The 126,328-nt window shown below is 45.9% G+C and overlaps 6 protein-coding genes and 2 long non-coding RNA genes across 21 annotated transcripts; 3 read left to right on the top strand and 5 right to left on the bottom strand.

Moving 5' to 3' along the window:
• Positions 1 to 1,900: 1,900 nt before the first annotated feature.
• On the bottom strand, positions 1,901 to 5,762 carry LOC125685206 (uncharacterized). Its single transcript, XR_007373399.1, has 2 exons — positions 5,706 to 5,762; positions 1,901 to 2,513 (listed from the first exon to the last, which is right to left on the bottom strand). It is a non-coding gene; the product is annotated as an uncharacterized LOC125685206 (long non-coding RNA).
• A 1,115-nt stretch (positions 5,763 to 6,877) lies between these two features.
• Positions 6,878 to 11,624, top strand: LOC125685299 (prion protein). Of its 2 annotated transcripts, none has more exons than XM_048928258.1 (3): positions 6,878 to 7,084; positions 7,867 to 7,941; positions 9,406 to 11,624. In XM_048928258.1, exon 3 carries the CDS (start codon positions 9,408 to 9,410, stop codon positions 10,224 to 10,226), a length of 819 nt encoding a protein of 272 aa, XP_048784215.1. In that variant the 5' UTR covers positions 6,878 to 7,084; positions 7,867 to 7,941; positions 9,406 to 9,407; the 3' UTR covers positions 10,227 to 11,624. The 2 variants fall into 2 exon arrangements, with proteins under 2 accessions (XP_048784215.1, XP_048784214.1); XM_048928257.1 differs by having other exon boundaries at positions 7,799 to 7,941.
• A 6,023-nt stretch (positions 11,625 to 17,647) lies between these two features.
• RASSF2 (Ras association domain family member 2) lies at positions 17,648 to 30,965 on the bottom strand. Of its 2 annotated transcripts, none has more exons than XM_048928226.1 (12): positions 30,849 to 30,965; positions 28,641 to 28,789; positions 25,881 to 25,963; positions 24,734 to 24,809; positions 23,762 to 23,913; positions 22,835 to 22,923; positions 20,947 to 21,101; positions 20,761 to 20,862; positions 20,553 to 20,604; positions 20,356 to 20,477; positions 19,748 to 19,845; positions 17,648 to 19,037 (listed from the first exon to the last, which is right to left on the bottom strand). In XM_048928226.1, the coding sequence occupies exons 3-12, from the start codon at positions 25,937 to 25,939 to the stop codon at positions 18,968 to 18,970; spliced, it is 975 nt and encodes a 324-aa protein (XP_048784183.1). In that variant the 5' UTR covers positions 25,940 to 25,963; positions 28,641 to 28,789; positions 30,849 to 30,965; the 3' UTR covers positions 17,648 to 18,967. The 2 variants fall into 2 exon arrangements, with proteins under 2 accessions (XP_048784183.1, XP_048784184.1); XM_048928227.1 differs by lacking the exon at positions 30,849 to 30,965 and adding an exon at positions 29,217 to 29,292.
• Positions 30,966 to 31,889: 924 nt separating this feature from the next.
• Positions 31,890 to 82,708, bottom strand: SLC23A2 (solute carrier family 23 member 2). 4 transcript variants are annotated; one of them, XM_048928005.1, is made up of 17 exons: positions 82,584 to 82,708; positions 67,190 to 67,393; positions 62,236 to 62,513; positions 61,547 to 61,645; positions 56,441 to 56,557; positions 55,104 to 55,261; positions 50,293 to 50,381; positions 49,226 to 49,296; positions 47,883 to 48,064; positions 44,898 to 45,018; positions 44,074 to 44,230; positions 42,593 to 42,740; positions 41,606 to 41,711; positions 38,766 to 38,895; positions 38,490 to 38,627; positions 37,680 to 37,775; positions 31,890 to 37,071 (listed from the first exon to the last, which is right to left on the bottom strand). In XM_048928005.1, the coding sequence occupies exons 3-17, from the start codon at positions 62,365 to 62,367 to the stop codon at positions 36,839 to 36,841; spliced, it is 1,977 nt and encodes a 658-aa protein (XP_048783962.1). In that variant the 5' UTR covers positions 62,368 to 62,513; positions 67,190 to 67,393; positions 82,584 to 82,708; the 3' UTR covers positions 31,890 to 36,838. The 4 variants fall into 4 exon arrangements, with proteins under 4 accessions (XP_048783962.1, XP_048783963.1, XP_048783964.1 ...); XM_048928006.1 differs by lacking the exon at positions 82,584 to 82,708 and adding an exon at positions 70,358 to 70,464; XM_048928007.1 differs by lacking the exon at positions 82,584 to 82,708 and adding an exon at positions 70,370 to 70,458.
• Positions 82,709 to 82,749: 41 nt separating this feature from the next.
• Positions 82,750 to 94,034, top strand: LOC125685161 (uncharacterized). Of its 5 annotated transcripts, none has more exons than XR_007373390.1 (3): positions 82,750 to 82,858; positions 83,908 to 85,396; positions 86,199 to 94,034. It is a non-coding gene; the product is annotated as an uncharacterized LOC125685161 (long non-coding RNA). The 5 variants fall into 5 exon arrangements; XR_007373393.1 differs by lacking the exon at positions 82,750 to 82,858 and having other exon boundaries at positions 82,865 to 84,133; positions 85,186 to 85,396; XR_007373391.1 differs by lacking the exon at positions 82,750 to 82,858 and having other exon boundaries at positions 82,865 to 85,396; positions 86,199 to 86,441; positions 87,007 to 94,034.
• A 1,058-nt stretch (positions 94,035 to 95,092) lies between these two features.
• TMEM230 (transmembrane protein 230) lies at positions 95,093 to 99,664 on the bottom strand. 5 transcript variants are annotated; one of them, XM_048928012.1, is made up of 5 exons: positions 99,368 to 99,664; positions 98,414 to 98,532; positions 97,182 to 97,309; positions 96,629 to 96,751; positions 95,093 to 95,607 (listed from the first exon to the last, which is right to left on the bottom strand). In XM_048928012.1, the coding sequence occupies exons 3-5, from the start codon at positions 97,278 to 97,280 to the stop codon at positions 95,467 to 95,469; spliced, it is 363 nt and encodes a 120-aa protein (XP_048783969.1). In that variant the 5' UTR covers positions 97,281 to 97,309; positions 98,414 to 98,532; positions 99,368 to 99,664; the 3' UTR covers positions 95,093 to 95,466. The 5 variants fall into 5 exon arrangements, with proteins under 5 accessions (XP_048783969.1, XP_048783968.1, XP_048783967.1 ...); XM_048928011.1 differs by having other exon boundaries at positions 99,372 to 99,664; XM_048928010.1 differs by lacking the exon at positions 98,414 to 98,532 and having other exon boundaries at positions 99,372 to 99,663.
• Positions 99,665 to 101,661: 1,997 nt separating this feature from the next.
• On the bottom strand, positions 101,662 to 104,770 carry PCNA (proliferating cell nuclear antigen). The gene is made up of 6 exons (XM_048928113.1): positions 104,420 to 104,770; positions 103,763 to 103,860; positions 103,322 to 103,389; positions 103,009 to 103,203; positions 102,592 to 102,715; positions 101,662 to 102,205 (listed from the first exon to the last, which is right to left on the bottom strand). Exons 1-6 carry the CDS (start codon positions 104,638 to 104,640, stop codon positions 102,123 to 102,125), a joined length of 789 nt encoding a protein of 262 aa, XP_048784070.1. The 5' UTR covers positions 104,641 to 104,770; the 3' UTR covers positions 101,662 to 102,122.
• Positions 104,771 to 105,180: 410 nt separating this feature from the next.
• Positions 105,181 to 124,724, top strand: CDS2 (CDP-diacylglycerol synthase 2). Its single transcript, XM_048928112.1, has 13 exons — positions 105,181 to 105,349; positions 113,104 to 113,246; positions 114,160 to 114,256; positions 114,375 to 114,472; positions 115,149 to 115,288; positions 115,620 to 115,678; positions 116,404 to 116,486; positions 117,699 to 117,786; positions 117,987 to 118,055; positions 118,786 to 118,938; positions 119,237 to 119,356; positions 120,015 to 120,118; positions 120,736 to 124,724. The coding sequence occupies exons 1-13, from the start codon at positions 105,293 to 105,295 to the stop codon at positions 120,863 to 120,865; spliced, it is 1,341 nt and encodes a 446-aa protein (XP_048784069.1). The 5' UTR covers positions 105,181 to 105,292; the 3' UTR covers positions 120,866 to 124,724.
• Positions 124,725 to 126,328: the final 1,604 nt, after the last annotated feature.

Below are 126,328 nucleotides of genomic sequence, written 5' to 3'. Positions count from 1 at the left end.
GCTTTCATGGCAAGAGTTTCCCATGCTTGGGGGAAAGCGGCTTCCCCCACTTCTTCAGCCTTTCCTGGTGATGCCATGCGGTATGGAATGTCCCTTTGATTGGCTTAGGCCAGCCATGATCCCAGCCATGATCCTGAGCTCTGCCAGCTCCCAGTCCATGGCACCAAAGCGCCGGTGCCGTGTCAAGGCTGGCGCGCCTTTCTCTCCGCTCAGTTATTTTTATTGATAACATAAAGACTGCAAATGGTGCATTTCCAGCTTCTGAATGCAGTGCTTTTTAATTAAAGTGAATACCTCCTTCATCAGAGTTGTTTTTTTTTCCATCTGGGTTTGTCTTGGCTCAGTGCTCTGCGCATTTCTGGGACTTGAGCAAACCAGCGCTGATTGAGCCGCTCGCCTTCTCACATCTTCTCTCTGGAAATTCAACTCCTGCAGCTCCTCGCCTGCATACACACCTCCCCACGCTCTAACAGTGACCCCGAGAAGTGTCTATAATTACTATAATCAATAATTCAATGGCCGGAGGGCAGCGGGAGCCGGGAGCTCTGGCGCCGGCCCAGGTGTGGTCCCCACCAGCAGCTATTTCCAGACATAATTCTCTTCCCCGCTCCCAGAACTAAGTAAAAAAATACAGGAAAAGTGTTTGCAGCCCCTTCTAACACAATCAGCCTATTTCTGGAATTAAAATACCGTGGGGGTATTTACTATTGTTGTTTCATTTCCCTTTCTTTCTCTCTGTTTTTCACAAGACCAACCTGTTTTTCTCCAGAAAATGGCCCCATGACCTTTCCCATCTGCTGCTCTCATCATCCCTGAAAATAGCTCCACAAGCTGAGACACAAAACTGCAGGACCCCCAGCTGCCACAAAGATCTCCAGTCTCTGTTTTCATCCCAGACCCCAAAATGTTCATTTTAGAAATATATGTTCAGAAAAGTTACTGTGGTTAAAGAGGGAGCAATAAGACCCCAGTGTGCAGCCCTGTTTCCTTTAATCCCAGCTGAGGGGTTGATGTAACTGCACTGAACTGAACATCTTTGATTTGTTTTGTGCAGCAGGTGACCCAAGGACTGCTCAGCAGAGTAACCCCAGCTCCCAAACATGCTGAGAACTCACGTCCCAGAGGCTTTGCTGCAGCATAATTCCTTTTTTACGTGACAAGTTCCTTGCACCATCGATACCACAAAGATATTTTGAACAGTGCAGATGTTTCTGGGCAGAATGCAGCCACAAAAATGCCCTGGGAATTAGAAATTGTGTTGTATTATTAGCACTGACTATTGTCTGCTATTTCACAGCTGTGTGTGAGGCTTTTCTTGCAAGAAGCCTCATTGTGCTGAGTCTGGCACGGACAATTGACCCGGTCCTTGGGCCAGGTTTATGTTCCTCCATCCTTCCTAGACAGCAGCCCCATGACAAGGCTGCATGGTTCTTGTAATCCAGTCCATAATGGCTCCGTGCAGATTCAACATCAATTTTATTACCCCATTGCCCTTAGCACTATGTCCAGGATCACATAATGCATAACACAGGCGTTTTATGTGCTGTTGCTGGCTTTGGGTAGCAATCATCCTTTAATAATGCATAAAATGAGGCATTTCTCTGTTACCAAACTGAGTATTTCAGCTGGGGAAACACAGGGAAACCCTCACTCGTTTCGAAAGCACAGATGTGTCAACTGCCCGATAGATCTTGTAAAAAATAACTTGCTGATAGGGACAAAGTGCTTTGAGGATGGTGAAAGATTCCGCAGCGATGCAGGCGCTTCCTGCCACAAAGCCACCAATGCCATAAATTGGACATCAAAGTTCCGGCTGCATTTCTTTACAGGTAAGCATCTTCTGAACCCAAACCTGAAGCATGTGATGGTTCCTATCATAAAAGAGTCCCTTACCACGAAAAAAAAGAAGGCTTAGTCTGCATATTTTGCTCCTCCCTGCTCTAAGAGCTATGGAGATGTGGCTTTGAGGAACGTGGTCAATGAGCATGGTGGGGTGGGGTTGGATTTGGTGGCTTACGGGTCTTTCCAGCCTTCATGATCCTGTGGTTCTATGGCTCTTTGATGACACTGGGTAAGGATGGTAAAAAAAGCTCTGAGTCTCATCTTCTGCTCTGTGCGCCCACCATAGAAACTCCACAAATCTGAGAATTTCACTTAGGAAAATAATAATAATTGCAGATCTCAGCTGCATTTGAGCTCTGGCTGAAAAACAGCCAACATCCCCAAGGATAAACCTTTTGGATGATCCCAATTGCTCGTGGATGGGAGGGAGCACGCAGCCTTTGAGCTTTCTGTGCTTTCTGCACCACTTGCATCCCCACTGCTCAGTGCTGAGGTAGCCATGGAGATGCCCATGGGGAGCACCGTGCTCATGACAACGACTCCGTGTGAGCATCTGGAGCATCCTTGGAGCAGCATTCCTCTTCCTGATCCCTTCCCTGCACCAAAGCATGGTTATTGGCTCTGACTCCCACACAGGGATGGTAAAGCTTTCTCCAGCAGTAATTCTCCTGCTAAAATAAGAGGGCAGAGTATGAAACATATGGAGCAGATTTGGTATTTGACATCTCTGAGTATTTGGTGTTTAATATCCCTTTGGTATAGAGTGTCTCTTTGGTACATAACGTCAGCAAGAGCCTCACAAAGAGCCTTTCATTTGTTGCTTGGGGAAAAAGGAAAGCTTTGTAATAAATCTCAGGTCAACCTCCCAGCTGGAAGATGTGCCAAGATGAGCACATCATGTATTAAAAACCCTAAGGCTGAAAACCTACATCATTTCTCACCCAAAGGCATGCATTGCCCAAGCTCTGTCTTTTCTTTATCTTATTGAGACATCAAGAGGGAAAGGGGGTGAACACTGCACATGGGAAAGGCAGAAAGCAAAATGATGGCCCTGGGAAGGTTTATTGGCAGGGAGAGGGGGAAAAGGGGTTAAGGGGATTTGCACATCCACTTGGTGAGCAAAGTGGGTTTAATCGTCTCATCCTCCCTGAGCTCTTGAATTAGAAACCACAACACGGGAAGCGAGAGCTGGATTCTGTCCCTGGTGAATAAACAGAGCAAAGAGCTGGACAAAAACTGTGCATGGAAAAGGAAAAAAATACTGCACATGAAATATGGATAATGGAAGTTTACAGTTCTTTTTAAAATTTCTTCATCTCCCATCTCAGAGGCAGCCCCGAGGGATGAGTTGGAGGGTTGAGGGGTTGGAACTAAGGGATCTTTGAGATCCCCTCCAACCTGAGCTATGCTGTGCTTCTAAGGAGCCTCCCATCAGAAGAGTGACGGGATGCGACGCTGCCATACGTCAGCTGTAGGCCAGCCCCTGCAAGCCCTCAGCTGACGCACATCTGGATTGGAGCTGGAATGGTATTCGGATGATTGATGTGAAGACGATGGCAATGAGAGCACCTTCCCCCTCTCGGGGTGTGCCCTGGATTATTTTTAAGGAGGTGACCTCAGTGCTGTGCTACGTCAGCTGCTCGTGCTCCCATTGCTGAATGCCTTCCAAGGGGATTGCAAGTTAAAAATAAATGGGAGAGGTGAAGGAAAGCCTCCTGGTGAGTCAGAAGCAACCACTCCTGAATGAGAAGGAGAGAGATTCAGTTTTTCCTGCAGGGGAGCCAGCAGGGCAGCCCTGCATTGCTTGGGGAATAAGGTTATGGAAGTTGGATGAAAGCACCGCTGACCAAGTGTTTGTTCCTGCAGCTTTACAGAGCTTTGAAAGAGCCCGAATGCTGGCTGCCCTCGTGTTTTCCAACAAACAAGTGTGTTATTGAGGAAAAAAAAGGACATAATGTGCTCTTTCTGCTAAGAATTAAGGCTCTTCCACTCACTCATGTTCCGGGCACAGCAGTGAATTGTTCTCCCCAAAGACACTGATCCCAAGTGTCCATGGCTGATATCCAGAGCATGTGTTATTTTTAAATACCAGAATCCAACAGCAAAATCCTGGAAGTATCATGACTTACTCATCCCTCAGTTTCTCCATGAATTCACACATCCATTGCTGGCAGCAGTGCACTGCTGGGAGGTCACCAGCCTGCAGCCAGCGATGGTCCCATCTGTAAGGAGCTTACACGTGTCCTGCTAGGAATAGCAGCGATACACAGAGCTTGTTACACCTAATCAGATCACATCAGGTCAGTGAGCATTTACAGCTCTTTCAAGATGTCTAATAGTAAATAGAGGGTGTGCTCTCCATGTCCACTTATTCAACAAACCCACTTTCTGAAGGATGGAGCTGTGGCTTGGAAGCACAATAAGAACAATATCTGACACATTTGCTGCAAAAAGCAGGAATTTTTTTCAATGCTGTGCCCCCAGAAGAGCCTCCTGCCCACAGCATCACTCTGGAACCTGAGCCCCATGCAGAGATTTGCAATGAGGCATTGCAGGGACCTGCAAAGCAAAGGATACATAAACACGGGCACTGTGGCTGCTGGCATTCTGCTCTCCTTGGGCAGGCATTGATATATTTCCTTTTTTCAGCCTTTGGCTTTATCTGTTTAAATAAAGAAGTCCTGGAAAATCACAAGAAGGTGCTTGAGAAGTTCGCTTTGCTTGCTTTTCCCCTGTGTTTCATCTCCTGACGTGTTGCTGGGCTGTTTGCATCATTACATGATGCCAGGTTTAGGCTCCAAGGATGCAAACCCAGCATAGCTTTACCCTATGTGAGCAACCAAGGCCTGTGCAACATCCCCTAACTGGTCTTAAGTTACTTCTAATATCAGAATGACATTGAAAATGAAGGCTAACTGAGTGGCATCTGTTGCGCTGTGGTTCAGATGCCCTGGTGCTTTCCTTCCCCGTATTAATGCTGCCCTACTTACTCACAAATTGCTTTTTCTCTGCTCCCATCAAGGCAGGAGCCAGCAATCACTGATACATCTGTTTCACCAGAAAATCCCAGGAGAGAGCATTTTTAAAGAAAGAAACTTCCAGAAGCACTACCAGAAAATAAGCCAATCTGCAAATGCAAAAACACACTTCATTACTACTCCGTGCACACTAAGGGATGGACGTTGTGGACGTTGTGCACACTATTGCCATTGGAGAGTTCAGAGAGCATCCCAGTGATTGCTGCCCCAAGCCTGCTTCCCTTCCCTTCTCATGTATTCCCAGATCCAGCGTGTGACTGTGGGATGGTGATGGGCTGTGGAACTCAGTGCTCTTATCCAACCCACAAAATCTGCCACATGACCCCAAACAAAAGCCTAGTAAACCTCAACCAAACCATCTTAATGCCTTCCCTTGCATTTGTGGCTTTCCCCAAAAGCAAGCAAGAATTGCCCAAGAGCATTATGTGAACGGAAGGGTTGTGCATGAATTACAGGGAAAAGAGAAAAATCAATGCAAAGCAATGAATCAGGGTTAGGTGGACCCTGGGTCCACTCCCAGCTGCTCTCATTATTAAAACACAGTCAGTGTTTTGCAATTGTTACGAGAAAAACAACCCATTAATGCTTTCTAACCTGGCACCAATTCCCCCCTCACTTAACATCATTGCATCTACCCAAGCTGTGGCTGAAATGGAGGGCGGACCTCCAGCAGGGATCAATACAGCTCTCAGCCTGCTGACAGGAGAAATTTCACCCTGAGACACTGTATAATCAGTGGATATCAAGATGTTACAATCACAAAATAAACAAGAGAGTTAGGCAAAGTGGACAATGATAACAAGAGAGAATAAATGGAAGGCTTACCCTTATGCTGGGCTCACCACAAAACACCAGAAGGAGGGATCCCCAGACGAGATCCTTCCCCCCGGTAGCCAGCTCTTAAATAGGTCTAGGAGCACAGCTGAATTGCCTTCACCTGTGCTCCTCTGGCTGGCTCATGGCTCGCCTCAGGTGATCAATCAGAGGTTCAGGCCCTGACTCAGTGGTTCCCATACAGACACTTGAAGCAAAGAGCACTGCAGAAATAATCAGAGTGGCTCTATTTGAGGGATGCTGCAGGCGCCTTTGTTTGGGTCTTTTTAGCATCGTGAACTTCCACAGTACCTTAAAACAAACTTGTAGGCTGCTCCATTTGAGGCTGGGATCTCCTATAGGAACGGCAATGTATGTCAAGCCCACAGAGCCAAACACCCAGTGCAACCCATTTTGCTGCCAAACAGAAGTGATTTTAATGTTTTTTTTTTTTTAACATAATCCATCCAGATGGACAGAGAAGAACACAGAGCACAGAGCTGGGAATCCTCTTTACAGCCAGATGTGCTGCAAAACCCACTGGTGGGAGCACTGGACTGTGCCAAGTCCAGTCTGGGTGCAATGAGTTCCAAGCTGCAGTCACATCTCCTGGCCATCATGGCAGAATGCCCTGGGTGTGCTGGGCTCAAACCTTTTATTGGAGCCTACCTAAAGGATGAGCATGATGGCTACAGCAGGGTTCTCACCTGGCCTTTAGTGCACTGCAGTCATGTATCCTCACAAAGCAGGGGCTGTAAAACCTTGCCATCAGCATCGCACTCATTTTTAATTTGTTTAATCTGCCTCTTCCCATTAACCACAGAATGCACAATCACTGTGCCCGAGAGTTTCGCTCATCCAGAGCACAGCAGACTCTGAAGATGGACCCACTGAGCGTGGTGGGGATGGGCCGGCGGTCGGATTTGATGACCTTAGAGGTGTTTTCCAACCTCCATGGTTCTATGATCTCTGACCAAATGGGCTTGGTGGGGAAGGGTCAGCGATTGGAACCGACGACCTTAGAATCCCCTCCAGTGTTGAAGGTCATTTTCACTGTCAGCCTGAGCTTATTTTATCCCCTACCATCAACTGATGCTGCGTTTCTCACAAGACAGTGGACTCACACGGCAACCACTTCCTTTCCTCCTCAAATATCTCACGAATACCGATGAACGCAGACTCCTCTTGAACAAACGAGCCAGGCGCCGAGGTTTCCTATCTTGCATCGTTTGGGGGAAGATGGGAAGGACCCGAACGCCGCGCTCAGAGCGAAGATCGCTGGCCGCGCTGCGTGGGGTTGGGCTGCCCGGCAGCCAGCTCCTCCCTCTCGCTATTTATTCCTTCCTCCCCCCCTTCGCTGGATCCGGATCATCTCGAGCCGAGCGGTGGCGGTGAGTGCTGGGGAAGGGGCTCTGGTCTGGGGGGCACGAAGCCACCGGGGGCTGTGGGAGGCGATGGGGCAGAGCGGAGCCGTTTCTGACAGCGGGCGCTGCGTGGTGTTTGCGGTTGAATCGCTTCCAGGGATGGGGGCTGCCCTCCTTTCCGTGCCTAAAAATAGAGGTTTCGGCTGCCTGCCTTAAGGCAGCTCCGCTCCTCGCCTCTGCTCGTCCGCTCCTGGCTGATTCCGCTCTGATAGCAGTGGGAAATTTTCCCCTACCCCCACCCCTATATCGGCCCCGGGTTTTATTAGCTCAGTGTGTGGGTCCCAGTGGCTGGAAATGGTGCGGCCCTCGTGTTGGGGTGCAGAAAAAGGGGGGGATTTCTGAAAGCTGGGGGTTATCAGGAGTGTCTGTGTGCTTTGTGCATCCCCCAGCCCTCATTTTGCAACCCAGAGCTGGAATTTCCCAGCACTGCAGGGCGAGCTCATCAGCAAATTGTAAACAGAGCATCTTCCCCATACCCAGCACTCTTCCACCTCCTCCTTCCCCTTCCCCTTCTCCTCTCCTTCCCAGATCTGCTCTCCAGGCCCCACCACACTGTGATTTTGGCAGCAGTGTTGGATTTCCCCCGCAGAGCCAAAGCCCATGCATGTAATTGCTGCTCACGATTGCTCATACATCCTCCATTTTCCTCTTCCCCTCTGCCATGCTGTCACTGTGGCACAGATGTAAAACCCTCCTTATGGTGCCCGACGCCACGAATCACCCGAATTAATCTGTCGTCTCCATTCAAGGCTTCTTGGATTGCTCATACATAAATATCTTTGAGTCAGAGGAAGCAAACACCGACCCCAAGACCTCACCCTGAGGTAAGAACATCCCCATTGCTTGTAGGGCTTTAATTGCATTTATTAGGGCACAGCAATTAGCAGTGCCAACACAACCCAACCCCAGCTGTGTTTATCAGAGCTCCAACGCCATTGCAAACAGGTCGGTGCTGCTGGGCAGGAACACCCCCAGGGCTTTGCCAAAACTTGTTTCCATCCGTGCTGCATCTCGGAGTTATTTTTCCATCCCTTGCTACGGGAAATCATACATCTTGAGGCAAGCTGCCAACTTGCTGCTTTATTTCTTCCCCCTATTTCCCAAGTCCTTCTCTGAGACCACGCAGCAACGTTTGCCCATCTGAATTTTAATCATGTCTGCTATCTAATTTTTCAAGTCATTGATCTCATCCTTGGGTGGGCACTGAGGGGTGGGGAAAGCAATAAAGCAGCAGCCAAGGCCTTGTCCCCCCATCACGGGGCCAGGTCAGTGCATCCCCATCCTCTGATTCTTCTGGGAGGGAAAAAGGAGGCTGTTATCTGAACAAGGAGAGGGGTTTGTTTGCTTGTGGAGTGCAAAGCTGTAGTTAATAGGCAACTGGAAAAGGTTTTAGCTTAAGGAAGGAATTGCTCTGTTATGTCTCATGAGGGATGATCAGCGCGTCTCATGAGAGTCATCTGTTATCTGTATTTAACTCGTCTTTGGGATTAGTGGTGACCATTAATCCTGGGGAGTGGGAGGAAGGAAAAAAAAGGAAAAAAAAGAAAAAAAAAAAAAAAGGAAAAAAAAAGAAAAAGTGGGGGGAAAAAGGAAAAAAGGGAGGAAAAGAGGGAGGAAAAAAAGAAAAGCATACTTGAGGCTCAAGCCATGGGCAATAAGATGAGCCAGGTAGCACACCCAGCCCACCGCCCTGCTGGACTTGAGAAATGTGGTGACCTATGCACCTTCGCGGGGAGAGTTTTCAGCTGGAGAGATGTTTTCCAGAGTTGGTGTTCATTGCAGCTGCTCCATTTCCTGGGCAGATAACAGCTCATTACAGTGGCATTTTGCCCTCCCACCAATCTCAGTGTCGGGGGCTCCTGGCAGCCCTGCGTGCCCCTGCAATGCCAGCAGCAGAGTGCTGAATAAGCAAAGAGCTGCAAACTGTTAACCAGAGCAATGCCAGCACCTCGTGCTCTGCTAAGGGCTGTTGCACATAAACAGAGACTTGGGGAGCATGCTGAGTTCTGTTCTCTGGCAGAAAACCCAATGCTGAAGATTGCAGTTAGCAGCAGAGGTGGCATTTGAGCTCATGGGAAGGTGTACAGGAGGTTGCAAGCACAGGGAGGAGGGAGATGCACGGGCTTTTTGGAAGGGTAAACATTTATGCCCAGCTCTGTTCTGAAGGGGATGATGTTTGGGATGATGCTCAATTTAGGTGGAAGACCTTGTGATGCTTATGAAGTGGGTGGGGATGGGAGGGGGGTCTCTGCTCACTGCCCTAACGGTGCGTGTCCTTATGCCCGCAGCCATGGCCAGGCTCCTCACCACCTGCTGCCTGCTGGCCCTGCTGCTCGCTGCCTGCACCGACGTTGCCCTCTCCAAGAAGGGCAAAGGCAAACCCAGCGGTGGGAGTTGGGGTGCTGGGAGCCATCGCCAGCCCAGCTACCCCCGCCAGCCCAGCTACCCCCACAACCCGGGCTACCCCCACAACCCTAGCTATCCCCATAACCCTGGCTATCCCCACAACCCCGGCTACCCCCACAACCCTGGCTATCCCCAGAATCCTGGCTACCCCCATAACCCAGGTTACCCAGGCTGGGGACAAGGCTACAACCCATCCAGCGGGGGAAGCTACCATAACCAGAAGCCATGGAAAACCCCCAAAACCAACTTCAAGCACGTGGCAGGGGCAGCGGCGGCGGGCGCTGTGGTGGGGGGCTTGGGGGGCTACGCCATGGGGCGCGTTATGTCGGGGATGAACTACCGCTTCGACAGCCCTGACGAGTACCGCTGGTGGAACGAGAACTCGGCGCGTTACCCCAACCGGGTTTACTACCGGGATTACAGCAGCCCCGTGTCGCAGGACGTCTTCGTGGCCGACTGCTTCAACATCACAGTGACTGAGTACAGCATCGGCCCCGCTGCCAAGAAGAACACCTCCGAGGCCGTGCCGGCTGCCAACCAGACAGAGGTGGAGATGGAGAACAAAGTGGTGACCAAGGTGATCCGCGAGATGTGCGTGCAGCAGTACCGCGAGTACCGCCTGGCCTCGGGCATCCAGCTGCACCCTGCTGACACCTGGCTCGCCGTCCTCCTCCTCCTCGCCACCCTTTTTGCCATGCACTGATGGGACGCCGTGCCCTGTGGCAGTGAGATGACATCGTGTCCCCGTGCCCACCCATGGGGTGTCCCCTGTCCTCGCTTTTGTCCATCTTTGGTGAAGATGTCCCCCCGCTGCCTCCCTGCAGACTCCGATTTGGGCAACTGGGAGGGAATTTTGTCCTGTCCTGGTCGTGGCAGGACGGCTGCTGGTGGTGGAGTGGGATGCCCAAAAGATGGCCTTCACCACTTCCTCCTCTTCCTTTCTGGGGCAGAGATATGGGCTCGCCCAGCCCTCATTGTCCCTGCAGGAGCATATGCGAAAATCCTCTTTGCTAACAAGCAGGGTTTTACCTAATCTGCTTAGCCCCAGTGACAGCAGAGCGCCTTTCCCCAGGGCACACCAACCCCAGCCCCTGGGGCTTGGCACCCACACGTCCCACGGAGGTTGATGGGTTTTGGGGAGTCAGTCCCAAGCAACATCTTGGGCTGCCGAGGTGTAATTGTAGCTCTTTAATCCGCCAATCCCAACCCTTCCACGTGGATAGGAACTGTCTGCTCTGCATTTTGCATGCTGTAAACACCTCCTGCAGCAGCACTCCAAAAATAGAGTGATTTGGGAATGGTGAGGCTGAAGCCACAGCAGCTTGGGGTTGGGCTCATCAATCCACGCTGCTTTGCTTCCAGCGGAGCCATGCTGCCCTTTGTAGCCTGCCCAGAGGAGGGGAGCGCTGCTGAATGCCCAAAAAGTAACACTGAGCAAAAGCTTCTTTCAGTGTATGATAGAAAATGAATGCATCTCATATGGATCAGCCATGGGAACATCGTTTGCCATCAGCCCCAAAACCCAAAGGATGCTAAAATGCAGCCAAAGGGGAATCAAGAACGCAGGGAAGGACTTGAGTCAGCTCAACTGGATTGAAATGGCAAAAAGGACGAGTAGAACGAACGCCAAGGGGATGCTGGAGACCCACCTTTCGTGAGCAAATTGTTCAATGCAGCCAATGGAACTATTGCTTCTTGTGCTTCGGTTGCTACTGATGTGTACATAGGCTGTAGCATATGTAAAGTCCACGTGTCGAGCTGCTGGCACCGCGTAGAGCTGATATTTATCATGTATGTGGGCACTGAATGCCACTGCTGGCCATACTCAACCATCCTAAACGATTTTCACGTCACTGTAACTAAAGTGGAGATATACTTCCAGTATATTCAACAACAAAAAAAAAAAGGTAAAAATATCAGGACTTGGAGGTAATGTGTGCTTTGTGAGACACGGCTGTTTTGTACGTTTGTAACAGTGCATGCACTGCGTTTTACTTTCCAACATTTTTCTAAATGTTTGACGTCTGGTGCAAATTAAAGCAGGTGAAGCGAAGGTGCGGGAGCCTCCTTCGTGCAGTTCTGGCTTTGGCCCTCTCGTGACCACGTGTCCCATCCCCTGGTCTTGTCTGTTTTCCCAAATTTCTCCCTTTTCTCCCTCTTCTTGCCCTACTTGCACTCACAGGGATACGCTGCAGACTGAAGCTGCATTTTTTGCCCTTTAGAATCATGGAGTCATTAAGGTTGGAAAAGACATCCAAGATCCCCAACCCCCCCCACCATGCCCACATCCCTCAGTGCCACATCTCCACAGTTGTTGACCGCCTCCAGTGACGGTGACCCATCACCCTCCTGGGCTGCCTGTGCCAAGTTTCTCCACTCTTTCTGAGAGCAAATTGTTTCTAATATCCAACCTGAAACCTCTCTGACCCTTCGCCCCATCCCCTGGGCACATCAATCCCCTTTAACGTTGAATCAAGATCTGATAAACCTCCCCCCTCCTCTTCCACAAATGGTTTCAGTGCCATCCATCAAACACTTTCTACTAAAGCCAATATAACAGTTGAGGATGTCCTTCTCCCCATTTAAACCTTGAGTTCTTCTCCTATACAAAACCCAGCACCACTGTTGAGCTACTTGGAATATAGCAAAGCTTAAAAATTACAACGAAAGAGTGAAGACTGTGGGACTTTGGCCAAATGGTGCTTTTCTTTGAAGTGATTTGCTTGAGCAAGCCGGGAGTTGGACTCAGTGATCCCTCCAGGTCCCACTCCAACATGGGCAGTTCTATGAGTCTGTGATTCTATGCTATTGAGCTGCAATACCCTCTTTCCTCAAGAGCACTTTAAGTGTTGGTCTTCAAGTGGCGTGCCAGAAAACCCCCAAAGTGACTCTTTTTCATATTTTTGCCAGGAAAAATAAAAAAAAAAGAACCATTTGGCACTAAACAGAGGATTATTCCTGAGTGCAAGCAGCTGGGAAACCACAAGAAGACAAGATCATGGGGATCTGGAGCTCCCATGGGTGTTTGGGAATCGGAAAATAAAAGCTTTTCTCTTGAAGGCAGCTACTTAGAAATGGGCATCATCACATTATCTGATTGTCAGTAAGAGGAGCAGTGAGTGGGATGAATGATCAGATGGCGGTCAGGAAATGAGCAGGGTTTGATCTTTGCACTTCGTTTCCAAAATGAGGGGGGGGGGGGGGAGTGGGGGGAGGAAGATAAATTCAGGATCCCAGATGTTGCATCCCTCCTGTGTCAGAGCAGTGCAAAAAGCGGTGGTGAAGAGGAGGATTTGGGGTATAAAAACCCCTATGGATGTGTTGGCTCTGCTGTTGGGGCTGGCAACACGTGCAAGGCAGTAGGGTGCACTCCCATGTTCCAGTAAGGAAGGGCTGAGCTCACAAAGTGCTCCTTTCCACCCCGAAACTTTTTCCTATGCTTTGATCAAAGAGCACAGAGCCGTTCCTGCCCCACTGGGATAGATGGAAACAATGAGAAATGCTTGGAGGAAGCTCATACAAAAGCATTTCCACCCTCCGTGCCCACACAGCACTGAGTTAATTGGTGAAACACTGCAGATTCTGCAGTGTGCGTGGAGCTGTGCTGCCAAGCAAGCAGGAAATGTTCAGATCAGGAGAAATATGCCCTAAAGTTCATAGACGTTACGGGCTGGGGTCATCTTCTGCTCTGCACAACGTCTCCTTGTTAAGCTGAATCCCTCTTTTGACAAAAAAAAAAAAATTCTGCAGAAAAAAACACAACACGTTTTTCTGCCTAAAAAAGGCTGCAAAATGATTATTTTGGGCGCGTTTGCACTGAGCTGGGCACGGCTGTGTCGGGAACGCGCGCTGCTGAGTGGCCAACAGCTCCATCTCCTGTCTGAGCTCCAGGCAGCAGCTCTGGGGATGGCTGGCAATGCATGTGCTCCCAAACTGTCACCAAACTCTGCTCCCCAGACAGCTTTCAGGTGTCAAGAGTAGCGATTTGAGAGCAAATTGCATGCAAATGCCCTGACCTTTCCTGCAGTGTTTTGCATTGGGTTGCAGGAGGTTTGAAGCACGTCTCCATCTATTGCATGCTTCTGAAAGAGAGAAACCAAGAAAAAGGTGGGGCTGCATTGGAGCTGCAGCATCTCTGAGTTCAGGATGCAAATCAGAGAGGTGAGTGAAGGATGCTTGCAGAGTGGTCTGTCCATTCAGCCATAGCATGGATGCAAAACATGGGCAGGAAGTTGCAAATCTGGGGCTCATCACTCATTTTAAATAGGAACAATGGGGAAATAAAACAAAAACACCTGCAGGAGGGTGAGAGCGAGGCAGCCCATGTTTTTAAGGGGAAGCCCCAATATTTTGTTCAGTTCTTCTTTGCTATCAGCTGCTGTGGCTCAACTGCATTTTTGGAGTTGTTCAACCACCCAAGAGAAGGAGCAGATAAAATGTAGAGCCCAGAGCTGAAATAATCCCTCTTAGGTGAGGATTTTCCCTTCTGGGAAGAACTGGATGAAAAGCAAATATGAAACATCTGCAGAAGGCAAACCCTGGAACTCCAGAGCCCAGGGACAGGGCACCACACAGCTGTCTGTGTTCTGGGCAGCTGAAGGCTGTAGCAGATTCGGTCATACTGGGGCTGGACGGATGGAGCAGGAGGGGTTTCTCCCTGTGCAGTATTGTCATCGCTGGTGCCATCCTCACTGCAACATCCCTTAGCAGTGCAGGGCTACACCCAATGCTAAATACAACAGAGCTGGTGTGAAGCTCCCCATAACAAGAGCAAATTTGCAGCCCAATACAGGATGCCCTGATATTGCAAACCAGAGCAAGAGGCTGTCTCCAAACCAAACTTTAATGCAAGTTGGAGGGGTCCATTTTGGAGCCCCATGTCCCCAGCTGAGTCCCAGTGCTCTTTGGGGAAAGGAACATCTTTTCATAACATCTTTCCTGATTTTGCCACACCATGCAAAACCAGGACAAGCACCGAGGCTGATGGGGTCAATCCACCTGTGTCTGTACAACGTGCGGGTAGAAATATTGACTTTTCCTTGCTGGGCTTGATTTCTTCATGTGCTCGATGGGTTTGCAGGATCCCAAGGTTGACAAGAGCACGGTGAGGGCTGCTGGCAGAGGGTCCGAAGGACTCGAGATGGCAGCAGAGCATCTCCCCCCTCCCTGATCCCCATCCCACCTCCCAGCACTGCTGTGCACCTCCAAGCACCCATGGTTTCATCTTGGAGGGTGCTGTGCCCCCTCCCCCCCTTCAACTCTCAGCGTTACATCCCATGGTTGACCCAGCAGATGGCATTTGCCAGCAGTAGAGTGGGGACAATGCTACCGCACGGTCCCCTGGGAGCTCGGCTGGGGGGTCCCCGCTTGGCCCCCAGCTCCGGCCAAGCTGCAGCATGGAACCCCCCAGCTGGTGGGGGCTGCCGTTGGGCCGGGGGGCCGTGACCAAGGCGGGAGGGCCGCGGGCGCCCCAGGAGCCCCATCCCATACCCTGCGGCGGCACCGGCTGCGATGGCGCTCGCCATCTTGGAGCCTCGGCCTGCGGTGTTGGCTCCACGGGAGATGGACCGAAAGCCCCCACGGAGCCCTCCTCCTCCTCCGCCGCCTCCTCCTCCTCGTCCCCCAGCTCTTCCTCCAGCTCCACGTCGGCCTCCAGCAGTGTTGCTGAACAGGGCGAGCAGCAGCATGGCCACCCAACACCAGGCGTCACGGGGCCGCATCCCGAGAAACCTGCAAGGAATGGTTGTGGTGGCCTGAGATTGGGTTGGAAGAGTTGTTAAAGATCACAGAGCCATGGAACCGCAGAACGGTTGAGTTGGAAAGGACCTCACAGCGCCACCATCTCCCCCCCTGCCGTGGCCTGGCTGCCTCCCACCGGCTCAGGTTGCCAAGGGCCCATCCATGGCCTTGGGCATCTCCAGGGATGGGGCATCCGCAGCTCTCTGGGCAGCAGTGCCAGAGCGCCATCCCCATGGCGAAGAATTTCTTCCTAACATCCAACTAAATTATCCCCTCTTTCAGTTTAAAAATATTCCCCTTTGTCCTGTCACTATCAGAGCGCGTTTAAGTTGGTTTCCATATTGTTTATAAGCTTCCTTTATGTACTGGAAGATTGCAGTGAGGTCCTTCCCAGAGCTTTCTCTTACCCTGAATCACCCAAGATCCCTATCTTCATAGAAGAGGTTCTCTCTATATATTATATATACAGTATATTTAATGTTATATATTTAACATTAATTTGTTCAGTTGATGAGATGCTGGAAAAGGTTGCCCAGAAAGGCAGTGATGTCCATTCCCCAGAGGTGTAGATGGCCAGGCAGGATGGGACCCTGGGCAGCCTGATCTGGTGCTAGGTCTAGTGGTTAGCAACACTGCCACAGCAAGGGGATTGGAACCAGATGATCCTGGGGGCCCCTTCCAACCCAAGCCATTCTGTGATTCTATGATTTCATGTATTTGATCCATTCGATACATTCAAAAAATCATCAACTGGTTTAGGTTGGAACGGATCCTTCAAGATCATCTAGTCAACTACCCCACCATGGACAGGAACACACAGTATATCTCATGGAATCATAGAATGGCTTAAGTTGGAAGGAACCTAAAAGATCACCGAGTTCCAACCCCCCTGCCATGGGCAGGATTGCCAGCCACTACATCAGGCAGATCAGGGCCCCATCCAACCTGGCCTTGGACACCTCCACATATGTGATATATTGAATCTATTCTTTAACTCACTACTCAATCCGTTTACCACATTCAGTATACACACGGGATCAGCACTGCCATTGAGTTGCAAACTTCCATAGTTCCAACTTGTGATGTCAATGCTCCCGAGTATCCCAGCAAAGTTGCAGTTTGGCTTTTGCACCCCAGTGAAAAGCAGCAGTGAGGACCCACCCCTGTGCCCCCCCCGTTAGCCCTTGTGGCTGAGCAAATAGATTGATTGTGCCGAAGCTGCTGAGCCATCGCTGAGCTGTGTTGACAAAAGCCTTTTGAAAAGGCAGAGCCTGTGGCCCCGATTGAGTGAAAGCCAGTGGAGCATCCCTGCATCAGCATTTCCCCCAATAGAAGGTGCCAGGCGTGATTCCCCCCTCCAAGTCTGACACACGAGAGGCAGTGCAAATGCAGAGCTTCCTAAAAAAAGGACTTACTTAAATTAGCCACCTTCAGACCTGTATCTCCAAGTAGTGTAGCATCAACATTATTTTTTTTTTTTTGCTTAAAGTTAGGCACAAGTCTCTGTTCCAGATGTTTTCAGATGTGGAAACGCACTTGAAAAGAAAACAAACGAAGGCTTCCTTTTCCCTTCCTTTTTCCATCCCATTATCCCTGCAGCATCTGCACTTACAGATCACAATGCAGGTAATACAGCATTGCACACCTCTCTGGGTTGCTCTTCCCACCCCGACCCCCAGATTTGCAAACCTGCAGATCCTCCAGCTCCACCCCTGCCATTTCTCACCCCTGTCTGCTGTGCCATCCAGCAGTGCACTGCTCTTACCTTGCAGCCGCAGCCGCGCTGCCTGTGCCTCCTCCTGCCTGCACACACGGAGCTCAGCTCACACTGGGATTTTCCCAGCTGATAAAGCATCTCTGGTCAGAGCCAACGTCACACATTCCCCTCCTCTACAGGGAGGGGTAAATTGTTTTCAATGGGATGGGCAACACGGGATGGTGGCTTCCAGAGAGCTCGGCCTCTGGGAGGCGAAAAAACAAAACGCATCAGGTTGAAAATTTCAGTGGGTTTAAACAAGACTGAGCAAGACACAAGCCTCCCTTCAGAGGTGAAATTTACACTCTGGAAGAGAATCAGAGAATCATTAAGGTTGGAAAAGACCTCCAAGATCACTAAGTCTAACAACCAACCCATCTTCACCATGCCCATAGAATCATAGGATCATTAAGGTTGGAAACGGCCTCTAAGATCACCAAGTCCAACCAGTGACCCTTTCCTTCCATCCTCATAGAATTACTGAGGCTGGAAAAGACCTCCAAGGTCACCAGTTCCATCTGTTGACCCATCCCACCATGCCCACAGAATCAGAGAATCATTAAGGTTGTAAAAGACCTCCCAGGTCACCAAGTCCAACCACTGACCCACCCCCACTATGCCCAAAGAACTACGTCCACAAAGTGCTTTATTCTGAACAAAACCAGCTCTAACTCATATGCTTCCATACTGTATTAATTTGCTACATATTTTGGTTTTCTTGTTAATAAACAAAGCAATGCCACAATCGTCCTCCAAACACATAAAACACTTTTGACACCGGACAATACTTCCCGTAACACGTGTTAAAAGTGTAAAAGGTACCATTAACCAAAAGGAATGTTAACAAAGATACATTGCAAAATACTCAAGAGTGGGAGAAGTCAGAGTTTTAGTTCACATCGAGGTATTAAATAGATATTGCTGGTTTCGCGTGGAGGGAGGGAGGCTTTTGCCTGGCAAAATAAACCTTGTTCTGTCTCAATCCCCTCACACAGAAGGAGAAACATTACCCAGACTCAGTTTCAACTCACAAACATGCAGAAATCCCCCCAGAAAATGAGATGAGGAGAGTTCAGAGTCCCTGTGCCACTCCATTTTCCTTACAGCGATCTCTCAGGGCAGCTCAGCACCATCGTTGCTCCGGTGAGCAGTATTTGGCATTTGGCTACCAGAGAGCTTTGACATCGTGTGTGTGGTGGTTCTTTTTAAATCCCACAGCATAATTAGTGCAAATTAAGAACAGGGAGAGGAGGGTTAAACAACCAGATGTGGGTTTAAGGGAGAAATGCGCTGGAACTCTTCTACTGTAAGTCCAACATTCAATCTTGTTTTGCTTTCCATGGCGAAAGTGGAAGAAAGCAACTCTCAGAAGTCCTTTGGGGTTGTACAAAAGTTTCCCATCACCTGTGAATTATTGCAAGACAAATGTGCTTTTTTTCCCAACATATATCTTTCTTTTCTAAGAGGAATCATTTGTGCTGTTTGGCTTCCTCCAGGCACTGTATGGGAGAACTGCACCAAACTGAGCCTGGGTTATTGCTGCTGAGCACTTGCAGCCCTTCTCATGCCCATCTGCAGCAGCTTTGCCCTGCTCCTTAATCTCCTCCTTTTATCTTTTTTTGCAAGGATTTGAGTTTTGTGCCACTGGGAGAGTCCTGCACGTGGCTCTCTGCATCCAGCAAGGAGCAGAACAAGCATTTGCAGAAGAAGAGCCCTCCGAGGATGCTGCAAAGAAGCTGCCGAGTCCTGTGCATGGGACGGGGCTACCTGAGTGTGCCAGCATCACAGGGGCTTGCATTTTGGGGGGTGACATCAGGGCATGGCAATAGCTACATTCTGCCCTGTGCAGAAGGACGGGTTGGCTCCTGGTTGATGCTCCCCAAGAGATGGGAATGTAGGGTTTGGAGCAGGATGGCCTTCGTGCAAGCTTCTTGCAATGAGAGCTGCATTCACAGCCTTGCTGGACCTTCGGAAATCTCCTCCAGCCTCTGTTCAATCATCAGCCGGAGGATGGAATACCTGGAAAGGCAAAGGGAAAACCTGAGCTGAGAAAGAGTGGCTTCAGGAGACCAGCATGTGCTGCTCTGTGGATGGAGTCATGGCATTATGCAGGGCTGGCTTCCCGAAACCATCCTTTTTTTTCAGTATAATGTCAAAAGTTCAGTTTCCCACCAGTAATATAGAACACTGATTTGTTTTCAAGCTTTATCCTTTTTAAATTGGAAGAATAAAATTGCTTTTTAATCATTTTTATATATAGAAAAACCCATGAATGTCAGAGTTTTGGAGGGACTGGAGCACCTCACTTCCTTTTTGAGAGCTCTTCAAAGCAAATGGAGCTGAGAGTTCCAATGCTTCCAAGTTCCTTGCTGCATCTGCTTAAGCAGAGGTCAGAGATGCTGAGGCTGGGAGCCCAGACCTCCTGATGGGACGTGCACAGACTGCAGCCAAACTCTGCCCCAGGGGAGCACACTGCTGGGAGCTGACGCTGCACCACGAGCCTGGCGTTACTGCAGGCATTGGCTCCAGTGCAGCGTTTCTGCAGCAGCAGCAAGCTGCTCTTTTCATCCACACTGCTAAGAAGGCTCTGGATAATGCAAAAAGCAACAGCTTGTGCATGCATTAGGGATGCTGCCTGCCTTGCAAATCAGTCCCTGGCCCCCAGCTGAGCCCCCCAGCAGTGCCCTTTAAGCTCAGCACCTCCCCTGTGCAGGGCACACTGTGCATACTTGCGCATCAGCTTCTTCACTTCGCGGTCCTCCTCCTCCTCCAGCTTCTGGATGAAGCTCCTGAGGACGGGCATTTCGAATTTGATGTACTGTGCCACCTGCAGGGCAGAGACATGTAGGGAAATCTCCACTCTGTCATCCCAAACCTGGATCCTTCGCATCAAGGGAGAGACACACACACGCACACTTCCCAACTGTGCACACAAATGCACACAAAAGTGCCTCGCCTGCTCCGACTCGGGAACAAAGCCACACCAGGGGTGCAAAGGAGCCAGCAGATGGCACAGCAGAGCTGATTCCCACGAGCGGCTCTTTCCCAACTGGGACAAAAAGGAAATCGTTTGTGCCAAAGGATGCGGAGCTGAGAGATCCGGGAGACCGGAGGCAGATGGAGCACGGCAGATGCAAAAAGCAGGGAGCTCTGCATCCTCTGCAGACGGGAACCCACAGCTCCATCAGGTGCTCTCAGCCTGGCCCAGCCTGGATGCACACCCAGGGACTGCAATTTCTGCAAAACCCCTTTTTGGAGGCGCTCACCCACATTTTCCAGCCCGTGCAACCACTGGGGACACTGAGAGGCAAAAAGCTTCCCCCAGGGCAAAACTCACATCATAGGTGACCTCCTCCACCTGGTCCTTCTCCATCAGGAAGACCTTGGAGACCTGCTCACAGGGACCCTGCAGGACGCGGGCGATCAGCGGGTAATCGGTGGCCCTCAGCTTCTGCTTCTCTGCAACACCAAAAGCGCTGTTTTCACAGCAGCAAGGCCACCAACGGGCCCAGCTGCCCCCTCCTGCAGCCTCACCTCCGCTGGTGTGCACGATGTAGAGCGCGAACTCCTCCGCCGAGTTCTCAATCTGAGCACAGACACCAAGAAGCGTCGTGGTTGGATTCGGGATTTTTCAAACAAACAAGCAGAAAATCCCATTGTTTTGCTCTCCCATTATATCTCATATCCATGGAACTCGAGCTCCCCATGATACCTACCCAGTGCAAGGATCTCCCCCACTTGCCTTGAACTTGTTGAGCAGCAGCTTGAGCACCTGCGGGGTCGTCATTGTGCTGTTTATCCGCACGTTGGTGATGGAGCCGTATGCCGGCGTGAACACGGATGTCTGTAGGGCACAGGATGTGTGTCACCCTATGAGTGAAAACCAAAACCCCATCCACAGTGCCAGCAACAGATCACTGGGTCTCACCTTGTGGTTGTAGAAGTGCCCGTTGATGGAGAAGCGGTGGCGGCGGATGCGGCGCTGCTCGCTGGGGGTTCGGGAGCTGCCCCGGCGCCGCACGCCCACATCGCTCCGTGTGCGCAGCAGCTGGGGGGGATCTTCTGGCTGCAGCCTCGTGGTGCCTGGAAAAGCCAGGATGGGGCTGAGGAGAGACAGGCAGGCAAACAGACAGAGGGACAACTCCCTGCACAAGTTGGGCAGAAATCACTTCTTTGCTCTGCTTTGGGTCAACAGTAAGCAACAGGGTCAGCAAATAACCAACGAGGTCAACCAACAATCAGTGGGGTCAACCAAGAACCAACAAGGTCCACCAACAATAACCAATGGGGCCAACAATAACCAACAGGGTCAACCAACAACCAGCGGGGTCAACCAGCAACCACCAATGGAGTCAATCAGTAATAACCAATAGATTCAACCAGTAACCAATAGGATCAACCAATAACTGATGGTTCAACTGATAATCAGCTGATAAGCAGAGGGGTCCTAGATGGAATTGTCACGACACACATTGCAAGGTAAAACAGCCATAAAAGGTGGACAAATCTCCCACGGGATTTACTCTCACCCATCTCCCAAATGAAGCTGTTAATTCACAGTCATTGCATCCATCCATGCCACCACCTGGATAACACTCTGCCTCCTGGGGACTCGAGCACCTTCCTCGCTCCTCCATAATTTAACTTTTCTTTCCTCTCCCTTAATGAGAGCAAGAAAATGAGGCCAGAGCTTCAGATCTCGGCATGAAGACTGGCCCACGTCCAGATTATTATAAACTCACCCTTCATCCATTTTTAATGAACCCCTCCAGCTCAAGCTGGTGTTTTAATTCAAAGCATGTCTGTGCCGAGACAGTCTCCTGTGTGTGCTGTTCCAGATGCACACCAGTGACTAAGCACTCATGAAGAGCTGTGCATGCACATTATGCTCTGATTTTGCAGGATTCTGGAGAAAAGCACAACAAGGATTTCTTTCTGTGAGTCACATCATATGCCTAAAGCAGTGGCAGGCAATGCATAGCGGATATCGCCCCGCAATCTGTAACAGGTCTCCAGGGCAATAAAAACAAAAGAGTTGTGCACAGGCAGAGCAAAATGAGGAAGGGGAAGCAGGAGGAGGACTTTTGCAGATCTGGAAGCATTGCAAGGGCTCTGCTCCTCGCTGGTCGGGAAGCAGATGAGCAGTAAAGCTCAGAGCTGAAAGCATTATCTGGCTCTTATCTGTCTCCAGGATGCCTGGAGCACTACAAAAAAAAAACAAAACTAGCAAGGAACATGTGCAAAATGCCCTGACGAGTGGCAAAATGCATAACGTGGTTTTATGGTGTCCCATTTGTTGCAAAAACGGAGAGCAAAGTTGGTGAGCAGGTGGTGGGACTCAGCCCCGGGGGGGTTAAGGAAGCCGCAGGGCAGGCAGCGCTCTGCAGGGAGGAACAGCCCTCAAGTCTGACCTCAGGGCACACAGCAACGTGGAGAGGGTAAAAACTTTGCAGAAATGTTGACTTCCCCATGGTAACAGCACTGCACAGCGGCGCTCATTATTCCTCCGTCAAAGCGGAGCTGCTGGGAAGGGGAAGCAGCAACATCCTTTTCCCGGCGCTCCCACGAGGCCTTTGGCTCCATCCCCCTGTTGCTTTCCATCCTCCTCTCCCACACCTCCACCAAGGGCATTCCCCAGAGCAAACTCTTCAGGAGGGTTTTGGGTCAGTGCGATTCAATAGCAGCACTTTGGCAATGGTTTAAGAGAGGGGGGACACCGATTTATACCAAAAGCAAAACGCCAGCTTTTGAGTTTTGCAAATAAAACCGGAGTGTCAGTAAGGAAGGCAGCACAGACAAACCCAACTCATTCTCACCTGCGTTGCTGCTGGCACCCTCTGCCTTCACCGTGGCATCCACATCTGTCACCTGGATGTCTGGCAAGGTGCTGGGCTTCAGCACAGACCTTGTAAAATAAAAAAATGGGGAAAAAACAACATGCTTTTTTTGCCTCAGGGCCTCACATTGTGATTTTGGACCCACAAGCCCATCCCCCACTGGAGAGCAGGATTTTCCTCCTGGTTTGTGGTTTAACCCTGTCCATCTCACACCTCTGCACCCCTACGTGCCCACGGCTGAGTGCACCCAATTGCACGAGGCTGATGCTCTGAGCAGGATGGACCCTGCAGTGCAGCCACCCCCTTCTTACAGATCTACACGTTGCAAACCTCCTGCACAGTCTCTAAAACGCCCAGATCATGCATTTATTTTTCCATTTGCAGATATCTAAGAGACGAGCAAAAAGCACTGCAGCGCAACCCATGGGGACACCGCTCTTGCTCACTTCATAGGGTCCCACGGGTGCTCATAAAACCAAAGAAAACTCTAAAACTGTCCTGGAGAAACTGCTTGCACACAGATTAAAATTCAGTGTAAAACTTGGTGTGCATTCAAGTGAAAAATGAGACTTTTTGGAGGAGCTTCTTGGGGTCTTCACAAAAGGAGTCTTTGCAGAGTGAAAACAAGAGATCTCACTTTGCCCCTCTGCACGTTGCACACTGGGGAAAAAAGGAGATTTTCTGCACAAAGCAGTGAGTGAATGCACCATGGACTCACTGGTGAGTGCAGTTATCTGGCTGTGGAGGCAAAGAGCAAATATTTACAGCCCTGGGGCCTCACCTTCATTAGGAGAAACGATTTATTACAATTGTTACCGCATGACCAAACCCTGACGCCAATGACTTAATTGGGATTGCTCTCGCTGGGGGGCTGCATACCATGGCTTGGGGCATTGCTGCACTCACCCATGTGCCCCCAGGTTGCACCCAGAGTGCCAGGAGGAGGAGGAGGGCGGCGGGCGGATGCGCTGGTTGTCATCCTGCATCTGCAGGCGGATGGGTCGCCGAAGGCCCCATGAGATGTTCAGCAGCCCCTCAACGATCAGCTCACCTTCCTCCTGCAAAGAGCAGAGCGATGGGCACGGCCCCCCTGAGTCCCACGAAAACACCAGATGTGGAGGAGCAGCAGGAAAAGGGGTGGGAGGAGGGTTGGGAAGTGGAGGAGCTGGTGGTGGTGTGAAGGACAGCGGTAGGCTGGATGCTAGCAGGGGTCAAGCATAGAATAACATCATTAAGGTTGGAAAAGACCTCCAAGATCACATCAAGTTCAACCACCAACCCACCCCCACTATTGCACATGTGGAATCAGTGAGGCTGGAGAAGACCACCAAGATCCCCAAGCCCAACCCATCCCACCATGCCCACTGACCACGTCCCCAAATGCCACATCTCCACAGTTCTCAAACACCTCCGGGGATGGTGACTCCACCACCTCCCTGGGCAGAGAGGACGGAGCTCCTTTCATTGCTTCCCAGAGCCAGGATCAGAGGCGCTGACCGCAGACTGGAGCACAGGAGATTCCCCTGACCAGGAGCATTGCTGTTCTGCACAGTGCCAGACGTTGTGGTGGCTCCTCTTTGGAGATCCCTGAACCCACTTAGACATATGTGGTCCTGGGCACCAGCTCTGATGGTCCTGTTGGATCAGGATGGGACTAGAGGGACTCAGAGGTCCCTGCCAACCTCAGCCATGCTTCTGTGGGAGAGTTACGGGGTCGGGGATTCAGCTGCCCCCATATTTGATCAGCGAATATCAATGAACTTTGCTAACAGGCATTTTTAGGACCTTGCAAATCTGAATCAAATCTGAATCATCATTTCTCCATTGAGTGTCTTTTGACGGAGAGAAGCCTGCCTGGTGACCACCCTGGTTCCTCACCTCCCGGTGCCGCAGCTGCAAATTCTGCCCTTCATAGTAGATGTTGTATGTCTTCAAGTGCAACAGCAGCTCATTTCTGTAAGAAAATGGGAGAGGTGCTGAGAAGAAGAGGGGAAAAGCGAGTATAAAGGCTTCATTTGGGAAAATGTGGGTCTTTTGCTGCCTCTAGATCTCCATTACTGGGGACATTTGCTGTGGGTTCAACCAGGTGTCCCTTCAGCCATTGGCAACTGTGGGGGACAACCGTGCCATTCTCCAGCCTTGTAAAAAGAAGTAAAGAAGCCCACGGGCCCTTGGTGGAATCAGTCACAAGGCTGAAAAAGCAAAATTTAGGAGTGTTGAAGCCCTTGGGTCATGCTGGAGTCACAAGTTATCACAAGTTCATCAGTTTGGCTCATGGCACCAAACCCTGACCTCGTGTTCAAATTAAAAGTCTGAGCCCGACTCTGGCTGCAAATGTATAATAATGATAGTGATGATGGTAACAATAAAGACAAGGCGTCCCAGCACAGCTCTGAATCACTGGGAAGCAACGAATGACAGCATAAAGCAGTCATTAATTCAGCTGAACTCAGTGGTGCTCAGCATTACTGGATCAGTGACAAGATAATTACAGGATCTGAGGTTGTCACAGAACTGTAGGGCTTGGAAGGGACCTCTAGAGATCATCAAGTCCAGGAGAGAAATATTGCACATAAGCTTGATCACCTCCAAAGCAGTACCTGAAGCTCAGCAATTGGCTTGCTTCCGTACCACAGTGCAGTTACTGGGCTAGAGTAGGTTGTATTTTTTTTTTCCCAGCAAAAAGTATTTCAGCAGAAATTCTGAATGCTGTTCAAACCGCTGTTCACGTTCCTAAGAAAGCAATTCAAAATCCCCTCAAAAACCCCTTTGAATGCTGCCGGCTCGTTAAGAGGAAGTGGCCATTCTTTGTCCCAGAAGGGCAAAGAAATGGAGTCTCCAAAAGAAATACCAAATAAATGGAGAGGTTCCGAATCCAGTGGTGCTGAGAAGGCGAAGCCAACCCAGTGCAAACAGCCACTCGGGTGGGTGGCTCTCCCTCAAAGTCCAACACCCCACACATTTGGGGACGCCAGCCAGCAGCTGTGTGCATCTTTGGGCGTCACAGCTCCGCAGTGCCTCTTACTTGGAGATGAATTTGTCCTTCCCACAGGGGACCAGGTACTCGCAGCTGCCGTACTCCATCCTCAGGCTCCTCTTTCATCAGAACTGAATAGCAGAGAGACAAAAGGCGTTACTGCCTCTGCGCTATCGCATCCCAATGGCAACGGGAAACAAAACCAGGTTGGGTTTGGGAGAAGCCCCTGGGGAAAATTAAGGCTGCTCCTCCAGCCAAAGCCACGGGCAGGGAAGCAGGAGGAGAAATCAGATAAGGGAGAACCGTTGTAAACCCGCTGAAAATTTAATACTGGCGGAGATACACTTACTGCAACATTTGCATTTAGAGCAGCCTCCATCCATGGGCTGCAGGGCCAGCCAAGACAAGGTGGAAATAAGTGGGATTTGCTCTTTTTTTTTTTTTCCCATTTATTTTACAGTTCTTTTAGGAAGCTGTGGATGGATCCAGCTCAATGCCTGTTCATGCTGTCCCAAAATGAGGCAGTGTTCATGACAGCTGGGCTCACACTACAACCGCTGCATTGGTTTCTTGCTTTTTTTCCCTTTTTTTTTTTTTTTTTTTTTTTTTAAATGCAACACCCACTGAATTTTTGCATTCCCTCCAGTGCCAAAATATTCCATCACACTCATGCAAACCCTCAGGAACTGCGCCTGCAGCCCAACCTTTGAAGTGGTTTGGCCTTAAAGCACGAGGATGTTTTCTGGAACCTGCAGACCGGAATCAAATGAGAACTGGGGTGAAACCTTTGGGGTCACCCATTTGCTTGGAGCACTTTTCAAAACCAGAACTGGAGAGAAGCTGAACTGCAGCTTCAGGGCGGTTTTAGGCTATGAGGGGTGGCTTTTTGGGTCTTGCTTTTTTCCCACGTATTTGCACAGATCCTTTTTCTGAGGTCCCCTCACACAGAAAGAGAAAATAAGGCAAAAAAAAACCACTTGATGCACAAATTGCAGTTTTCTCCACTTCCCACGCTGCCCAGAGCTTCGCAGTTCCTTCACACTCCAAAGCTCCAAGAAACAAAACTTGAACTGCAAAAGCAAAACTCCAAACCCACAGCGATGCGCAGAGGGATGGGTGATTCAAGCAAGGCCACGGGACAAAACCTGTGTCAGAGGAAACCAAAGACCCGAGGGCAGCAGCAATCCTTATCCCAAGCTCACAGCAAACAAACCACGCAACGGAAAACACTCATGGTCCAATGGAGGGAAGCATTTGCAAAAGCAAAGCAGAAAGCAGAAGAGAAAGCCGCCCTGCAAAGATCGCATCTTGCAGCGGAAAAGCTGACGAAGCCGCGTGCTTCCTGAAGAGCAGCACTGCAGCCCCACATCAGCACAAGGCCTTTACCCCATCCACATGGTTCATCACAGCAAGAAAACGGGGAAAAAAAATAATGACCCTCCATGTGCATGAAGAATTACATAGGAAAAGGGAATGCTGATGGTGCTGGGAGAAATCCTGGCACAGCATTGCATGGCACCAGAATTTGGGTTAAGCCAAAGCATTGGCAGCTGCAGCACGTGGAGCAGAGTCAGTGCTTTGCTCATCCAATCCAGATGATGGAAGTAACCATTAAGGGAGGATAACATTGCTTAGGTCATGCAGAAACACCACCAACAATATCAAAGCAGCCAAAACAAACCCCAAACCCTTCACAATGAGCGCAGAGTGACACAAAGGGCTGAAGCCCAACCCCTCGCTTCCTCACATGGGGCAAAATCACGGCAAAATGAATAAATCAAAAAGCACCCATTTTGAGGCAGAAGGGGACCCCCCAAAAGCGTTTTTTTCTCCCCCTGAATGCTTGCAGGGTGGAGCTGGGTTTCCTGTTTACCGCCCCACAGCGCTGCCACCTTCGCCTCCGTCATCACATCCCCTTCCGAGCAGCCAGGAACGGGGCAGTTCTTCCTTTTTTGGGTCTCGAGAGCATCAGGCTGAGCAAAGAGTGGGCAGCTGACAGAGATCCCCAAACTGCAACCCTACAGATTTTTTGCTGTAGCTTCGGTAAACCTGAAGTGCTGGAAAGGACCCCAGTAGAACAGCAGGGAATCTGCATGTTGTCCATTCGGTTGCCCAACCTCTGCAGTTGGCATGGCCGGATTTTCCAGGCACCCCCACGCTTCAGCTTCCCAGTTTTGATGCATTTCCTTCACATCTGCCACAGACTGAGGACTCAGCAGCCTGGGGGCTGCATCGATGCTTTAAATTAACCAAAGCAATGCTCCTGCCCCAGCGCTCTCTGCCTACAAATAGGACCCATCAGCCGCTGCCACCATTGCATCCGATCCCAAACGTAATCCCTCCTAGAAACACCATTCCTAAGGTCCTTTCCCTGACCCACAGAGTAGATCCCCATCTACTAATCCACAGAGGGCAACCAAGCAGCTGCTGCTGCAGAGCTCCTGAGGAGCTACCCAGCAAAAAAAAAAAAAAAAAAAAAAAGAGGGAAAAAAAGAGAAAAATATCCAAATATGACATTTTCAGTGGGAGAAAAGGGATGCGGCCGTTTCTGCAATCAGAAGTGCATTTTGGGGGACACTTTCTTGCTGCTTTCAGGGCGGAGAGCTTTCCCATCACACAGTGAGGGGTTGTGGGAATATCCCAACCCTGCGCTGCTCCTCCTGCCCTGATTCTGCCCAGGGCAGCACAGCATCAGAGCATCCATCGATCCCAATGCAGAAGCAAAGCAACATCTGCAGGCGACAATTATCCCCTTTAGGCACTGGGAGAGGCATTGCTCGGCGATGGGCTCCGGCTGCACATCCTCACCCACTGCAAGCAGATCCCAGCAGCACTCCGATGATGGTTCCCACCAGCTCCGGTCCAAATGTTGGTTTCAAGCAGGGATTTCTCCCGAGCTAAGCGTGAAGGTGCGGCGGTCCCATTGTTTTCCAGCTCTGCTATTGTTCAGCTCCGTCCTGTCAAAGGGGAGAGGAGGGAGCGGTGAGCGGTGCAGAGCTGGCGGTGGTTGGGCGGATGGCACAGGGCTGAGCGAGCGGACCCTTCGCTTGAGCTCACTCCCCCCGTGCAGAGCCATCGGCCGTCAGCTCCATGGGGGCTGCAGGGAATGGGGCTGGGGGCCTCAGCTCGGGTACGGGAGAACCGGGGGGAAGGGTTAGGGGTCGCGTGCAGGGCTGGGACCCCGCAGATGGGTGCTCGCAGCTCCCTGCTAACGCAGCCAACTCCACGAGTGAGGGCGAAGGCAGCGATGAGGAGGTGACACCGACGGGAGGGCGGGGGGCTGTAAAGCCACCCTCCGCCTCGGGGACGGGGATGAGAACACAGATGGGGAAAGGCAGAGGGATGGGGATAAGAACGCGGCCGCGCCGTCCGTCCCGCACTCACCGCCCCGCACCGCGCTGCTCCGCGCCGCGCCCGCTGTCCGCGTGGGGCCGCCCCCGATGGGGCGGAGCGGGGCGGGGAGCGCGGCCAGGGCTGAGGGGAGGGAGGAGAGGGAGGGAGCCTGAGCTTCCTCGAGTCTCGCACCGCATCCCTGCGAGCCCAGCGGTTCCCTCGGCTGGGTGATGCCCGGCTCCGGCAGATGGGGGTGCGCAGGAGGGGGGACCCAGGGGACGTCCCAGCTGTGGGAGTATGATCACAGATGAAGTCTGGCTTGTGCACCTGGGTGTCCCAAAGGTGCCCCATCCCAGGTACCAGGACTGCATTCCAAAAGGTGCTCCATCACAAGCACGAGGGCTGCAATCCCAAAGGTTATTTCATCCCAAGTATCAGGACTGGGTTTCCAGTACCAGATAATGGCATGGCAATGGCAGAGGATGCCCCGTCCCAGGGACTAAGGCTGCATTCCCAAAACATGCCCTACCCCAGATGTTAGGACTGCAATTCCAAAGGATGTCCCAACCCAAGTACTAGGACTGGGTTTCCCATCGCAAGCACCGTGGCTGAATTCCCAAAACATGCCCTATCCCAAGCAGCAGGCCTGCAACCCCAGCCACCCAGGTTGGAAATACTCTCACCATCAGCTCCAATTTTGTACAGAACACCCTGGGGATGCTTTGTGGCCTTCACCACATAGGCTAAACTCATGCATTGAAATACCCCAAACCCTATGATATTCAGAACCAGATCCATGCACGCTCCACACTGCTGTTCTGCCTTTGGGATGGTGTTATAGGGCCAGCAAACAGCCATGGGGGAGGGCTGGGGGGGCACGGAGGCACTCAGTATTCTGTCGGAGCAGCAGAGCCTTTGTCTGCTCCTGACCTTTCCCACTGCTTTGTGGCTTCCCTGGCTTTTTTTTTTTTTTTTTTTTTTTTTAAATGGAATTTAAACAGAAACAGCCCACACTGGGGGAAAAAAAAATAAATAAAAAGGCAGGAACAAAGGAATCATCTAAACAGCTGCTTTAGCAAAACAAGCAGCTCTTCACAACTGCAGATTGTAATCAGTGTGTGTGTGTAAAATATGAGGAGTTCAGGAGGAGCCATTTGGCCTGGGGAAACACTGACATGGCAAAAGGAGGAGGGAAGGGGGGGCAGCAAAGGGGGATTATTGGTATTCCAGCAGCATCTTTGGGGCTGGCGGAGCTGAGAGGCCCTTTGTGGCCGCATGGCAGAGCGGAGCAGAGCTGCCATGCTGCAAAGCCCTGAAGTAGGGGCTTATCCCTAAAGCAAGCAGAGCAAAAAACAAGAGAAAATTAAAAGGAGAGACGCACCCACAGCAGTGAAACACAATGGGAACCAAACCCATATGGGAAAAACAGTAAGACCCCAAATTCTGCCCCACTGCAGTCCTACAGGGAAAGGATGCTCTGAAGCTGAAGCTTCCCCTGAGCTGCTTTTCTGTGCAGCGAGTGTGAGATGAGCCTTCTACATCTTTGCACTGGGGGGATTTGCTTCTGCTCCCATATGGAGACTGGGTGCGAGTTATTCAGACCCCAGTGGAAGGCACCCAAACTCTCCCAGGTTCCCCTATTTCCCCCCAGACTCAGCACATCCAAACAACATCCAAACTCACTTTCGCACCCTGGCTGCTCTCCAGCATTTCAGCTTGAAGGCCTCCGAGCGAGTCGTCCAGAAACACCCATCGATGCGGTGCACGGGGCTCTCATTGGCCCAGCAGCGCCTGCTGGCTGCTCGGCAGCCTCCAGGAACCAGACAGGAAGGGACGCTCTCGTTTAAGGTTCAGCTGACGGCTAACGGGGATTTCTTTGCTGTGTGGTCACCGCCCTCATTGCAGAATGGGCCCAACGTCTCATTCTGAAAATCCCTCTAAGAACCTGCCCAGCACAAAGCCACTCGTTCTGGGATGCTGAATCTGTATTCAGGCAGTGCACAAGTAGGAAACTCGGTGATTTCCAGAGCTCTGACCTCGTCGGACAAAGGCTTAATTAGGATTAAATCAGAGTGGTTCTCATTGCTGCTCATAGACACAAACCCACCCAGCTCTCACTGCTGACTGGGGTGGCTCTTTGCCATTCCTCTTCCCATCTGTTGCCCGGTGGCCGTGCAGCTTTCAGGCTGTGGGCTAAGCCTAAATGAAGGGAGGTATTTGGGTGCCTTAATTAAAATTAACTCAAAATCAACAGCAGCTCAGACACCCCGAGAGCTGGCAGAACACTGAAGGTGCTGTGTGCCCACACGTATCATTTCAGCCAACAGCAGCACTCAGTTGGGGCCCGAGAGGCTACAGAGCGCCCAGTTGAGGCAAGCACCCAACCCTAAGGCTTAATTTCAATCAGGAGACCAGCAATTAGCTTTGCTGCATGGATGCTGCCTAGAGAGGCATCGGTGTCAACTCTGAGGGTTCCACTGCTCCTTGGCTGCCTGAACGGTTCTGTCACGACACACAAACTGCAAATGCTGTCACTTCCAGCACACCAAGATCTGGGCTGATCAAAGTCTTCACGATAAGAGCTCTGCATCAGGGAGCACCTGCAGCTGTGCTGCTGGAAAAGCACTTGCTGTGATGAGACAGAGGGCTTGGCATCATCTGGATTCCCCACCGATTCTCCTTTTGGGAGGTGTCAGAAGCAAGGAGAACAGCACTGCGCCCAGTTGCGTCTATGCCCGTGTTTATTTATACTGAACAGCTTTAAAAATACAGAATAAAATAGCTTTATCTACTATTATTCACAACATCTGGTCCAAATATTACATTTTTAAATATTTGTTTAATGAAGCCATGTTAGAAAAAAATACGAAATTAAAAAAAAAAACTCCATAAAAGAATTACACATCTCAGAACAACAAAAAAAGGGGGAAAGGAGGGAAAAAGGAAGAAAAACCCTCTTGCTTAACAAAGAAGTTTTACAGCCAAAGTCAGTCACAAAAAATCGTGAGAAAGAAAGAAAGATTTATCCCCACTGCCTAAGAACAGTCAATAGTTTGTTACGCCCAAGGTTGTCATAAAGAGACAAAGTACAAGAATTTGGACTGGCAGCAGGATGGCTGACCTGGAAAGATGTAAAAAATGCCAGATAACACACAAGGCAATTCTAAATCTCTCTGATATCAATACGTACGGATGACAATGCACAGTCACAGTCGAATCAGAACTAGACAGGAATAGCTGGGATGTTTCTAAGCACAGATCCCCAGTGCAGCCCAGCACTCAGCCGGATGGACTCGTGGGCAGAAGCCGAACACTGGCAAACTTGTGGCCTCCTCCAATACTGTAATGACCTGTTGTAGCTGCAGAAACGTGAGAGCATTGCGTGTCTGCCATCCCCTGCCCCAAGGCGGCCATCGGCCTCGGCAAGGAACGGTACAAAGCCCCAAGTGGGACAGGCGGGGGAAAAGGGAGACGTGAGCCGTGTACTCAGGCAGGTTTCGGTTGAAGAAGGCCACATCAGAGGAACACTGTGGGTTGTGCTGGTCTGTCACATGCACCGATACGCCGATACACAAGTCGCGTTAAGCACAGGTTGTATCAGATGGTGCGAACATCCAACGGCTAACTGAAGCCACTGGAAGCTGGCTGCTATAAACCACGTGTGCCTGCAGGGCTGCCTGTCCACACATGAACACCTTCTGCCACGGACACACGACTGGTATCAACAGCACCGAGGATTTCAGTTTGCAAGAGCCAATTCTGCACCGGAGTACTGAGATCTCAGTAGGGAGATGAACAAAGAAACCCTTCAGTTTTTGTAGGAACATAAGGATGGGTAAATAAAGTATACACAACTACTATAGATTCGTCAATGAAGAAATTCTACCATCACATGACATTGTCATGACAATCATACCACTCCCTCCCAGGAAAACTGCAGTCATTATCCTGAGTGGAAATGTTATTCTTAATATATGGAAATAAAATACTGCAATATTCATGTACAAACCAAGTTGTCATATTTCAAGTCAGTATTAAAAGGCATAAAGCAAATTCTGGGTTTAAAGGTTGAACTTTCTGAGCGAGGCAACTGCTCACGTCCCGCCAGCACATTCCAATATGACAACATCAGCCAGCCACAGCCGAGCTCGCCATGACACCAACATTTCTGTAATCTGCACACACTTGCTTTAGGAAAACGTGTTTCGCCATGTTAGCAACAATCCTTAATTTAACCTTAAAAAAAATACAAGAGCGATTACAAAAGCCCAAAGTTGTGTCCTTTTGCACACGTTTTAAGCCATCTCTGATATGACAAAGTGATACTTCTACCATGAATATTTGCCCTTCCACCTCAACGCTTGGTCAAAACGTCTCACTGCCTCTTTGCTCGTCCACCAGCTGTTGTCTGCTGCAGGCAGCTTTGCTCAGCACTGCGCTTTGAAGGCAGGCAGCCACAGACTCGGACCAGCACAGCGCGTGCAGCCTCACGTGTCAGCCATTCCCAGCCGCCCTCGCACTCCGAGCCCAGATGGAAACAGTGAACAGAGGATTCAAGTGCTGTTCAAACCAGCAGCAACTGCTGCACTGCAGCTCAACCCGCGCTCCTCCAGGTGAGGGCATTTCACACCAGCCACACTGAGACTCAAATGTAGAAAAGTGGACGAGGGAGGAATATTTAGGGTCCACGACTGCCTGCCACTTGCACAAAAACGGGGGCAATTTCAGTGCTTCCCTCACAAAGGAAAGTAAGCATTGCATCGCACTGCATCTTCGAGTGGCACCCTGGGACTGCTCCAGGGGCATCAGGAGAAAGGGGAGCTCCTCTTCCCAAGGCAAGTTGCCTGTCAGTGCTGTTCTTTGCTTGCCTCAAGCTCTACAGAGATGCATGCTGCAATACAAAGATTCAAAGTGCAGCAGCTGCATCAGAACCTTCCCTGCACATCCAGGGAAACATCACCAACACCATCATCACCTTTTGCTACACGTTACATTACACATGCTTCAGCAGATCTCCACTGCAGAACTGAGGCTCACCTCTCATCGCTCGTGTCTGTAGTAAGATTGACAGTGTCATTATGCACAATACAGATCTGGTTACAAAAATGACTGCTAACTACAACTATTTATCTTAGTGTTAACTGAGTTAAGTGGCTAGAAAAGCAAAGCATGCCAGCTAAATGCTACTGCACTTCTCAGCCAGTCCACAGAATCAGCATGGGAGAAACAAAAGCTGAGAAAGAATTAAATCCAAGTTGGATAGAGTCATCTGGATTCACCTCTTTGGATAGGCCTGGCCCGTGCCACTGTAGAGGGGTGGATCTGCCCCAGGAAGAAGGAAAAAATCCTTGGATTCATTGCCTTAATTTAACTCACATGTCACAAATCACCTTGGTAGTTCTTGCTGACATGCTCAAGTGAAGACAGTGCAGCACACAAAAAGCTTCACTCCATCCAAAGGTGAGAGAAGATCGCTATTGCTCACCGCCTTCTCTTCAATGTTAAGCATTCACATCCGGGGGGAAGTTGAGCAAAGCCTCAGGACACAGCAATCACTGCTGTGCTCAGCTCCCAGGAGCTTCAGCATTTAAGAGGTGGCAGTGCACTGAATACCAAACCTTTGCCTCTTTCAACATTTTTATGACAATCAACTTTGGCATTTTATGTGACAATGACCACCACACACGGCTGGATTTTCCCTTCTTTCCTTGCCCATTCATTTCAACTCCTCCACCTCTCTCACATCTTTGGTTGCATGTGAAGTTGGGAAATTTGGAAGCTCAGAGCCACTAATTAGAAGTCCCCACATTCAAATCTATTTGTAAGTGGACGTGAAAATCTAACGTCTCGCTACCTGTAGAGGAGAATCTCAAATGACAAAAATGACTCAGTTTTAAAGGCAAACCAACCTTGTCTATGACACAGTAACTCTTCTGACTAGCTTTCAAGATAGACCGACTGACACAAAGACTGCAAACTACTGAGAGTTCCCTGAAGCAGGAACAAACACATGCTTTGTTATGGAAAAAAAACCCAGAATTATTTTACGTTTCTGGAAACAGCCATGACATGCTGAAAAAGGATGTCCATGGAACCATTCCAATCCTACGCTACTCAGTACTGATCCATAAAGCTCTTTCCTTGCCCTCCCCACCCCAACCCATCCATGCTTCAATAACCAATAACAAATTCACGTGGAAGTAGACTCAGAAAGCAGAGTTCCTGCGCTCCTGTCCAGTAGTCAAACCTTGATAAATATACCAGTGAATTACAGGATCTACTGTTACGTCTCTCCAGGAACACAAAACGCAAGCACTGTAGAGCATACTGGCCTTGAAATTACATTACACTACATTTCCCTGATGATCTCCACAGCTTAAAAATGCTTTTGGGGCCACACCGAAGTCTAAAACTAACTTGCAATAGTAAGAACATTAAACATGAATGAAACTTTTAATTATGAATGCATGATGAGCATCAACACTCACACAACATCAGAGCTGAGACTATTCCAGGAAAAAAAAAATCTGAATGGTGCCCTGGTTGGACCCAATACCCGTTAAACCATCCAGTGGATGAGGACATCAAATGTAGTGTCTCTGCCATTCAAGATCACTTCTGCAGAAGTAGCGAGCTTTTACAGTAATCCCACAAAGAGGTAAAAAAAGAGGCAATGCAACAGAAGCCAGTCACAGGCAGCACTGGATCTCAACATCCAAACAAGAAATGCACAGATGCACACCAGTGAAAGCTGGTTGCCTTCTGATCACGTGCACACAGGTGTGAATCCCTCTGAACCACTTCTGCAGCCTTCTTGTTTAGGAAACATCCAGCTGCATCCATTCATTTCCCTGTCAGAACTGCTATTAGGCTCCACCTGGAAGACTCCCATCTCTACAAAAGTCAAGCTGCACACATCCCTCTAGAGAAGACCTACTCCTGGACAGCAGTTGGGTGGTTAGAAAGCCAGGCAGAAAATGGAGAAATTAAAAAATGCAAACTGATACGACATGAGTGATTCTTTCTCAAGCAAGAAGCCAACAGAAGTCATTCGGAGTTTTCACAGGCAGAGTTCTTATGGAAACTTCTGTCTTAAGGCTGGACATCTGACTGAACCATCAAGCCATCTGAAAAATAGTCTTGGGATTTGCCAGTTTAAACTAAGTCTGGTTTCCAGGGATCTGAAACTATGGAATGTGCAAATCAGAGGTCAGAAACAAAACAGACGTGATTAGGCATAATTACAATTATTACTTTTTACAGGATTCAGATTTTCTGGCATGACTAACATTGCCAGCAATGAGCGAGCCAAAAATGCCAGCATAAATGACTTAAATAAAACCACCATAAAAAGTAACATTCTCAACAGCACCTACATACTTCAGGAACCTAAGTCCCACCTAAAATAAGCAGACTTGGTACGCAGGTATCGATAGCTTTGGACAAAAGGAAGAAAAGGAATCCAACAGAGACACTAGATCTGGCTACCACCACCCACAACAGGAAAGCTTTTTTTCTCTCTTTTTTTTCTTTTTTTTTTTTTAAATCTGTCTCAGCTCTGGTTCCAGAATTTAAATGCAGATATACAAAACATATATTTTAATGCTTCTTAATCAGCAAGAAACTGCAAATACATCTTTTACTACAACTACATAATATAGTTTCAACTAAGGCTATACTGTAGCTTCTGAGTCTTCATCTGAACTCCTGCAGTTACTGCTTTTCCTGAAGCCTTTCCACGTGTAACCCATGAAGGTAGGACTGATGGGCAGGAAGCTGAAACACCTGTATTTTTTGATGAAGTTCATGCCAAAAGGCAAATCGTACGTTTCCATGCCTTCCAATGACTTGCTTCCTTTACCAACCCCTTTCTTCCATTTCCGTATTCCCCTTTCTTCAGGGCTTCCTAGAAGTAGAGAAGTAGAATAAATAGGTACACATACACACACACCAGGAGGAAGAGCAGAAAGAAGACAAGCCTCAAGACTCAGGCACCTCGTTCAGTAAAGCACTGGGAGGATCTTCTATGAAGAGGAAATAAAAATATGGAAAACACAATTACGTATCTGGAAGTTGAGGCAAATTTTTGCTCTCAAAATGGAATATTCTGAATCCCAAAATATTTTTACTGTGTCTTCTGGAGAAGTCTGGAGCAGGCTCTGGACTGGGCTCTGATCCAGCTGTGGATGCCCCTGCTCATCACAGGAGAGTTGGACTGGATGACTTAAAAGGTCCCTTCCAACTCTAAGGATTCTATGATTCTAAGCATCTCCTGGCCTGGTTTTTTCTTTGCTATTTTCTATTTTTAAAGAAAATGGAAATCTTAGCTTGCAAAGGGATCAAAGCATTATCAAAGAATCAGAGGCATACAGGAATGAAGTACCCTGCTCCAGAAACATCAACAAAAGCAGCAGCATTTACCTCCTCATCTCCTGTTTCCCTCCCTGAGGTGCTGTGCTACCAGCATTCAGAGAAGCAATCACTACTGCAGGTAAAACTGCAGTTCACACTGACCTGGAATGGTATTATCCAAAATGAATGCAACGCAGCCACCAACAAACATGGCTGTAGTGAGAAGAACATTCAATACTTGATCGATGCCTGCTATTCCTAGAACAGAAAAGAAAAATAATTTATTGTTTGCTTGAACTTTAATCACACATAAGCACATTCTATTGATTTACAAGGGAAAACTGACATTCAGCTCAGTGAGGAATTTGCTCAATCTTCCACTGAAGAGTGCTGTATTAATATTGTAATCTAACTCTTTGCTTGAATGACCTACTTTTCTATGCAAGCTAAAAAAGGTTAGCTATGCTCTTACATCTAGTTCTGAACTGACAGCTGTAAGAAAACCTTTCCTTTTCAAAATCAGTTTCAGTGCCCCTCTACAGAGCCTTCCTTTCATGACATTCACCATCAAAAGCAACAGTCTGAAACTGAGTGCATTAAAATTCAGATTCCACTCACATCCAGAGTGACAAGAAAAGCTGGAAAATGAAAACAAACTCCTGGCTTCCAAGTCCAACTCAGTACTTCCACCTGTTCTTTCAACACTTTTCATAACTCAGGTTCACCTTTGCAGTCCCTCTTTCAGTCCAGCTGGCAATTGTGTCCTGGCATTGTTCTGCAATCTTACCCAGAAAAGCAGGACAACTTGAGATGTACCCCACCAAAACACTCAGCTCCAATCTCAACATCCTAATTGATTTTCCTCTGAACGCACCTGTCTCCTTACCAACAGCTTTTCCTGCCTCCATAATAAGTTGGATTTCTTCTTATTTACTTAGTATGGACTTCATGAATTTGAACAGGAACACATACCTGTCACCAGTGGATTCTGTTTGAGATAGCTGGGAAGGACAAGTCCAAAGAAAATGGAAAATCCAAGCACAAACAGGTTGCGAGAAGAATTTAGATCTATGAACTGGAGGTTAGACAGACCCACAGCTGTAATCATCCCTAGATAAAAACAGCACAAGTCTCACTTTTCAGGCTTCTTTTTCTTAAAATAGTAAGAAGACAGCAACACAAATGCAGCACTGGTGTAACAAGATGCTGCCGTAGACTACATGAAGAGGAGCAAAAAACATACGTTACCAAAGAGAGTGCAGAAGAGGGCACCAAGCACGGGGTCAGGCAGGGATGCAAACAGAGCACTGAACTTGCCAACCATCCCAAGCAAAAGCATGAAAGCTGCTCCATACTGAATAACCCTGCGGCTTCCAACCTGCAGGAGAACAAAAAGGAAAGCACACTGGCACAAAGTCTACACTTCATCCATCTTCATCCCTTGCATTTTATTATTCATTTTCACATTCAAACTTCCACATATTTTTTGCAGGCTGCAGAGCCTTTACGCCTCAAACTCAGCTGTAACATGGCTGCAGTCCAGTTCTAACATAACTTTAAGTCTGCTTTAATGAGCTTTAACAAAATCTGTAAGTGTTGCAGCCCCTATAACCACGGGGCATGGTCCCATCCACAACACAGACAATAAGCAGACCATAACTAGGAGAGATTATAAACAGATCAGCAGTAACACAAGTGAAAAGAACTCATGCATTGCCACCCTTTCACACAGTAATACATCTATTAATCATCTTTCATGCAGTTCACCTGAAGGAGATACAACCTTTCTAGACAGATTATCAAGAGATTTTATAACATCCCTCTGAGATCAAAACTGAATGCAATTCAGCTGCAAATGATGGCTGTGCTAACGCCAAACCAAGTGTCTGCACTTCCTTCCCTTTTCTATTTTAAGCATCCAGACGTCAGGGCAGTTGCTGATGGCACCATGTTGTAACTGCAATTGATCAGTCTGAACGTTCAACATTTTAGCAGTGTTACACAGCCTAAGAGGTCCACGAGGAGCAGAAGATAAAACAAAAACTATGGTTATACTCACACAGCAGTTTCTAGCAAAGCTCTCTGCAGACCTTCTATTAGAAAACTATGTTTCAAACAAATTGAAATTTGTTCATCACATTGACTGAGCTAAATGAGTTAAATCTATACAAGTTAGCCTGCAGCTTTCCCAATTTACGTGTAAATAAATATATTCCTTTCCTTATGAGCACCAACACTTTGGTCTAAAACTACCTTCCTGTATGAAATAACCAGATCTTTGAAAAAAGGAAGATCCCCACAACAGTGACATTGATCAACCTCTACAAGCCAAATAAATTAAACTTCACATGAGATTTGAAAGCAACTGAAAGCATCTTGGTCAGCACCTAGCTTAAACTATGCAATTACTCCAAGGCACTTGTACACATGCTAAGAGAGTGTTTTGGAAAGTGTGAGTAAGGATATGGCACCTTAAAGATGTAACCACACCACTGACATTATGGCATAAGCCAGCTATAATTTTCGCCTAACAGTTGAGTTTTAATCAATCACCCTCTCAACTAGTACAGCTCGAAGGCTCTGCAGCCTTTCCATCCAGTTGAAGCCTCGAATTTAAAATTCCAAATGCAACCAGTGCTAATTTCAAGGCAGGTAGAGGCCCTTTCAACAGCTGCAGTGGTATAGTGGGATCACTATGATCATTTAGACTTTGCTCATGAGCACTGAAGATTGCCTTTTATGACTAACAGCAGAATATCTAAGTTGTACAGATTGATTCTAATAGAAATTGAATTTGCAAAGCTGTTTAGATTTTTTTGGGACAAATACTCAGACAGCAAAACAGGGCAAAACACTGCAGCACAGCCATCCAGCTGTGCCACTCTAGATAAGGCACATTCAACTCTTCCATCATACTCTCTGAACAAACCTCACTGTACTTAACTCTGTTCTTTGTTTCAAGAGAAAATGCCTGCTCATTCCTGCACCCTCAGTAAAAAATATTTGTTAATGCTTGGAACTACAAAGTGAGAAACAGGAAGAGCAGAACAAAATAAACCTTTCTCTAAGGATTTTTCTAGCAAATTTCTTCTAGGAAATTTCCACCCACCGAAAGGAGCACTTGTACAGACAGTAGATGGTGCTATTAGTATTTATATTCCATTGCAAAAGCAAACAGAGCCATCCTTTGTGTAGAAGAAAAAATATGGCCGCTGATAAATCCATCATCTATATTGGATTAAGTTGGGGGATGAGTTATGTCAAGAGGAGCACGTACATTCTGCATCTTGCCTGCATGAAGTAGATTTATAGCTCCCAAGCCAAGCACACAACAGGATGTACGCAGTTACGACGTGAATTGCTCTTACTGATTTTGCTGATATTTCTTAACAAGGTTAAATTAACAGTGTCAAGCAAATCCATCTGCAGCCCAAGGTCCCCCCGTTCAGCACAGCACTCAACCACCCATCCATTCAGTACGTAAACAAAGGAATTCCTCAACTGCTTACGCATCTTGCTGAGTGACACTCCCCCCAAAATGCAACCCCTTAATCATGCTCAGTGATTTATAAACACATCACAACAGAGACCTTTTAACTTTGAAGTTACCTTGACTGCAGCTCCTGCTCTAGCTCTGTCAATGTAACATCCTAGTACAGATGCAGACAAGACCCAAGGATCTCAACTTATATTTCATTGTGTCAAAATGAAACACTGAAAACAGTCCTGTAGCAATGCTTTCAGGGCTAAGAGATCCAAAGGAATATCAATTTCCATGCAGTTTACAGTGTCTGTGCCTCAACTCAAGAACACTACAATCCTGGAATACTTTGCTGGTTTTCAAAAGGCTGGTCTATTTAGCATCATTTGCATTATGAACGCTTTTAAACTCCTGTTTACTTAGAATGCTTAGCATTACTTAGCATCCTTTTCTAGGATGGATTTCTATTAGACATCGCCTGATGCTTAAGTTCAGAATACTGTATAAAGTTTAGTCTGCACAAAGTGAAGCTACAAAATATGAAAATAGCATAACCCAACCACAAGAAGACAAAATAATACTCAAAGTTACTGGCTGATTAACATACCTTCGTGATGCCCAGGACACCAATGTTAGGGCTGGAAGAAGTGGATCCATTCCCTGTCCCAAATACTCCATCCAAAACACAGGAGAGACCCTCAATAAAAATTCCTCTGTAATTCAGAAACAGAAAATTGTCAAACTTGTATTAGCATAGACTCACTCAGATGGTGCTTTATGACTGCAGTGCCTGTTAAGGCATCTGTCCCACATGAATTACTGTAATTGACATTTCAACTTCCAATACAGCTGGAAAATCAACCTGTGTTCTGACTTTCTGTGTCCCAAATAATCACATTCCTAAAATGAGGAAATCAAACTCACAGAATCATAGAATTGTTTTGGTTGGAAGGGACCTTTAAAGGTCATTTAGTCCAATTTCCCAGCAATGAAAGGGGACAGCCACAGCTGATCACGGCTCAGAGCCCTGTCCAGCCTGACCCTGAATGTCTCCAGGGATGGGACATCCATCACCTCTCTGGGCAACCCATGCCAATGTCTCACTACTATTATAGTAAACAACTATTTCCTTATATCCAATCTAAATCTCCCTTCTTTTAGTTTGCAGCCATTTCCCCTTTTCCTATCACAACAGACTCTGCTAAAGAATCTGTCCCCTTCTTTCCTACATACCCCCTTTAAACTCTGCAATGCTGCTCGCTCTCAGGTCTCCCCAGAGCCTCCTCTGCCCTGGGCTGAACAGCCCCAGCTCTCTCAGCCTGTCCTCCTAGGGGAGGTGTTTTAGAGTTCCCTCCCCAGTGAAACTATATTATTTCTTAATTTCTATAGATCCCAGTAGGAACGGGACTAAGTTTCCAATGTTACATTTGAATCAGAGTCGGACTCAGCTCTTCCATCTCTCATTTCACATCCTCAGCCCTTGTGCCTAACACATAACAGCAAAGCAGAATCCTGTCTCGCTCCAAGGAAAAAAAACATGACATAAGAAAACAGAATTGATACTCATTTTTTCCTTTTTCTCTTTTTGACATACCTGTTTATCGCATGAATAGGAGGAGGAGGAGCACAGGACAACCTGGCACAGGCATAGTAATCTCCTATTGATTCAATAATGCTAGCGACAACCGCGCTGAGCATTCCTATAACTCCAGCAGCTGAAATTGTTGGCAGTCCCCACTGAACTGTGAAGAAAACAAAACTGAAATCTCTCATGCCACATAAAACAATTTAGATTTCAAAACGTACAGCAGCTTATTATTCTCTAATGGAATCAACAAACTCCCTTCACAGTTGCACAGCCTGGCAAGTTCAATTAGATTAAAGGAGCAAAGAAATAACCATCTAACCGACTGCTTTGATCATGTCTGGGGGCTTTCCTCCTGCTCAGAAGGAATCTGAACTACTTATACGGGAAAAAAAAACCCAATTCAGATCAGTGAGGCAAACGCCTCTTTATTATCATTCCTCTGAAAACTCAGTCTTTGGTTACAAGTTCAGTCTATCAAACGAAGACAACGTCCAACAGCCAGCTATGATCACTGCACAAACAACTTCCAATTCTAAATTTCTGTACAAGGGAAAGTAAGATTAATTTAAGCCTGCAGAAAAGCTTGGCAGGTTTTCCACAGCCACTGCCTTGATGCTTTTATCTCATTGAAATAAAGAGTCTCTCGCAACAAAAGGAACTTTTAAGTTACACAAACATGAAAGAAGAAGGCTTCACAAATAAGAAAGGTCTAATGAGGGTGGAAAAATTTTCTGCCTCTTCTTTCCCCAAAACCTTCTATCACACATCTTGCAAGCAATGCTTTAGATGAGTTCTTTCCTAAGAACCAGAAACAAAGCATATGAAAAACCACAGTGCAGATCCTTCATTATGATGTATGGGCATTCATAACAATTTCTATTATTCTATTCTGGAGTACTATTCTGTTACGATTATGTTAATTTCTGAGCACCACAAGCACAGACCAGTGTACAGCTCTATCTCAAGTCCTAAGAAAAAGCCTTTAACAGCTTTAGACTTAGATGTAGCTGGCAAAAGAATAAATCAACCAAGGTGCCACATAAGGCACTCTGCACTTTCATGCACTCTTCTGCACTTTCATAAGGACTGACTGGCATCTGCCAGCTTGCCCATAAGCCCAATTCTGGAAGTCAGATTACGTGCACAGTTTTCTAGTAGTTGTGCCAATTCAAGAACAGTTGCCTTCAGGGGCAGGGAAGCATATTAAGTTGGAAAAACTCCAGGCACTGGTGATTCCTTTAACAATGAGTAACTCCTGTAGGGAGCTACTGAAGTCATAACAACCCACCCTTATTATTGTAACATCAACTGCAGCTGGCCACAGCAGTGACAAGTACAGATAAATCAACCGTTTACCTGAAGCCCTATGTTAAATATACAGTCACATCCACGTCGTTAGGAGTCAGGAGCTACCTAGATAAAATCTAGCAAAACTGACATTGGCAGGCTATCAAAAGAAAACCACCCTTACAACCAAACATACTTACAGGGATAAGGGACCTTGAACCACGGAGCCACTAAGAGCACTCCTCGTCGGGCATCCGTGCGAGCATAGAAGCCGTACTTGGAGCTGTCGGGGGGAAAGACATCTGTCACAGTGAAGATGAAGCACAGCAACCACGACACCAAGATCGCTAAAATTATCTGCAAAGGAAGATAAAGAAGCTATTTAAAGATCAGCTATCATCTCAATATACATCCACAGCAAACAGTTGCTGCAGAGTACCTACTGCACATGCACTGAGTGTGATCTTACGTGATGTTTTACATCTGAAGAAGCACTAAATCCTGCAATAGATTTGCTGAGTATCCTATACCTCTAATGAAGGTGCTCTTACAGAAGCTTTAGAATAAGTCTGCCATCTTGCTAACAAATGGAAAAGTCTCCAAATGGGCACTTACATGAGCTAGTGAATTAGTCTTGTGAATTAGTCTCAATTTTAACAGAAATAAAGGAAGCCTTTCACATGGGGAAACAGAGTGCTGCCTTCACAAAGCTAGAAGATAATGATCTTGTCATCCCTTTTTTCAGGACTCCCTTTAGGCTTTCACTACATGCATAAAAATATGTCCTTCTCTACCTCTTCCCTCCATCACCTTCACTGCTCCATCAGAGATGGATGCCAGAATAGGATCTGGCAAGACTACAATGAGCAAATGAGCCATCAAGTTTCCCATAACCACATTCAAGCTTTTATCTCACCTCTGCCATCTACTGTACTACTAAGAAAAATCAAAATCAAGCAAAAAAGTCCCCAAACATTACATTAGGGTCACTTTTGGCCACTGAAGAATGAATTCAGCTACTTACAGGGAACATCTTAAAAAGCTGCAGTCTATATGCTGTCCATCCTTTTTTTGATTTGTAAATGGGTAGGGGAAATTTGACATTTCTGGCATACTGAGAGAACAGCAATACGAGGAAAATAGTCCTGAGAAGGAACAACAAGAAAAGGAGAAGGATGGGACAAGAGAGAGATGTCATTAGCACCAGTCTTTTAAAAATCCTTCTCAGCACAAATCTTTCAGGCTGCTCAGACTTCAAACAAAAGCATACATTTAAATTTAGAGCGAGACAAAATGAGAGAATTTGTTTTAAATAATTATTCCACGTAATCCCAAGCGACATCATTTGCATTCACGTCTTAAGAACCCCAATGTTTGCTGCATATGTTACTAGAGTATGATTTATGATGTGATTCTAGCTAATAATACTAGCTAATATTATTATAATTATTATATTATTATAATCTAGCTAATATTACTAATGTAATAGTAACAGAATAGAGCCTAAAAACCAAGATCCCAGTCAACTGCAGGTCAGCAGTACCCTAGTTCATTAAAGTTTTTAGATGCCTCAAGTGTTATGCATTTCCCTGTTGTCAAAATTGCTAAGCTCCTCCATATGTTAAAAATAATTTAAGTCTACAGCTGAAATAAGTACCCACAGCAATGTAAAATAAAAAGGAAGGAGGAGCTGATCAATTCTGAAATAACCAAAAAGCATTTTGCTACAGAAAGAGTCGAGCTGTCTGAAGGAGCAAAGCTTTCCTGCAATTTGAGCTTATGTTTTCATCAGATTTATTAAGGAGAAGAAAAGACGACGGAATTTAAGCATCCCTCCCTTTCCTATCCAGGATAAGTTTCAGCTTGCATGAAACAGAACAGAGCTTCATTTTCTCCCTCAATCTGCAGGAACAAAGAGCTCTGCACCACAAGGGCATCCTTTACAGCCTTTCCCTGTGACTGAAGTCAAATGATAAAGACACCTTTTCCCTTGCGTTCAGGAAATGCTTTGGCATTCCTCCAGAAGTCCATTACAGAGAGATGATGGGCTCCACTCCCTAACAGCACGTCAGCCCTGAGGACAGACAGCTACCAGGCATTTTTTGTTAAAAAAAAAAAAAAAAAAAAAAAAGAAAAAAGCTGCATTATTTAAGACAGCGAGGAGGATAGGAGGATGCATGGCATGAGTCTAAGCAGGACACAGAGACAAGACTTGAAAACTGAGCTTTTCTTCACAAGCAGAGAAATTAGGGAATACTTTCCCCTTTTAGAGATGGTCTGTATTTTATCATTAAATTATTTCAGACTGTAACCTACAGAACAAGGGCAACAACATTCTGGAGTCTGGAAATCCTGTCAAATCACACCTGCAGCTAACGAAGGCAAACAGCTCTTACACAAATATTACCCCATTTTGCTAGATAGCGATGCAGTCATTTTATCCCATCAGAACAGGCAAGACCATTTTCAGTGCCGTATCTTGTAGAAATCAAGTTACTTTTGAGTGGCAGCAGATGACCACGGAGTTATTTCCAGCTCTCTAGCACACATTTTCAATGGCTGAAGCCAGAAACACTTATTGACTGAGCAGTATTTAAACCTGTTCCTAAATGGATCTATTTTTTCCACCTGCAAAATATCAGCTGCCATTACAGGTCTCCATGTCCAACTCAAAGGTCTGTGATTGATACAACATCAGTCCCAACTTGCACAGAATTTGTTTTGCAGGAAAACAAATGTTCCTTTGTGTCAGCTGCTTAACATAACAGAATTACAAAAATATCCATAATGCTAGCATTGGAGATAATGAATTAAACAGCCCTTTTAATCATAAGCTGCGCTTACAGAATACTTTACTTGGTCAAAGTACTGTGCTAACAGATGTGTGATCACAGTTTGATCGCACCAAGTCATTCCTTCCACTTCCAGAGCCAGTTCAAAGCTGGTCGCTATACATCGGATATTTCAGCTGCTCCAGCCAATTTCATGCTCCCTAGAGTGTGGTTTCCATCCCAATTTGGCTGCTTATCAACAGCATCTCACAGGAAACTTTTCGCTTCATCTCATTTCTCCCAGCTATTCCCTTTTGTACTTCTAATCGCATTTTGTTTGTTCCCTGGCATCCATACCTCCAGAAATATGCACAGCATGGCCAGAAACCAAGTATTTCTGCCTGCTGAACAGCAGTCAGCCTACTTACACTTCAGTAACCGAAACAATTCTTATAATTTAGAAAAGAATAATACAAGACACACCACAGCTGTCCTCCAATACTGTCACATTCTTGTTTAATTTTATCTCTGAAATAAAGTAAGTTCCAAATGCACCGTGAGATTGAAATAGCACTCACTGAAGCAACTTCAGAGTTTCCACTGAATGAAAATTAAGATAGAAAAGTAGAGGTAGGATGAAATAGCAAGGAAAAAAAAAAAAAAAGAGCAGCTGTGTAGAAAAAGAAACCATATTCATCCTAAAAGTCCAACCTGTCTCCTCAGCAACTGGCATTCATGGAAATACGTATTCTGGCATCAAATAAATTTTCTGGGGATATGCAGAAATAAAATAACAAAAATCAGAAATGGACAACTGCTACCAAAGCCATTTGCTTGCTTTTGCCAAATAAGAAACGTGCAAAAGCATCACTAAAAAAGAAATACAAGTTGTCCACTTGTCCCTCTGGTGTTCTGCAGAATTGCTTTTAAGTTTGCACTGAATTAATGGACCCACGACTCCCGGACAAACTGTCGTTTCACAACATTCTGTCTTCTACATCTCACTGTCAGCCTTCTCTCCTTCCTCCTCTCATGAGTTGCTGTGGTTTTTGTTCCCTAATTGCTTGCTGATCCCACCCAGACTCCTGCACATTCTGCTTCTCCAAGCTGGGAGCACTGCCACGCTACCTCTGGCAGCCAGGCAGACTCAGGTTTCTCACTGGCACTCCAGAACACCTCTGTGATGACTTACCAGCTGGGACTCACTGGTCTACATCAGAAACACCCTGAGTACTTACAACATAGCGATACCCCAGTGTTTGCCTGCTCTTTCTCCAGCTGCTTGGAAACCAGAGAGTCCAATGAGAGCAACAGTTGGTGTGATGGTCAGAGGTCCAATGTATCGCAGCAGGGCACCAGGAAGGCCAAGCAAACCAATCACCACTTCTATCAGTGAGGACATGATAATAGCACCTTGGATCTGAACACACAAGAAAGGGAAAGAGACAGTTTACTTGCATCTTAAAAGCGAAACCAAAACATTTCTTTTTCTGCTCTGGATTACAAACTGCAGTTCAAAGAATTCAGTGACACAGAAGAACTCAGCATTTTTTTTTTTTTTTTGTCATAAAACAGCTCATTAGGTTTAAGTGACTTATTGCTTAAGCATAACACTTATGGTTTTTCTCCACAAAACTATTACACAACAGACCAGTGGGCCAGTCTGGTAGTTGTGTGGATAGCACATCACACTGTCAGACAGGAGACCTGGGTTCCAGGCTAACCTTTAAGCTCTCAGATCGAGCCGGCAAGGGTTGGTGGCGCCACGGAGGTGATGCTCCTAGCTCCTAGGGGCAGTGTATGCTGCATTGTTCACAAGTGCTCCTTAGAAGCTGGTATAGAGCAGCGTTGTGGTCTCAGGAGACTGTCAGCCCTCTTGGCTGCAGGGCTCTTGGCAGGATGTAGCTATGGTTTGAACATGGGGAAGAGAGAGGGGTTGTTTTTAATTAAGAAAAAGTTTGCAGCCCAAAGCAACGGGATGGGAGATAAATTCCATGACACACGCCTTGATTTAGACTATGCTATCTACCACTGTAGTGGGATGCCTGGGCACAACCCTCACTGTGGGCTCTGCAGTGAACAGTGAGGTTCAGACTGCAACGTTTCAAGTGGAGAAGGAGTTTGATATACTTCAGCAAATCTTTTGGGAGAATCCAGGTCTTATCAGAAGTCTCCAACTTCAAACACCTGGGGATGAACACATTTGCTAACTGCCTTTTACCTTCCACGGGACAGCCTACTGACCAGAACGAGCAGGCGAGCGGTCTGCTAGCAGCCCATGGTTTGCGGAGCTGCTACTGGTGAGTGCAAATTGCAAGTGTTACAAGAACAGTATTCATCTCACTTGTGCATTTCACTGCATATCTTTTGGAATGTGACAACTAACTCATCAGATTTGCTGTACAGCGATGAACAAGTTGAAAAAAAAATTAAGACTTCCATAGAATGAGTAAAGGGATATATTCCAATGAAACTGCAGTGAAAGAAATCAGCAACGTAACAATGAGAACACACAGATGGTTGAATGAGAAACTTAATTGAAATCAGACAGATTAACTGCAAAAGGCTACTCCTACATTACCTCTCGTATTCTGGGATACCAGATGTGCTCAGTGTGAAGCAGTTCTGCTGTTCCATTTGTAACTGTTATATCTTACCAAAAGAAGAAAAGACAAAACACAGGTATTTATTCCTCTGTTTGTTTGCCATCATTTAATAAACCAATTTCCCCTTGACACAGCTTAACAAAAGAACTTTGATTTAGATTTTTAAAAAATTCTGCAATGCTATAAATCTTGTAATAACGTGTAAACATTTCCCAAGAGCTCACCCACTAATTTTACCCAGTGTACTGAAGTAGAAAAAATAATTGTCATTTTCAGAAATAAAGGGTTTTTTTTAAAGATTTTTCCCACTCAAATAAGCAAATGAATGGGGAATTACTCAATTGCTGGGAATCAAGGAAGCACCCCAATGTTTGTTGTTAGCCGATTTCGGTCACTCCCTGAACCATGAACTGACCCCCGGGTAAGAGCCCCATCTGACAATATCTGGAGGTTAAAAGGAGCAAGATGCAGCAAAGGTTCTTTCTGAAAAGCTCAAGTAGTGGAAAAATTGCTTTGGCAATCAAATGTTATCTGTTGGACAGCATTTTCTCTCAACCAGGTATGGCAGGATTGTGGCACGTTCTGTCATCTGGAAGTATCTGACACAGGTGTGAGAACTGACATGCACCACAGTACGCCTCGGCAAGCACTGAAACCCACGTGCTCTTTCCCAGTAGCTTAATCTTCTCAATATCAAAGGATTTATATGTGTGATCAAAGCAGAAATTACAACCGGATGTTAACCCTAACAAACAGAAGTTTTCTAACAAGGCCTTAATGGCTCTCTTAAATTTTGCATCTTCCATCTAACTCACTTATAAAACAAGTAGATTAGACATGGACATAAAGGAATGAAAGCCAGAAATCCACGGGGGCACTTTTAGAAATCTTCTAAAGCAAGGTTTTAACCTTGTGAAAGGAGTTCATTTTCTATATCCCCTGCTCATTACTTGCAGTTCCATATCAAAAGGTTCAGCCGTTGCTCTATATGACATCTGGGTCACTTGCCACTTAAATGAGAACAAGCATAAATGACAATTACCTGTATTATTACATTTCCACTTCTCCAGGGAGAGTATTGCTCGAGCGGGTGCTAAGAATGCAAAAGCACTCGCCTGGAACAAGGGTAACCTGGTGGAAAGTGAAAGAAGAGATGCTAATGCTACTCCATGTCATGGTACTGTGTCAAGGTATCAATTGCACTTAGGTGCTTATTCATCCTCAAAACCATCCTGTATTAGATGGCTGCCACAAATGTGAAATATGAGAATTTCTTATTAAAAGGAACATAGAAATGCTAAGACATCACCAAAAGAAAGTCCTAACAAAAGATGCTACGTATGTGAAGTCAACAAGATGCCTGTAGCAGATAATTACTGGATGCTGACTGCAGGTACCAGACGTTGCCTTAAGTTTTTGACTCAGTATCACAACAAGGATGAGGATGCATGCTGTGATGTAAGCACCAGCCAGGGTGCTGAACATTCAGCTTTCACAGTCTCACCACATTAAAGAGCCTTCTGATAGAGGTAAGCAGTCTGCATACTCAGTACCTTCCCACTGCATGACTTGAAATGGAGTCATTTACAGATTCATCTTTAAGTACATGTGTAAACAGCAATTAGGTTGCTAAGTGCTGATTAGATGTACCAGGTGGCTACTAACAATAAATACAAATGTTGCAAGAATTTCAAGATGACATTCTTAGCAGTGGTGTTTACACTTCCCAAAAGGTTTAATATCTGAAGAGCATCCACCAGCACCAACTATGTATTTATTGAATGTACGGTAGCATGCACAGCATCACAAATATTCAGATGTTACTTAACTATAGAGAAGATGCACTTTGACCTGTTCTATAAATACCAATGGACTGTAACTCTTTAACAGCAGGTCTCAAACATAACACGTGAAACAGCTGCACATGCAGCACTAGGAACTGAACTGCATTTATGGCTGTTTTACAGCCACAGTCAAGTGCCTTGATGCCAGTACAAGTCTTAGTAAAAGAAAAAGAACTGACTGTAGCAGATTCCGATTAAGATCAAAAAGGTACAAGGAAAAAAAAAAAACTTGCTTAACAGAGGAAAGTTCAAAACAGAAACATGTTACTAACAGCAGTTGTAAAAGTTCACAGGCAGGAAGTCAGAACAGACGACTACTTATTACAGAAAGGAGTTTGAGCCACGAGCAATCTAACAAGTCAACCTATCTGCTGCAACTTCCAGAGTTGAGTCTGGAAGTCACTCCTTATGAAACACATGAGCCACTTGAGGACCACTGACCTGCACACAGCTCCCTTTTACCTTTCTCTAGCAAAAAATCAAAGCTTTGGGGAAGAAACAGCGGCTATGAGTGAATGATTCACCTCATTTTTCAAGGTTTGTTGGGCAAACTGAGCAAGCTGGTGCCCATGGCATAACATGTAATACCTCTTAACAAGCTGTTACTCCTCTGTCCCACCTACACAGTACTCTGTCCCTGCATAATGATTTTGTAAACTCACTTTGCAAGAACATTCACCAGTGGTGAAGTCAGTCACACTGAGACAAGTCTGGATTGTGAGTTTTCTATGACATAAAACGCCCTCCAGAAACCTTGCACAACCTTCACGAGTGGCACACTTACAGGACACAAATTGCTGTGGGCATTCAGACTGAGAATTATCCTTTTAAAGATAATAAAACCACACAATAATAAAATAATTAAGCTTGCAACATCACGTCCAATCCTCAACTTTACCTAATGAGTCCCACCACCAAACCACATTTCTTAATGCCACGTCCCAAACAGCCGCAGGGATGGCATCTCCACCACTTCCCCACACAGCCTGCTCCAATGCCTGACCATCCTTTTGTGAAGAAATTCTTCCTGACATCCAGTCCAGCCCTCCTCCATCACAAACTGCGACCACTTCCTTGTGCGCTACCACTTGTCACTTGAGAAATCAGACCAACATCCATCCCTCCACAACATCCTTTTCCAGATAGCTGTGGACAGCCTGCTCCCACCCTCTTGATATTCACACCCTTTAGATATCTGTAAATGTTGATAAGATCCCCTCTCGGTCTCCTCCAAGCTGAACAGTCCCAGGTCTCTCAACCTTTCCTCATAACAGAGGTGCTTCAGGCCCTTAGTCAGCTTTGGAGCCCTCTGCTGGATTCTTTCCAGTAGTTCCTGGTCTTTTGCAAACACAGGAGCCCAGAACGGGGCCTCTTGAATGCCCTACAAAGAGACACAGCCCACTGATCTGGCCCATTGGGAACCTTCTGCAGAACCTTCCTATCCTCAAGCAGATCAACAGTCACACCCAGCTTGGTATGGTCCACAAACCTGATGATCCCTTCATCCAGATTACTGATAAAAAATTAATTAGACTGAGCCCCAGAAACAAATCACGGGGAACACCACCGCTGACCAACCACCCACTGGATTACCTTCATTCATCACCATGACTCTGAGCCTGGCCAGCAAGCCCATTCTTCACCCAGATATTCACACTGCACAGATTCTTCCCTCATCTGTAGCCAGTCTATTCTCAACTTCAGCTGTTTTGTCAAAACTGGGGCTATCTGGTGCTTTTAAAAACACGCTGGTATTTTTTCTCTACCCAAATCCTCTTTGTAGACCCAGACTATTCACCTGGATAAAATTACATATTGCATAATACGGTCTTAGCAAGTCCTGCTAAGCTATCTGCTCAAGTCAGTGTGCTCAAAATGCTGTGCTTTTGTCTAAGCAGAAAATAACAGTTTCTATCTCCCTCCATCATTTTTTTAAAAACATTATCCAAAGTCAGCCAGCCACAATTAGTATCTTTCTGGAGAGACAGCTGTAGTTTGGAACGTGCTTTATGAAATAGCCTTCCCATTGCTAATCCAGGCATTCATCACTAGCTAAGTACCACCAGCCTGCCATTGGAATCTCATGGCTATATTGCTGAGTTGCTCAATTCTGGCAGCAGCACTTGTGAAGATGGAGCTATTTATGAAGCTGAAGTCATTTGGAAGCTCCTTCATTGTATCAACATTTCACACAGACGTAGGAATGCTTAGACAATGTAGTGATGGGCACAGCAATAAGCCTAGAATGTTTAGATATTAAAGCTGCATGGGATTGTTTCAGTCATGTTAACTGCTCTGAATCTGAATCCTTGCAAAACCTTTTGGCTTATTAGGAAATCCAATAAATATCTCAAATTCCTAAAAACTAGTAGGGGTACCAGACTGACCAGAACTCTCCTTCATAATGGAGCCAAATGAACCTTCAAACCACAGAATCTGTCCTTCTGAAACCATGCTGGCTTTATTTGCTGAAATACTATACAACCGAGATGCGTGCCAATAAATATTTGAAAATCTCATTTAGTGAACGTTGCTGCTTTATCTCAGCCCCACCCTTATATAAAACCAGAATCACATGTTACATCATTACAAAACGTTCAGCCACTGGAATTTTCTTCTTAAATAGAAGACCCAAACACAATTACCTCTTCAGTTTATAAATACATCTTTCGCAGGGCAAGTGAAAAGGGCACTGAAAAGGAAAACCACAGAAGGCAAACACTGGATTACACAGGAGAAACAGAGCATTTCAAACTGATGGGACCACACCTATTTTTGAAAGAGCCACAAATCTTTCTATAGCAAATCATAAAGACATGGAGCCCAAGATTAGTTAGGGAAAAAAAAGAAAGATGACAAGCTTGAGATCCGTGAAGACATACTGGTCTCTGAAAATACAAAAAGTAAGGTTCTTCTGATAAATTTGAGGCAGAAGAAGAAACCCATTAGGTGCACAGGAGAACCAAGCTCCCTTTTGCATTAATATCCAATCACAACTCTGCATTTGTCCAGAAAATATGGAGATTTTCAACTTCAATAAGCCCAGGAAGCAGACACTCAAAGATGAAAAACAGAAGACCTTATCTCCTAATTAGGTCAATGATCTCTTCATTTCCTACATAAAGCACAAACTGGAGTGGGAAAAAACATCCCTCATATGAGCAAGGTCGATCAGGTTCAGAGCATCAAAAGGCACTGAACACTGGTCCTCTGCTTCCTTTCAGATGTGGTACTCGAGAATTTATGATTACAGCTAAAGCGAGCTAACTTGTAAGCACACAGAGCCAATCAGGCAGAAAACATGAGTCTTGACATAAAGAAAATTCGCTGGGGAAAGAAACTGTTCTCTTTCAACAGCTTCAATTATACCGAGCTCTCCATTAAAAAAAATACAGATTTTCTACATTTAACAAAATATAATAAAAACAAAGCAAAGATTCCTTTTCAAAGTCAAAAGACAAGAAAGTATGTAAGCAATGTATCTTCTCAAACTAAAACATCAGTGGAGATTACATTAGAAAAGCTGAAATACTTGAAAAAGCGCTGGATAAGAACTGATCTCAATATACAACAGACTTTACTTCTGCACCCCACTGAGATAACTTTTCCACCCAAAGATTCTGTTTCCAAGATAAATCTTTCCAAACGTGTGGAAAACGTTAAAGAACCCAATGAAAACATCAGAATTAATTCTTCTTCACAAAGGTGTGTGAATTTTTCCTTCTCCTCAAAAACACTTCTACCTTCTGTTCTCAAAGATTTCTCTTTTCTCCTCCTCTTCCACACACTGGATTTTCTTACCCATGAGATATATTTTCTGATTTCAGATCCGTCTTTAATTAGGGTAAGTTTTCCAAAGATTTTAATAAGCAGTTCATGAATAGGGGACAGTTATCTCATATTTAGTGTTTCTCCTTTGGAAAACAGGCTGCTTCTTGGATCTCTACCTACATCCTGGAAAATCTTACAGTCACCATCTCCACGCCTGGAAACAAGTCCCAAACCTCACCTGCATCCAAAAGTTGTTTGTAACAATGTAGTGATGCCCACACAGAAGAAAATGGTCCCAATCAACTGGCTGGTGGCCCACTGGTCAAATCCGACACACATGGCATCAGCTAGCAAAAAGGGAACTGCTATAGTTCCACTGAAACATGTTAAATAGTGCTGTGAACAACAACAAAATATGTGTTAATACATCAGACTTTTTTTTTTTTAAATTTTTATTTTTAGTCTATGACCATTTTTTTTCTTTTCCACTGGATATTTTTGCTTTTGCGTTATCTATCATATGACTCATTTCTTGGTTCTAAAGCATTTCTTCAAGTACTTGCTTCCACATTAAGCTACCACTAGGCCATTGCTAATGACCACTAATTTATTTACATGGCTGCACGGCTACTGTTCTTGATGAGGAAGTACTTAGTTAACTGCTGAAAACAGTTTTCAACTCAGAAAAGCAGACAGTCAACTTTATTCATTTTCAACCATGTGAAAAACCAATAGCTTACAAATGAATTTAAAGCACGTACAGACTAGGATGCAAATAAGCTCCCAAGTATCAGAAAATAGGTACTCATTAATTCCTTCCCAATCTAAATATGTTAAGCAAACAAATAGGTGTCACCACATTCAACAATAATCCTTACAGAACTGCCTGCCCTCAAAGGAAAGGCAGAAGTAAGAAAAATGCCTTGGAATGTAGTTGTTTGGAGATCTCAACATACTTTACAGATATTAACAAATTCTCAGCATTCCTGTGGGATAGATTTTATTACCATTCAAGAAGGAAGCGAGATGAGAAGAGCTGTTCTTCACATAAGTGAGTGGCTGGGCCAGAAGTACAGTCCAGCTCACCACTACAATCACATCTGCAAGATGCGCACACATTCTATCCAAGAGCAGCGACAGAATTTGCCCACCCTGCTTATTACTACGTCTGCAGGTAATTACTGCAGGATGGTGCTATCAAGTTTGTAGAACAGAAACTACTACAGTATCAGGTTAATATTCAAGGTTTCAGCAGTAAACAATTATCTCTCATCATCATTAATTCTAGAAGTATGAAGTGTCAGTTTCTGAAGCTTCACACTTCGTTTGCTATCTTACCTCCTACCTAACAATAGCTTAGAATGATAAATATTTAAGTGAACCTCACTAATAGCTAAGCCAACAATAATAGAGGTCATTATTAACATAGTAAACTTACTGTGTGATCAACTTCAGAAGAAGCTATCTTAACAGCTTTTCAAATGTGTGAGAGTGTGGGAAGAATCAATTATCACATACACAGAAAGTGCTAAAAAAAATGCCAGAGGAAAAAAGAATGGCTGCTTTGAAACATACCTGTAACCCCAAAAATATGCAGAGATACCACGGAGGAACATCCTCAATAGTGTAAATCATATCAGTTCTCTGAGCATCTAAACTGCCAGTGCTGTCCAGTGTCTCTGCCAAAGAACTCTATCAAATGGGGGAGGGTAGAAAGGTGGAGGAGGACACAAAACACAACACAGGTTAATATCACATAGGAGTAATCTGAATTTGAACTATCAGGCAATTCCCAAATGCTGCAAGTCTGGTGTAATAATCCCAAGCAACATCTGTACGCTGCATTTTCAGAAACCTTCTACCTTCGATGATGGGCTCATCTACAGTTCTGGCTACAGAAATTGCACTGAACAAATCACGTGTATAAACCATTTCCTGTTTACTTACACTACCACAACAGTTCATTTATGGTACAAACAACCTGGCAGCCACACAGTGTCTCAGAATACTGTATGTTAAAAAAAAAAAGAAAGAAAAATGACGAATTGGAACTAAGAAAAAGAATCAACAATGGCTATCTGCAAAGTCAAACAGCCACCTTTGCATAAGAGACCTAAATCACAGGCAAGGAAGCTCCTCATTTGTGTAGCCTGTAAGCTGCTTCCCAGCTTAACTCTTACCCAGTTTGAATCTTGGTTAACCATTTTTTAGCCATAACACAGCTTTCTTTTCCCCATCCCACAGTCACGTTCCTCATGTTTCATACATGAACAAATCCTAATTGTTGTAACTGAATACATACATGGTCCATCTGTATGCAAACCTACAGGAAGACCACACTGGGGCCTTCCACGGGCCCTCATACACCACTAACAGAACACTCATCAGACCTACCCAGGCTCTAAAATCCCCACATATATTCCACTAAAACAAGATTCAGCACAACCATTTCTTCCTTACAACTAAGTGGAATTGTTTATAACTCTCTGCTTTCCAATTCCTGAGAATCAAAATGCAAACACTTCAGAGTATTAAGAACCAACAACAAAAGTAGAAGGAAGTATCAGTTTTCATCATTTCAGCTCAGCTATCCAAAAACGACATTATGTAACTACTGTTCTGACCTAATCCACACTTGCACTTGATCTCACGTGAAGCAGCCTTACCCAACAGGCCAGCGCTTTTGCCAGACCTGTGACTTCGCTTCATACGGCCTTTACTTCTCCGAAATCACAACACATTCACAGATCACTCTTAGATAATCTCCTCTTTGTTTATCACCTGCAAGGCCAGGGAAGCCAAATGGACCTACAGCATTTCCCTTTTATCTAGCACTGGGTAATAACACCAATTCAAATTCAGAGAGCATAAACAATCACATTGCTAAGGAAAGACTACGGTTATTACAATAGAATATGAAATAGAAAAACACTGATTTCAAAAGACTTAAACTGCCTTCAGCACCAGGCATTCTGCTCACCAAGATTAAAGGTGTAGCTCTTGAAAAGGCCAATAAGTACAACTGTTAATTTACCAGCATGCAGCATCAATGTCATTTTTCATTGGCCAAAAAGTGAAAGACTGCTCCCTTGACTGAGTTCTCTAAAAAATTATAATAAAAAAAAGTTATGAAGTAGAGTTTCAGAGTTTCATCTCATACTGAAGGGAGAGCACAGAGCAGCTGTAAACCTGTGCACATCTCTTCTCTTACAGGAACTTCGGAAAACGTATATATCCCATGTCAACCTAAGTTTGCATAAATCCAAGGTACAGCACAAAGAGGCTGAGCCACAAAGACATGCAGAAAGAAGATTTGGAAGCTGATAAAAGTCAGAGAAATGTCAGATTCACCTGGAGAAGATCCTGTGATACACTTCTGTCATTATAAAGCAGCACGGCGAAGCATTCCCTAATAAATACATGTACACATGCACAAACATGTGTTTTTATGTGTGTATAATTGTAAGTAAAATTACATAAATGTAATTTTATTACATTTATGCCTACGTTTGTCTGCAAAGAAGAAAAGGTTCAGCGGGCACTTGGCTTAGAAACAAGCCAACTGGTCTGCATAAAGCTCTCCAGACATACTGACAATTGGCAACAACTTTAAGCTCTTGAGAGCCAACTTTCTAGCTCTTCTAACAAAAGCATTTTAGCAGAGTATCCTAGGAATCCATGCGAGCTGGTTGATTTTCAATAACCATCTTTAAAAGCTCAGGAGCAGGCAATCCCACTGCGCTCCACGTTACGCAAGCAGGGCAGAAGATCAGCCTGGCTGAAAAGGGAACTCCTCCTGGAACAAGGGCAAAAAATAAAAGATATGTGATCCCTGGAAACAAGGTCAGGTTTCAAGGAGTGATTACAGAGCTGCAGTTTGCACCTGCAGGAAGAAAACAAGAAAAGCCGAAGTTCGAGTTGACAGTGGTCTTTGTGCTGTCAGACAATAGAAAAGGCTTCAAGTATATCAATAGCAAGGAAAGCTCTATGGAAAAACACTGGATTTAGGACTAGTGAAGCCATTCACCCAACAAGTGAAGATGAGGAAAAGGCAGAAGAACGTAACGTCTCAGTTTTTTAATATCAATGACAGAGCTCGGGCTGCCAGTCCTGCAAGCACGAGGATCATTACTGGGACTCTCAGCAACTTTATATTTGTGGTCACCAAAACTGTAAGGAAATCATTTTAATCAGCTCCATGGTCTGAAGTCCATGGGGTCTGACAGGATCCACTCCAGAGTGCTGAAGGAAATAGCAGGTGTTACACCTCATGATCACTCTGAACAATTTACCAAAGATGCTGGGAGCCTGGGAATATCCCTGCTGATTAGAGTTAGCCAACTTTAGAGTCATCTACAGAGAATTAAACACAGCATGGCCAACTGGTCCAAGGAGATGATTCTCCTGCTGATGGGTGCAGTCTCACCTTGAGTATTGTGTCAGTTCTGCACTCCACAATACAGAAAGGATGTTAAGTCCCTGAACGCGTCCAGAGGAGAGCAATGAACTGATAAAAGGATCAGAGGGCATGTTCTGTGATGAGTGGTTGCCTAGTTTACAAGTCACAGAGATGATCTCATTGCTCTCTGCAACATCCCAAGAAAGGGAAATGAGGAAGTGCCAGCTTCTTCTCCCTGGTAATCAGTAAAGCCTACGGGAACAGCACAAGTCTGCATCAGGGTACGTTCAAAATAGAGATGAAGAAAAATTCCCTTACTGTGAGGGTGCTCCAAACACTGGAACAGGCTTCTCAGAGGCAGCTGTGTTCAAGAAGCATTTGGTCAATCCCCTCAATAGCATGCTTTAACTTTTGCTCAGCGCCGCAACACTCAGCCGTCACTGATGACTTCATAGATCCCCTACAACTGAATTTTTCTCACTTTGAAGAAGAAATGTTATAGCAGTGCCCTTCCCAAACAGCAAAGTGAGGGCACAGACAGCATTCAGGATACTGCTCCTCTCTTCCAAAATCCAGATTTACTCTGCTTTGAACAAGGAAGCTTTCAACTTGCTCAGAACTTCAGTGGTAATAGTTAAAGGGAGTGGGCATAAGAGACATCAAGGCCAAACCATTAGGGCAAGGTGTGGCTACCCAGGTGATAAGTCACTGGGTAGTCACTGGCCATTTATTATCTCAAGCATGCGCCTGCTGGTTCCATATACTGACTACATGCTGGTGCTTGCCAAGTGTGCCATAATATTATGCTTTAGGGAACTGCCAGGAATAAGCTGCACCTTTGTGAATGAGATATTCATCAGAGATTAATTCATTTTTTAAATTTTTAACTGCCCACAAGTGGGACAACACAAATTGGAAAAAAAGCAAACACAGAATAGTTATGTACAGGAAAAAGAATGAGACTGAAAGGCAGAGCAAAAGTGTTGGGAAATGACATAGAAACAAACAGGGAAAAAAAAAAATCAATAAAAATAATCATGCAAGATGAAGATATGAAGACTCGTGTTATGAAGTATAAAACTAGGAAGGACCAAGAGAAAGCTGAAGAACTGCAAGGAAAAAGGGAAGAGCTGTCAAGAAGCATTATAATATCAGCACGATCGAGATGGTGCCAGAAATGTGCAAGACAAATTTCTGCATACAAAACACGCGTAGACACAGCGCACACAATGCACGCTGCAGCATTCATACATTCTTCCAAAATGTAACACAAGACTTGCATCATAATTACCTGCCCAGGGTATGTTCTGAAGTGAACTTTGATGTCTGAGTTCGAAAACTAACTATACTACGTAAGATCATCCTTGTCCTAGAAGCAGCTAAGGTTCATATAGGCAAACGTCAAGATGCACTTATAAGGACCCAAAGGAGTTTTTCCTTGTTCCAATGTAGACATTAAAAAAAAAAAACTGCCAAACTGAGGCTTCTCTGAAATAATGCTTAACCACAGAGCCAATTAGATAATGAACACTTGAGAAAAAAGTGCTTCTCTTATTTCCTGTAATCTTCTTCCTCTAAACAAAAGTTCAGATGATTCATACTGTCTCTGTTTGCAAGATTATTAAACAGGATTGAAAAGCAATAGAATGGAAGAAGAAAGCTGAAAAGGCACAATCAAACTGATCTCCAAATAGGAAAGAGACAAACACAGTTGTCCTAAGGTAAAAATCTTCAAGGGTCTTTATGAATGACCCGATCTTCACTCATAAAAGCTGTCACAAAATAATAAGAAGTTCCCAACTTACAAGAACAATTAGAAAAATTAAGTCTATTAGGTTGGAGCTCAGAAGAAACTGGAAAAGATCCCACTTTCAAGGGTGCTCAACACCGCTAGTTTGACTAAACACTGGAAAAATTAAGAACTGAAGAACAAAAGAAAAGGATCTTAGCAGGGAAATCTCATGAAAAGGCCAATGGAAACGAAGAGATGCAAAAGCTGCCTATGATGAAATCAGGCGGCAGGTCACAGCACATCAATTGCTCCTAGCGCCTGCTGAGTCATCCTCCAACTTCTGCAACTGAAACGTGTGACCAGAAGAATCACGAGGTCAAAACCTCCAGATCCATCTGGATCTGGAGGTTCAACCTCCCCATCTGGATCTGCAAATCAGCAAATTCTATTAGAGAAAGAAAATCTCACAGCCAAGGAAAACTACTGTGAGCAAATAATAGCACTAAACAAGCAAGAATGAGTTCTTGTATAAAAGGAAACAACCAAATACCTTTTCTGCTATGCCATTTTCTGTAGTATAGATGGCCATCAACTCTGTGTCTTCTGTATCCTGATCACCACTCGATGTTGCTCCACCATTAATCACCACCTTAAAAATAAAACAGAGCAAAACAAAGAAGTGCTAAAATAAACATTTTCTCTGCAACAGCAGCTCACATCAGCCATCTCCCCCCTGGCTTGCACTTAACAAGTGCCTTTGACATTTTGTCAGAAAAGGTAACACACATGAGAAGCAGTTATTTCTCTAACAGCATGTCTAGGAACACACACATTTGAAAGGCATCACACAGAGCACTTTGAAGCCTAGACATGAAGGACGTAATGAAAATCTAATTAAGTAAAAGGTGATCAGCAGCTGTTTCTTTACTGCTGCCTGCTACTCTCAGGCAAAGAACATAGGATGTACTCCTCATGGGGGCTGGTGTGTTTTGCAGTATTACCATCAACTGTTCTAATCACAAACTGCCTGGGGAATTGCAGGACTTTCTTTGGAGCACACACAGGAAATAACTATAGACAACATAATTGGCCATGTTTACATATAAACAGAAACAAGTGGGAAAAGAGTTTTTACTAACTACTTATGGCTGGTCAGGTTTCATGGGACACAATTAGAACAAAGCCCGATCGATTGAGTCACACTGAGCTTGAGAATAGAGTTCTGAACATGTTACTTACAGGCAGAGTGAAAAAGGTGGGATGTTTGGATTCATCCTCATATTTGCCTTCTGTTGAGCCTCCCGCCTCCACTGATTTTGACGTGGTATTCTTACCAATCCCCATCGTTTCCAGTATGTCATGGACTTGCATACAGGACCCAAGAGAATGCTTCTGGGTTGAAGCCAGGTACTACCAGGACAGGTTCTTATTCAGACAACAGCAGCTCCAGGAATCACAGATGTCTTCAGCCAACCAGCTGGGATACTCAGGTTGTTTACTTTAAGTACCGTTAGCACCTGGAATTAAAGACAGGATTTATTTTTTCCCCTCAGTTATCTAAGTTAAATGCACAAACACAAGCCCTGCAGACATGGTTCCTTTTCGTGCTCATGACTCACAAACACTCAGCATTCCTTCTCTTGATTTGATAATGAGTAGATATCACTTAAAAATAAGGCTGATGGTATTTTAAGTTCTTTCCAGGATGGGACCACTGTGATTATTCTCTCATCCTTTACTTGTGGTCTTCAATTATTGGCAGCATATTTAAATTCCAGCTTTGTTTCTACTGCACAGTCATTTCTAAACGGGTTTTGGGGAACAAAGCAAGGCTGTACTTCAGCAATGCAGATGCCAAACAGCCTGCTGTTCTACACCCATTGCAAACAATACTCCACTCCTTCAAAGGATCTCAACTTGTGGACCTAATCATAACTTCACTTCTGAATAACGAAATTCTTCTTTTTCGAATAACATCTTCAAATACAGAGCATCCAGGAAGCTGAGATTAGAATGACAGTGAAGCACTGAGCCTATTACCCCCAAATTATCCCAGTTTCAAAGTGAACTGCCTGATGATGTCAAAGCAACTGCTTCAGGGCAAAACTGAGCCTGCATTTTAATTGGCATCGCTGCTGTTTTGGCACAGAAGCAGGAAAGATCATACAGCTTACCAGTCCTTTTGTTTTACCAGATGGGTCACTACAGCCTAGTTTTCCCACATTTGCTCCTTAAAAGAAACCTGCCAGTCCTTGGCCATCCGCACTTTCGCCTTTTCCAAGACTAAGGAGCACAAATCAACAGATGTGAACCTACACTTTCTGTGGGAAAGCATCAAACACTCCTAAAGCAAACCAAGTTCTGCAACCTGTGGTTACTGAGCTACAAACAAATTAAGCGTAGTTGCAGGCAGCTGTGGATGAAACAACCTAAGCTACAGACAGAAGTACATGACAGAACCTGAAAAATGCTCTTCAAAACCTTAACGAGTGAAATTTTCTGCAAAAACAGGAACACATTCAAGCAGCAAAACCCCACTGCACATTGGCATTACTTTAAAAGCAAGTTAATGACATTTCCAACCTAATTGCTGGAGGTGGAAATGCAACTAATGGACATTCAAAAAAACTCAGTTATGTGTATGTAAGAAAGCCAAAAAGTAGAGTTTGGTGTTTTTACTTAAACCTCCCTTTCAAAATATTGCTCAGGAAAATGTCAGCAGCTCAGACATCTGCTGTAATTGCAAGAATGAAACCTGACAAAGACCCTTCTCATGGAGGTACTCGACTGCTTTTAAAATCTCCTAACAGCTCTTAGCTGCCCTTTTGCTAGAAAATTCTGGTTACTTGAAGCAAAACAGATATTCACCTTTCTAAGTGAGCAACTTCCCAAGACACAAAATATACATACAAAATAGACCCTGCTTGGGTGCTGAAATGCCCTCAAAGCATCCCTAATTAAATCAAAATGGAACCGAGAGAACCGCCTTCAAGTAAGAGCTTAATTAAGATCTGTTTCTCCAAGTAAATAGTAGGAGAGCATAACTAATTATTTCTCACTTGCAATTAAGACTAAAGGAGAGGACCAGTTCAAATATTCACCAGACTGGACGTTTTATAACAAGCTTATTTAGGTGAAGTTCGGGGGCAGGTGTGTGATTTTGAGAGGTTTTTTTTGTTTTAATGGTAGAAGCACAAGGGATTTTTTGTTAAGCACAAAAAGTGTTAAAAGAAAAAAAGGAATTTATCTTTTTCTTTCAACATAGACATATATTATTCTCCAAGAAAACCAGCAATGGAGACAGGCTTAGTTTGCTCTGGCAGCTTACTGTCAGGTTTGGAAAGGAAAAGGGAAAGGAGAGAATTACACCTCCCTAACAAATACAGCCATGCCAATAAAGCACCACCATGAGGGCTGGACCAGCACAACCGTGCAGTTCAGGAGATCAGGTTTAAGGTATTCCACATATTAGCATTATATCTAATCAGCATTAACCAGCATATGCACTGATGCAAAAGAAAAGACCATATAAACTTACTGTTGTGCAGTGCAAAATAAAATGTCTGCTATTTTCTCCAAGCTGATGTGAACATTCCTTGGGAATTGTTCTTGAGAATTACATCAGGAGATCACACAAGCAAGCTATGCCTTGTACTAATTCTTTAGAGCTGAAACACAACAGTTAGAAAGGTACAGCATGGAGGAGGGTTCCCAGATTACAGCAAAGTAATGACTCCAAAACAGCAGACAAAAACACCTCATCTGCTGTTTCCCTGGAGGAAGGTTGTGTTTGCATACACACCAGTTTCTGTACATATACCCAGACGTGCCCACACAGACACCACACATTTGTATGTTGGTGCACAGTCCAGGGCAAACAAGAACAAATCTCCAAGCTATACTGGCTCCTGCCCAGCAATTAAACTGGCACTTACTGGCACAGAGAGCCACACATCTTCAGAATGCTTTTATTCAGCAATGAGAAGTGTCAAACCAAAAGAGAAATCTCTAGGCAGCAGCAGCAGCAATCTGACTGAGAGCATTATTTCCTGTGTATCCCACAGCAGGGAACCTGCTCTGGCAGTGGGTTGGACTGGACTCCAGAGGTCCTTTGCAGTCCCTATGATCCTGTGATTATCAGAGCTCTCATCCTGACTGCCCACAGCCAAAGCAGGTGGCTGACACATTTTAGAGCTCTCCACAACAAACCCAGCTGATCAGAAGCTGAAGAGCTCTGCAACTGGAGATAAAACTCATGTGAAACCAGCTGCATACACACAAATTATCTGCTGCCTCGACTCAAACACAAAGGCTAGAAGTTAGAACCACTTTTGGGTTCAATGACATTAAAACTGTTCTCTGCTTTTTTTTCCCCTCATTTGTCTAAGAGGGCAAAAAGGATAAAATTTGCTTTCACGGCGTTTCTCTCTACAGTGCTGCTTTTGAGGGCCTTCAACATGACATACTGGCAATCCTGCAGTGCTCATCTCCTGGCTTCTGCAATAAGCACACACATAACTGAATCCTTCAAAGCAGCTCAGCTCAGACCCGAAGTTCCCGTGACTATCACAATGACTTTCAATTCTGATAACTGCCAGTTTTCCACAGTGTTAGCATGATGTTACTTTTCTCCCAGAAGCTTTAAGAAGGAAGCAGCTTCATGAGTTTCCTTAATTGCTCAACTCGAAACAAAACCACAAGGGGCTTTCCAAATTTCAGCTGGATCATGAATTTCTAGCAGCTGAGCTACACTCACCCTACAAAAACATTACTCAAAATACAGCAATGGGCACAAAGTTTGAACACAACTCAAGTGGGCATCAAAAGATGGTACAAACAATGTTCACCTCAGGGAAGTCCAGAAGACAAGGAAGCCAAGGTAAAAAAGTTAGAGAATCCCAGTTAGCCTGAGAAGTGAGTGCATCCTTCCTATCCCTTAGCCTAACTGAAGTCACAAATGAATTAGCAGGTTATGCAGCTGCTGTGGTTTCTTGATTTGTAATATAGGAGCTGACCTACATTTGGTGGCCTTCCACTGACATGCAAGGGAAATATTTGGAAAATAAGCACAAAAGGCGTGGTTATAAAACAAGCTGGCATTAAAAGCACATTCTTTAGAGTGTACTGATGGAAAAGCTCCCAGAAGCAGTAGGTGTAGGTATGCCACCTGGTATGCACATGTCATACACCCCAAGGAAGGAGCCACAGCCAACCCAGGATCTGCTTGACTTTTACAGAGGGCTGAAGAGCCAACAAGCTCAGCCTACTGCACACATTAAGGAGATTAGAAACAAATCAAGGTGACAGCTTAATTACAAACTTCAGTTTATTAATTGTAATTCGTTGTCAGACTCATGCAAATATCAACAGCTTTCTTCCGCAAGCAGAGACGATGCTCAGCCAGAAGCTGTCTGATCTTACAACCAAGGTCAGCTTCACCTAAATTTTAAACAAAATCAGGGTGCTTATTCATAGAATGGCTTGGGTTGGAAGGGACCTTAAAGATCATCTAGCTCCAATGCCCTGCTGTTACAAGGCGAGTAACCTGAACAGGATTTCTGATGTTCCACCATGTCCACTTCCAGGTATACACTGAAAACCAAGGACGCACTGTGTCTGAATATAAATCAAGATATCCTTTCTGTCTGGGGCTGTATTTGGCAACAGACACAAAACAGATGTGGAAAGAAACCTGCACTCTCCATACTTAAGTTCTTTACTATAGAATGGTAAGGTGCTGGAACAGGCTGCCCAGAGAGGTTGTGTCCTCGGAGGCATTCAAAGCCAGGTCAGATGGGGCTGTGGGAGCCTGGTCTCATATCAGATGGGGAGGTTGGTGGCCCTGCCTGTGGCAGGGGGGCTGGAGATTGATGATCCTTGAGGCCCCTTCCAACCCAGGCCATTCTGTGATTCTGTGAAACTTTGTGATGTTTTACTGTTAGATTACACCAAGTCCAAGCAGAAGATAAAGCCAAACTTTAAATGCCCTTCACTACCCCAGCAGCAGGCATTGCAGAGCTGACCCTGGAGACTGCAGCTAAACTCTCCATTCCTGCAGCGTCATACAATCGTGCAAAAGTGATTTACTTTGTTTAGTTAACAAAAAAAGCTCCAACAACCAAGAAGTGTATTTACATAAAGTAGCTACTACTACTCCCCAGCACTGAGGATGCTGCAGGACAGGGTTGCTTACGGTTTGGCTGCCAGATGACAGATGACGTGGACTGAGGGAGCGGGAGGAGGAGACAGGCAGTCACAGCTGGGAGCAGCACCAGAGCTTTCTGCAGAAGGCAGCGGGATGGATGCCAAGAGATCAGGGAAGTTTTCAAAGAAATCCTTCACTGAAGCGCTGTGTCGGAGCGATGAGGGAAACAGGAACGCTTCTGGGTTTTCAGGACTGAAAAGCAGACAATTAAGGAATTTTGTAGAGGCTCCAATTAGACAAGTATACTTATAGGGAGCAGCTACCCTTGGCCAGACACGCAACTCAACAGAAAAGCAAGGCAATTCCCAGTTAATTACAGAACAGCAGCTTTCTCTATTTTGCTCTTGGCTTCGGTTACACCAGCCATACAAAACTTCTGTACTGATTTTTTTGTCGTTCTTCTCTTCCTGTGATCAGACACACCTGGTCTTCCATGCATTAGACAGGAGGCAGAGCAATAGGCAGGTTCCTTTATACGAGTGCTCACTCACCCAAGTCCCAAGCTGAGCTCTTTTTAACACTTGATGATTTTCAGAGTGAGATTTCCCCCTTTATTTTCCAGCTTGCTCACCACGGCCATTCCCACCTGCTATTCGGCAGCACGAAGCCTGAGATACCACCTCTGAGAAGCTGTTCAAATGGAGCAGCACTTTATCATAGGGTTTAAAACTAATGACCAAATTACAAGTAATCAAAACAGCAGCTACGTTCCAACACCAAACTGTCTCTGAAGCTGCTTGATGTTTGACTCTGTGATCCTTTATGGGTTCCTTCTAACATGGGGTATTCCAAGATTCTGTGTTTTCCTACACAGCAAGAAGATTCCTCCCCCGTCCAAAGGACTCATCAACAATCTCTCATCAGCAAGCCTAATAAAGCCCAGCAATCTCTTTGCATTACACAACACGAGTCCCATCTGCAGCCCCACAACTGCCTCAACACTGACCACTACTGTTACATCTCAAGATTGGTGCTGAGATACCGCGGCTGTGAAGTCCCTACCTCAAAAACCAGTCCAGATACATAGGTGTGCCCAAAAGGCATTTTTTCAGCCTTGCAGGGGAATTTGACCATCTCACAGACAAGGAAAAGGCTGCATAATTCCCACACTTCATCTTCTGTTGTTACACGTAAAAACTATCTCCTTGGTTTAGTCTTCAGCAGAGATCTCCTCGGGCTCTTTTGAAACAGAGCCTCTTTGGTCTGGAAAATCTTTGAATTTGTCCCAACCACGCACCCTTCCCACTAAATGAAACAGCACTAAACTGCAGCAGATAAGATTTTCCCCCTCCAATTAAGAGCAACTACATCCACATTCAACCAAACGTGCTTTAAATTCTAAAGCACTTCCCCACAAGACACCCCTTCCCAAAAAGTATGAAATATGCCCAAACATTTAATTTACAAAAAGCAAGATTGAAGGAGCACTTCAGTAAGTCCCAAGCTCGTTTCTCATCCATTTCAAAGCACGTTGTCAAAGCACCACAGTATTCCCTCCTTGTAGGCACTAATGAATTTTTAAGTAGTTGGTATTTTGACCACGGTGCACAAAGTATGGCTGAGCTGAACGACGTTATCAGCGCCTACACAACGCTGAGCAGGAAAGTTATGCCCAGCTCAAACCTGCTGCTGATTTAAAGTATATTAGGTAAATCTCATTAACTTCCTATGCGAATGAGCTTGCTGAGAAGAGGACTTAAGTCCAAATGAATGAGATATTTAACAAAGGATCTTAAAGCTTTCAAAAACGATGCTTGGTTACTCCAATTATTGTAGAGTTAACATAGCTTTGATTCTAAATGAAAATATCTGAAATATTTACCTTTCTAAGATGTATGCGTGAACGTGGAGGTGAGCCTTTGGTCACAAATCTGTCAAGCTTGTATGCTTCTCACAGCATTTCTCCCATTTTCTTGTTCTAACAGGCAATGGCTTTGCCAAATTTTGTTGAGGTACACATGTTGTTCTCCACAGGACACCTATTTGATGCCCACAATGGTGTGCATTAAGGTCCTTTGGAAAGGGCACAAAAGGAGTGCCCAGAAGCCATAACACATTTCAAAGAAATGCAAGCAAGATTTAGCAAATAGTTCTGCAGCTTGATCCTACACGACTGATAGCAAGTGAGCTTGCAATATTCTACAGACTGTGATGGGATAAATAAAAATGAAATACTGTATCACTCTGCTTTATGAAACACATTTCTACTTTATAGCTTTATTTTTAGCCAAGCACACCTCCATCTGTTTATGGTACGCATTAACTTGATTTACAATAGCATGCAGCCCTTACAGTCTCCCTGTGAAGCATTAATAACTGAAGAATTCAGATATCCCCACATTATTATGGATGTTAATACATAGTTCATTAAGCTCCTGTACAGCACTCAGCAACCTGAGCGCACACTGGCTCTTTTCTCAGCTTCCTTTGTACTTTCACTTGGCACTTTGATGAAAGCTATTTTTCTCCAAGACCTTAATCACATTCACAAGAAAAAAAGGTGAAGTTAGAGACTCATCTATGAAAAATCCCATTTATTAAGCAAACTAGGGTAATGTGCCAGCTTTCCCATCTCTGGGTACAAAGCTCCTTTCCAAAGGCTTCACCATTCCCAAGTCTACCTTTGAAACTGATATCCCTTGCTGGAAGAAAACAACATTAGCCCAGTAAACAATATAAAATCAATAACTGGTCACACTGCATGTGATGTACACACGCACGGAGGTAAATAAACAGTTGATCTGTTAGGCTTAACTTGAAATAATTGAGTATTTCCCTTCTATTTAGGAGAACTCAGTAAAAGATCTGGAATTCAAGAAACTTTCAAAAACTAATCCAGATGATGCCCTTCTGGGGTCAAACATTAAAACCTTCTCTTTAGGACAAAAATCTCATTTATTTTCCACCCATTTAAAAATAAAAGGAATCCAAAGTTTACAAGTAAACAGAAACAAGCAAACACTTCTGAATCTCTCTTGATGATGATAATTTTAAAATGGAAAAAAACCCAAAAATCTTCTGTATATTGAAACTGAAGCTATGGAAAACCTGAAGTGATCAAGTTTAAATGATCTCATTTATAATCATGCCTACACCACAGCACTGAGCTTTTGTAACCATCCCTGTGAACACCTGGACTCCGAGAAGCCCTCTTACCACCAGGCTCACCCCTGGAGATCGTCTCAGGCAGCTCCTCTACTGGCGTCTCTTCCAGTTCGTGCTCAGAGCAACAGCCCAAGCTGCAAGCCACAGCCTGAAAGGATGCAGGCATCAGACTTTTATAATCTGGTTGGGCTCACGACATTGTATAACTGTACTTTGCCCAATCAACATCTCTGCACGTTACACAATGCTGAAATGCAGGAAGACACCACATGGCCATAAATTGTTACTACATGCCTCCACCACAGTTGAGGGAAGGGACAGAATCCCTGAGCAACAGCAGGGAGCACACATAAGAACTGTGCGTGGGGGTTTAAGAACTTCTCATAACCCAGCCAGGGCCCTCAAAATCAAACTGCATAAATATTTACATGCCAGACTCCAGCAGCTGTAATCAGGACAGGGAATTTTCTCCTCCCGCCTCTGATGAACAAATTAGCATTTCCATAACCCTCAGTTGTGCAACTTGCAAGGAAATATTTTTATTAGCAATTAGCCAGCTTTCAACAGTTCCCAGATCCAAAAGCTCTGCTCCGTAACACAAGGACCAGCAATCCAGTCTCAGCAAGAGCACAGAATGTACCCCACATGGGCTCCTTCACTTTACTGATGTAACAGCTTTATCACAGAGATGCTCAGAGCCTGAGACGGTAAGGGAGGAGGAACAGGAGAGAGTTAAAACAACAAATTCCATTAGTTAATAACGTACAGTGTGTCCTTATCTCCCTGACTACCTCTATTTCTGGATGAGGATGGCACTCATCTTAAGGGCCTTTCTCCTGCAAGCACATCCCCTTTGCTTGCTGTAAACACCATTCCCCACTCTGAAGTCTCCCATGTAGATGCACAGCATTACCAGCCCTCCAGGAGGCACTTTACATCTGTCATGTCCTAAGTCCAAACCCTGTCCCTGTACGAGGGAAAAGCAGCAACCTCGACATGAGTCCGCAGTGTTAACAAGCCGCCATCACTCCTACAGCCAACGCCATGACCGTGTAAACAGGACCCCAGAAAACAGCACTCAGCTGCGGGATGCTGCCCACGTTTCACCTGAAGTGCACCTTTTGAACCCAAAGCTGAGCAGGCAAAGGCCGAGGGCACCATCTAGCTCCTTTCTCCCAAGGAGCACAGCAAGCACTGTGCAATTAGCAAAGTTCATCACAGAGCTTGCTTCACTGGAACATCAGCATAGGAGGCACTGGCACGTGCTTGTCCTTCCATCATAGGATGAACCACTGAATAGGGCACAATTAATTGTTATTACATGTGTTACATCGTTTATTAAGAATTCATGAAAGAAAGTCAATTATATCCAACAATAATTTTGTGTAATACGCGTGTATATAAAAACACATTATTTTACATTTAGTCTCCACTGGAAAGAGATGTTGAAAGGTTCCCTCCTCCATTTGCTCACTTTCCAATTCTCAGCTTCTTTCCTTGGCTTCCGATTCCCAACATTTGTGCCAAAGTTGACCCACAAAACCCAAAACATTTCCTAAGTCCAGTGAAGAGAAAGCTTACAGCCTCCAATGCAAGCAGTCTCTAATGCAAGCTTCCCCATATCTGATGTTTTAAGATCAGAAATCAACAGCTGTACAATAGACCCAGACAGCCTATGAGGTCGTTCATACTTTGGAGGAGTATGGTGGAAGCTACTCCAGCTTCAAGACATTTGATGTGCTTACAGGGAGCACGAGTTGGAATCTGTGGTCCTTATGGGTCTCCTCCCATCAGATTCTATGACTATTTAATGGCAAAAAAAGAAGTAAGTTTTGGAAAAACAAACAAGATATTTGCTATTTGACTCTTCACACCTAATGACTGCTAATCTTTAGCGTCCACAATTATTTCTTTAAAATAGTTGCAAAAAACAAAACAAACGAAACGAATAACCAGGAACTCAAACGCTGTTTGCCATGGATGTCAAAGTTCAAAGTATAATTGAGTTCAATGCCAGTAACATTAGTTAAGTATTCAATTAACCAAGACTTGTATATTTACCTTACCATTAAGGCTAACCGGTTCAAAGGTCATCATCAGGTAGTGGACAATTTCATCATTACAAAAATTTGTTTCTCGTTAGTTAGTATTTATACTCCATAATTTAGTTCAAACAAACCACCTGCTAATCTGGAGGCCTTCACTCCAAGTCCAGCTTCTCCCATCCACCAGACAGATCTAATTGCCTGTTGTTTGCATGCAATTGCTTGCAGTGAATAGGTACTTAATCACTGCTACACTTGAAATGAATGCTAATTCAAGATTTAATCTTATGGTTTCAAGACAGCACAATATTATACAGTGCATTTTCAAACACTGTAATAACGCAAAGGACAGGAGGGAATGAAAAGCTGAGAACAGAAATGGGGGATTTTATGCCACAGCACAGCAGTCTTCACCTTCTGGATCAGTCTGGAACAGGAGGAACCTCCAGATCAGCTGGCTCTCTTTCCAGCTGCCCCACTAAGCCTGTTTTACGCAAGCGAGCAGCGTGTCAGAGCTGCGCTTTACTTACTGTAATTCAAACCCTCTGGGAAGCTTTATGTGTTGCTGCATTTTATTGATGGAAGTGAAATCACAGCCGACAATTTATCTTCCACTTCTCCATGCAGGAAGCAGACTGTCGTAACGATCCTGCATAACCAGTCATCATTTTTATGCCCTGCTTAATATTTGAAGCTTGGGCTGACAGAAGCACCTCTCTTGCTTGAGGATGTTACTCCTCAGAGGAGTTCACTTCTGATTACTGTGATGAAATCCAATTTTGTGCCTCTTTCCCAGTTACACAGTGCTCAGTTTAAGCATGAAACAAATACTTCAGAGAGACATAGCTGAATTACAAATGCTTGCTGGTAGACACGCACTGGTGAGCTGACACTTTACAGGCATTCTGAGTCTGAGGTATTTATTTAGGGGATGATTTTGCAGCACTCAAATTTAGGACAAAATTCTTTTTTGAAAGCATCTGTTTCTTCTGTACTGAAAAGTGTCTCTTGTGTGCGAGGATGGAGCACAGTGGTGGACTCACACAACTGAATTCGATGATAACATAACCCAGTGACCACAAGCACCTGGTAACCAAATCACTCCTTTGAACCTTCAGATATTGCCAAGTAATAACAAGAAAAACAAACAACATAAAAGGCAAATCAGATGCAACCACTGCAAAACTGTTAAGAAGAGGTTCTCTGCTCCACAACTTATTAAAACAAGGAAGAAAAAAAATACCCGTTCCAGCAGAGCAGGTGCTGCACAATACTCAGCTGTTGGACTGAACCCTTTGCAGAGCAATAGAACTGAGACATCACCTCTCCATTTGAAAAAGGAGAGGGTGAGGTGAAGGATGTCACAGTAACCCGGCCAAACCATGGCTCAGTGAGCGTTCTTCCTACCAAGTCCTAACAAATCCGCAGCGTTCAGCACCAGTGAACTCATAGAAGATGTCATTATATCACACAAACCAACCACATGACAAATTAGTAAACACATCCACTTTGGTTTTTTCCTTTCTAAACCCTGCCTTACAGGCTGTGTTACTGTGTTTCCTACAGCTTTTCTTGCAATCACAGTATTTTTTAAATTCTAGGGTCTGAGAAGTCATTCAAGGCAGAACTATGGTTCATTCACACAAAAAGTAATTATCAGATGGAAGTGCCTTTAAAAATGCCTAGGGTTGATTTTTGTTCAAGAAAGAAGAAAACACTGTCAAGAACAGACGAGGAGTGAAGCCAAAGCCATTTACTGCAAATGTGCTCCAAAACTTAACGGCTAAGGAACATGCTTTCTGTGACCTGCTACTGTATTCATGGGTCCATAAACCAAACCAGCTACCTACATCTCTCCTGGACCCTCAGGCATGTTTGCAATTAGCAGCCCAAACTCAAATCACTTTTCTTTGAGGACTGACAAGGGTAAAACCAGTTCAGTGGCCAATAGAGCACCAAGGGAAGCTGCTGGATGCCACCCTCACAGCATCCTTACGACACTCCCAGACGCCAGGGAAGCACGGTCAACATCACCACGTGCTTAGAAGACAGCATCCAGCCCAACTCCATGCGCAGTAACTCAGCCAGAGGAACAGCACACAGCTAACCCAACAGCCCAGGCACCCAACAGGCCAAAACTTAATCCGCCAATCGCAAGTGAAGACCAGCGACCAGCCCAGCAGCTCCAACCTGCCCAATGCTGCAGGCCACCGAATGGACATGCACATCTATACACTAAGTCTGGACCTGCCACATCTGTTGGCTCTTCCCACCTGTGGCATTATTTCGCTGTTACCATTTAGGCAGCACACAGGTTATCTGCCTTGTTTTTTGACTGCAAGTAGTTTCTAAAGTGCACTCTACATTAGGTCAGAGAAGAAAATAGCAGACTGATATGGTAACAGGCTATGCAAAGTACACGGAAAGTTCCATCCTTCAGCTGAAGTTGCTGTTATTTTCATTCTCTTAAGGCAAAACATGTTTACACAAAAAATACCTTACAGCTTTGAACTCAATATGCAGTTTGCTCAGAGATCCGCCTGAATAAAGAGTGACCAGGTGAGTTAAAATCTCCAGTTGCTAAATTAAATGTTGTAAAAGAGGGAGGGAAGCAGAGAGCCACACTTTGCTCAGCAATCCTGGTTTCCCACTCACAGTTCAATAAGTAAAACGCAAGCGCAGCTTCGCAGCACTGCCCAACTGCTCAGGCAGCCACAACTCCCCCTCCCACCAATCCCAGCCTCCTCCATCTGAAATGAAAAAGCCCTTTTAATCTTCAAAGCATGGCCACAAGTCAATCTCAAACTTAGCACACTTTTTAATTTTCTTTTTAATTATCCAGCTGGGAGAGTTATGCCCTCTTTGCTCAGTGACCTTTCATTCCTTCAGGATTATTTCAAGAAATCTTTCCTGGGAATGATCAGCAAATTTATACCACTTGCAGAGGAAATGTTTCCAAGCATACAAGCACTGAGAGGAGAGACAACAAGATTCTTTGTGTACTTTTGTGCAGGCTGCTTTTACTGGGGTAACCCAGTAACTGGGGTAACCCAGCACAGCACACTCTGCTCTGCAGGGCAATTACGTTCTGGCTTCAAAGCAGTGACTGCAGCAGGCACAATCCTGACATTTACCCCAATGCTTTTCCAGCAGGCCGTTGTTGCTGCACTGAGATTCAGAGTTCTTGATCCCAGAAGAGAATTTCTTTCTGCTAGAACTGAAGGCAAGGGTGAAGCTGATAGCTATTGGTATGGAGATTCTTGCATCAGCAACAGCTGACCCAAGTTGGTCCTGTGAGTGCTGGCGTTGAAGCACAGCTTGGTTTGCCACAGCTGGAGCCACAAGGATAAATCAAGTCATTACAGACGTTAACGATTTTTAAGTTAACACCAGCACTTACACCCTGCCCACACACTAAACTGCATGCAACCCTGCTCTTGATTCCCACACCAATTACTAATTTATTAATTTTACAACAAGCCTGGAAGTGTTTATACAGACAGGCTCGTGTTTAACCAGACCTGCTGGTTAACTTCCCCTACTCATCTTTCAGGCAGATCGGGGTGAAAGTGCCCCATGGCCAGCAGTCACAACCTACTTCCTTCTCTGTGTGCATGGCAGCTGTGCCTGCTGCTTGAGGCGTGCATCACCACCACAGCCTTTCTGTGTTTTTAGGGCTTTTTTGCAGACATCTATATAGCACTACTTGGGAGAAAAAAAAAAAAAAAAAAAATCACAATAGTTCTTGCTTAATTGGCATTACTTAGAGAACTACTATTTGGAGTAATACCATTTAGTCATACATTCTACCCTCAAACAATATTTTCCATTTGAATAATTAAGAGGAGAAAAGACCAGTACAGATAGAGTCTCCTTTGAAGATACCCACATACTGTGCTCTCTCCATAATAAACCTATTACCTGCCACTGAACAACACAGTGTCTGTCACAGCAGCCTCCAGAACAATAACACCAATTAGACGCGGCCCCTCAACACACCGCTGTCCTGCAGTCAGTGATTCTGCAGGTTTAGGAAGCAGGCAGTGCTGCACCTGGGCAAGATTCACCTGGGCTAACACTGACCACGACATCCCCACCAAAGCACAACAGCCAAGGGGCAAAGCCTGATAATCCATGGGGTTTGAGCTCATTTATACTGAGAAACTCAATGGGAAGTTTAACTGACAGCTTTGCTCAATTTGACTGTGCCTTATTAGACATCTTCATGAAAAGCACTGAACATTTTTGATCCCTTCCAAAGAGGAAGGCTCGTTAGCTATGGATATTTACAAGAGCTCAAAATCACAGGAGCTCCTTCTGCCCTGGAGAAGGAGCTGCTCAGATCCGTGTCTTTATGAGAAGGGCTCATGCAGCGCGTCAGCAAGAACTCAGGTTCCATCCTTTTCTCCTGGTATCTGCAAACAAGACAGGCAGTGGAAACATCAGGTCACTGGAAAGCCTGACTCCGAGTTCACACCTCAGCACATGGCTACAGGTCCAGGGGAGTGCAACAGCACTGCTACACAGCACCACAGATTATATCTCATGTCAAGACAGATCTTCTGTGCTCTGAAGTCAATATGCTGCAAACTGAGCAGCTCTCATTCATATTGCTCCTTCCAGATAGAATCTGCTCTCATTCATTCTCCACTGTCCAGCTAGAAAAAATAAACAGAGCAAGTAAACTATTACACTACCTTTACACAGATAATCACTATTACACTGATAATAACCATTATGCTCAGCAGCAACTCATGGCATTTCACACCCAAAATCGGATGATACCAATGCAAATATACACTTCCAGGACCATCAAACAACGGACACCTGTTGCTGTCCCTCTACATGAAGGGCATAGAACAGCATGAGAACAACACAGCTATGCCTTATGGTTCTATAAAGCAGGGACCCGGAGCTCCAGTTTTATTATATTATCATCTTTTTGTCAGCCTGGATCCCAACTGCTTCTTGGGTTCGGCACACACACAATAAAGTGCCCCAGAGAAATCAGTGCTCTTTGAGCCTTCATCAAAAACTCTGGTCTGCTGAAGTACACTCAAGCAAATGCTTCTGGAGTCAGGAACATCCGTGTCAACCTGCAGAAACAATTCATTTTGCATTTAAAAAATATTAATAAAAAAATGCTCCAGCTGATGCTTCAACAAACCCTAATTTCCCTGAACTTATGCAAAAGCATGGATGCATTTTCTCTGCTCAGGTATGGCAAGGCTCTGAATACAGCAATCTACAGTAAATGGGGTAAATTACATGGGGTAAATACAGAACTCAGGATTTTTCCTGCCACCTATTCAGACACAGTCATACTTTATCACAAGGCAGGCAAATAAACACATTTTATTTTCCTTAAATAACCTATACAACCTGAATACTGATGAGAATACACGCGCGCGCACACACACACACACACTCACACACTTTCTTCCCACAAGCACAACAAAACACAAACACTAACCTACATACTGAAATGCAAGGCAAAAAGCCAGAACATAGAAGCCCTTAAAATCATTACGTTTTGTACAGAAAACCACAAATACCCAGCAGATACACTTCAGAGCAAAAGCAAGAAGTCAGAGACTTGCATTAGGGAGCACCTTCCTCTCTAGGAATTCCAGAGCACTGGAAGTTAGGAGCAAACTATAGGAGCACATCAACCACCTCACCACACAAACACAGCCAAGACTGACTGCTTTGGGTACCTTCTTAAATCTCCCAAACTGCCCTTTATTCTCTTAACTTTTATAACCTTACAAGCACACTAACAGCCAGCATGCCACTAAAACGTTGCCCCAGGCTGTGATTTCATGGCCACGCAACAATTAAGGGTAAACCCAATTAAAATGTGTTACTACTTATAGAGTCCTAACTTACTCGGAGCATCCACACACAAGGCTAATGCCTAGGAATCCAAGTGCACAGAAACCCCTTCCAGTTGCTTTTTTAATTTCCTTGCTATGACAGCATTCCTGTCTACAGCTCTTTCTCAAAATGCTTCAGCCAACTGTTCATGTGACACAGGCACTGCAATAATCTGATGTGAAAAGAAATGCAGACAAGAACTTGGGGGGACATTCAGCCATTTGATATCTGTTCTATGAGTCATTTCATTTCAAAACCATCACCATGTGAGTCAATCACTCCTTCACCATTTATACTCATTCAAGGCCACACTTCAAGCAACTTCAACCTAAAGGAAATGGCACAAAGTCAGCACTGTCTCTGTAGTCACAAGGGGCACAGCAAGCAAGCACTGGTTAAACCCGCGTGTGATTATTGTGTAGGTGTATGCAGGCATATAAATGAACTCTAGTATTGCTGTCACAGCCCCTAGAAGTTCAACATGCCTAAAGGTACCACGTTGCTACTTACAGCTCCTTCAACACAATGACAAGTGGACAAATCTGCTCCTAAAATTACAATCCTCAGAGCTCATCTTCTCTGGCATTTTGCTGACGTAAGTACAAGATCAAAGCATCGCCCAAGGAGAAGGATGCACCGGTCTCTGCAGTGCACAAGAGAAAACTCCACCATGCCATCACACTGAGGCGCACGCGACAGCGATTTGGTCCTTCTGGCCCGATGGAACATCCAGCACTGAAGAACTGTTGGTCAGGATCTAACTCCTAAAGCGTGTTGGATTAGAAGAACAGAGGATGTGCACAACACATCATTGTGCACAGAGTATTTCTGATGCCGTATACATTCTTACTGCTGTGTTTGGAAAGGGAAGCTACAAATTCTCATATCAAGTGCAAGGTATAAAGCTAGAGCAGGAGACTTCACATGGACTCCTCTTCCTTCCTTTCCCCACCAGTGATGGACCAACAGCCCAACCCTTTCCCAAGGAGGCACCACTTCTCCTTTCACAGCCGAATTACCAACAAGAAATTCCCAATCAAGATCCTTCCCTCACTGAAGAGCACACAGATAGCAGACATTTCCTTCCCATAACCTATCGTCAGACTTTTCTTCCTTTAACTTAGTTGTCATAAGACCACTCCTACCAACTAGAAACATTTAGCCATAACACTTTCTTAGAAGCATAAGAAACACATTCCCAGCAGCAACACAAAGTTAGCACAATGTCTTAATGCAACCCACCCCTGGGAACAGCTTGGGAACATGGCAAATAGCTTGCATTTTCAATGATTTATTTTCATGCTGCCTTAGGCTCCATCACGCTGCACATCTCTTTACTCATCCTGACCGTCAATATTTTCTTCCTGCAGCTTTCAAGTCAAATAAACCACGCTGTAACTGCAGTCAGGCCGTTTCATGACCACTAAGGCTCCATAAATAAGAGCACTTGATACAAATAAATTTTTCGGCAATACAAGAACCATCATCACCAATGGCAGAAAAAACGCTTTGTGCAGCCATCTGCATTTTCCCTTCCTACCATAAACGTCCAAAGGAGTGTTTGAAAGCAAGATAAATCTATGGAGAAAATGGCTCCAGAGAATCTTTTCGGTCTTGGGTTTTTTCTTACTGATTTTTATACGTGGTTCACAAAGATATCGAAAGGAACAGCTGCAGCAGAATAAAACCTCCCAAAAGCACCCTGCGTAAGACACAGCACTTAATGGAACAGCTCACAAGGCTGTGTTGCCTTCCTTCCCCTGGTACACACAGGGATCAGAAGAGTTCAACTGCAGCAGTTCAGACCCGGCCATGAGGGCAGTTTAGCAGCCGCTTCCTCAGGAATCCTCCCCCAAGATGGGTAAAGCTGCCCTCGGGCAGCTCTGAGCAGCCTAGAGAGCGCTCCTCTGAGCCTCCACAGCACAGTAAGGAAACCCACGCTACTAAGGAAGCTAATTAATTCTTCGGGACATAACAGGAAAAAAAACAACAACAACATACAGACAGACTCAAATAATGCAAACCCAACCTGTCTTATTTTCAAGCCAGGAAGCAGTACTGCACACAAACGCAGCGTCATCTGCTAAGATCTGAAACAAATACAGGGAAAACCTGCAGTCATATCACCTTCTGGTTTCCCCACCTCCTCAAACACTGCCAGTATCTTGAACTCCTCCCGAAGAAAACAGTCTCCAGCCCAGCAAAACCAACAGACGCACGACTCTTATTTCTCTCCTGGAATTCAACTCCCTGTTAGCTTCAAGTACAGAAGATAGAAAATCTCATATTAGCAGTTGGAAAGGGTTTGCTTAAAAAAAGTAATAACAATGACAATCACAGAAACGTTCACCAAATTGCAGCCCAAATTATCCTGCTCTGTGCAAAGCTGCTTCTCCTTCTGGTTTGTTTCTGTATTGACAACGCAGAAAAGGCACAGACAACATTTCCACCCAGCTCTGTGTATCTACTTAATGTGAAGGCCAATGCCTTTGAGAAAACGCGCACCAAACCTCAGCCTAGCTGAATGCAAGGTTTAAAGACAAATGACAGATTGGGATGGGTTTTAAACCTGAAGAACTTGGCTTGTTAAGGAACAGGTGGAACCCAACCCACCCCAGCTCTTTCCCTTATCCCCAGGGCTCTGACAAGACATTTTCAACTCCAATTTGCATCTTTCCTACAGCCAAAGGCTTGTTTAAATCCACGATAAAAATCTTAGGGGTTGTTTAACCTCACAGCTAACCCAAGGTTGAATTTGTTCCAGTGCAACTCCCAGTTAACACTGCTATAATTTCAAGCTACCTGGATCACAACTTGAAACTGGGAGTAGAGTTGCAAAAGCTCATCAACTACAAATCCGATTGTTCTACACGTGTCCAGGATTGTTTCATGCTGCACTGCTCTGAGCTGCTTGCTGCAATAACCCCTTACTTCTAGTGAAATCACCCAGCAGGTTAAGGCGTGCAGTTCTAGTGCCTTGCTCTGGCAGAGTGCAGCACTCCAGACTGCTCCAGCGTTTGTTCTGCTTCTCCACTTGGTTTTCCAGCCCGCATCAAACTCCAGGTGCCAGCAAAACCACTATCCAAAACAGCTCCTATTTTAAGCTTAAAATGGGTAATTTAAAGCTCACTCAAGTAAGGCAACACCATGATACACGGGGGTATACAGATGTGTTAAGCTCCAAATGAGAACAGAGCATTATTTCTAATTCAGGTGGTCAAGTTCAACAGCAAGTTGCGCATTTATTTGGCACAGAACTCATACCGAGAGGTGTGAACAGGCAATAAGACGTCCAAAATTATCACAGAAGATCTTCGCTTTGTCTTAAATACGTTTGAGGATTTTTCCCCTTTCCTGCCAAAATTTTCAATAGGCTCTGGAGGCAGCTGACTGCCTTCTGTGTTCGGCCCCACTCCCCCATCTACAGAAGTGATGAGCAGACCCCCAAAGCTGAGCCATCCTTTGAGCCTTCAAAACGACAACGATGCTTCAAAATGAAGGGACAGGAATCTCTCTGCCTACACGCTCATCCTTTATGACAAACCTACTAACGACAGAAAAGCACAATGCAGGTATTGAGGCATTACCCATTAGGTAATGAAACCCAACCAGAGGTTCATCGACAAGGTTTTTTTGTCAGGGCATTTTGTATTGACTGCATTTGGCCCCACCAAAACACATCTTAAAACAAAAGGGAACTGTGCACGATGGGGCTCACAGACCGAAACAGGAATAGAAAAATGAAATGCCTAGAGCTGCAAAGGAAGCAACACACAGCCCACAAGCCCCAGTCATTTAGGAAAATAATAACGATAAAATAAAACCCTCAAATCACATCGTGAGAATGGGATCAGACAGATGGGGGGGGAGAATCGGGGGATGGGAGTAACGTGAATTGCTTCACCCCATCTTCGAGCTGACGGCTCTGCCACCCATTTTGTTTCCAATAATGAAATAATTAAAAAAAAAAAAAAAAAAAGACGCGTGACACGACAATCTCCGCAAAAGAACACCCACACCTACGGCCCCCCACAGCCGGCAGGTGGCTGCGGCCGCAGGCGCCACCGCTCGCAGCCCCTCCGCAGGGCAGCCCCGGCTCGGAGAGGGGAGAACGCGGAGGGGTTTAAAAAGAAAGAAAAAGGGGACGCGGATGGCACAGCAGCCGCCAGGCCAAGGTGAGGCGCAGCCCCGCAACATGGTGGAGGCTCCCCGGCAGACGGCAGGAGGAGAGGATGAGGGGGAGAGAAGACGGAGGGCAGCGCGCGGAGGTGACAGCGGGCGGCTGCCGGACGGCGCCATGGGGGAGGCGCCGCTCGGGCTGCGGCCTCGGCGCGGCAGGAGGAGGACGGGCTCACCTGCCATAGCGGGCGGCGAGGGCGATGGAAGCTGCGGCAGCGACGGAAAACGCGCCAGACTCCGCACCCCTCAGTCGACAGCGGGGAGTAGAGCGGGGCCGGGGCCGCCCCGCCAGGCAGAGCACGGGGCGGGCCGGGCCCCGCTCCGCCCCCGCCAAGATGGCGCCCGCCGCCTTCTAGGAGCGTCTGAGCAGCATGGCGGCCACGCAGCGGGCGAGCGATGGTGGCGGGAGCGCGTTATGAGGCGATCCTGAGGCGAGGCGAGTCCTGCCGAGGTGCATTGCTATGGCAAATGGTGTTGGTGCGGGCTCGGGGTGCACTGAGCCCATGCGTCTTCTGGGGGGAGTTCATAGAACGGCTTGGGTTGGAAGGGACCCGAAGGATCAAAAATACATAAATAAATGAATAAGTAAATAACTCCAGTTCTTCTAATAGGAGAAGTGATGGCAATAAAGACATTCTTTCTTCCCTCCAAGGAAGTGGGCACCCTCAACATGAGATGCCCCCCAACACACACACTGCAATCTCTGGCTTAAAGTCATGTTAAAATCTCAATTTTTCTCACATGTTCAGACTTTTTTGCTTGAACAGTGATGGGCACATCACCACACAGCAGACTGGTCCTGGAGCACAGAGCTGTGTGTTTCAGGCTCATGGCAGATCTCTGCTGCTCCAATAGCCCACACTGGAACAGACGTATGCTTTCTCTTCAAGCCTGTTGGCCCAAAAATGAATATATATAAATAAATAAATGACATTCTTAATTGATTTTGGTACTGCTAACTTGCTTTAATTTTGCCCAGAGAGGTTGTGGATGCCCCAGTCTCTGGATGGGGCTCTGGGCAGCCTGATTCAGTGGTTGGCAGCGCTGCCCTTGGCAAGCAGCTTGGAGCTGATGATCTGTAAGGTCCCCTCCGACCAAAGCCATTCTGTGGTTCTGTGATTAATTTGTCTTCTGCCCTTTTCGAGTGCGTACACTTCTCGGATGCATTGGGGCCCATTGGCTCACTCTACCTTTTACGTCTTGCTGCCCTTCTGGGAAGCCACAGCCCAATGCCGTCTCCAATAATTCCTACTTTTTCTCCCACGGCAAAGCTCTGCTTCAAGCAGCAGTGCTAACTTACAGTAGGTGTCCTTGAGATAATACTGACTGATGCTGAGCTTTCTCCCCAAACCAGCCTGCTTTGTTCTTTGATTAAGGTGCCTTGTAGCTGTAACTGGAAACCAAGTCAATAGGAAAAATTCTGCTCTCTGGACCAGTGACACTAATTGTAATCCATTGCATCATTTCACCCAGACCTGCAATTCTCTGTTGATCTTCCAGGTCCTTGCCTTAATAGTTGCTGTTTGCAGAGTTCAGCTGCTCGGAGTGTTTACTGAGTATTTGCTCACCAGCTGTCTGACCCCTTCCATCCACTGCCGGTGTAAAGAGGGTTTCATCGGATCCCACTAAAACCCAGGAGCTTATTTTAAGACCGTAGACTCTATGAGGCCCCTGGAGCATTTGTGTTTCTTATCCTTGTGCATCACGCAGTTCCACATTCACTGAGGTACTCTCCTTGTTAAGCTTCTAAAAGGCTTTCAAATTAACCATATGCAGGACTATACAGGACACAGATAAGTCACAAAGCATCTTTTCTGCTTTGTATGCTCTTGACTATGGGTATCGATCCGTAAGCATTGCTCAATGCTTGGCTTTAACCCAAACATATACATATATTTAATTGCAGCTTTTAAACATTAATAGACTTTGTTTGTTAGGGCAGAGGACCGTGCAGCCATGATAAAGGAGACATTTTAGTACTGTAAGATTGATTGAGACTGCAGCAGTTTCACTGCTGACAGCAGTTTGTATAGGAAGATGGATTGTATGTATCCAGTGATTCAGTCTCCCTATGAGGATTTCTCATGTTCAGAAATCATGGTCAGAGCCACAGCTCTAAGATTTCTTTTAAATCCAGATTCAAAATAAACGTTCTAATTTTGCCAACATAGCGTCCCTCAGTTGAAGACTGCAGAGTGAAATACAGGTAAGCAAGAGATCTGTGAGTGGGAAGTTCACGAGTCAGCCTGAAATTTAACAGATAGAGACCTCAAGGTCTAAATAATTACAAGGACAAGCAAAGAAAGGATGATAAACGTGCATTTAGTGCTCTAAAAATTGAGTGGGACACCATTAGATCCCCTGGATCCACGGGCTCAAACCCAGCAAAAGCACTTTCAGGCCTTTGTTCCTATGAAGTAGACAAATTACTTTCCAGGTGGCTTTCTGTGTTGTCAGATTTCAGAAAATACCCTGACATTCCAGCTGGTTAGGGAGCCGGAGCCCACTTGGTGTGGTCATGCTGCCCTGCTGCTGAAGAGTAAGTTGTCTTGCTGGGATTATTGGCATGTATCACCCTTCATTATTAAAATGAGGTCTTTATAAACACTTTCAGTCTGAGGGATTCCTGGGACCATAAACAAGTTGCAGGGAGCAGAGATACAGGATGTGCATTTGTGTGTCCTTCATAACAACAGCAAGTATAAAGGGAAATCGACAGCCATTAATCATTCAGTGTGTAGATCTTCGAGATGTAAAGGACTGACCTTCCTGTTGTAGTTTCCCTTTATATGTGATCTAGGAGCTTATCAGAAGGGGAGAGATGTGAGGTCCTCAGAGCTCACCTGGATTTACCTGAATAGGTGAAGTGTTGCTGCCTCCAAACACCACATTATGTCTGCTGTCCCAATTAAACCAGTGTGAAATACCTGTCCATCTACAACACATCTCCTGAATCCCTCCTGAAGTCGCCCTAACTGCCTAAATTCCTGTGAGTACTCTTAAAATGCTCAGTTCTTCAGCGAAGATTAACAGTCCTGTCGTCCCGGTTCCTCCCTCTGTGGTTTGTGCTAATCAGTCATTACGCTTGCTTTCATAAAGCAGGATAAATATTATAGTATTAATGTAATCACAGTAGTAACAAGTAGGGAGTACATGAGCAAGGAGTGTGTTGTGATTTTTGCCAGCTTGAATCACTGGAACGCCTCAACAACAGCATGCAAGTAGGAACTTGATTTTGTGGTGAGGTTGTGCCCATGTCAAACTCCAAGTCTGCTGAGCTGGGTGTCCTCTGCAGCCAGAGAATGCAAGATTACTGTGATAGTCTGGGTAACTAATGAGCATGTTCCCCAAGCATGCCAGTTTTGTTTGTTTGTTTCTTCATGGCTCTGTAAAAATAAAGTGGTAAGGACAGGACTACAGAAGGTCAGGGCTTTCTTGAGATGCAGTGCGTAGGTTACTGGCATAAATTTAAATGCTGAAGTCTTTTTGGCTGGCATCTCCTCTGTTTACTCAAAATTCCCAGTTTAAACTGGAACGTCACCTCCATTTGGACATGAGTCATTGATCTGAATACAGGATCTCCAAAAGAGTAAATTCCACCTCACATCCAGTTATATGCAGAGATGGTTGTTTTGGAGCTGGGATCTGTAGAAATTTTCCAACTGCCCATCTGATTTTGTCAAAAAAATAAAAAAAAAGCAAGAAAATTAAAAAATTATCATAATAAAAAATAATAATAAAAAAGAAATTTGCCTCAATCACTTTAACAGTATTTTCTGTGGATCCCACAGGTGGTGTTGAGGAGTTTAGAACTGCCCAGCATTGAACATACACATGGACAACGAATAACATCTCTTTACTGGATTATACAAAATAAAAACAAACCCCTGGCATTTCCACAGCTGCCTAAGAGGAGAAAGGAGCCTGAGAAAAGGCAGTTTGTAGGTCACCAGCTGTGATAGTTTTTCTTCTGGAGTATGGAGTAAGTGAAGACAACACTGAACTGAGCAGACCCTGGGTTTCTATCCTAGAAGGTAAAAAAATCCTTAAGAAATGCTGTCTGCCACCACCTAGTGGAAAATACCACTTCAGCTTTCTTTGACCTACATGGATTTTTAGTTGATCTTGTGGACAGTCCTGACTGGATTGCTGTTTTTTTTCCCACCCCCATAGTGCTATATAGAATTAGAGCTTGCAAAAAAATTCATTCCAAGAAGTATTTAAAAACTTAACGACGTACTTCCTGATCTGAGCTAAATCCTCCATTTTGTTATCTGCAAATGGAGATTCTGAGACCCAGGAAGAGTTCTATGAGGTTTAATTAGTGCAAAGTGCTCTCAATACCAATAGGTCTTTTTGGTCCAAGGACCTCAGACTGCTTTGGTCCAAGTACTCAAATTACTGAGGTTTCAGCCAGCGATCCAAGAGGGAGATGTACTGCTGTGCTTGCTATATGGAAAGATAAATAGCAGGGGCTGCAAAGTTACAGTTGCCAGAATTCACATAATAAATCAATAAGCAAAGAGAAGAAAAATTCTGCATAGCCGCAGAATTGTTGGATCCCTACTGTTCTCATCAAGATGGTCTTCGCTCTGATAGCTTTCAGAGAGAGGAGACCCTCCTTGGCTTTTGTGCACGCATGTATTCTGCAAATGGAGTCCAGATTCTGGCAGAACAACCCAGGAGTTTCCCGTGCTGCTCACAGGAGGGCTGCTCAGATCACACTGCTGCGTGGAACGCACAGTATGCATCAAAACGTTGTTGGCAACACTAAGTCAACCAGACAGCTCGTGCTCTGGATGAGAAGCGAATTTTCTTGATGCTGTTTGGTGCCTTAGGGGCTGTACCAAAGAGATGGGACTGAACCTTCTGTCAGGTGTAAGGCCTGAGGATGGAGAAGACAGACTTAGCCATGTCTCAGAGCTCACTCCTAGTCCTCCTGTCACACACAATGGGGAGTCCTTACACATTGGGAAGAGTAGAAGCAGGAAAGCAGCATGCCTTTGTCCTCCCTGTTCCCTTTTTCTATCAGGTTCCAGCTGCCAATACTGAATTGCTGGAGCCATGTCTCCTGACCCTGAGATTTCATGACGGCAGCAGCAGAACTGCAAGAAGCACGTGGCTAACAGCTCTGGACATTTTTGCTTTGCTGCTCCACATTCACACTGGCATTTTGCTTGCAGCCACCCATCAGATGAAGCCTGTGTCACTGGGAGCAGTGATGTCCAGGCAGGAGAAATGCTGAGTTTTGCCATCTTATATCAAGATCGTGACTGGCTGCTGTTCAAAGCTGTAGCAGTAAATGGAGCTTCTGTTGACAAATGTGTATGGACAGAGCCGGGCCAAGAATGACTTATTCTTACTTAACTCACTTCCAGAAGGGTGTGGACATCGTGCTATGTGAAAATCATTTGGAAGGCCATTAGAGGAGTTTTGCAGCATAGTGTGAAATAGGTTACGTTAAGTCACCTCCCCTGGGAATTCAAATGAAGATCCTTTGCTTTGTAAAAGTCAGCAGCATTTTTGTGGTTGTTTACTCGTATCTCAGAGCAGTGATAACAGACAATCCTTGCCTTAACCTTTTCATTACTTCCAGTCTGTTCAGGGAGGAAGGACGGTCTGGGACGGTGGCGTTGCTTTTATCTGCGATCTGCCCGTGACTCATTTTGTTCATCACATGGTAACAAAATCAAGCAGTGATGTCAGGAATGATAGAAAAGTGATTGTTGCGGAATCAATCCCCTCTAGCAAGTGGCAGAAGACAAAATAAATGAGTGTAGCACTGAGGCATGAGTCAGAGATGGAAACAGGACAACAAGCCCTCTAAAAGCTTCTTCTGAGCTGTCACTGTCCAAACCACGCTGACAGGATGCTTCATGGGAATCGTCACTGCCTTGGCTAGAAGAACTCGCTGAGGCAGGAGGGATTGCTGGGCCCGAACCAGGGCTCAGTGGGCAAATGGAGAGCTGGAAACTGTGGCAATCTTTTCCAGTTCCTTCTTTCCCTGACAGCTGAACTAACACTTGTCACAGGAGTGCAAAGTAGGCAATTACAGCAAGCGTGGATGCCACAGGGCTGGGTGGGCTCGCTATTTATAGCTTCCTACTGAGGGAGTTTTCCCACTGTGCCACTCTGCACACAGGGTAAGGTACAGTCCATGCCTTGAAGGGCTCACAGTCCAGATAAAATTAGAAAAAGGAAGGAGAAGCAGCCTCTTGTGATGAGAGCCAAGACTCAGGAGATGAAAGGACAAAAAGGAAATTCACAGCGGAGCCTGGAACAATGAACTCCAACTTCTCCCCAGCAATCTGCCCTTCCTCTGGTTAACTCTTCCCTGCCTCAAGTCCGACCTCTCTGCTACTCATCGTAATTAGTGCCAGTTTGATACGTCAGGAAGAGGAGTTTTTCCAAGTTCTGACCTGTCTTCCCACTGTTAAATTATTTTCCCTCTGGCAGACGTGGTGAAGGGACGTGCACGCAGCCTGTATTCCCTCCTGGTTCTGTGCTTCCATCCCAATGAAAGAAGGATGGGAAGAGTCCGGACTGCTCAAGGAATGATAAACTCCCTGGAGAGCAGCAGGCCATCAGCTTCAAGAATTCACCGCCTCAGACAGCTGTGGATGTGAGTCAAAGATAGACGTCCTCCTTTGTTTCATGTGAGGATTAGAACAGGAGCTGTTTGTAAGTTGAGCTCTGCAGTATCTTCTCAGCAATTGGAAATGTGGTCACAACAAAGAGAAAACCTTTGCAAATCTAATTTCTTTGTACTAATCTAGTACTTGAGGTTGGAGACCATCCACTGGCCTACTTACAGCCAGGCATTTGAAATGCTGCATTGCAATCCTGCCCCTGTTGTCACGCAGTAAAATACAGAGAAGAGTCACTTGACTTACAGCATCAAATACAGAGAAAACGAGATACCTGTCTGGAAAGGAACCACTTAACACAGTGGTGAAGAAGTCTTGCTTCTACTTGTACTGTTAGTGCTGAGAGGCAATAAAAATCATATTGTAGAAGCTGGTAAACTTTTTAATAGTGATTTTAATGGAAATAACTTACAGAAAATGGTGTAATGATGCTAATGAGTATTGGCTTGTTTAAGATCTTTTACTTTCACACTACATACACTTAGGTGTAAATCCACCTGACTTCCCTTGCTGGATGTAGTTTTCAGCTCCGAGGCTGATGCTCTCACACGAGTGAACCCCTCGGTGTTGCTGACTTTTGGTCGAGTGGTTCGACCACTTGCATTAAACACGATGCAACATATGAAAATGCAACTGAATGTCGGGATGCAGTGCAATGAAAATGCTGATTCCATCTGATGGGTCAGTGAGAGAGAAAGGAGGGATTTGCCCTGGGTAAGAGCACATGGAAATGCACAGAAATGAACGCCAAGCCCCAGGTCTCTCAGCCTTTCCTTGTAAGAGACTTGCCCCTTGCCCCTGATCAACTTCGGGGCCTTCCACTGGGCTCCCTCTAGAAGTTCCCTATCACGTCAGCAAGACTCTGTGTACCACACATTTCTCACCAACAAGGACAGAAAGGTTAAATCCTTGGTTGACAGGTTAACAGCATGATTTGCAGCAACAGCTTAAATAAATGGTTGCAGGCACAAACGAGTAGCAGGCAGCTAATCCTTTAAAGGCTTAAGTGCAGCTACTACTGCAGTCCAAGTAAATATTTCAAAATAAAATTAATTAGTGGTGACTGGTGGATTTCCTTCTTTGTTTTGCAAGCCCAGGCTTAAATGGTGACTCCTCCACAGAATTTATGCTTTCGATGCCAAAACTGCCATTTTGCAGGTGGCTTCTCAAAGACAATGAGTTGCAGTGTTGTTCCTTGCAGTAACTGTAGCAGAACTGGAAAAGTTACAGATGAATCTTGTAGGTCCCTGTTCCCATCAGAGGCATCAAGGGCTCAGTGTCGAACAAAAGTACAGCGTAGAGGAAAGGTTTGCTTCCTGATTCTTGCCATAAGTAAGCTCTGCCCAGCCACAGAAATAATGGCCTTAATAATGGCCTTACTTCCAATTAAAAGATTTTTCTTTACACCTTCATAGACAGAGGTCAAAGCAGGAAGGCGAAAACCTCAACATAACCTGTACCCAACCAGCACAAAACACAGCCTGAGACTGGAGAAGAAAAACACTCAAGCAAAAGCAGCAAAAGGTCAATGAAATCATTTGAAAACAATCATTTACAATCCACAATCAACCCTTTTTTTTCCCAAGATTTTTTTCCTTTTACCTTGACCTTTGACTCCATCTCAGAACAAAGCCAATTTTCTCGTGAGGGAGGAATCTCTCGTGGTCCACTGAACTGTCTGGACTATTTTTAGTTAAACACAGCATTCCTAAAAATCTCAAGCTGCTTGTGTATTAAGGAGGGAGCAAGGAAGCCCTGTGACCACACACCATTTCACACGGCAAGCAAGAACACAGCATGCCAGATGGGGCTGAATGCAGAGCTCTAGGAGAAAGAGCAGTGTGCCTGCAGTTTTCAGTAGATAAAGGAAGGGGAAAATGGACAGCGTGCACTTACCCACTAAAATGATGAGCTGCAGCTCCAGAGCACAGCAATGGGAAATCTGCCCAGTTCTGCCAGAGAGGCAGAAGTCAAGGAGATTTGGAGATCTGGAGATGGGGAGATCTTGCTGGGAGGAGCAGGACAGATGCCCAAAGGGAAGGGTGAGGAGAAAGCTTATGGTAGCAACTCAGGGAGAGGCAGAAGATGTGAGAAGTGGTTGTATGAATGAGCTGATGTCAGGGACATTTAAGGACTGAGCATGAGGGGGAGGAGTGGGGGAAACTCGTTTAGACCTCAGCGTAAGTGGAGTATAGCACATATCTGATTAGATGGGACAGAACTGCGGTGCCGAGTCATTTCTTCCTGCCCTGCAGGGTTTTCATGTCTTCTTTTATGCTAAGCAAAATCCATATCGCCATAAAAGTAGCATTATAGCACTGAGCCTCTCTGTTGCTGAATTTGGCTAACTGCAGATGGCAGAAGAGAAGCAGACCCCAACCACAGGGTCTAATCTGAGTGATGGGTACCAGAAAAGCACTCAAGATGCCATTGTCAATTGTGATGTTTGAACAAATAAAACACTCATTTTAAGGCTATATTTGGAGCGCATTGGCTGTATCTAACATGCTCCAAGTGAGTCATCACTTTCTCTCTCCCTCATCTCCACAGATGTTTCACACAATTTCTGCTAATATATTTTCAGGACTAGGATCGGTGACAACCACTCCTCTCTGCAGATAGTCCTCAGCCCTCAACCAGCACAGCATCCAGGCAGGCCTCGAGGATCAGCTTATCAATGAGGACATAAAATCACTGCTGAGAGAAGAGAATCAAGGTGAACCCAACAAGGAGGAACAAGAAACCCAAGCTCCCACTTTTCTCCATCACTGTAGAACCAGCGGTGAGCCCTGCTCTTCTTCCCATCCCACGAACCTCCCCTACAGGACAAACACATGGAGAAGCTCAGAGAGGTCAATCAGCAACAGTGCCATGAAACACACAATATAGTGCAAGGAAAACTGCTGCTCAGGGCACTGCACCCTGTTTCCCAGGATGTTCCCTGTACAGCTGAGCAGAGAACCATTTGCATAAGGCTTTGGATAACTGTAGCTTTTCCTATTGCCCCTTTCCACTGCTGAGCACCTCTCTGTCTCCTGTCTTTGCCATTTGATACAAACAGCCCCTTGCAGACAAGGCTTCGCTGCAGGATTTCAAGCTTGGGGCTTGTAGATAATGTCTGCAGCTACTCAGATAGTCTTCACTGCTACCCAAACTGACCAAAGAAGTTGTGGATGCCCCATCTTTGAGGTGCTCAAAGCCAGGTTGGATGGGGCCACGGGCAACCTGACCTGGTGTTTTGACTGCTTGAGGGACATTTCCTCTGATGTGATGACGCTCAGGAATTTGCATTAAGCTGTGCTCACTCCAGACACTTAAATAAAAATAATGAGATTGATCGAAAAGGAGTCTTTGCTTTTATAAAGAATACATTTGGTGCAATTTCTTTGTGACTTCTTTGCAGCTCAGGCCTCCAGGAGACTCTAGAGTCAAACAGTCATAAATACACCACACCACAGCAACAGAACAGCACTGAGGATATAATGCAGGTGCTCATAAAATAGAGAAAAGCCTTAACTCTGGGTGCTTGTTCTTACTGCAGTTCTTGTGTGTAACAATACCCCACTGAGCCATATAAATGCCAACTATTTTTATCTAAGACAGCTGCCTTGCCCAGAATGGATGATGCTCAATATAGGAGACAGCAATTTGGTATTATCCTCATCCATCAGTGCTCAGCCTGTGCCTTGCTCATTGGTCAAGCTCTGCTCTAGAACCAGAAACTTCTCCACAGTAATGAGGCTGCTGTCATATCCCAGCACTCAGGCACCAGAACAACAGCATATGAGAACAGCCTCATCTAGAGGGAGAACTCTGCTGCCCTCATGCAATGCTTGAACAAAAACATGAGCTGACAGCACCGGCTATCCTCAAAGCTACACCAGAGGAGCATCACTGCTATATGAAAGAACCGTGCTCATCATGGAAACAAATGCTTGCAGTAATTCTTCCAGATTTTCCAAAATGTAAAGTCAGCTTGTTTTCTGAGAAAAAAAATGAACAGCAGGTATTACTGCACTGCAGCCAGACCACAGAAGTTTGAGCATAAGGAAGTTTATAATCTGGAGGAAAGCCATGCTTAGAATACAATATGTGAACACACAGAATGAGGTAGTCAGGACCTACATTTTTTTGAGTAGTAAATACACCTTTTTCCTCATAAATAGACATAAAATATCCCCATGCAGAGGAAATATTCCATGTGTCCCTCCCTCATACAGACCGCCCCGAAAGGGACTGATATATTTGCACTGTGCTTCTGTTAAATGACAAATAAACTGCCATCTCTCCAGAGAAGTCAGCATGCTCCCTCCGTTCCCCAACCCTCTCTAGCAGCCCCAGGCTTCCCAACTTCCTGCTGCCCCTCAGCTCCCCTCTGCTCCTTCTTTTCCATATAAACTTCCCTTCCCCTTCCTCTCCCGTCTCCCCAAACCAAACAAACTCACATTCTTATCCCCTTATAAAGGCTGATTCATGGCTTTGCGTCAGCAGCAGCGTTTCTGGCCAGACCCAGCTTTAACTGAGGGATTTCAGCTGCTGTTAAGTGGTGGTGACATCTGGGAAGCTGGGCTGCCATCGGGAGCACGAGACTGGTGGTGGCCAAGGCCGACATGACGCAGCAGAGCAGGGGACATGCGTAGCTGTTGCCTTGGGAGGAGGGAAGGGAAAAGGGAGATCCTGGATTCTATCAGTTGTTCCTCGGAGCATGCCAGCAGGGCACGCACAGGCCAATGAATCGAGTCAACTCGGGGAAGAGACGGAGTTTAAAAAAAACACAACCTCGGCTCAGGCTCTGGGTTTGATCTAGAGCACTGGAGGAAGAATGGCAAAGTGAGGGAGGAAAAAGTGAATCTTGGCCTTCCAAATCACAAGTGGCCCTGGGTTGAAAGAGACCTGAAGGATTATCTAGATCCAACCCTCTGCCTGAGTTGCCACCCACCATTTCAGGCTGCCCAGAGCCCCATCCAACCTGGCCTTGGGCACCCACCGCTTCTTTGGGCAACACAATGAAGCACAGACTGATGCCACACCTGAGGCACTGCATTGCTGCTCTACGGAGGGTAATTACTGATCCAGGTGAGCCGGGGTCCTGCAGAGCAGTCAGAGCTGTTGTGAAGCTGCTGGCTCAGCAAAGCTTATTGCTGATTGTAGCAACTGCATCAGAAACTGGAAGCAGTAAGCAGCAGCATATTCAGCTCATTGCCCAGAACCATTTCTAGACTACACTGAAATCTGTGAAGGTGAAAAAGATGAACTTATGATTTGTACACAGAAGACAGAGAAGTTTATTTGTGTTAAACACATATACTTGCATCTTGCATTTCTGTGTCTTGTCACATAAGTTGATCTTCAGGATATTCGGTTCAGTCCCACTTCAGAGACAGTGAGCTTTGACTTTGCATCAAGTACAGACCCACCAATCTATTTCCCCTGAATAACCTATGGCTGAAGCTAGCAATACAATACAAACAAGATTTATCCAGTACAAACTATACAGACTTGCTTTTTGCTGTTCTAGGGAGTAATTAGCAACATATCATCTAGACAAAGACAAAATAATCCCAAATATACACACAGTTAGAATTCAAGCATCTGCAATACCCACACACCAATCAAAACCAAGGTTTAGATATTGAGATTCTTCAAGTCCTGGTCCAGATCCCAGTTTTTCTCCCCATCTCTATTTGCTTTAAAATAATGAGTAAAATCCAGACATAGTAAGTCCTTTTAGAGGATAACAAGTTGACTTTGCCATAAGCAAGAGAGGCATGGAGAACAGCCTGCTTCTGAAAAAAGTTTGTTGAACAAATAGGATTGGTCAGTGTAATGATGAATTGCACAGCAAATGCAGTACGTGCAAGTTATCTCATGCAAGTGCATTTTGCATTTGACTTTCATTACTCCAGACAAGCACAACACAAGTAAATTGGGAGAATTTTGGATGGGCAGAGAGCAAAAACAGAAAGAGATGCAAAGCGTTCGCGACGTTAAACCCAAGGGTGGCCACAATCTCTCAAAAAACAAACAACCAACAAAACTCTTTGAAACAGTATAGAAAAACAAATATCTTTACTGATGGAACTCTCAGACTTTTCTATTTTTGGAGATCGGCTAGAATTGCTTTGCTGAGGAACTTCTTACAAGCAACTGGCATCATATACCCAAGAGGAAAAATACAGTAAATCACACGTTCTTCCCACCTAACTTTGCAATCCTTTTGGTCACTTTCACATTCAGCCCCCATCCCCACCAGCTGAAAGCTTTCAAAGCCTCCCCACAGGGTTTTCAAGACCAGGACAATGCATCTTGAGACTGACATGTTCCGTTTACAATCTTAAAGGCTCCCTCCAATATTTAAGATCACTAGCAGCTCTTAACACTAACCTACTGGTAATGCTGTCCAGAACATGATTCAGTCATCAAAATCTGGGATATCATCATAGGAATAGCCCCTGTAGCCTTTGGAAGCATAGTATGCAATGCGCAGGTGGTAGAATCCTGGGAGGAATACGAGGATCCCAATGATGAGCACGGGGATGGCACGGTCTGTTCCCTGCAGCAGAGAGAAGAGCGATGTAAGTGCCACGAGAAGGGATCTACATCGAGGTCTTTTTCTTATTCATCCCTATAAGGGTTTCCTGGCCCAAAAAATTCATCTCGAATCAGAAATCTCTCAAGCTTTATCATGCTAAGCTCTGATGCCCTTCCTGGTCTGCTCCTCACTACAGGAAACCTCAGCTGAACTTTTCCTTCGGGTAGGAGGGTGGCTCCTGCTGACACGATCACATTACAAAGCTGCCAACCACAGGCCAGGCGCTGAGCACTTGGCTAAGATCAGCCCTGCTATCAGCGCCTGGGCTGCTTCCGATACGGCCAAAATGCTGCTGCTTCCACACTGATAAGCAGCAGCTGCCAACTGTAAAGCAATTCCATCCTGCACAAGGCAAAAAGTGAAGTATGCCAAGCGCAGCGTCAGTGGCAAGTATCAGATCTGCTTCCAGTGGGTCATACATGTAGAGGAGATAAATAGTGCTGCGTCCTGCATGGTGACCAGGTGTCCCCTACAGAAAGCAACAGATCATTGTTAGAAGCACGCTGATCAGAGCGTTGTTCCCACCAAGACAGCAGTTGGCATTAAAAGGAAACCACACTACCAAGCAGGACATAGAAACTCAGCCCATCCTGACCGATATCCCACCCAGCCTGGAGCTAGAGAGCTCAAGGGTTGGATGTGAGGAACAGTTTCTTCTCAAAAGAGTGGGCAAGCACAGGCACGGGGAGGTGGTGGGGTCCCTGGAGGTGTCCAAGAACTGTGGAGATGTGGCAGAGGGACATGGTCAGCAGCATGGTGGAATGGTTTTGATCTTAGGGGCCTTTTCCAACCTGAATGATTCTAAGGCTGATTCCATGATTCTAAATGGAGCTGTCAGCAAACACTGCTGTGGTAGTAGAGGGAATTACTTTCTTCCTTATAGACCTTTTGTGCCAAGTTTCTGCACTGAAATTATGGTTCATGGCAGGCTTTGGGAGGGGCAAACACAGAACTAGAAAAGAGATGCAGTCAATCCACTTACGCCTTTGCTAATGTATCCTGCCAAGAGGAGGGCTCCGATGATAATGAGAAAAGTTCCAATCATGAAGAGCACAACAGCCAATGCAATTGCCTTGTAGGGGATTTTTGGTGGGCTCTTCTTGAACTGGATGGAAAAAACCCAAACGTTAAGCAGCTCATCTCAGTGCTGTTCCCCTACAACCATGGCAGAGATGTGAATATCACAACCGGCAGAGGACAAGAAGAACGTCTGCTGCAGCCTCCCTACAATGAATCCTGTCCATGCATCCCCTGCTTTCTGGGGCTGCATTTACACCCATTGCTCTGATTTTCATCCCCCTCCAAATAAATGAAGCTGACTCTGTTTATTAAACAAACAATCTTATTTCCAGTTGAGCTCTGTGGGTTTTCCTGAGCAGAAGGGCTAAAATTCTGTGATTAAACATGGTGAGGTTGGACTTGATACCTTGGATACCTTTTCCAACCTTCATGATTCTATGAGTGGGCATGGTGATGATGGGTCAACAGTAGGAATTTACTTGCAGAACAAAGCAGTTTTTTTCCCCACACTTTACCTGCAGGTCAATATATCCATCATCAGTGCTGGCGAGCTTGGAATATTTGACTTTGCTACTGGGAATCCCAGCAGAGAGATTCGTTCTTGATGGCATCATTACAGTGAGGTGTGGGCATCAGCTAGAACCTGGAAAACATAAATAGACCAAAAAAAAAAAAAAATCAGAGCAAACTGGGTGATAGGGTCAGATGAGGACTATGTTTATTATGGCAAGCACAAGGAGTGTCAAGCTGATACTAACCAGAAGAAATTTATTTTCATAAGTTACTTCTTTTCAAACAAAGCTTTGTATCCAAGCCTAAAATACAAAGACATGGATATGCTTCCTCCCTGGCAGCACTCAAGGCCAGGCTGGAGGGAGGTGCCCCTGCCTACAGCAAGGGGTTGGAACTCGATGATCTTAAAGGTCCCTTCCAACCCAAACCATTCTATGGATTCTATTATAAATGCAGAAGGCAAATTTGTCAATATTTGAAAACAAAATTAATGTAGGACGTGTTTCAAACCTCATACTGGTTCCAGAATAATATCCCTTGTGTAAATTGGCTCTACTGCACAAGGAGGTCACGCTTCCTGCTGCAGGATGTCTGAGGTCTACCTATTTCTAAACAGGGTAATTAGCAAACAAACCCAAACCAGAACTAAACAAAGCAGCTTTTCAACCAGACATATTTTGCAATAAATCCATTTGGGAAAAAAAAAAAAAAGTTAAAAAAAATAAAACCGATGTGAAATGGAGCTATCATCATTGGGATAGCTTGAGGCCTGAGTCAGAGGGAGCATGAGGGTGTGAGCACTGGGTGAAGCAACCAAAATGCAGGAAGGGGCTACAAACCATAGGTCACTCCTCTATCCAGCTGCAAGGCAGGAAGTGTTCAGGGTTGCACTTCATGGAGCTGCAGCAGAGCTGAGCCCTGCAGTTTCACTCCGTGTGCAGCCAAGCCGTGGTTTTGCTACCAGCAGCGACAGCAGTGCTGATTGGAGCAGGGAGCTGGGCAGAGCCAGTGCTCCTCTTCTGGGCACTGAAGGTGGATCCGACCTCACGCAGCCCTGACTCAGTGCAGAGCCCCTCAGTGAGAAGTCCTGCAGCTTCCATGCAGGATCTGTGCGTGGGGCAGCGCTCACCCTGAACCCGCTGCCTTCCCAAAGGTACAATTTACTCACTGCACCAATTCAATAACTTCTAATTTCTGGAAAAGCGTGAATAATAATAATAAAAAAGCACACGACCTTATGAGCATATGTCCCAGATGATAAAGGTGCCTTTCTGCAATTGTGTTTGATATCCCATGAAATAGCATCTCCTCAAAGCATGCTCTCCACTGGAACAAAGTAAATCCTTCATCTCCCTGAGTGATAACAGAAATTCTTTTTGCAATCCTCTCTGCTCACTACGCTTTGGTAAATCCCCCTTTAATGCAATTTTTATTTAAAATAATAAATTAAAAAGAAATAACAAAAACGCAACACTGTGATCTTAAACCCTCCCACCTCCTTAACGTGAGCTTATTTTGCTTCTTATGGAGGGGAAAAAATACGCATATCCATCCCCATTGAGAGTGGGAATGCCGCCCACCTCCGGGGCAGTACCAGCCCTCCTCAGCTCCTTACCCATCCCTTTCTTTAGCTCTCACCCATCCCTTTTTTCCCTCAGTGTGCCCAAATGCCCTTGGAGATTTCCACGAGCCCTCGGGGTAGAAGTGCAGAAAGGAAGCAGGCAAAAGAGAACAGCACATCCAAACCTAACAAAGATCCCCACTCGGCCCTGTTGTGCCCTGGGATTGTTTATGCTCCCTGTCTCATTGCTCATGGGCTGATTCCCAGTGGCCTCCCAGGGATTACTGCTGATTTACACTAACTGTCCCTGCACACTATTAAGGGCAAATGCACAACACTCCCTCAGACTCCACATTAGGGGCTATATTCAAGCCCAAGCAAATGTAGCGCTGCAGGCCAAAGTCCTATTTCTCCCCCAGAGATCCACAACACACTTCTACCCTCAGTGCCCACATCAGGGAGGGGAGCAGCATGTCATTTCCTGCCCCGCGCAGAGCTCAACGCAGACGCAATACACCCAACCAACCCCCAAGGCCCCCCCCATGGATTCCCTGCTGCTAAACCCACATCAGGCCCATCAAATCCCCCAAAATCTGAGCTCTGCGAGGCTACAACGAGCAGAGTTACCTACGGCTCACGCTGCTGCTCAGAGCCATCGCTGCCAGCGCCGCTTCCTGGCCGTACCAACCCAGGAAGTTTATTTTGATGACGACTGTTTCCTTCCAGGTTACGGCGGCAGCTTTGCTGGCTCAGCTCTGCGCGGTTTTTCTGAGCCTGGCGCTGAGGGGCGGCAGCTGGAGGGCTCAGGGAGCTGTGGGCAGGCAGTGCGGGCACATCTGCTCCATGCAATCCGCTGTGCGTTGCCCTGCGCGTAAAAGGAAGCACTGGGTATCGCTGAACTGCAGACACAGCACAGCCCTTGGTCACTCAGACACATCTAACAGGCAAGCTAGAGCCAAACGGTATTAAAAGCACCTGTATTAATTGGGAGGAATCACAGCTGGGATTCACTCCATCCAACTGCTCCCAGAAAAGCAGCCGAGGGTGGTTGCAATTCCTGCAAATCAACACATGCACTGATCTGCCACCCGAAAATTGATTTCTCCTGAAATTGCCAAGGATCCTCCATCTCCTACTTTTCCTCAATCAGACATTTTTGCAAACAAAGGCCTCAAAAGTTTCCCTCTTCCAACAGAGAGAAACAAGCAGCATTTTACTGCACCTCCCCATTTATTTTTAAGAGGGAGCAGCTGTTGGTTTTTCAGCACTGTTGTGGCAACGGCAACGTGAATATTCATACATTAAGCTGATGCAAGGGTTTAGCAGAAGGCACAGCCACAACTCAGAAGTGCACAGACGATGCTGAAAGGTGTTTCCTACTATGAGAAACAACTCAATCTCATTGTTACAGCAGTAAGTAATGAAACCACGTGGCTTATTTTTATTTATGGGTAGAACAGCAGACATAGGAGGTCAGTGACCCCCACTGCAGCAGGAGGCGGCACAAGAAGCTATTTGCTTCTAATGCAGCACATCACTGACATTGAATCCTCCCAACTCCCATCATGGGTGTTTAATTCCCCTCTGAAGCACTTAATTGCACTTGGTAGTACAACAGCAACCCAGTGTGAGCAGCATTACATGTGGGGTTAAAAAACCCATCCCTCCTATGGACAATTCCCATGCACAACTGAGCTGCTGCTGCAGTTTTAGGGCAGCTGTTGCTGTCAGGTGTTTCCTGAAGGTCAGCAACATCAACACTAAGAGAATAAAAGTGGCGCACTCAGAGATGAGGAAGCTCAATATGAGATCTAAGACATTGTCCACAGAAAAAGACGTGCTGCCGAAAGCTTAGAATGAAAGGCACGAGGAATTCCCACCAGCAGCCTTTGAGCAGGAGCTGCTCTGTGAGCAGCCCTGTCACTCTGACACAGCAGAACTGGTTGCCTGATCAGCACTGCCACCTCACAAAGGTCTTTTGCTCCACCAGCGTTACCCAGCTGCCCTGCTTGGTGCACTTTGCACACAGGACATTGTGGATGATCAGTGGAAACAAGCACCTTCTATAAGAACAATGAACACAGTATTAAGACTGCAAGTACTCAATACTGATCAAGCCAACGAATTGCTCCTGTGTTTATCTTCATGTGTGGTGGAGTCACTGAGGATGAAGGGCAAGGATTTAGGTGGATAGTAGCAACGTAGTTACTGAATAAAAACACTTTACTCAGAACTTCTCAAACCCAGCTTCCACCATCAAGCCACAAAGCACACTGCAAACTTGGCATCTCCATGAACGGTAACTTAAGTAAAACATTCTCAACGTAGGTGACTGCAGCACATTTGCCACACGTGGGGCAGACACAAGAACAGAACTCATGCAGAGCTGTTGAGGAATGGCTTAACATCAAGAGAGCAGTAACAGCAGAGCCGAAAGCAAGACTTTCCAGCTCAGGTTTAAGGCACTATGGCACCACAGCATTTGTCTACATACTGACTTCATTGAAAGCACGGGCAGCAGCCCCAGGATCAGTCCATGCTGGAACAGCTGAGTCTCCAATATGCAAATCTTGTTTATTTTAAGGAAAACATTTCACAAATCTGTTCCACTGGAACAGGCTGCCCAAGGAGGCTGTGGCTGCCCCATCCCTGCAGGCATTCAGGGCCAGCCTGGATGTGGCTCCGGGCAGCCTGGGCTGCTGGTTGGCGACCTGCACACAGCAGGGGGTTGGAAATGGATGAGCGCTGTGCTCCTTTGCAACCCAGGGCATTCTATGACTCTAAACCTCACTAGCTTAAAGCAGCATCACCAATGAATTAGTTAACTGAGGTTTCCTATCTCCTTCAATTCAATGCTTTAACAGAGGGACTGTACACCAGCACCTTTTGACAAAGCAGTGATTGATCTGCTCACACTGAAGTAGCATAAAACCATGAAGTTATTTTTTATTTTCACATTTCAGTTAGAATACCAGCTTCAAAAATAAATGAAGGGGAAAATAAACTTGTGGCATACTTAAACAGCAACCCTAACCAACTACAGTTCCACAGGTGAAAATCTAGGAACCATCTTTACTGAAATTAAATATTGCACTCCTTTAACACACGTTAAGAGGAGTATTTCACCTAAAGACAGCATCTAAAAAATTATTGCAAGTATAGGCATAGGCTAGAAAAAAAAATTCCTATTTCAAATGACATCAGCATAGCAAAACAAGTTGAAAAATATTTACAGAGATATCTACAGAACATCCTTAACAGTGCTGACTCGATGCTGCAATGCACTGACATTTCTAGTAACATGGAAGACAGCAGACTTCCTTCTCCAAGCTGGTTGTGCCCCCCAAGAGCTGAGCAGATCTCCCCCTCAGTCCCAGTGCAGTTAAGAGCCTTCTTGCTGGTCTTCAATCTTTGGAGCCAGGTAGTATTTTAAATGTCCCATATCAGCGATCTTGTACTCCACAACTGGCAAAGACAAAAGGGCATTCAGAAGTTCTACATAAAAGCAGTTAAATACATTCCTAATAGAGTCTGGATAGTGGCAGGACCGGGGGGAATGGTTTTAAACTGAGACAGGGGAGGTTGAGGTTGGATATCAGGAGGAAGTTTTTCGCACAGGGTGGTGAGGCACTGGCACAGGCTGCCCAAGGAGGCTGTGGATGCCCCATCTCTGCAGGCATTCGAGGCCAGGCTGGATGTGGCTCTGGGCAGCCTGGGCTGCTGGTTGGCAACCTGCACACAGCAGAGGGTTGGGACCAGATGAGCACTTGGGGCCTTTGCAACCCAGTCCATTCTATGATTCTAAGGGAGATTCTTTTACAAGGTTTTCAAGAAGAGCTGCTTCTACTTACCCAGAGGAACATCTGCAGACATGCTGAGTGTTACTGTAGGTGACAGGGGGGTGGCTTTGGTAAAAAAGTTCAAATACCTCAGAGCAAAAGTCAACTGGACTGGCTCATTCATTTCTATTGTAACCTGGAACAACATCAGCCAGATCAAAGTTTGGTAAACGCAAGTTGCAGTGAGTTTCCCCAGACTTCTCAAATCAGCGTCACAGACCTGGACACCTCATGCACAGTTCTAGTCTCTGCTCTGCTCCATGCAGGGCTGCTTCAAACCCCACAGCTAAGAAAGTGCCAGCAATGATTCATTGACTCTGTTCTATACATCAGAGAAATACTGGATCCAGTGATCTACTTTAGCCCCAGTCACATCAGTAGAAACTTCAGCACAGAAGACACCACAGTAACCATTAACATTCAACTTACAGCTTCTTCCTCTTTGTCCACGTTACTGGTCTGTGACAGCTTGATGTTTCCATTTCCTAACTCTCCATTAGCTGAAAATTTCACACCGTCTTTTGCACAGGAGATGACAACAGCATCACCAATGTGGCTGAGGTCTCTACAGATGCGTGCAAATTCAGCAGAAGGCATTTTCACAACACAACTGTATTCTTGTTCCTGGAAAAGTAGTGATAAACTTATACCATGGAGCTTTAAAACTTTTGAATTCTAGGTTTGTACATGAGGAAAGCATGCTGTCCTAAGAGTGTGTGCAGTCATTCAAACAACTACTTACTGGAATTCCAAGCTGTTCCACATCGAGATCCATAAGCTTCATCTCATAATCAGAAACCTTTTCCTGATCTAAGGAAACAAAGCAGTTTTGACCAAGTGTTTCAGAGAAGTTATCACCTCAAGTTTAAATTTTGCCCAGTTTTTCTTCCAAAAGAACAAGGCCTTAATTATGACAACAGGATTCACTTTACTTGGTGACCTAAAGAGCCTTCTGGATGCTACTAAAGGAACGCAGGCTGCCAAGATGAACCTGTAAGCACTTACATAGCTCAGGGATGATTTTCTTATAAGGAGTATTAGGTAGATTTCTACACCTCCAAAGCATTTGAAGTATTTATATACCATGCAATTCCTCCCACTCTTCACAACAACCACGCACTGCTTGGTCTATGAAGACTGCCTTTGTTTTCTGGTAGCACACAGTGTCACAAATACCACTCACTTGGTGCTTCAAACACGAGAGCCAACGTATCCGCATTGTCTTCTGCCCTAAGAGTTATGATGTCTTCATTTCCAGCACACTTCAGTATTTTAGACATGCTAGGGGACAAAAGGCAAATCACTACAGATTACAGAGCACGAACACCCTCCCATAACCTACCAGCGTTAAAACACACCTAACGTGTCTGAAATCACAGAACTTGCATGTTTTCCGTTATTCCTACACGTTACCACTAAACCCTTCTAGGTGCCCGCTGCCGCCAAGCTCTGCGCCTGCTGCACACACTTTAGCATTGAGTAGAAGCTGCAGCCAAGTAAAAGGAGCCGGGCCGGGGCGTGCAGTGAGCGCCAGGGGGGGGGGGCGGCAGCGCCATTTTTCCCCGCCAAACTTTCCCGCCACAGCGCGGCGCGCGCCCAGAGCCGGCAGTGACGTCACGGCTGCTGGCGGGCGCCGCGAAAAACGGCGCGAGAGCTGTGAGGAGAAAGGGGGAGGGGCGGGGGGGGCCTGGAAGCGGAGCCGGGCACAAAAAAACCGCTTCCACACCGCGTGAGGCCCAAACCGCACATCTTCCCCTTATATCGCCCCCACCCCAGTAGGGCTCGCTCCCTTCAATGCTTGAGGCCGGGTCCGGCCCCTGCGCGGTCTCACCGCCATTACCTGTTGAGGTTGACGCCCATGGCGATGTTACGGTCGCAGCGGTAGGTGTCGAAGCCCTCAGAACGCAGCGTGAGCTGCACCAAAGAAACGTGCGAGGAGTCCATGCTCTGCAGGCTGATGCCGCCTGATCCTAGGTCCCAGCACGCCTCGGTGATGAGGTCCTTCAGGGCCTCCAGCACCCGCTTGAGCACCGAGCCCTGCACAAGCCGCGCCTCAAACATCCTGGCGGCAGCAGCGAAAACAACCACGACACAGACCACGACACGGCCGCCAACTGCAGTAGCCCGCCAAAGTCACCCTTATATAAACTACGCCCCGCCCACCGCCGCACCGCAGTCAATCGCAGCTCTACCCTCTCGCTCTGCGATGCCCTACCCACGCTCATGTGACCTCTCCGGCCAATCGCGACGCCGTTTCTACAACTTAATCCCGCCTCCTAACGCCAATGGAACCAATCAACACACATGTTATACAGCACCGCCCCCAGCACCGCCCCGCCTCGCCGTGAAGCTATGGCGGTGGGGCCTGCGAGGCCTGACAGGAACTCCGGGCCTGAGCGAACACCGAGGGGAATTCCCTCTCTGAAACAAAATCGACACGATTCGGGCAGCGCCCATGCAAGGCGCTCTCCGGCCTGCTCCTCCCACCCTGCGCTCAGAGCCGTTTTCCCTGCTCCACCACCTGCTGCGCACCCGCGCCCACCCATCACAGCGGCGGCCTCCTCGCATCCGGGTACACATGGGCGTGGCTTAGTCCCGCCCCCAGTGGCCGTTCCGCGGCTGTGATTGGCGGGCGGCTCCCGGTCCTTTCCCTGTCCCTGGCTGCGGAGGGCGCGCAGCGGCGGCGGTGCGCGGAGCAGAGCTGCGGGTCAGGATGAGCGAGCTGCGGCAGCGGCTGTGCGGGGAGAGGGAGCCCGAGCCCGAGGAGAAGGTGGGTAACGGCGGCGGCGAGGCGAAGCCTTCTGCTGAGGCGTGGCGATGCAGCGGGCCGGGCCTCGGTTCTGGGGGCTGAGTGGGAACCCCTGGGGCGGCCGGCGGGAAGCGGAGGCCCGGGCCGGGTGCAGCTCCTCGGGGGCAGTTCCTCGGGTGCGGGGTGGTTCCACGCTCGGCGGCATTTCGTAGAGCATCCCGAGCTGCAACGGCCCGCGGGGCTTCTCCTTCAGCAGAAATAGCAGTGGTTTAATGGGATTTAACGGCGATGGTTTGCTGAGGATCGGCCGTGGAGGGGAAATCTGATGGTTTTCCTGTAGCGTCCGTTCTGCTTCGGCCACAAACGCGATGCTCGGAACTTGGCATCGCCCACAGGAGCTGCGGTGTCCCATCACGGAGGTGCCCGAGGCTGGTGGGGGGCACCCAGCGCACTGGCGGGAGCTCTCAGGTCCCTTCCAGCCCAACCATGCTGTGATTCCGTGGTTCTGCGATCTTTAAGGACCTTTCCAACTCAAACCTACATTATCCCATGGCTGTTTGATCTTTCAGGACCTCCCCAGCCCACTCCATGTTTTTTTGATCTTTAAATATCCTTCCAACCCAAACCCAAGCCCTGTGATCTTTAAGGAGAGTTCTGACCCAAACCATTTCAGTTTTAGAGCCTTTAAGCTCCCTTCCAACCCCAGCCATGCTGTGATCCTCTGCTTTGCTCATGTCTTACTCAAGTGTAAAGGAACAAGAGGAATAAGCAGTCCAAAAAAAGTTTCTCTATGCAGATTATAACCACAAAATCACAACTGGAGGAAAAAGTAGTTCTTTGCTGCTTTCTGGTTCAATGCAGGTGTTTTGGGACAGCCCAATGCTTGCCCTTAGCAGCACTGTGTTGACATGATTCCTCTGCTGATGCATGAAGTATTCAGAGAAGCAAGAAATCATCATGCAAAAGTCTCTTCTTCAATCAAAATGTTACATTTAATGTTGCTAAATATTACATTTAACACTGTTTTAAATGTCAGGCTAACACCTGTTGGGAGTTGTGTTTGAGTAAACTTGCTGGTTCCGATGTGCTTAGAGTGGGTGTTGGAATGGAGAGTACAGACAGCATCAAGAATGGATTTCCTTCACGTAGATCTGAGGCTTTGCCTTTTTTTTGGCTCTTACAGCTATCCAACATCCAGATCTCCGTAAGATCCCTATTTCATTGCTGTGTCCAGAGCAAAACTTAACCTCTAGATAAGTGCATTTGTCTCCCTCAGAAGTGACTTTGCAGCAGAAAATCTTCAGGGACTTTTATATTCCAGAACTTTGGTGGGAGTTGGAAGGTGTCCCTCAGAAGCCTGTGAGTACCAGTGCTGCTTCACTAGCATGCAAACAAACTCCCTCAGCCAAGCTGCGATCTCTTTAGCTGCTTGTGATGTGTTCCTAAGGAAGGTCAGAGGGCCGCTATTTTGAGTACAATCCTGTTATCTTCAGGCAAATACGCTTTTTAAACACATTGAGCCTCCTAAAGGGCTTCCTAATATTGCCTTGGAGTTGATAACTTGAAGTGTCCTTAGGAGGGAGCGTAATATCTGTGTCATGCTGCTCGGCTTAAATGAGTTGCAAGGGAAAAAAAAAAAAGATGTTTTCAGCTAGTGAAGAGCAGCTCCTTGGAGGTGCTGAGCATGATGTCTCCTAACAATAGCAGGCAGCTGCAGGAGGCAGAGAATTTCCCCAAACTGCTACAGCAAGTCTGGTAGGAGGTTACCTGGTAACAGCAATACTGTATTAGAAATACTGTACAGCACTGCACTTCCTATGGCAGTATGCTTCCATGGCAGGCTTGTCTTCTATGACATCAAACTGCTGCGTTTTAGAGCTTGGTAATGTCTGGCAGAGGCTGGGAATAATGGTGGATATAAAGCCAACACAGCAGAATTTCGTGTGCTTTGTGTGCCCAATGCTGGTATTGCTGTCAGGAGAGGAGATCCCTGTTTCTGCTTTGTCATTCAGTTGGCATTGCCACAAAAACTAATTCAGCCATGCATATTGTATTGTACAGAAACCTATCTGCTGAAAAGAACTCTCAGCTTCTTGATAGGAACAAGTTAAAAGGAGATGTAAATGGCCAGGCTGGTTTGAAGAGTAGACTTGGAAAGTTGTGTTTTCGACTCGTTTTCACTTTGCGCCGTTTTGATAACGGGAAGGAGGAGGGTGGTTTCACTTTCTGGTCCTGTAACCCTTGCACAGTGTCACAGTTTTGATGCTGTCCTCCCCTTTGATGCGGCACAATGCGTGTAGCTGGAAGTGCTGCTTCGGTTGAGACTGTCATGCAAGAACGTTTTAAAATCAGTTTTGTAGAGCTGTTGTGCAGCACGCAGTCTTTGTCTCAATACAAACAAGGCAACATCTGTTTGATGAGTGAACTCCATCTGATCTCTCCAGTTAAAAAAGCAGGGAAACTTGTGCTTGGTGCCCATTCTTTTTGCACAAACAGGTGCTGTTAACTGTTGCCGTTAATGTTGTTGGGAGATGATTGATACAAGTTCTGTTTCTTGTTACTAGATAAACACTTTGCAGACTGGTTCATTTGCATGGCAGACCCATGCTTTGTGTAAAACTGAAGTTCGGAGCCTTCTCTCCTGTGTTGTGCACATCCCATGAAACACATTTCTATCTTACAATTTTCAGATTGAATTGCGAAGGTGTAAAAGAAAATTGTTTCATGATGCATGAATGGAGCCCCAAACACTTCTGCTCTTCTGATGGCATTCTAAGATCACTCCTCAGCAGTGACTTGGGAACAGAAGGTTTTCCCATTCCTTTTTTTCTCTTCTTTTGATAGGACATGGCAGTGGTGGCTGCCTGAAATCCAGAGAGGATCTCGACATCATTCCCATGGAAGAGCAGAGGGCAGGGCTATTTAGAGGCAGGCTTATCTGGGCTGCAGCTCACACCCTTACGTCACTTCTGGTTGTGTTTACCCACCTCTTTGTCACAGGCAGTGGCAGTGTCTTGCTGGAAAATGCTGTCTCTTTTCAGAGGGTGGGAGCTGCAAAAGGCAATCAGTGCAGAAGCATTTTTCTGTACTGGTCCATGCAGGTGGATTTCCTGGGCAGTGTTTGGATACTGTGTTCTACCCACAGCTGCCAGGGATGCTCATTTCTTGTAAAACAGTGAGTGCAAGGAGTGTTGTTTTGATGGCACAAGGCCTTGAGGAGCAAGAGCAAAAGGTTTCCCTACTTAGGAAAAGGTTCAATGAAGAGGACTTTTGTTCTTTTTCATGGCTCAACCCAGCAGTGGACTGATGAGGTGACTTCTTGTCTGGCTACATCTGTATCGTGTTATGAAAGGCAATGGGCTCTGCTGTCCAAGCCTGGTGATTGTTGCACTTCCAGGCATTTTGCAAGCTTTCCCTTGTGGTCAAGTGTTCTAAAGATGCTGAGCGTTGGAATGCCAGTGCTGAGGGTGAAGGGCTGTGCTGGGAGGGCTGCAGGAGCTCCAGGTTTGGCTCAGGGTGGGGTGCAGGATGCAGAGAAACAGCGGTGCAGGAGCCGTGTCGCATTATGGTAGCCATGTCTTCAGAAGTCTGTTAATTTACGTTTGTTGGAATTACACTTAAGTAGACTGGGCTGAGTCCTGCCTTTGATTGCTTCAAATAAAGCCAGCAGGAGTGATGGGTAGAGGAATGGGAACAAGATGGCATCACAGGCAGCAAATTAACTGAACTGGTAAGATGTTTTTCGGGTTAGGTCTTGGAAAAACATGTCTAACTCTGAAGGAATTGAGGGTCAGAAGCCATCAGCCATTGCAGGCTCTCATTTCGGAGGACAAAAATAGACTTTTCCTGTACTAACCTTCTGATGCAAATAGAGTGCGTGTTGGTGCAGAGCTGTTTGTTCTCTCTCATTTCTCACAGCTCTTCCAAATAAAAGATCAAAATGTTTGTATGCAGATGTGGCTCCGAGGTGGGGCAGAGCTGCTTTCAGACAATGGATCCCAGGGGTGCTTGGGAGATTTATGTCTTGTTTCTGTCTCTGCAGGGATGGTGAGGGCTTAATGAATGCCGTGATAGGAGAGTGATGTCACGTAGAGCCAGGAGAACCCAGCACTGAAGCCTCCAAAACACCCCTTCAAGTGTTACAAGGGAGGAGGCAGGTTGTGTTCTTAACAGTAGGAAGTTCTGGGGGAATGCCAGAAGTAACAACCTATTTTTGTGCTCTTTTGTATACAGTAGCTTCTCCAAAGGACACAAAGCCTGCTGCATTTACCTTTCTTGATTTCCTGGAATATACAGAGCCCAGAGTGTGTGCTGAGCTGGGGACCAGGCAGAGGATTAGCCAGATGAGTCACAGGGATGTGCAACTCTACATCAATCATATTCGCTGACACTGAGCTCAGGTTCTTCTGTCAGACAGTTGTTCTGCTAAATGCAAACTATGCATACCTCTGATCACATCCCGCTGGCAAGCTGAGCTTGCTTGTGTTCAAAATAAAGTGAGTGGCTTTGGGAACATGAGATGGCAGGGAGTGTTTTCTTACTTCTTTCAGCCTCTGTGCAAACATTTACCCTTTTTTGATGTTATCTGCTACTGGTCTCAGTGTATAAGCATGCCCTAATTTCTGTGCGTGCTTTCCACTGGAGCTTGTTTTTTTGGGGGGATGGGGAAGGGAGTCCCATATCAACATAGATGAAAACTGACCTTCATCACTGAGTTTTGTTTTGTTTTTGGGACAAGATCCAGCAGGCACCAGCTTGGTGGGTGTTTTGATGGAGGAACATGAGAAACTTGGATTTAATTGCTCTGAGGACAACTGCACAGCATGACAATTCAAGCACGTTCCTGGACCTGCCCAGGACGTGAGATGCTTTGTGCCCCAGCCAGTATTCTTTTCTCTCATGGTGTACTGGCACTTTCCATCACTGTGTTTTGTTAGCATGGCGGAAAGTCTAAATAAAGCAGTGCTTTGCTTCAAGGAAGGTGCACAAAGAATAGAATTTCTTCAACTAATTTAATCTACCAGCACTGAATACTGAACTGTATCTCTGTACTGGGCAGAAAATGTTTGGCAGGGAGATAGCTCACTTGTTTCTATGGCAACTGAGATCATGTCATGGATACTTGGGGGGAAAAAAAGTGCTTCTGCTGCATGAAAACCCTTTGGAAATGTGAACACAAATTTCATATCTCTTGCTTACAGGAGTTAAGCTGTTTAAGGCAAACTATGGCAACTCACTTCTCCACTATTCTTATCTTTAGGGTGGTAAAATTTGTCCACAAACGTTTTATCCCTGCATTATTTATTCTCCTGTTTCTTAAGGAACTTTTCAGTGTCTGAGTTGATGAATTGAATGAGTGCTGGGCTTGTCTGTGCTGCTGGCCAAGCAGATCTGCACCAAAGAGGTCTCGTAAAGGTTCAAGGAGAGAGCACAGGCCAGTGGTTATGGAAGGAGATGTCAGGATGTCTGGGTTAACTCACTCCAAGTAGGCTTTTGTTTCAGTTGCAGAAATAGGAGAGAACAGCACAGAAGAGGCATCAGGAACATGACAGGAAACCATCTATTAGACACAGCTTCCCTGAAGCGCTGGTTGTGCCAGCATTACTGCACTCTTTGTTTGCAGTCTATGGCTTGAAGCAGCCCAGACCCACTCCTTGCAGTCACAACCTCTTCATGGAAGCATCAACTCTGTAATGAGCTTAAATTTTCACTCTGCCCATCCTAACAGCTGCTAGCTTGGCTCTTTGCAGTGTCCCATTCTTCTGTCCCTTGAGCTATGCAGTTGCTTTTATCCTTCCTATTCTTGGCCAGGAGTGAAAGAGAAAAAGGCATCCATGCTCTTTCCCTTTCTTTTGGTCCCTGAGCACTGTGAAACTTTTGATCCCCTGCACCACAGACAAGGAACAATTTGCCTGCAATGCTAGTGCTTTGGGAATAAGATGCAGGAATGTTGGCTTGGGTCTGCATTCTCATTTCAGCATTTAGTTCTTTTATCGCATTGCCAGTGACTTGTGCAATTTGGTAAATACTTGGACTGCATTAGGATTCTACTTAAGATTTTTGATTTTAGCTTGCACAGATAATGGCTGTTCCTCTAAGTACCTAAGCACTTCCATACTCATTTAAATGGAATCGGTCACATTCATCTTTCTTTCCTAGATCCCTATTCCTAAAGGTAATTTAGAAGTCCAGAAGGAGAAACTGAACTAAAGCCAAGCTGTATTTCCTCATCCCCTCACGAGGGCAGGGAGAAGTGTTTGTTTTAGCTCTCCTCCTTGTCCTCAGCCCATTGGAATGGGAAGCTGCAAGCACAGAGCCCGGCAAGGAGGAGGCACAGCGGGATGTGATGGGTGCAGTGCTGGCTCTTTGCATGCCCGCGGAAGCACCATTGTATTTTTAGCTGCCTCCATCTGACAGCCTGTAGCTGTCCTGTCTGTTCTAAGAACCTGGCCTGCAGCCACTGCTACCTTACAGCTGGGGAGCAATTATCCTTTCCTGCCTTAACTAAGAGAAATGCCACTCAAGTCTCATTGCTCCGGTGAACTACAAATACTCTCTTGATTTGGATACAGCAAACCACTCCCAGCATTTATTTTGGTGGGGTCTCTGCTTTCTGATTATGGGAGAGCCCAGAGGGCTGCAGCATTCCAAAAGGATGAGGTTGTGTTGCTTGCAGAACCCCCATCACTTGGCTTCCTCCTGTTCTTTTCCTCCTCTTTTTCCAGGAGTTTAAAGTAGCTCTGAAGCCAAATGCCCTGGACTCCACCTGCTCATTGTTCCCAGGGATTGGCATTTTCCTTCCTTGCTTCAAGGAGCAGGATGCTGAAGTGAGGGGCAAAATGTGCCTTTTTGGGTCTGTCCTCTATTCCTGATCTGGGCTAGAGGATAAACTGCTCGGGAGGGGGAGGTTGCTTGTAATCTTTTTTCTACCACTGGTCTTCAGTAACCTCTTGCCTCACCTTTATTTGTTTGCCCTCATATGCAGGACTTTGTGCTGGGCTCTGGAGCAATAATGGAGGATGCAGGGACAGCAGGTGCTGCCTCTTTCCTCTACACGTTTCTCCTGTGGCCAGAGAGGATGGCTGGGCCTGAGTGATAAGCCATGTTCTTCCTCTTCAACTTTCTGAGGATGGGCTTGGTGTTATTTTTAGTGTCCATGTATTAAGTTAGCACTTGAAAAGTCTGTCTGGAAGCCTTGAGCCTGTCTACTTGGAGGCCTTTCTTTCTGTCTAATTTGGGCAATGCTGCATTCTTGGAGATGTGCCTGGGGATTGAGAGACCTTGTAAAAATTCCTGCTAACAAGCTCATGTCCCTTGTGCACTTGCTGTATTTGAGATGCTTCTTAATCAACTGCAAAGCGTTTTTAACTGTTCAGAGGAAATGGATCCTTTCCTGTAGTCACTGCTGAGGATGCCAAAGAGTAAAGTGCATTGTGGAATCACCTAAAATGTGTAATGTTCATGCTTTAGGTGACTGTTTTCCTGTCCTCTTCCTCCCCTGTTTGCAGAAGCAGAATGGCACTAGGCATTGCATCCTGGGGACTGCTGAGTTTCTTCACTCACACAATCATGGGTTTGGAAGGGATCTTGCAGCTCCCCACCTTTCTTGTGGGATGGTTGCCCCCACCAGTTCAGGCTGCCCCAGGTTCGATCCAGCCTGGCCTTGGGCATTTCCAGGGATGGGGCACCCATAGCTCCTTCTATACTCCTTCTGTGGGCCAAATTCATCCTTGTCACTGTACCTAGTAAAGCTTTTCTCTCTCTTTAAATTGCAGGAATCAGAATCTGAGAACAAGCTGGATGGAGAGACCGCATCAGACAGTGAAAGCAAGTCTGAATTTGGAGGGTCGCCCCCTGTGCCAACATCAGATGACACTCCAGAGGTCCTGAACAGGGCTCTCTCCAACCTGTCCTCAAGGTAGCCCCCACTCAGCATTGTTCTGCTCTGCTGCCAGTGCCCCTGCATTTACCATGTGGCTTTCCAAGCCCTGGAAGTGTGGTGATGGCTGCAGGAAGCTGAATGAGCAGCTCCTGGTAGTGCTGCTTTCTCCCTCTCTCACATGCAAACAGGAAGGTGTCTCTGAGGCCACAGGCAGCAGAAAGTGATGGTAACATTAGCAAGGCTAGCAGAGTGCAGTGCTCAGGGCTGCTCTGTGTGGAATCAGGGCAGAGGAGCGCTGCAGGAGGACAGCATCACTGCCTGCTTGGTCTTGACAGGTGAAGGTGAGGAGGCCTTGGTGAGGCTGAAGACATTGTGTTCAGCTTTGACATCACTCTCAGCACTCAGCTGTGATGGCTTTTAACCACTAGTGTGACCTACTTGTGCGTGGGGAAAAATGTGCTGATAAGGACAAGATTTGAGAAGAAGCTGGGAATGTATTCTGCAGGCTGCTTTGGGGCACAGGAAAAAGCATCTCTCTCAGGTGTTCTCTGAGAATGGGAGATGCTCAAGGCAAGATTTGTTGGACAGTAACAAGGGTACAACATGCCAAAGCCTGTGCTTCTTCTGGAAAAAGATCTGCAGGGTTTGGTAATGACTCCTAGCTTGTCTAGGGTGTGGGAAACCTGCAGCAGAACAGGAACAGATGCCCTGCCTCCTTCAGTGTCTTTTGACTAATATTTTCTACATTTAGTGGTTTTCAGTCTTCCCTGCTAAGAACTAAGCTGTAACCTTGCAGCTGTTGCAGCCAGGCTTTGATCAGTAGAACAAGGTCTGAGGTTTCCAGGGCTCAGTGTCCTGCTTTCATGATATGCAGAGAACAGAAGTACCATCCTGCTTCCTTACTTTGTTTTGGCTTTCTCTAACTTCTTTTGTTTTCTCTGTGACCTAGATGGAAGAATTGGTGGGTAAGAGGCATCCTTACCCTGGCAATGATCACCTTCTTCTTCATCATCATCTACTTGGGACCCATGGTCTTAATGACAATAGTAAGTGTTCACAGCAACAGAGGAGAAAGTTGCTGACTCCTATTGTGGAACATATTTTCAATTTTTGAGGAAGGAGGTGTTTCAACCTCTTACATCTTGCTGCTGTCTCTTTGTGCAGGTGATGTGTGTCCAGATCAAATGTTTCCACGAGATTATCACTATTGGCTATAATGTGTATCACTCATATGACCTGCCTTGGTTCAGGACACTCAGCTGGTAAGTAGGGAGACTACTCCTCTCCCAGTGTTTGTGTGCAGCTTTACCCCATTGCAGACAGGTAGCTCCAAACTGGAGACCAGGGGATTGCCGTGTTGGCCAGTGTAATATGTTAGCAGCACTTGTAAGGGAAAAGCCTTCTCTAAATTGTGATCTATTTTGATAGAACTTGTACTGATAAAATTTATCCCATTGTTTGTGAAGCATGAACATTTGACAGTCACGCCTAAGTGACAGACATGGTTGCTGGGATGGGTGTTTGTAGGTGATTGTGAAGCAGGGCTGAACGTTGAGCAGCTCTGGCTGCCAGAGAGAAGCTGGGGAGAGAGCAGGAGCAGTGCTTTTAGGGTGCATGGGTGGTGCTTTTGGCATGCAGGAGTTCACAGAGGCCTGTTGAGGAGTGCCACCTAAAGGCAGGTGGTCATTGTGCATCAGAAGGCCAATACAATCAAACCATAAAATCCATTGCAGAGCGGAGCTGAGTGATGCTGCCACTAGTTTATTTCTCACCATTTAGAAATGTCACCTTCATTTAAAGTTCTGCCCATCGCTTGCAGGATGATGGCTCTTTGCAATGTATAAGAGCAATGTAAAGACTTTGGAAATGCAGAGCCACCTTCTGTGTTCTCTGGGAGCTTTTTAGGGTCCTACTAACAAGCATCTGCCTTCTCCACAGGTACTTCTTACTCTGTGTTAACTACTTTTTCTATGGTGAGACTGTGACAGATTATTTCTTCACCCTGGTTCAGAGGGAGGAGCCCCTGCGAATCCTCAGCAAATACCACCGCTTCATTTCTTTCGCCCTCTACTTAACAGGTAGAGACCACATTTTCTGTTTTTAAACCTGACTGGGCTGGAAGTGTGAAATGTGCTTGAACTACTCTTGCCCTGAGCATTGTATACAATTCAATATCTATAGCAAATTATTTCTGTTCTTAGTGATGTTGTAACTTGACCACAGGGTGACAAGTACCTTAAATGAGGCTCTGTAGAATAAAACTCCCTAAATTCTATGAGACAGTTAGGCTTGATGTTTAACTATACAAGTATAATTTGTAGGCAACTGTGCCATCTCTCTGGGGGGGGGGGAAATATTTATTGTTGAAGAAATGTTTCCTCCATTCACTCTTTTTCTGTCTCTCACCAGGTTTCTGCATGTTTGTCTTGAGCCTGGTGAAGAAGCACTATCGCCTCCAGTTTTACATGGTATGGTTAAACAGGGGCTGGCTGCCCCCACTTGGAGGCAGAATGAAAAGTAATATAGGCTGCTTGAAAATGTTATGTAGATAAATACTTGCTTCTGTGCTGGCTGTGTGCTGTAATGCTGCCCCAAAGGAAAGTTGCTGTGAGCAGAATGTAGATTTGGGGAGATAATCTGACAAGATTTCCCTCCAGTCGTGAATTCTCTCTACACTGGAGGATACTCTTAAGAAACTTTCTGTGAGCTGAGGTGACAGCATTTGACTCTTGTGTTGAGGGTAGATTGCCACTGGGGTTGACTGGCTATGTTTCCCTTTTCCCAGATGTCAAAGAAATTGCTCCTTTTGGCCATCAGTGTGGTTAATTTTGCTTTCCAGTTTAATCAGCACACAGAGAAAGAGCTTGGATATCCATCAACCTTTTGCTTCTCAGCTAGTCAGAAGGCTGAGTGAGATGTATGGGAGAGGAAAGGGCTAAAGAGCACTTGGTCTGGCAGAACTCTACCCAGCGAAGTTCAGCTCTGGGCTTGAGATGAAGATGCCATAAATCTCTAGGGGTGGCTGTTCCCTGTTCCTCATGCCTCTTAGTGTTTCTTATGGTGAAGGTGCATGCTAGCACATGTGCATGAGCTGTTCTCAGTCTGAGAGGTAGCTAACAGCATCTGATTTCTGCCAGCGGTGTGTGAGCAGTGTCTCAAGGCAGGCTGGACTGCATGCTGTCTTCTCTTCCAGTTTGGATGGACCCATGTGACCTTGCTAATTGTTGTTACCCAGTCGCACCTCATCATTCACAACCTGTTTGAAGGAATGATATGGTGAGTTGCTGTGTGTTCTGAGTTGCTTTGACTTCTGCAGCCTCATATAGATTATCAGAGAATCATGGAATGATTTGGGTTGGAAGGGACCCTTAAAGATCATCTTGTTCCAACCCCTCTGCTGTGAATGGGGACATCTTTCCTTAGATTAGGTTGCTTAAAATGCTGTCCAAACATTTGAACACTTCCAATGACAAGGCACCCATAAGTTCTCTGAGCAACCTGTTCTGATGTCTCACCATCCTCATGTAAAATATTTCCTCCATACATCTACTCTTACTCAGTTAAAAATTTTGTCCTGTCACTATAAGCCCTGGTAAAAAGTTTTTCTCCATCTTTCTTGTAAGCCCCTTTATATACTGTGAGGCCATAATAAGGTCTTTCTGGAACCTCTTACCACATTTTGAGTTAAAAACTTTTATTATTATTATGTTTCTTAACAAATGACCAAGGACAAAGTGCTTCCTGTTCAGAATAGAAAAACAAAATATTGAGCAATTCCTCGGGTACTTAGGACTTGCTTTGTGCAGAGAGCTGTATGAAAGCATCTGCAAATTGTGGTGCATGGACATCTCAGGCAGTGCTTGGCCCATTTCAGTGCCTTCTCTGCCCACTCATATTTAGCAAATGGACAGGAGAGTGCTGCTAAGCACTTGGTTGTGGGCAGCACTACCAGAATAGTGCTAAAAGCATCAGTGTGAAAGAAAGGAGATTGCAACCTGCTGCCTTTCCCAGCTTACTCCAGCTGCTGTGCAGATAGGAAGCCCTGTTCAGGATGGGGCTCTCTGTCTCCATCTTCCCCCGACCAGAAGTGCCAGGAACTAATTTTGGCTGCTCTGAAGATTGCATGTTCCTATGTGCTCCTCAGCCAGCCCAGAGTGCTTTGTGTAAGCCTGCTTACAGCTGAAGTGCAGCCTTTCTGGGGGAAAAGAAGGCAGCTACCTAACAGCATGCAACATGTGACAAAAGAAAATGTGCTTAAAGCAATCTGTTCTGGGTACACAACGCACTCTTCAGTCCAGAGCACTGGAGTAACCTCTGAGATTGTCCTGAGAGCTTCAAGTCATTGCTCCTAACTTGTGAGATTGTATTGGATAGGGAGGAATTCATGTAATAGTCCTGCAAAACAATTTAAGAGGCAGCTGCCTGCTTAGTTAAGCCTTGGATGTGTCTGGTTGACACTTCAAATGGATTTGTTCTTCCCCCATGTAGGTTCATCGTCCCGATTTCCTGTGTGATCTGCAATGACATCATGGCATACATGTTTGGGTTCTTCTTTGGCCGCACCCCGCTAATCAAGGTTTGTAATTCTTTGGTGAACAAAAGATGCATTTTAGCTTCTTCAGATATTAATCCTGTGTTCCCTGATCTCCAGTTTTGTGGCTTTTTAGAAGTCTGAAGCAAGCCTCCAAATGAAACTTGGTGTGTGCCCCAGTCTGTGTTGCAGTGAGCATAGGTGCACAGGTTGTAATGATCCCCTTCTTTCTCTCCCTCTGGCAGCTGTCCCCGAAGAAGACCTGGGAGGGTTTTATTGGAGGGTTTTTTGCCACCGTTTTGTTTGGGTTACTGGTAAGTAGCAATCATGCTGCTTGTTTCTTTGGCTTCCGTATGTAAGGTGACAGAGTTTTGGCTAAAAAGTGCACACAAACTTTAAACTCTACTGGCTCTTCTCAGAAAATTTGCCTTTTTCCTACTGACCTGGATTTGAACTGGTCTGTGGTTCTGTATTGCACTGTGTGCAGATCCTGCTGGTGGAGCAGGACGCTGCAGGAAGTTTTCAGTCCCCATCAGACCTTGTGACACATCCATTTCTTTAGTTATCCTAGAAACATTCTCTCTTGTATCTTGAAGGGGAGAGACTACAGCATTTCCACAGATACTGTACACATTTGGGTACAGCCAAAGCATCGGGGGCTGCTGCTGGATAAATGCCTATTTCAAAGGCTGTGTGGGGAAGTCGCTGCTCTTGGAATATTTGTACCTGGTTTTGTGTCGATCTGTGCGTGTGGTTGCATCCCTCTGCTCAGCCAAATAGTGCTACCTGTCTCAGTTTGTTTGAGAAGGGCTCTGATTACTGGTTGTTGAACAGAGGCAGTTACTACACAGAAGTGCTTACCAACTCTGCCTTCAGCCAATTACTGTTCTCGGGAAAGTAATCTTAGCGAAGCTGGCAGCGCAGCTCTCTCCTCACCATGTCTCCTTGAGTGGCCTTTTCCCTTAAGAGCCCCTCTGCCTCATTGCTGAGGAAGATGTTAATCATAATTTCTCATACTGCATCTTTATTTCTCTCCTTTTCAAGCTGTCCTATGTGATGTCTGGGTATCGGTGCTTCACTTGTCCAGTGGAGTTCAACAATGACACCAACAGCTTCACAGTGGACTGTGAGCCATCAGAGCTGTTCCAGCTACAGGAGTACAATATCCCCTTGGTGCTGCAGTCTGTGGTGGGATGGGTAGGACTCTCTCTATTTATTGAGGCCTTAGGAACGTGAGGAACATGAGAAAAAGAAATTAGGGCTTTATTTTGGTGCAATTCAAGGGATGATGGTACATCCAGAAAATGGGGGGAATTCAGTGGTGCTCCATTTGGATTGAAAACCCAATGCAACTATTCCAAGTCGGGTGGGACGTGAGTGCATTTGAAAAGCAGCTGGCCTAGAGCATGGTGAAGAGAGAAAGATGGGAACAAGTGAGCAGTGCTATTCTAGGTGGAAATCCTTCTCTGACATGTTGGCTTTTTTTCCCTTGCAGAAGACAGTCCGGATGTACCCCTTCCAAATCCACAGCATTGCACTGTCTACTTTTGCCTCCCTTATTGGGCCATTTGGAGGCTTCTTTGCTAGCGGATTTAAGAGAGCCTTCAAAATTAAGGTGAGGATATGCACTGTCATTTGCAGTAGATAATGTAAAGACTGAACAGTTACTGCCACTCTGAACAGTCTCTCCATGAAGGCAAGTAGGGAGCTTTGGGAAGGGAGAGAATGTTTATTCAGTAACAAATAGAGCAGTGGGGCATGATTCAGTTTTATGGTTTTTTTTTTGTTTGTTTGTTTGTTTGTTTTAATTTTATTAAATAGATGTGGGGAGAGACCTTAAAATTTCAACTGCAATATTCTAGACACTGCTTTGGTGCAGAACTGGAGGTAGATGAATAAAGCATCCTGACTCAGTCAGGATATTTTGCAGTCTGAGGCTTGCCTTGATGTCTTACAGGCTGGTTTTAGATACAATCAGTCTCTGTGCAGCTAAGATAAAGGCAGGACACATTTGCAAATGATAAAGATTGGCCTTCCTTGACCTCTGAGTGACGGATCTGAGTTAAGCCTTGATGTTGTCAGGCACTGATGGCTTTCATAAAGGAGAAACTTTTAGAACCAGGGGAGAGATCAAGCAAAATTTCTTCTTAGTCTGACTTTTGCCTTCTGGGAAGAATTAGAAGAGGGGTATGAGAGTGGCACATAAATATACTTAAATAAACACAGGTAATGGGCATCTGAAACTTTAATGTAATCCTTTCTGCTTTGCGCAGGACTTTGCCAACACAATTCCAGGGCATGGAGGTATCATGGATCGCTTTGACTGTCAGTATCTGATGGCTACCTTTGTGAACGTGTACATCGCAAGCTTTATCAGGTATTTATTGCTTTCCAGTTTGGGGACCTACTCAAACTCAAGTGACATGCAGTACAGGTTTGCAATATGAGACAGTTGATATTCCTGTGAGATAAATATCTAAAAATACAAGACAAAGAAAGAGAAGGAAGAGGAGCTTGAAAAGGGAAGTGTCTTCCAAAACAATCACATCGAGCTGAAAACACAATCAGTTCCTAAGCTCTGTTACTCCAGTCCTCTTGCATGTCCCTTCTGCATTCCTGTGAATCTCGAACAGGGTTTCCCCTGAGCTGATCAAGCAGCAAAATTTTAGTTCTGCTGCAGTATACAGATGTTCCAGAATAGAAGAAAGCCCAGGGATGCACAGAAACTGTACTGAAGGAGATGAGGAACTGAGTTTACATGAGTGTTTTTATTCTAGAGGAGGAGCATCTATTAGTAGCACAAAATCCAGCGCCCTATTGAAACAGATTAGGTTTGGTTGTTGTTGGTTTTGTTTACAGCTCAGCATGCTGTCTCTTTTGAATCCATTTCCCCATCTCCAAATTGGATTTCCTGGGCAAAAATATTGTGAATGAATAGGCATTTGGGTTCCCAGAGCACTGAGACTCACTGGTAACAATGCTTTTGTGTTTCAGAGGTCCTAACCCGAGCAAACTGATCCAGCAGTTCTTAACCTTGAGGCCAGACCAGCAGCTGCACATCTTCAACACGCTAAAAGCACACCTGGTTGACAAGGGAGTGTTAGTTGGCTCAGAGGACGCATAGACAGCCATGTGATTTGGAACAGGACTGAAAACAGACAAGCCTCCCCATGGAAATTCCTGGCTTGCCTGATTTAAGACAATAACAAGGCCTCATTTCACTGTAACTTTTCTTCCTTTCTTGGTAAATATTTGCATTTGTGTTGTTGTTTTTTTTAAATACATAATAATATATTTATATAGCTTTGGTTCAAATGAGCAAATCTGAATTTGTAGCTGGAAAGGAATGAAGACTTGGAAGAGTTGGTGAAGTAAGAGGGTACAGCTGTCCTTGTGGTCAGTTCTTAATATCGATGCAGACGTGGGCAGAGCTTTTCCTGAGAGTGTTTTTATGCAGGAATACAGTGTAGTGTCCATACAGCCAGCTCTGCCAGCGGGGAAAGATGAAGCCATACAGCTCCCCTGGGTGCTGTGCCAGGCAGTGTTTGTGATGGCAGCTCTGGAGACCTTAACTTTCTCCGGTGGTGACTGTGAATGTTGGTTTTCCTAGAAGGTCACATACACACGTCTGTGTGCAGCCCCTTGGAGATTCTGCACAGCAAGCACAAGGCTCAATTGGTTGGAAGAGGACCTTGTACTAATCCAGCAATAGTTCCTCTGCCCAGTCGGGCACGTGTCTCCCTTGTCACTTGCTGTTTCTGCCAGTGCTTCCCACATTCTCCTCTTCTAGCTGATATTTTGGCTAATAAGATCTTTTTTAACCTATTAAATTGGAAATTAACTGGGTGTAAGGAATTAAGAAGCTGGTAGTTGCTCATGGGAATGTGGGAGGTTCAGATTGCTTCAAAACTGCATTGAGTAAAAAGGTTTTAAAGAACATCTAAGCTTTCATTGAGTAAATCTTGCCAAGTAAAAACAACCTTGTAAATAACTTGGTTTGTTTTTCCTCACAACTTTAAGAAACATCAAACCACACTTTTTTTTTCTTTTTTTTTTCTTTCCATTTCTTGATGGTTGGAAACGCTACACTGGGACATTTTACCCAACTTGGTTTTGTTTCTGAAACGTGCAGGTTGGGCTCCAGCATCACACAGGTGCTGCCAGCTGGATATTTCATTTTTCTTTCAGGGATCACAGCTGTTTGTTACTTGAGTTCTAGATGTTGTGCTGCTGAGCTTTACCATGGTCTGTGTTGCATTTCAGCCTGGGCTCATTTACCTGCAGGCTTCTGTCCTGCTTCGCTTAATGCATCTTGTCTTCAACAGGTTGCACTTAACAGTTGGAGGTTTTATCAAACTATTTTCCTTTATTTTGTCATACGCTTTAATTATTTTAAAGAGCCTAAAAATTGTAAAACTCATTTTCTCTTTTTGTGACCAGATAGTGAAAATATCCCCGACTTATTCTAGGTCTTATACAATGTTCTCATGGAGAAGGTGACTGATTTTACTTATTCTCATAATTTGTGCACAAGAGAGAGAAACTTTTCCTTATTTTAACCCAGAGAGCAAGTGTCAGGTAAAGATAATACAGAAGTATGTTGTTTTTTTCAAATAATTGCTGTCATAAACCTTACACAGAGACACTCCCCCCATGTGGATGACTTGTACATGCTGCAAACCAGCAAGGCATCAGCAGGAAGTAAAACACCTGCAGCTTTCATGCTCGTGTCATATTCTGATTCTGTTCTTGCTTTCGATCGCCCTGAAAGAGTGGGCAGGAGAGCACAGATGTGCTCGTGTAAATACATGAGTAGGACCCAGTCTCTCTCTTACTTCTGTACAACTCTGCGTTGTAAATTCTGCTTCATCTCCCTAAACAGGAGCTGTGGGGCAGAAGCTTGTGCCCATTGCACTGCAAATACAGGTGTTGATCAAGAGCATGCGCTGTGGAGAAGGAAGGACTGTTTCCGCAGCAGTGCTGGCAAAGCTGCCATCTTCTGGCAGGGTCAGGGCTGATGTTTGGGGTCAGTTCAGGATTGTGTTTCATTAACGCCAACAGCAAAGATGCTGCCCTAGGTCAGCTGTGGAGCCTGATCTGATCCAGCCTCAATCAGGCAGGGATTTATTTTGTGTTGACTTGGAGGATGTTGTTCCAACATCTAAAGCCCTGCATTAGAAAATCAGAGGAGAGAATCAAAGTGCTTCCATCTTGCTTTGCACAGAGAATAAATTTGGGCTGCATTTTGCTACTGAAATTAGGGAGACCAGGTGAGGGCATTTGAACTGGGACTAGGTGTGGAAGCCATAGGGTGTTGCATAGTCTCCAAAAGCAGCTTTCCCTCTGGTCACACAAGCTGGTGCTCTCCTGGATTCTCACTGCCTGATGGCAACACCTGCCAAAATCCCTTATACTGTGTTGTTGGGGCTGAAGTCTGTCCTCAGAAGATACAGTGTTGATAGATATCACAAAAGTGTACTGCTCTTTATAGCCATGCATTTTTCACACTGGTCTCTAGTCTCCTGCTCATCTTGCTTTAAGCCTTTCGTCCATCTTTAGTCGTAATTAGTGGGGCAAAAAGCCCAAATCTTCGTGCATGCTTTTGGTTTGAAGTACCATTTGGGCCTTTTTGGCGGTGCAGTACTGCGCGTGGACACTGGAGGGCAAAGCAGCTGCGCTCATGGCTGCGTGTTGCTCGGAGAGGAGCAGCGCTGCTGTGTGAGTGGCTTTCTGCTGAGCTCAGCTTTCTCCTTCCTTCCTCCCCAGCAGTGCAGAGGATGAGCGTAAAGCTACGCGGAAATGGCGCGCTCAAGTTCAGTTATAACTGAATGGGGCTGCTGCTTCGTTTGGGAAATGGAGGAGGAAATGAGAGAGGTGGAGGGTGGTTAGGTGATCTGCAGGCTGGTCTGGCTGAATAACAGTGGTGAGCATAGCAGCTGTGGCTGGTAAAACCACTTGGTTTCTGCACCACTGGTGGGAGTGCAGGAGGTGGCTCTGGTGTAGGGGATAATGCTGTCCAGCTCCTAGGGACAGCACTGCTGTTTTGGGGCAGGATTCTGTGGGGTTGCCCCACCACTCCTGCCTGGGAATGGCTGTAGTTTGCTGACCATGTTTCAAGCTATTGCACAGTAGTTTTGCTCTCGGTGAGCTCCATAGGTGGAGCTGTTCCTCCTCTTGGGCAGCAGAGCAGCAAGGGTGAACTCCAGGCATCCACGGTGGTTATCTAGTGAAGAGCATCGGATGGTGGTGCGCTCTGCAGTACTGATGGGCTGTGTGGTCGAGCACTGGGTGAGTTCGGGTGGGAATCTGCTTCTCTGAGCCTGGCTGTAGGCTGAATGAGCTTCCAGCTCAGCTGCATTCTCAGTGTGAGCGGCAGTGAAACACTGACACCTAGTTGTGGTGTTACATCCTGTGCCCAGCTCTGTGCTATTTAGGTCTTGGTGGTGATGGGCTCAGGGGCTTGCTGATGCTGACCTGGAGGGGTCTTAATGTGGCTCACAAAGGCTGCAAATCCCACAGCATCAGCCAGCTCTTGGTGCCAGGTTGGGGACTGCCAGTGTCAGAGGTGTTCAGGTGCGTTCGATGGCAATGCGTGACCCCATCCCTCCTCCTCTTCCTCCTCTGACCAATTGGTCCTGTAGGAGGAAGGCAGAGCCCTGTGGAACCATCCCTGCACCTCATCCAGACCTCTCTGCCTCACAGAAAGCATCGTGTGAAGGCTCCCGTGGTTCTGCCCTTTGCACCCATCCCCAGCTGCGTTCTGGCTCCTGTAGTGGTTGTGTGCTCCTATTCTCCAGACCTGACCTGGGCATTCCTCCATCTGCTTCTTTCTCTGTGCATCGTTCTTTCAGTTCATGTTTTAGCTACACATGTAGAGTTGCCTTTCTTTGACAGGATGTCCGAATGTGATATATTGTATATTTTAAAGTATTTACCCTATTTATATACTGTATGTTACTGTTAAATAAATATAAGTTCCACTATCTGTAGTGGAGTTTTATTCAGCGCTGCTAAGAGAGATCCTGCTTTGCTCACAACAGACTGATCTGCCTCTCCAATAACTTTCCTATTCCCCATTTCTTGCTTTCCTTCCCAGAGTGCTGTGGGGTGGGAGCTGCCATCAAATCACAGCCCCATCCCATAAAGGCTGAAGGAAGCACTGCCATGTGCTGCACATCCACTCGTTTTGCCCTAAGGCTTTGACTGGGAATGCTGGAATTTCATTTTGCATCAATTATTGCTTCATTTCAGCCATTTCTATTGACTTGTTTGGGTCAGGAGGGCAGAATCCTTCTGTGTACCCCTGCAAAACAGCCTATTTTTAGCTCTGCTGTTATTTTGTCTGTTGTTTGACTTATCAACTAACCTAAACCATGCAATCAACAGCTTGCTTCCTGTCATGCTGTCTGCATATTCTGAGTCAAATTCGTACTCCAGCAACACCAAAATATGTTCTTCTCTCTAGCAAACCTGCAAAATTGACTCTAAAGCTCCAGATCTTCTGCTGTGATACATCTTCCATGGAGGATTTGCATGGATAGAAAGGAATTTGCTGAACAGCCCTGTGCAATATTCATATGGAACAACTGCACGTGTTAACAAGAGGTCTTGAAACATCCCTCGGTATTAAATCTCTGGGAAAATGGGCTGAAATCTCCCTTCTCTTGCATGTTGACAGATTTCATTGAACTGAACAGCCCAAAGTGGGCTGAATTCCCAGTGCGCATCCTGGTGTTCAGTACCTACAGGGATGGAAAGCCTCAATCCAGAGCTGTCTGTGCTGTGAGCAGCATTCATGCAATGCTCCTTCCAGACCTGTTTCTGATGCTCCCAACAGATCCTAAGGGGAAAAAAAAGAAAAAAAAAAAAAAAAAGAAAGGAAAAAAAAGAGAGAGAGAAACAAACAAAACCAAGTCCTGAGGCATTCCCAAATCCAGAGCATTTTGATACCTGGTGGGACCTGGCAGCAGGGTGGATCTGTGTGTCTGTGGGCTGCCTGCAGGCTCAGAGCGTTGGGCTGAATTGCACAGGTTTGGGTTGAAGCACTTGCTGTGCTGTTTCCTTTCCGGAGGGAGGGAGGTGCAGCGTAGCATCCTGTTCACACGGGGCTTCTGTAAAAAAACAGATTGAAAAGCAAAAAAAAGAAGTAAAAAAATCAAAGCGCATGACTCCACGACTCCCTAATGCTCCCATTGCTTTCTACAGATAATATTAAGAGGAGGAAAAAATGATGCTCTACATTCTGGGCTCTCTGAGCTCAGCGGAAGCTGAGCTGGCTTCAGCTGTTAATTCATTTTTCAGAATTTAACCCAAATTTCCTGATCTGGCTGTAAAATCAGGCTCCATCTCCTTTCTTGAGGGTGAATTCCTCCTGGATTGAGGCCCTGATGGCAGCTGTGTGCAGATCAGTGCACCCTGGTGGGCCAATGGGGATGTGACAGCACAGAACTGATGGCTGCATCCTCTTTCACCCCAGCTCCCCACGCTGCTCGTTCTGCTTCTCCTTGGGGCAACTTCCCCCTCTTACAGGGCCCCATACAGGAGGAGATGGAGGTTGCAGCCCCCCGTCATCCCCTTCTGTCCCAAC

The sequence above is a fragment of the Lagopus muta genome, chromosome 27 (genome assembly GCF_023343835.1).
Source record: "Lagopus muta isolate bLagMut1 chromosome 27, bLagMut1 primary, whole genome shotgun sequence".
Taxonomy (NCBI): domain Eukaryota; kingdom Metazoa; phylum Chordata; class Aves; order Galliformes; family Phasianidae; genus Lagopus; species Lagopus muta.
Note: the sequence above shows the minus strand (reverse complement) of the source record. Positions and strands in the feature narration are given on the sequence as shown.

Excerpts from the sequence above, each read along its gene's own strand:
- LOC125685299 (XM_048928258.1), top strand. The coding sequence starts at position 9,408 with ATGGCCAGGCTCCTCACCACCTGCTGCCTGCTGGCCCTGCTGCTCGCT.
- RASSF2 (XM_048928226.1), bottom strand. The coding sequence starts at position 25,939 with ATGGAGTACGGCAGCTGCGAGTACCTGGTCCCCTGTGGGAAGGACAAA. Across the intron at positions 22,924-23,761 it reads TGCAACCTGGGGGCACATGG|GTCTGTGCTGAAGCCCAGCA; the intron begins GTGAGTGCAGCA and ends TTATTTTACAAG. Across the intron at positions 20,605-20,760 it reads TGCTGCTCAACAAGTTCAAG|ATTGAGAACTCGGCGGAGGA; the intron begins GCAAGTGGGGGA and ends GTCTGTGCTCAG.
- SLC23A2 (XM_048928005.1), bottom strand. The coding sequence starts at position 62,367 with ATGCAAGTCCATGACATACTGGAAACGATGGGGATTGGTAAGAATACC. Across the intron at positions 50,382-55,103 it reads CAAACAACTTTTGGATGCAG|GTTACCCTTGTTCCAGGCGA; the intron begins GTGAGGTTTGGG and ends ACTTTCCACCAG. Across the intron at positions 44,231-44,897 it reads AGCTTTTTAAGATGTTCCCT|ATAATTTTAGCGATCTTGGT; the intron begins GTAAGTAGCTGA and ends CTTCCTTTGCAG.
- TMEM230 (XM_048928012.1), bottom strand. The coding sequence starts at position 97,280 with ATGATGCCATCAAGAACGAATCTCTCTGCTGGGATTCCCAGTAGCAAA. Across the intron at positions 96,752-97,181 it reads ATGGATATATTGACCTGCAG|TTCAAGAAGAGCCCACCAAA; the intron begins GTAAAGTGTGGG and ends TTTTCCATCCAG. Across the intron at positions 95,608-96,628 it reads CAGGATACATTAGCAAAGGC|GGAACAGACCGTGCCATCCC; the intron begins GTAAGTGGATTG and ends TCTCTGCTGCAG.
- PCNA (XM_048928113.1), bottom strand. The coding sequence starts at position 104,640 with ATGTTTGAGGCGCGGCTTGTGCAGGGCTCGGTGCTCAAGCGGGTGCTG. Across the intron at positions 103,390-103,762 it reads TCTCGTGTTTGAAGCACCAA|ATCAGGAAAAGGTTTCTGAT; the intron begins GTGAGTGGTATT and ends TTGTTTCCTTAG. Across the intron at positions 103,204-103,321 it reads TGGAACAGCTTGGAATTCCA|GAACAAGAATACAGTTGTGT; the intron begins GTAAGTAGTTGT and ends CTACTTTTCCAG.
- CDS2 (XM_048928112.1), top strand. The coding sequence starts at position 105,293 with ATGAGCGAGCTGCGGCAGCGGCTGTGCGGGGAGAGGGAGCCCGAGCCC. Across the intron at positions 118,056-118,785 it reads CCGTTTTGTTTGGGTTACTG|CTGTCCTATGTGATGTCTGG; the intron begins GTAAGTAGCAAT and ends CTCCTTTTCAAG. Across the intron at positions 120,119-120,735 it reads TACATCGCAAGCTTTATCAG|AGGTCCTAACCCGAGCAAAC; the intron begins GTATTTATTGCT and ends TTTGTGTTTCAG.